The sequence below is a fragment of the Pseudophryne corroboree genome, unplaced genomic scaffold, assembly GCF_028390025.1.
Source record: "Pseudophryne corroboree isolate aPseCor3 unplaced genomic scaffold, aPseCor3.hap2 scaffold_868, whole genome shotgun sequence".
Lineage (NCBI taxonomy): Eukaryota > Metazoa > Chordata > Amphibia > Anura > Myobatrachidae > Pseudophryne > Pseudophryne corroboree.
Window position 1 is genome coordinate 56,964 of NW_026970447.1, and position 144,179 is coordinate 201,142.

At 46.9% G+C, this 144,179-nt stretch overlaps 2 protein-coding genes and 1 long non-coding RNA gene across 5 annotated transcripts; 1 reads left to right on the forward strand and 2 right to left on the reverse strand.

Annotated features, from left to right (window-relative positions):
* Window positions 1-32,744: 32,744 nt before the first annotated feature.
* Window positions 32,745-79,900, reverse strand: LOC135043501 (zinc finger protein 260-like). 2 transcript variants are annotated; one of them, XM_063955123.1, is made up of 4 exons: window positions 79,804-79,900; window positions 79,154-79,645; window positions 36,997-38,550; window positions 32,745-34,278 (listed from the first exon to the last, which is right to left on the reverse strand). In XM_063955123.1, the coding sequence occupies exons 2-4, from the start codon at window positions 79,485-79,487 to the stop codon at window positions 34,010-34,012; spliced, it is 2,157 nt and encodes a 718-aa protein (XP_063811193.1). In that variant the 5' UTR covers window positions 79,488-79,645; window positions 79,804-79,900; the 3' UTR covers window positions 32,745-34,009. The 2 variants fall into 2 exon arrangements, with proteins under 2 accessions (XP_063811193.1, XP_063811192.1); XM_063955122.1 differs by having other exon boundaries at window positions 34,211-38,547.
* A 124-nt stretch (window positions 79,901-80,024) lies between these two features.
* Window positions 80,025-85,114, reverse strand: LOC135043503 (uncharacterized). The gene is made up of 3 exons (XR_010236352.1): window positions 85,032-85,114; window positions 83,907-83,938; window positions 80,025-80,103 (listed from the first exon to the last, which is right to left on the reverse strand). It is a non-coding gene; the product is annotated as an uncharacterized LOC135043503 (long non-coding RNA).
* Window positions 85,115-85,319: 205 nt separating this feature from the next.
* On the forward strand, window positions 85,320-117,212 carry LOC135043502 (zinc finger protein OZF-like). Of its 2 annotated transcripts, none has more exons than XM_063955125.1 (6): window positions 85,320-85,400; window positions 106,942-107,122; window positions 112,179-112,258; window positions 112,377-112,474; window positions 112,620-112,920; window positions 114,848-117,212. In XM_063955125.1, exons 3-6 carry the CDS (start codon window positions 112,225-112,227, stop codon window positions 116,101-116,103), a joined length of 1,689 nt encoding a protein of 562 aa, XP_063811195.1. In that variant the 5' UTR covers window positions 85,320-85,400; window positions 106,942-107,122; window positions 112,179-112,224; the 3' UTR covers window positions 116,104-117,212. The 2 variants fall into 2 exon arrangements, with proteins under 2 accessions (XP_063811195.1, XP_063811196.1); XM_063955126.1 differs by having other exon boundaries at window positions 114,851-117,212.
* Window positions 117,213-144,179: the final 26,967 nt, after the last annotated feature.

A 144,179-nucleotide genomic window follows, 5' to 3' on the forward strand; every position in this document is an offset into this window, starting at 1 on the left:
GAGAAACTTACGCACAAAGGGGTACGATCGCATGCGCCTCGATATCCAGCTCCCGATTATCAGCAATGAAAACCGTTGTTGAGAGAGTGAAGTTGGATATGGTCGGCCTGCCTATTTATGCCCCACACACAATGCAATCTAATGGTCCCTACAATCTCATAGTTCATTGGACGCAGGAACTCGGCTTCGTACTGTAACCAAAGGTCATAGGTTGATTCATACAGGTGGGCTGTGACGATTTCAAACAGCTCAGGTGGGTGGGACACTGGGTTTCCCGCCGCATACCTGAGTAAGATTAAATAATAGTAATGGACATAAACTTCTTATGTCCATAACTATTCGCACGAGCGATTAATACGCTCCAAACCAACACCGGAATATTGCTATTTAAATACTCTTCCGATGGGTACCAAACACTGCTGTATGACTCCTGTTAGACCCTTCGTACAATACAAAGAGGGATTCCTCCGCTCAGGAACATGCTATGTTAACCAAACTTTCAGAATCTATCAAAGGGACCAGGATCTATAAACTACATTAATTGGGAAAGTATGGAACTATTGAGTCGCACGCTACGACTACATACTCTTTACCGTAAATACGCATAGCGGGGTGCGAGCGGGTGCACGCAACAGCGGGTATGCGCTATCACGGGAAAGCGCACGCATGCGCAGCGCGGACCAGTGTGAGGTGCAAATATGGCAGTGTGCATAGAGATATTTTTCTGACTTTGACATATTTAATGGAACAATACATATATATATATATATATATATATATATATATATATATATATATATATATATATATATATATATATATACACAGTTAACCAGTTGTGTAAAGGCTATGTATAACTCATTGTGTAGGGGACAGGTCAGTGCTGTGTAAACCATAAAGCCAGAATATATAATACATATGACATATCACTCTTAATACAAGTATCAATATCTGGTCTGTATTTTATTGAATATAAATACACAGGATTCTGGTATGCATGAATGTGTGTTAAGTACACAATGAAGAATCTGCGTATCTTTAGCTATTGTATCGTATCTGGATTCTTGTTTGTTAGAGCAACACGGGACCAAGACGCAATTGTTCGTGTTAGCAATTGTGGCAAACATCGGTATTTACACATTCACTCAGTCCAAGGTCTATCTTCCATGGAAACAATGGCTGTTAGGACAGAGCAATCTGATACTGTATGTTACACACTATAGGAATATGTATTTCTGGCTGTAATACATTTGAGTGTATGTAAGAAATATTTGCTATTTTGGTACAGTATATTTATTAACAAATGCATCTTCTACCATAATGCGCACAGTAACTTGTCGTTACGGTCATTCGCACCCCCTACCGTATTAGCCATTAGCATGCGTATTTGATGCAGGCATCGTAGACGCATCCATTGGTAAATTCCATAGTGTATTCTAAATATCAAAATATGCAATTTAACTTTGACAACTTGTAGGTGAATTAGGGTTGTTGTATTTAAAAAATAGACTTACCTGACCCTGGCCTGGAAATGTCCATGTATGAAGGTATGGGAGATACCTGCTTCAGTTCCTTCTACTTATATTTGGGAGGTCCGGTTGTTTTGGGGGAATTAGCAGCAAATAGTAAATGATACATTGTCTCCATAATGTCTCGCTGACCCTCTGATTCTTACACAAATATGTTACACAAAATGACATTTGCATTAACTACCATTAATTAAACAAGAAAAACACACAATTTTAAAAACCCAAAACTTTATATATAAAAAATAGAAGAAAATCACCAATTCTGGTCTGGACTCATTGACTCTATCATGAGAACAAGAGTCTTTTTAGCAAGGACTATACCAACAGTAACCAGTAGAGGAATCAGGCGTATCCCACAAAATATCAGCGCTGCCACCATACATTGGGGAGAGAAGATAAAGTGCAGATTTCTGAACAGTGCTTTTAGAAGGAACACAAGAAGTGTATAGATCACAATCCGGGACAATGAGGTCAAGAAACCAACGCTGTGGTACTAATGACCCCAATACAGGTCACTTGGAGCAAGAGACTAGGGTAAGGGCAACAACAATTTTTCAAACAGCTAAAAAAAACAGTTTGAACTTGTTTTTATTATACATTTAAAAAAATGAGGATCGTCCAGTACAGAGGACTGTGTACTCCGCATGTCTAAGTACATACCACTGGATGACGCGCTGGAATGGGAGGAGGGGGTGGGCTGTATGGGTCCAGCGGAAAACAGCTCATCTGTTGAGGGTTTCCCAGCACATAATACATGGGTTGGTGATGTGGGTGGGGGCACACTTGGGAGACAGCGCCTGGCAGGTGGTGTTATCTCACACGCCTCATTAAGAGATTCTTTTATTTACACGTGAGGTAGCATCAAGAACCAGACGCTTTTAGATCTTTTGATCTCATTCATCAGTCGCATCTCCGCAGCGATGTAATTGCCAAAAGTTTGTTCCAAGGGGGTAATTCTAAGTTGATCGCAGCATCAAGTTTGTTAGCAATTGGGCAAAACCATGTGCACTGCAGGGAGGACAGATATAACCTGTGCAGAGAGAGTTAGATTTGGTTGGGTTATTTTGTTTCTGTGCAGGGTAAATACTGGCTGCTTTATTTTTACACTGCAATTTAGATTTCAGTTTGAATACACCCCACCCAAATCTAACTCTCTCTGCACATGTTATATCTGTCCCCCCTACAGTGCACATGGTTTTGACCAACTGCTAACAAATTTGATGCTGCGATCAATTCAGAATTACCCCCCAAGTCCGGGAGCCTATTAAGAACCTCCTCAGCGAGAGAAAAAAACTGTTGTGAGCTGGGCGGGGCAGAAGTGGGTTTCTGGATGACCACCGCTATTTCAGGGGTCGTGGCTGTGGGGTTGGTCATCCACTTCAGTTGCCTCGCTCATGGAAGGCTCCACTTCCAGCTCCTGTGTAATATTGTGGCCGGAGAGACCAACCAGCCACACGTGTAATGGCGGCTGCGGCACTAAAGGTGTTAACCCTCATGCCCTGCACCATGTTGCGGACAATAGGCGCTTGGCGTCACTGTTAAATGTACTTACGGCGCTGGGCGCAGACTGTTTAAAAATATGTTTAATGATGTATCTTAACATGTCATATGTAGTGCTCTGTGCACCATTGCAGGAATGCATGTTTAAATGTATATTTATTTAAGATGTGGTCACCTGTATATTTAAAGGAAAAATGCACTTACTATAGATGTCTGAATAATCATCTCCCCTTTTGATGTGTAAGTTCCTTAGAGAAAGATGCTCTCCTTATCCCATATGTAAAGTAGTTCTGGGCTTGGAACCTGTTTCATGTAACTGATTTAATTGATATACAAATCCTGAATGGTAGATGCAGGAATGAAGAACAATTGTTTGGTAAATCAAATACAAACCGTATTTGAAGCTATGTGTTAAATGTATCAATGGTGAAGTGTAAACTCCCAGGTGGTAGGAATTGGAGTTTAAATTATACAAAACTTTGTCTGTGTGTGGCAGGAAAAAGGAAATAGCTTTTTTGCACTTACTGGCAACCTTGTAAAATGTAATTTTATTTATATTTTCTGTGATAACCTGATTGGTTGGATAAGACAGGGAGGCCTGTGGTACTGTGTGTAGAACTGAGATAAAAAGAGGATGCCGGTGAGCCTCAAAGTGTATTGTATTGTATTGTACCATCTTATTCTGCTGGAACATCTTGTTGTATGCTGTTGCCCCTAGCAATAGGGATGAGTCTTTTTAAAGGCTATTATTTAGCAAATAAACATCATCTGCCTCAAGAAGATTGCTTCATCTTGTGACCTACAGGGTTATGCCAAACATAGCCCCGTCCTCCGGCTGTCCAGGGAAGCACCTAACGTCTCCAAGTTCCGCCTTCCGCCAGCTACCGGTAGCGGCCTAGTCAGGTGACTAGTGGGGATTCGTCAACACCACACAGGTGTGGTAAGGCAGTGTGTCGGCACATACAGAGCAGAACCGTGGTTCCAAACGCCACGGCAGGTTAGGAGTTTGGTGGTGGCAGCATAAACCCACCCACAGCGCAGTGGGTGGAGTTAGTAACAGGCGGTTACTGACGGTAAGCGGGAATCCCCTATGTGGACAGGCCTCGTGTGACCTGACCTTCCATTCTGTGCGCAGGAGACGGGACGCGAAGGCGGTGAGTGCTTTTGTACAGAACGGTCCTGTCACAGAAATTGGTGGCATAGTGGTGGGATAATCCCAGGCGGCTTTTCATCACCCGATTGGAGAAGCCGAGTTACTCAGGAGAGGAGTAACTGCAGCGCAGGAGAACGCACAAGATGGCGGAATTCAGCGGAATGTCCAAGGATGATCTGGAGATCGTGTGTCAGGAGAAGGGTGTGGATATCCCTTTCAACGCGTCCAGAAGCGTCATGAAGGCGGCGCTCATGAGCTTGGAGGAGTCCCATCGGGCAGAGGTGGAGAGCACTGACGGCGTCAGCTTTGCAGAGGACGGCCCACTAGTGGACCTTCATACGGAACTGGTGAGACCCACAAGCCCCGACCCTTCTAGCAGCAGCCATGTTTCCCAGCAATCCCTAGCAGGGCCAGGATCCCAACGTCCCAGGGGGGGCGGCCCGGATACCCTAGCAGATCGGCTAGCGGAATTGGGGGAAAGAGCAACAGAGCAAGAGCGCTTGATCATCATCAAGTTGTGGCGTTATAAGCGGGCACCACAGGCCGTGGTACCCCGGGAGCCGTTGTCAGCTGTTGTACACAGATCAGGACGTGTCCAGTTTGCCAAGTTTGCAGACAGTGATGGGGACATTGATGGACATTTGCAAGTTTTTGAAAGGACTTGTAAACTACACGATCTACCCAAGTCAGAGTGGGTAAGACACCTTGTGCCCACTCTGCATGGAGAGGCCTTGGAGGCCTATCGAGGAGTGGCCACGGAGGACTGTGGGGACTACGACAAAGTCTCACAGGCTCTCCTCCAGCAATTCTTCATCACTCCGGAGTCTTACAGGAAGAAGTTCAGAGACTTGCCCAAGAATCCTAGCAGCACCCATGAGCAGTTCGCCACCCAGCTGCGGCAGTATGTGGTGAAGTGGGCGAAGGATTCGGAAGCCACTACATGGGACGCCCTGATTGACCTGATCTGCAGGGAGCAGTTCTACCGCAGGTGCGTCCCAGAAGTGAAGGAGTGGGTGCTAGACCGAGAGCCACCCAGCTTAAAGATGGCTGCCCAGTTAGCCGACAAGTATGTGGCAATTCGGCCACACGGGCAGAAGCGCCCAGCCAGCAGCCAGCTCCAAAATACTGTACCACCAAGGGGATCCCCCTCTTCAGCTCATCACTCCCAAAGACAAGCATCTTGCAACCCGGGTGCTCTTGGCCAGCCACCGCACCGCAGCGTCTCTGCAAGTGATCAGAGATCATCGGTGCCACGACTGGAGAAGAAGTGCTACGGCTGTGGGAAAATCAGACATCTGAGGATGCACTGTCCTGCATCCCAAGCACCCCAGACTCGTGCCCCAAATACGAGTGCTGTAGCCCGGCTTGCTTGTTTGACGAGTGGAGATGAGCCTACAGAGACTGTTCCCCCTCCAGTCAGTCCGATGGAGTGTGGCGAGAGATAGGTGCACTCTGCGGAGAGAGTCACCTGCATGGCCAAACAGCCCCTACACAACATGTGGAGGCACCTGCAGCCGGTCCACGTGGGACCCCTGCAGGGGGAAGGCCTAAGAGACTCTGGGGCCTCAATCACTGTGGTGAGCCCCCACCTTATAGATACTGCTGCAGTATTGCAGGGTCGCACTGCCAAGGTCACCCTGGCAGATGGAATGGAGAAAGAGGTTCCCATGGCAAGAGTCTACCTGGACTGGGGAGCTGGACCAGAGTTGCGAGAAGTTGCCGTCATGGATGGTCTCCCAACTGATGTGGTCCTAGGAAATGATCTGGGTGGTGGGATCGTCGCTACGTTTGTTGGCGCCATTCCCCAGAGTCAAGTTCCACAACCACCGTTGACATAAGCTACTCCAGCACAGCCCAGCCCAGAGGAAAAGACTACAGCTGCTAGACAACTGCCAGCACAGCCAACCACAGCATCAACCAGCCCAGAAGGAAAGATTACAGCGGCTAGATCGGTACATCGACCCCGCCTGCCTTTTGCCTCTGGTATGCCTACGTTCCCTATCAACGCAGAGGATGTCGGTTCCAGCTTGTTTGATCCTGTGGGGGTGCCCAATGATGCTCCTGACCCCAGTGGTTTGCCAACTCCGGCGGTGAGTATGAGAAACCACACTGACTTTTCCATGACTGACCCCTACCAGACTGACCCTAGTAGTCCCCACCTAGATCCCCCTGTAGAGTGTCCCAATTTAGGAGAGATTGAGGGCCACAGGCAGAAGTTTAGGGAGGCTCAACTCTCTGACCCATCCCCGAAAGGCATGAGGCGCCACTCTGGCAGCGGCCTTGGCAGGGTTGGGGCAGGAAGTTTGACCTGGCGGGAAGGGTTCAGGTACAGGGTAGCCAGGAAAGTGGGAGGGTATAGACCAGATAGGGAATGTGTCCAACTGGTCCCCTCAGGGAACGTTCCTGTGCAACAGGTGTCGGTTGCCAGCGAAACCCCTTTGGACAGTAACCCGGAGACAGACCGTACCCTGAAGTGCCTGACACAGAGCATACCCTGGTCTGGAATGTTGGATGACGCCCAGACCAACTGTAAGGCTGGTGCCATGTGTTGGCAGCTGGGGCACTCCAGCGGTTGTGTTGTTTCTGGGCCTCTGCCCATAGGAGAACCCTTGCAGCAAGTTGATGTGGACATAGCAGGTACCCTGCCTGTGCGCAGTAGATCGGGGAAGACACGCAGCCTCCCTGTAGTGGATGCCACACAGGATCCAGAGGCTGGTGGTCTGGCCGCCATCACTGTGGCACAGGTAGCGGACGAGGAGGGAAGAGTAGGCCTAAGTGACAGGGTAGGTTTCCCGAGTCATAGGTCGACAGAAGAGGATTGGAGGGCAGGTCTGACAGTTCGGGCAGACAGTTGCCAGATAGGTATGACGGAGGTGCAGTGCCTGGGGCACCATGTGGGAGGAGACAAGGGTAGGCCCAAACCAGAGGGGGTGGAGGCAACCAGAGGCTGTCCCCGACCCACATCACCCAGACCAGTACTGACCTTAGAACCTGTAAGGCCCTACGGACACGTTGTCATTGACTTTAGTCCTGTAGTGAACCCCTTGACAGAGATGGCTAGGAAGGGCATTCCCAAGTCAGTGGACTTTGCACCCGTTTACGAGTTGGCATTCCAGTCATTGAAGGAGGCTCGGGTACCCGCTCCAGTGCTGATTGCGCACATTCTTGACCAGGACTGTGTTACGAACTACTGCGCCACTGCACGGACTGGGAGCTGTACCAAGCCAGAAAGAGCCATATGGGCAGGAGCACCCTGTGCCCTGTTTGAGCAGTATACTGCTATTGTGGGAGGTGGGGTATGCCACAATTGGGACACCGTGGGTGGCACTTGTGTGTAACTGGCCCCCCACCATGGTGACTTACCACCCACCTGTTAGGTGGATGCAACCTACCTTGGGGAAATTGGACAGACTTTTGTGGTGGAGCCTTGAACTTGGACTTCAGGTGGACTATTTGAACATTGTGCACCCACGAAGAGAGGGCCACTACACTATGGATGAACTGTCTAGGCCGGAGCCTACACTACCCAGGTAGCGTCCCCTTCAACTTAACAGACTGCGGGACCAGGAGTCAAATCGTTGGGACATGGCTCCCTGGTTTCCCGCTTGAATTGGGGGGGGAGGAGTGTGACCAGAGAGACTAACCAGCCACACGTGTAATGGCAGCCGCAGCACTGAAAGGGTTAACCCATAGTGCCCGGCGCCATTAGGAGGACAATGGGCTCTTCGCGCCACTCTTAAACTGTGCACTGGCGCTAGTTGCCATCTTTAAATGTAGTGTGGGTGCTAGGCACCGGGTATTTAAAGTATGTTTAATAAGGTGTCATATGTTCTATCGCTGCGCAGTGCGCAGTTGGAGAATGATGAACTGGTGGACAGGGCACTTATGAGGAAAGTACAAGGTATTTTGTTTCTAAAAGACCTTGGCAATTGTTGTTCAGCAACTTGTACATAGCCAGTCATATGTTAATTGTCCTAGCTAAAGCAGGGTGTCGATTAGCAGGCCTTTTGGTCGGCAAATGTTTTCTTTCAGGTACAAATGAAGGTTTGGAAAGAAGACTGTGCTGTCAGCATCTCCTGTGGTGTGATGACTCAAAACTGGTTTTGCATGGAGACACAAGGGGCTGCTAAATCAGATTGTGTTTTATGAATGCAAACTAGTGGGTTTCGTTTACCAACAGTTTGATGTAAGATTTCTTAGGCTGCATTATGTGTGATGCAGATTATGTTTAATTTACAGTATAAGAACGTTGTCTATCTGTGAGAGGATGAATGCAATTGAAATGCAAGTTACATTTACATTTGTGAAAGAGACAGGAACATGATAATCAGACTGTGTTTGGGAATGCCACTGGTTTGGTTATATATGGGAAGGAGCAGGAATGCGCTTTATCTAATTCTTAACTTTTGAAATGTAACTTGTATTTCTTTATATTTTCTGCGATAACCTGATTGGTTGGAGAAGACAGGGAGGGCTTACCCCCCTGTGGTACTGTGTGTAAAACTGACATAAAAAGGAGACCTGCGTGCCTCCAGAGTTGTATTGTATTGTACCATCTTTATTCTGCTGAAACATTTGATTGTATGCTGTTGCCCCTAGCAATAGGGAGGAGCCTTTTTAAAGGTTATCATTGAGCAAATAAACCTCATTGCCTCAAGAAGATTGCTTCATCTTGTGACCTACAGGGTTAGGCCAAACCTAGCCCCATCCTCCAGCTGTCCAGGGAAGCACCTAACGTCTCCAAGTTCCGCCAGCTACCGGTAGAGGCCTAGCAAGTGGCTAGTGGGGATTCCTCAACACCACACAGGTGTGGTAAGGCAGTGCATCGGCACATACAGAGCAGAACCGTGGTTCCAAACGCCACGGCCGGTTAGGAGTTTGGTGGTGGCAGCATAAACCCGCCCACAACGCAGTGGGTGGAGTCAGTAACAGGCGGTTACTGACGGTAAGCGGGAATCCCCTATGTGGTCAGGCCTCGTGTGACTTGACCTTTCGTTCTGTGCGCAGCCAACGGGACGTGAATGCGGCGAGTGCTTTCGTACGGGACCGTCCTGTCACACCTTGCTTGGGCCGTACCACTCTGTTTATTACCGGTGTGACCTCACCATGCGCCTTATGCTTCCTGCTCTGTATGACAGTTTGTGATTTCACCTCGTTGCTCTTATAGTTTGCAAGTTTTTGCTGTGATTGTGCTGATTGGTGTTTACTTTTGAAGTTATGTTCCAGGGCACTCATTTCTATTTTTGTCCACTGCATCTTCAGATATGTTCTTCTAAATGACTAATAGTGGCCTTCTGTTTATGATCATAATGTGACACTATATGCAGTAGTGGTAGTTATTTTGTGCCTCTGGCTCTATGCTCATATGCCGTCATATCTCTGCTCGCATGTATACGCACGTATATTTCATTTTAATTTTGTAATACATGTCCGTTGCAAAATGTATTATTCTTACGGTTATGCTGGTGCGTATCGCCGTTTTGCTCTAGGAGCTTCCTCGTGAATACCCTGAGAATGTTTCTTTTTGGTGGTTTTAGCATTGGAAGTCAAATTTATACCATGTGTATGGGGTACGGTAGTGCCCCCTTTGTTCTACAGTTATATGTTTTTGTTTCTCTATTCTTCTTCTCTGTTTTTCACCCTTTTACCCCTGCCTTTTCTCCTCCTGTTTCTTGTCGTGTCTACATGTTTTCTTTGTCTCCTTACACCCTATTCACAGATGTGACAGCTGGTTTTTCTTTGTATAACGGCCTGGCTACATATATTATCTGGTTGATTACTTATGGCTAGTTTGAAATTGGGCACTTGGAACGTTGGGGGTATTAATTCCCCAATTAAGAGGAAGAAAATACTTCTATATCTTAATAAATTAAATATTGATATAGCTTTCATTACAGAAACCCACCTTTTGCCTCCAGAGATTTTAAAGCTGAATATGTTGAGGTGGTCTGTATTGGCCTCGTCTACGTATACCTCTATGGCTAGGGGGGTCGTGGTGCTAGCCAAACATAATTTGGATATTCAGGTTCATTCCACTACCTCCGATCCTCAAGGTCAATATGTTATTGCTGAAGTCTCTATTAACTCTGCCAAATACGTACTGTGTAATGTCTATGCACCTAATATAGGAACAAAAGAATTTATTTTAAAAATGGTATCTAAATTGTACTGCCATTCAACTGCCTCCCTTATCATTGGAGGGGATTTTAACCTGGTGTCCTCAAATGTTTTGGACAGGAATACTCCCGGGAATAAACGTGCACCTAATCTGAAGGTTGGGATCCCATATGTTGCTTGTGAGTTGGGGGTGTTGGATGTGTGGAGGGTGTGTCATCCATTGGAATGTGACTATACCTGTTTATCAGCTGCTCATGGCACGCTCTCCCGCATTGAATACCTTCTGCTGGCTGGGCACACTTTTTCTAGGGTTTTAGATTCCAAAATAGAACTCATCCACCTGTCTGATCATGCTTTATGTTGGATGGCGCTCATGGTTGTTACAGACATGGGCCCTATTAGACAGTGGAGATTTCCTTCCCACTTGTCTTCCCTGAAATTTCGCAATATGTTGGAGTCCACGTGGCTTGATTGTAAGACGAATAATTCAGATTGCATTGAAACCCAGCCACTGTTGTTCTGGCCAGCAGCCAAACATGTTATTTCATATTGTAAACATAATGATAGTAGGATGGGAGAGATCTATCTGGAAGGTCAGAGGACTCTGACAGAGGCTTTTCAGGAATTTAAACACACACCCACTCGTGCTTCTAAGGCTGCTTATTATCACCAGAAAAGTCTATTTGATAATATACTGTCAAACATGGAGGCAAAATATACATATTATAGGGAGGTTATATTTCACAAACATGGTAACAAATCTAGTAAACTTCTTTCCAATTTATTACTAGGCCATAGGCCTCCTATTGCCATTAAAGTGCTTCGCACCTCAGATGGTACCTCTGTCCAGGTCCAATAATTGTATAACTGATACTTCCCAGTCCTTTTACTCCAAGTACCACTTGCCACAACTATCAGCGGCTCAGTCTGCCTCTTTGATGTCCCCTATTACCCCTGAGGAAACGAGAATGGTTATTTCTAAACTTAAGTCAAATAAACCCCCGGGCCCGGATGGCTTTTCCAATGAATTTTACAGAATTTTTGCCCCCATAATCAGCGAACCTTTAATGCTGTATTTAACTCTATTCTTCCTGGTCAAGCCCCACCTCAATATTTCAATTCAGCACTTATGAAGGTATTATCTAGACCAGGCCGTGATCCTACCCTGCCTACTTCATACCATCCTATTTCATTTTGAATTCAGACTACAGAATATTTACTAAAATTATATCTAATAGATTAAAATTGCTTTTACCCCACATCATACACCCTGATCAATCCGGCTTTATACTGTACATGGCCAACAATCTGTAGTTAATATCAGGAAAGTCCTTTCTATAATGCAGCATATTCAGGATTCTGGCTGCTCTGCTGATAAAGAGATTCTATCATCAGATGCCGAAAAGGCTTTTGACCTTATATCGTGGAATCACTTATTTAATACATTACACAGATTTGGAGCCCCGGAAGACTTTATTCAGTTAATAACCAATCTCTACTTAATCCCCACCACTCAAATTATAGGTAACGGCTATTTATCCCCCCCTTTTTTTATTCAGAGGGGTTCTCGTCAGGTATGTCTTCTGTCTCCACTGCTCTCTGCGGTCGCTTTGGAGCCCCTGGCGATTGCCTTACGTTCATCCTCTGGTTTTTCTGGAATACAGATTGGCGGGATGGAAGACAAAATTGCATTGTTCTCAGACGATATGCTATTATTCATATAGAAACCAGAGGACTCTATCACAACCATAATAAAGATAATTGAACAATTTGGTTCTTTTGCTGGCTTCCAGGTGAATTACTCCAAATCGGAACTCCTACCTATTGCAGGAAATATATCTCAATACACTAACCATCCTATTCTCTCACAATTCCCTCTAGTTTCTTCTTCTCTTAAATACTTAGGAGTCAGAATACCTAAAACACTCCACACTCTTCATAATGAGTGCGCTTGCGATACTGGCTATGTGAGATTTTGGCTAAGTGTCAATTTTGACTATGTCTTCTATAGAGATAGCCAAAATTGACTTGCCTGCACAGTCTATCTTTTCTTTCGATGCTGACCGCACGGGACCGCGCATCGGCATCGAATCGGGATCGCAAGGTGACTGTCACCTTGCGATCTGCACTAACTTTTCTTCCGATTCTGACTATATAGTCAGAATCGGGAGAAAAAATCTCACCGTATGTACCAGTGACGTGCGGTGGGAATCTGTCTCTGGTGCTAGCTAGTGCCTCCTAAGCCATTTAGCTCACTGCACGTCCCTGGTATGTACACACCCTAAGCTTTCATACCTCATGCAAATGCTGCCTTTCCGTCTCCTGAAGAGGGACATCCATCTCATTCATTCCTTGTTTTCTAAGTGTCTTTGTGCTGGTAAAAAGCCCAAGATATCTTATCCAACCTTACAACTGCCTCGATCCGAGGGTGTTCTTAACATCCCAGACTTAGCGGCTTTTGGCAGATCCGTCTCTTTTAGATACATCGTCGACTGGCTCTGGGGTCGTTCTACATTTGTAAATGTTGATCTGGAGAGGGAGATGATGGCTCCTTTCCCCCCTAGCGCATTGCTTCACACCCCAAAAAATATATTCCAACTAGTATTATGTCTAATATTTTGTTTAAAAATGTCCACAGCACCTGGTGGCTCCACCAATAAAAAATTGGGAAGGGACCCATGCTTCTCCTCTTTTACTACCTTCTGGGGCAACCCAGCTTTTCCGCCTGGTCCGGACAATGTTGGCTTCACAGTGTGGAGGGAAGCAGGATTGGCATCGATCAGAGATGGAAAGTTATTGACTTTTTTCACAATTGAAAGACAAATATGGTGTACATAATAAGCAATTCTGTATGTATGTCCAGGTTAGACACTTTGCCCAGACATTGCCGGAGGCTATGCCCACTGGGTAGTCACCGGATCCCTTGTGCTCTCTAATATCCTTAACCAGCACAAATCTATACCACCTAAAATGTTACTACTCTGATGTAAAAGTTAATAACAGAGATAAGATGTGGCACAATGGCCCTCATTCCGAGTTGATCGGTCGCAAGGCGAATTTAGCAGAGTTACACACGCTAAGCCTACGCCTACTGGGAGTGTATCTTAGCATCTTAAAATTGCGACCGAAGTATTCGCAATATTGCGATCACAAACTACTTAACAGTTTCTGAGTAACTTCAACCTTACTCTGCCTGTGCGATCAGTTCAGTGCTTGTCGTTCCTGGTTTGACGTCATAAACACACCCAGCGTTCGCCCAGACACTCCCCCGTTTCTCCGGCCACTCCTGCGTTTTTTCCGGAAACGGTAGCGTTTTCATCTACACGCCCCTAAAACGGCCTGTTTCCGCCCAGTAACACCCATTTCCTGTCAATCACACTACGTTCGCCGGAGCGAAGAAAAAGCCGTGAGTAAAAATCCTTTCTGCATAGCAAAATTACTTGGCGCAGTCGCAGTGCGAACATTGCGCATGCGTACTAAGCGGATTTTCATTGCGATGCGATGAAAAAGAACGAGCGAACGACTCGAAATGAGGGCCAATGTTCTTAGTCGCTGGAATCCAGACATCCCAGGTTTCCCAGAATTGGGTGATATATTGTTACATATCACAGAGATATAGAAATGTCTCCACTCTGCCTCTCTTCAGGAGGTTTATTTCAAAATGATACATAGGGCCAATGTTTCTCCTGCTCAGAGACGACATACGGTGCCCGATGATTCTGGAGGCTATTGTCCCCGGTGCCTCCTTCTTCCATAGCGTCTAGCAATGTGGTAGGGTGGCTGTGTTTTGGCACAAAATTATGGGATTTGTAAATCAGATGTTTTCATTGTCATTACAGAGACCCCCTCTGGCGAGTTTACTGCGTGATTTTACCCCGTGGTGCTTGGGCCCAACTGCAAAGAATTTGGCTCCAGCTCTGCATGTGATATTGGCTGTGGCAAAAAAGTTGATTTTGAAATACTGGATAAAACGTATCTCCCCTTCATTAACAGAGGCTAAATTATGATCCTTGGTATTATATACTTGGAGAGGAGAGCCACCCTTCCCGATATTGAAGAGGGAGTCCTTTCCTTTAATAAAAAGTGGGGATGCTGCATTTCAGCTTTGGATGAAGATAGACAGACGCATATATATATATATATATATATATATATATATATATATATATATATATATATATTTCTCTAACGTCCTAAGTGGATGCTGGGGACTCCGTAAGGACCATGGGGAATAGCGGCTCCGCAGGAGACTGGGCACATCTAAAGAAAGCTTTAGGACTATCTGGTGTGCACTGGCTCCTCCCCCCATGACCCTCCTCCAAGCCTCAGTTAGGATACTGTGCCCGGACGAGCGTACACAATAAGGAAGGATTTTGAATCCCGGGTAAGACTCATACCAGCCACACCAATCACACTGTACAACTTGTGATCTGAACCCAGTTAACAGCATGATAACAGAGGAGCCTCTAGAAAAGATGGCTCACTACAGCAATAACCCAAATTTTTTGGTAACAATAACTATGTACCAGTATTGCAGACAATCCGCACTTGGGATGGGCGCCCAGCATCCACTACGGACTACGAGAAATAGAATTATCGGTAAGTAAATTCTTATTTTCTCTAACGTCCTAAGTGGATGCTGGGGACTCCGTAAGGACCATGGGGAATAGCGGCTCCGCAGGAGACTGGGCACATCTAAAGAAAGCTTTAGGACTATCTGGTGTGCACTGGCTCCTCCCCCCATGACCCTCCTCCAAGCCTCAGTTAGATCTTTGTGCCCGAATGAGAAGGGTGCAATCTAGGTGGCTCTCCTGAGCTTCTTAGTGAAAGTTTTAGTTTAGGTTTGTTATTTTCAGTGAGACCTGCTGGCAACAGGCTCACTGCATCGAGGGACTAAGGGGAGAAGAAGCGAACTCACCTGCGTGCAGAGTGGATTGGGCTTCTTAGGCTACTGGACATTAGCTCCAGAGGGATCGATCACAGGCCCAGCCATGGATGGGTCCCAGAGCCGCGCCGCCGGCCCCCTTACAGAGCCAGAAGACAGAAGAGGTCCGGAAAATCGGCGGCAGAAGACGTCCTGTCTTCAACAAGGTAGCGCACAGCACTGCAGCTGTGCGCCATTGCTCTCAGCACACTTCACACTCCGGTCACTGAGGGTGCAGGGCGCTGGGGGGGGGGGCGCCCTGAGACGCAATAAAAAACACCTTGGATGGCAAAAAATGCATCACATATAGCTCCTGGGCTATATGGATGCATTTAACCCCTGCCAGAATACATAGAAAAACGGGAGATAAGGCCGCCGAAAAGGGGGCGGAGCCTATCTCCTCAGCACACTGGCTACATTTTCCCTCACAGCTCAGTTGGAGGGAAGCTCCCTGTCTCTCCCCTGCAGTCACTACACTACAGAAAGGGTTAAAAAAGAGAGGGGGGGGGGCACTAATTAAGCGCAGTATTAAAGATACAGCAGCTATAAGGGGAAAAACACTTATATAAGGTTATCCCTGTATATATATAGCGCTCTGGTGTGTGCTGGCAAACTCTCCCTCTGTCTCCCCAAAGGGCTAGTGGGGTCCTGTCCTCTATCAGAGCATTCCCTGTGTGTGTGCTGTATGTCGGTACGTTTGTGTCAACATGTTTGAGGAGGAAAATTAGGTGGAGGCGGAGCAATTGCCTATAATAGAGTTGTCACCCCCTAGGGAGTCGACACCTGAGTGGCTGAGCTTATGGAAGGAATTACGTGACAGTGTCAGCTCTATACGAAAGACAGTTGACGACATGAGACAGCCGGCTACTCAGCTTGTGCCTGTCCAGGGGTCTCAAAGGCCATCAGGGGCTCTAAAACGCCCGTTACCTCAGATGGCAGATACAGACGCCGACACGGATACTGACTCCAGTGTCGACGATGAAGAGACAAATGTGACCTCCAGTAGGGCCACACGTTACATGATTGAGGCAATGAAAAATGTTTTACACATTTCTGATAATACGAATACCACCAAAAAGGGGTATTATGTTCGGTGAGGAAAAACTACCTGTAGTTTTCATGAATCTGAGAAATTGAATGAGGTGTGTGATGAAGCGTGGTTTTCCCCCGATAACGACTGATAATTTCTAAAATGTTATTGGCATTATATCCTTTTCCGCCAGAGGTTGGGGTGCGTTGGGAAACACCCCCTAGGGGGGATAAAGCGCTCACACGCTTGTAAGGGCTCTACCCTCTTCTGAGATGGCCACCCTTAAGGATCCTGCAGATAGAAAGCAGGAGGGTATCCTAAAATGTATTACACACATACTGGTGTTATACTGCGACCAGCAATAGCCTCAGCCTGGATGTGCAGTGCTGGGTTGGCGTGGTCGGATTCCCTGACTGAAAATATTGATACCCTAGATAGGGACAGTATATTATTGCCTATAGAGCATTTAAAAGATGCATTTCTATATATGCGTGATGCACAGCGGAATATTTGCCGACTGGGATCAAGTCTAAGTACGTTGTCCATTTCTGCCAGTAGAGGGTTATGGACACGACAGTGGTCAGGTGATGCGTATTCCAAACGGCATTTGGAAGTATTGCCTTATGAAGGGGAGGAGTTATTTGGGGTCGGTTTTTCAGACCTGGTGGCCACGGCAACAGCTGGGAAATCCACGTTTGTACCCCAGGTCGCCTCTCAACATGAGAAGACGCCGTATTATCAGGCGCAGTCTTTTCGTGGACAAGGGGCAAAAGGTTCCTCAGTTCTGCCCCGTGACAGAGGGAGAGGAAAAAAGGCTGCAGAAATCAGCCAGTTCCCAGGAACAGAAACCCTCTCCCGCCTCTGCCAAGCCCTCAGTATGACGCTGGGGCTTTACAAGCAGAATTAGGCACGGTGGGGGGCCCGTCTCAATGAATTTCAGCGCGCAGTGGGCTCACTCGCAAGTAGACCCCTGGATCCTTTAGGTGATATCTCAGGGGTACAAATTAGAATTCGAGACGTCTCCCCCTCGCCGTTTCCTAAAGTCGGCTTTACCGATGTCTCCTTCTGACACGGAAACAGTTTTGGAAGCCATTCACAAGCTGTATTCCCAGCAGGTGATAATCAAGGTACCCCTCCTGCAACAGGGAACGGGGTATTATTCCACACTGTTGTGGTACCGAAGCCGGACGGCTCGGTGAGACCGATTCTAAATCTAAAATCTTGAACACTTACATACAGAGGTTCAAATTCAAGATTGAGTCACTCAGAGCAGTGATTGCGAACCTGGAAGAAGGGGACTACTTGATGTCTCGGGACATCAAGGATGCTTACCTTCATGTCAAAATTTCCCTTCTCGCCAAGGGTACCTCAGGTTTATGGTACAGAACTGTCACTATCAGTTCAGACGCTGCCGTATGGATGGTCCACGGCACCCCGGGTCTTTACCAAGGTAATGGCCGAAATGATGATTTTCCTTCGAAGGAAGGGAATTTTAGTTACCCCTTACTTGGACGATTCCCTGATAAGGGTAAGATCCAGGGAACAGTTGGAGGTCGGTGTAGCACTATCTCAGGTAGTGTTGCGGCAGCACGATTGGACTCTCAATATTCCAAAATCGCAGCTGGTTCCGACGACTTGTATTCTGTTCCTAGGGATGATCCTGTACACAGTCCAGAAAAAGGTGTTTCTCCCAGAGGAGAAAGCCAGGGAGTTATCCGAGCTAGTCAGGAACCACCTAAAACCGAGCCTAGTCTCAGTGCATCAATGCACAAGGGTTCTGGGTAAAATGGTGGCTTCCTACGAAGCAATCCCATTCGGCAGATTCCACGCAAGAACTTTCCAGTGGGACCTGCTGGACAAATGGTCCGGGTCGCATCTTCAGATGCATCAGCGGATAACCCTGTCACCAAGGACAAGGGTATCCCTCCTGTGGTGGTTGCAGAGTGCTCATCTTCTAGAGGGCCGCAGATTCGGCATTCAGGACTGGGTCCTGGTGACCACGGATGCCAGCCTGCAAGGCTGGGGAGCAGTCACACAGGGAAGGAATATCCAGGGCTTATGGTCAAGCCTGGAGACATCACTTCACATAAATATCCTGAAGCTAAGGGCCATTTACAATGCTCAAAGCTTAGCAAGACCTCTGCTTCAAGGTCAGCCGGTGTTGATCCAGTCGGACAACATCACGGCAGTCACCCACGTAAACAGACAGGGTGGCACAAGAAGCAGGAGGGCAATGGCAGAAGCTGCAAGGATTCTTCGCTGGGTGGAAAATCATGTGATAGCACTGTCAGCAGTATTCATTCCGGGAGTGGACAACTGGGAAGCAGACTTCCTCAGCACGACCTCCACCCGGGAGAGTGGGGACTTCACCCAGAAGTCTTCCAAATGATTATAAACCGTTGGGAAAAACTCGACAGGTATTGCGCCAGGTCAAGGGACCCTCAGGCAATAGCTGTAGACGCTCTGGTAACACCGTGGGTGTACCAGTCAGTGTATGTGTTCCCTCCTTTGCCTCTCATACCCAAGGTACTGAGATTGATAAGATGGAGAGGAGTAAGCACTATATTCGTGGCTCCGGATTGGCCAAGAAGGACTTGGTAACCGGAACTTCAAGAGATGCTCACGGAGGATCCGTGGCCTCTACCTCTAAGAAGGGACCTGCTCCAGCAAGGACCCTGTCTGTTCAAAGACTTACCGCAGCTGCATTTGACGGCATGGCGGTTGAACGCCGGATCCTGAAGGAAAAAAAGGCATTCCGGATGAAGTCATCCCTATCCTGATCAAAGCCAGGAAGGATGTAACCGCAAAACATTATCACCGCATTTGGCGAAAATATGTTGCGTGGAGCGATGCCAGTAAGGCCCGACAGAGGAAATTCAACTGGGTCGATTCCTACATTTCCTGCAAACAGGAGTGTCTATGGGCCTGAAATTGGGGTCCATTAAGGTTCAAATTTCGGCTCTGTCAATTTTCTTCCAAAAAGAACTAGCTTCAGTCCCTGAAGTTCAGACGTTTGTAAAAGGGGTACTGCATATACAGCCTCTTTTTGTGCCTCCAGTGGCACTTTGGGATCTCAATGTAGTTTTTGGGTTCCAAAAGTCACATTGGTTTGAACCACTTAAATCCGTGGAGTTAAAATATCTCACATGGAAAGTGGTCATGCTGTTGGCCCTGGCCTGGGCCAGGCGCGTGTCAGAATTGGCGGCTTTATCCTGTAAAAGCCCTTATCTGATTTTCCATTCGGACAGGGCGGAATTGAGGACTCGTCCTCAGTTTCTCCCTAAGGTGGTTTCAGCGTTCACCTGAACCAGCCTATTGTGGTGCCTGCGGCTACTAGGGACTTGGAGGACTCCAAGTTGCTAGACGTTGTCAGGGCCCTGAAAATATATGTTTCCAGGACGGCTGGAGTCAGGAAATCTGACTCGCTGTTTATCCTGTATGCACCCAACAAGCTGGGTGCTCCTGCTTCTAAGCAGACTATTGCTCGTTGGATTTGTAATACAATTCAGCTTGCACATTCTGTGGCAGGCCATGCCACAGCCAAAAATCTGTAAATGCCCACTCCACAAGGAAGGTGGGCTCATCTTGGGCGGCTGCCCGAGGGGGTCTCGGCTTTAAAACTTTGCCGAGCAGCTACTTGGTCAGGAGCAAATACGTTTGTAAAATTCTACAAAATTGATACCCTGGCTGAGGAAGACCTGGAGTTCTCTCATTTGGTGCTGCAGAGTCATCCGCACTCTCCCGCCCGTTTGGGAGCTTTGGTATAATCCCCATGGTCCTTACGGAGTCCCCAGCATCCACTTAGGACGTTAGAGAAAATAAGAATTTACTTACCGATAATTCTATTTCTCGTAGTCCGTAGTGGATGCTGGGCGCCCATCCCAAGTGCGGATTGTCTGCAATACTGGTACATAGTTATTGTTACCAAAAAATTTGGGTTATTGCTGTAGTGAGCCATCTTTTCTAGAGGCTCCTCTGTTATCATGCTGTTAACTGGGTTCAGATCACAAGTTGTACAGTGTGATTGGTGTGGCTGGTATGAGTCTTACCCGGGATTCAAAATCCTTCCTTATTGTGTACGCTCGTCCGGGCACAGTATCCTAACTGAGGCTTGGAGGAGGGTCATGGGGGGAGGAGCCAGTGCACACCAGATAGTCCTAAAGCTTTCTTTAGATGTGCCCAGTCTCCTGCGCTATTCCGCATGGTCCTTACGGAGTCCCCAGCATCCACTACGGACTACGAGAAATAGAATTATCGGTAAGTAAATTCTTATATATATATATATATATATATCTAAGCTATTTGAAACTACTGCTGGGTATTTGCAGAGATAACTAGAATCATCTCTCTAAATGTTTTGCTGCCTTTAAGGTTCCAGGTTATTTTCTACTATAGTCTATTGTATACTATGACTGCCATAGCATAAGTCAGGCATATCCCTCTCTTTATATCTCCCTGCTATACATGTCCGTGTACACAGTATGTATCCCGTTGTGTTTCTGATTCTCCCTTTCTTTTTCTTCTTTACTCTTTCCTTACTTTATTTGTCCTCTATCATTTATCATTTATTTATCATATCTATAATTTGATGCATATAAAGTATTGTATAATTAATCTTGTTGCCCTAAAAGGGCGCTTACTAGACCGATGTATTCCTTGTCTGGGAGTGGGCTGCGCAGTCCCACTGGATCCCACTAGACCAAACGGACCGTTTCACCGTAATGTAGGCTTGCTCACTGGTCACCAGTACTTTATATGCATCAAATGACCTCCTTCATGATACTTTACTCTGCCTATGTGCACTAATATATATAGCAATGGAACAACAATAATGCACTGATGTTTGTTATGCACTAAGGGTAAAAACTGTGATATACACATCTATGTGATTTAAACACATTATTAGTCTTTATCTTTAAAAACAGCAATTTATGTACTATATCAGGTTTTTTTCTTACAAAGAACAAATTAGTATGTTCAGAATATTTGCTATTCTCTATTGTACAAACTATTAACTAATCTGTTATCAAATTAGCAACAACAGGGCACCGATAATTGTTCAGCTATTAGGAAGGAAGCTATTAGGAATTGTTCAGAGATTAGGAAAACTTTACTTCCTGCAAAAATATCCTCATTGCAAAGTAGTTTAGGTATATTTTTCTCTCCCCTGTTTTTCTATCTCTCATGCATACCTATAATCCCAATATGTGGATATAAAATTGTTACGTACCTGCTTCTATCCCCGGATTAGCAATATATGTACATCTGTATAGGCCAATAATAATGAAAATACAGCCTTCAATTTTCATGCTTTCTCATCCACTAATCTGGACAGCAGAAGCATCTTGGTAGTCATACTCTCTCATTCAGCAGATTACGGCCATACTCCACAGGATACGCCTGATCTCGTCTGATCTTGGAAGCTAATCTGTGGTAGGCCTGGCCAGTAACTGTGTGGGGGACCAGCAGTGAACACCAGGTGCAGTAAACAACCCAGCTGAACAGCAGAAGTAAGACACCCCCTTTAATTTTTCCATTCTTTTCTTGACCCTATCCCTTTTGTATCTCAAAACTTTAGCAGGTACCATCATATACGTTACATACAAAACAATCTTCTTGTCCTCATTAACGATTTTCTCTAATTTTTCAAACATTTTGGTTAGCATATCCTTATACCAAATTAGCATTTATTCGCACTTTCAGACTTCTGTCTGTAGCAAAAAGTCGAATGATACAATATTCATCAAGTAAAAGCCTTCCCGGGTACACAGCTGCCTAAACATAGAGCAGAAGGTGTATAAGAACCCTCATAGGCAACATCCTAAATCGATACATCACATATATCCTCTTTTATATCGCAAGTACCCACAAACACGGAGGAAACTAAAACCAAGGTATTTCCTCTCTGGGACCAAAACTTATTTATTAATTACTAATAATTTTCACCAAGGCGTTTATTATCACTACATCTATTTTGATAAATTGTCAAGATAAGCATAATTCATATGCACTATTATTTGTAAACAAATCTTCATAAACTGTGTCACTTTATTTTTAATATAATTATTAAAAGTTATGTTTTAAATGTCTAAATGAAGAGTGCCCCAACATAGAGTCTTTCTCCTCTCCTGTTTTAGTGCAGCTGGTTAATGAGCTGGAGGAAATCACAGGATCTATACAGCAACTGCAGCAAATAAAGAGTCAAAAGTTATCATAATGCTGATTCCATGGACCTGTGTGAGGCTGGCCGGGATGCTGATCCTGCCGCTGTGCAAATCATTGGTACGTCTACAGCTGGAATTTTGTGTTCAATTTTGGGCACCATATTATAAAAAAAAGATTTAGGAGAACTAGAAAGTGTTCAAAGGCGGGCTACTAAACTGATTAAAAGGTTAGAGACACTGGAGTATGAGGAAAGGCATGCTAAGTTACATATGTATACACTAGAAAAGCGGAGACTAAGAGGGGACATTATTAATATCTTCAAATATGTAAAGGGTCAGCACAAGGAGCTAGCAGCGGATTTATTAAAAGGACCCTGTATAGGACACGTGGGCTCTCGCTGAGGCTAGAGGAGAGGAAATTCCGCACACAATGTAGGGAAGGGTTCTTCACGGTAAGGACAATAAAAGTTTGGAACTCCCTCCCGGAGAAGATAGTAATGGCAGACTCTGTAAATGCATTTAAAAACTGATTAGACAAATTTCTAAGTGGAAAGGGAATCCAAGGTTATAGCATTTATCACAGTGACATTAAACTGAGAGTGGTAATAATCATTGTTGTCAATTGGTACTAAGACATTACATCAGCAGGTACATTATAATATGATCAGCTGATCACAGAATACAGGTTGAACCCGATGGGCATTTTGCCTCTTTTCATCCTCACTAATTATGTAACTATGTAACTAATACCTTATATAGGAGTTTAACCGTATTCAGATGCATAGCAAAAGAAACAACAGTAATAATTATTAGACTCGTATGCATCCGGCACTTATCCTACTATTCGTACTCAAAAGGTAGATAGAGACTTAGTGCTGTATTACCCGTGCTCAGTAGAGTGTGATACAAGGAGACTCACCCCTCTGTAACGATTTCTAGGGTTCTCAGTGTGTGCGTACTTGAAATTATGTCAGCTGAAGCCAGGTGAAAATTAAGTAAGGTTTATTGTGAAAAAAGTGGTAGTAAAAATATATATAAACTGGATCCTTGATTACATGGAACCAAACACGATATTTCCAGATAATAGTTATGGCAGGTAAAATAAACAAGGAGGAAGGTTATGCTTGAATATTGGTATATTTCAGGTAAAACATAGATGAGAAATCAACATGAAGATATCCGGGTTAAATCAAGCAGGGGAAAAATAACATACCAAAAACGGAGTAATCAGGCAGGAATGGAAATAAACTGCAAATAATAGTCCAGGAATGCAGATGCTGAACCGGCAGGGTTAGAAGTCCTGAAGCTAGGCACATGAACCAGCAAACTGCAGGGAAGTCTCCAAGATGTAGATAAGGCAGAAACTGGACAGGATTACTGGAGAGAGCCCAGTCTCACTCCAGACGGAACCACAATGATCTGCACCTAGATGCTGGTGAGCTGGAGTTAAATAGCAGTACCAGGTGTTGGCTCCAGCTGCTCACGATCAGGTAATTAACCTGCAAAGACAGTGTGCAACTGCCATTCGGACCTGAGACAGCAAGTGAGACCCCTAGAGGCAGGAATGAGATAATGCAAGGCAAAACAAACAGACATTCCTAACATTATCCCCCCCTTAAACAGGCGGATTCCAGACGCCTCAAAGTTCACCTTCTCTTCTTTTTTCCTCTTTTCTTTATGGGTTGCCTAAACCTATTTGAAGGTGTCACCAAGACACTATTAGGCAATACAGGTCCATCAATAACGAGTCTAGGATCATCCAGAAGCTCGCTCTCAGAGTCGGAGCCACAACCCAGCGGTAGAACTGACCTCTTATTTTCCTGGATGGAATCAAGAGCGGATGATAAATTTGTAGATGCTAAACTTTCCGAGCAATCTGCGTGAACACCTAGAGATACCTGCCCACATCTGAAAAACTGAGGGTGCTCCCCAGACTGCAAAGGCAGGTTCTCAGACGGGCACACCTTAACAGACTCATCTAGGAGAGTGAGGACAGTTGGTGGACAGAATCTTTCGGTCACAGCCTTGAGGAAAGCGGACAAATCTTGTAAAACTGGATCTTCCTTATCTATAAGACCATTTACCCACTTCAAGGCCCTCCCTCTGAACCTCATACATAAGTTAGCAATGATATCAATAGGGGACAAGTCATCAAAACTCAGGTAATATCTGAAGAGAGCTAGACAGTGAGAGATATTTCCATAAAAGTAAGGCAGTTCCTCAACGACTTGGGTTTCCAAATTAGATTTTACATCAGGGAGGATAGACAACTGTGGCCTCTCAGACAAGACGGACTCTTCTTGCACCTTAGACAGAGAAGTCTCAGATGGCCTCGGCTGGGCAGATACCTCGGGCAAATCTTGGATCTCGGGCATGGCAGGCACCTCTATCTGGGGCAGGGCAGGCAGAACCCCCTCCTGGGGCTGGGCAGGCAGAACCCCCTCCTGGGGCTGGGCAGGCAGAACCCCCTCCTGGGGCTGGGCAGGCAGAGCCCCCTCCTGGGGCTGGGCAGGCAGAGCCCCCTCCTGGGGCTGGACAGGCAGAGCCCCCTCCTGGGGCTGGACAGGCAGAGCCCCCTCCTGGGGCTGGACAGGCCTTGGCCGGACCTCTGGCAAAGCGGGCACCTCTCGGACCTCTGGCAAAGCGGGCACCTCCCGGACCTCTGGCAAAGCGGGCACCTCCCGGACCTCTGGCAAAGCAGGCAACTCCCGGACCTCTGGCAAAGCGGGCACCTCCCGGACCTCTGGCAAAGCGGGCACCTCTCGGACCTCTGGCAAAGCGGGCACCTCTCGGACCTCTGGCAAAGCGGGCACCTCTCGGACCTCTGGCAAATCAGGCTTGGATGACTGAGTGACCCGTGAGGCAAGGGCAGCAGGGACCTCATGCCGTGAGGCAAGGGCAGCAGGGACTTCATGCCGTGAGGCAAGGGCAGCAGGGCCCTCATGCCGTGAGGCAAGGGCAGCAGGGACCTCATGCCGTGAGGCAAGGGCAGCAGGGACCTCATGCCGTGAGGCAAGGGCAGCAGGGCCCTCATGCCGTGAGGCAAGGGCAGCAGGGCCCTCATGCCGTGAGGCAAGGGCAGCAGGGCCCTCATGCCGTGAGGCAAGGGCAGCAGGGCCCTCATGCCGTGAGGCAAGGGCAGCAGGGCCCTCATGCCGTGAGGCAAGGGCAGCAGGGCCCTCCTGCCGCGAGGCAAGGGCAGCAGGGCCCGACACCCCTCCTGGGGTCACAGGGCCGGACACCCCTCCTGGGGTCGCAGGGCCGGACACCCCTCCTGGGGTCGCAGGGCCGGACACCCCTCCTGGGGTCGCAGGGCCGGACACCCCTCCTGGGGTCGCTTGGCCGGACACCCCTCCTGGGGTCGCTTGGCCGGACACCCCTCCTGGGGTCGCTTGGCCGGACACCCCTCCTGGGGTCGCAGGGCCGGGCACCCCTCCTGGGGTCGCTTGGCCGGGCACCCCTCCTGGGGTCGCTTGGCCGGGCACCCCTCCTGGGGTCGCTTGGCCGGACACCCCTCCTTTCGAAATTTGAGCACCACAGTGGCATAACTGAACAGAATTTGGCACTATGGCAGAATGAGGAAAGCTCTTTTTATGTTTGCGAGCAGGACATAACTGAATAAAATGTCCCGACCTGCCGCAATAAAAACAGAGCTTCTTATCCCTTCTATGTCTCCTTTCTTCCTCAGAGAGGCTGGGTCGTGGAAAGCTCCAAAACTTGCCTTTGCTTATGCTAGGAAAACAGCAGCCAGAATTGAGAGCACCAGACTGATCTTTTCCCCTTTTTCCCTGCGTCTCCTTAAAGGGAGCAGGTAATCTTACTGAACCTTCAGGCAGAGCAGACAGTATCTCTAAAGACAGGATTTGAATACCCTCCAGTTTCTCTCTGAAATCCACCAGCAATGTAGAACTCAAAAACTTGAGAGGCAGGGAACCTTTCTGAAGTGAAGCCATTTTATGAGATTCAGCTGTACAACAAAACTCCTGCACACGTTTATTTGGGCAGATCATTCTGTAACGATTTCTAGGGTTCTCAGTGTGTGCGTACTTGAAATGATGTCAGCTGAAGCCAGGTGAAAATTAAGTAAGGTTTATTGTGAAAAAAGTGGTAGTAAAAATATATATAAACTGGATCCTTGATTACATGGAACCAAACACGATATTTCCAGATAATAGTTATGGCAGGTAAAATAAACAAGGAGGAAGGTTATGCTTGAATATTGGTATATTTCAGGTTAAACATAGATGAGAAATCAACATGAAGATATCCGGGTTAAATCAAGCAGGGGAAAAATAACATACCAAAAACGGAGTAATCAGGCAGGAATGGAAATAAACTGCAAATAATAGACCAGGAATGCAGATGCTGAACCGGCAGGGTTAGAAGTCCTGAAGCTAGGCACATGAACCAGCAAACTGCAGGGAAGTCTCCAAGATGTAGATAAGGCAGAAACTGGACAGGATTACTGGAGAGAGCCCAGTCTCACTCCAGACGGAACCACAATGATCTGCACCTAGATGCTGGTGAGCTGGAGTTAAATAGCAGTACCAGGTGTTGGCTCCAGCTGCTCACGATCAGGTAATTAACCTGCAAAGACAGTGTGCAACTGCCATTCGGACCTGAGACAGCAAGTGAGACCCCTAGAGGCAGGAATGAGATAATGCAAGGCAAAACAAACAGACATTCCTAACACCCGCTTCCAGGACTGATCAATATGTTAGCGAATGCTGAGTGGATCCAGACACTAATAGTGTACACACTCGCCCCGTGACCTACAGTGAACACAGACGTCCAAGTGAACACTGATGCACCAGTCACACAGCTGCCTATGCTGCGACTGGGTCTTTTTAGATACACAGCGTCTCAGACGGACGAGGGAAAACGGTTTATGGCGGGAGACTCGGAGGAAACTAGTCATGAACCAGGGGAGCATCTGACTCCCCACTGCTGACATCAATCCCAGGGATCATGGCCTCATACTACTTCTGGAGCCTATGATCCCTAAGGCCTAGCACTGGTGCACCCTAGGTGGCAGCCGCGTCAGTAACTGATAGTCTCCTCCAAAACAGTGCGGCTGTGTCCGTGTTCCCCTCTAAGCAGAACCGATGCCTTACCTTCTCCCCAGGGCCGGTTCTGGGGCTTCGGGCGCCCCGGGCGGCATTGGGGGGCGTGGCTTCATACAGGGGGCGTGGTCAGTTACGCCCCCTGTACTGCTGTAGGATGTGCGGTGCGCGATGACGTCATTGCGCACCACACAGCAAAGGTCCTTTCCACGAAGTTAAACTAGACGCTAAGCGTCTAGTTCCCTTCGTGGAGAGGACCTTTGCTGTGCGGTGCGCGATGACGTCAACGCGCACTGCACTTCATTACAGTGAAGGTCCTCTCCAGGAAGGGAAATTAGACGCGTAGCGTCTAGTTTCCCTTCACTGCGGGCAGCCCACGAAGGGAAACTAGACGCGTAGCGTCTAGTTTCCCTTCACAACGGAACGGACAACGGGACAGCGGGCCACGGCAGCGGTGGGGCACCACAGCAGCAGCTGATCTTGCCATGGTGCTGCGCCCTCCGGAAGGCGGCGCCCCGGGCAAAAGTCCTGCTTGCCCATGGCAATATCCGCTACTGCTTCTTCCCATGCTCCGGCCACAGCCTGGTAACTTCTGCTGGACTTGCTAGTATATCCGACACAGACGCCCGCCTAAAAGGCACTGTACACGTGGGTAAGCATTGTCACGACTCGGCGGGGATTTGTTGGAGCGACTCTTTCTAAGGTGCGTGTAAGATGCTTTTTAGAAACATCACTCAAGAAAAAGACTATAAAAATAAAATAAGAATGCTTATGGATGCTAAAAACCAGCAGCCCTCTTGACCATGGTCTGGCTCCTGTCACACCAAACAAAAAACGATTTGCCTGAGCCAGGAGGTGGGGATACATGTATGGGCCCACTGCATGCTGGGAGGCCAAAAGCTTTGACCGTTTGGTGCAAATCTGCTGTCGCGTCATCATATCCCAATATTATCTTGTGGATAACCTGTGGACCCTGCAGGAGAAAAAACTGTTGCAGCAGCTGAGAGAGTTACATGAAATGAGGAGCTGGTGCAGCTGGTTAATGAGCTGGAGGAAATCACAAGAACTATACAGCAGCTGCAGCAAATAAAGAGTCAAAAGTTATCATAATGCTGATTCCATGGACCTGTCTGAGGCTGGCCGGGATGCTGATGCAAAAGGAGATCCAAGCTGGTGGTGAAGGAAACCTGCAGAGTTCCAGCTTAGGTGTGGAAAGCTGTGGAGAGGTGGCTCTCTAGGAGAAGGTAGATCTGATGGCGGGTAACAAAGTGCCAGATGTGGTAGCTCCCAGGTACACATTGTGGATCTGGTGATGGCTGTGGTCTCTCAGGGTCTGGTCTAGGATTGGCCATCAACCATTGATGATCAGGAATCATTGATGGTCTATACCTGATGATACCTAGTTTTACCATCAAAGGAAGAGAGCCAGGTAGTTACCCGCCATCGATAGTAGCTGTGAAGATACTAGGTTCCAAATCACTCAGGCACAGTGGTAGATGAAAAACTAACAGTGGTTTATTAAACAGAATGTATTATAAACAGCTCAGCACACCTCTGTAATCCAATTCCACATGACAATTCCCACCACAAACTCCTGACAGAACATCACTTCTTAGTCATGGAGCATAGAATCTCTTTCAGCTCTCTGGTTAGCTCTACTTATACCCCCAGAAGCTTCATATTACATGGAGTCTGTGTGACTTCTTTGTCTAAGGATCTTACAGCATTGGAATACAATACATATTCTAATCAAGGTGATTACATCAGCCAGAGAGCAACCATGTCTGGTCAGCTCACTGTTGGACAATAGGGAGTAAACAAAAAGGGACAATGGTACCTTATATGACTCAACCTTTGAGTGTCCACTGTGGTGGTAGTAAACAATAGAAAACTAGATCTAACATGAATACATTATCTAAAGGGTAACAGATAACATAACACAATTGCATATATTAACAATATTAAGGTTGATTTAAACACAATATTGGGTGAGCAGTAATGGACATGTTATGGAGAATGAGGAAACAGATGAATGTATAGGGATATGGGGATAAAAAGTACATATCTGACATGAGAAATGAGGCATAGTTATATTGTCACAGACCTCTCATTTCCTCACAGTAGCCATGGGCCAGATGTTATTTCCCATCATTTACAGACTTCTGCGGCTGCACCGAGATGCTAGGCTGTCAGCCAGTAGCCCTGCACCGCTCCGGCTCTTACATATACCGTGCTGTTCCTGCTGGGAATGGGATGCCCCATCCACCTCACTGACGATCATAATTCTTATCATATAGAACTAAAGAATACTTTGATATAGTGGGCAATATAAACTGCCAGACAACATTTGTGGTTTATGTAATCTCCTGCATTTGCGGTTGCCAATATGTCGGTAGAACAATACGCTCTCTAGGTTTTTAGAACATAGAAGATTCAGTCTTAAAAAGTCAACTAAACAAAGTGTACCTAGACATGTTTACTCACTCCATGGAGGTGATTGTGGGGTTCTGTCCATACAGGGAGTTAAACATATAAAACAGACATTCCCAGGTGGGGATAGATATAACCTCCTCTGTAAGAGGGAAGCATACTGGATTTGTATGATAGATACTTTGTTCCCTCTAGGTCTCAACGAAAACATTTACACTGAATATGACGATGCACATGGCTAACTCAGATGGTCTCTGTCACAACGACGGATGATTCAGAAAAGATTTTTCTATTTAATTATTATTATCTGTATATCTTAGGAACATCTATTTGAATATTTTCTCTCCTACTCTTTTGAATACAGTGGTTTGGTCCGATATGCTTTGGGTGGGTTTTTACTTGTTTCTTGGAGCTTTCTAAATAAATTAATGGTTATATTCCTTAGAGATTCCTTTTTATATTGAATATATGTTTTTAGAAAGTGGTGGGAATAACTTGAAACACGAAACCCCTTCAAAGGAATAGAGAGAATAAATATTCAAACTATATATAAAAAATAATCTCTAGAAAGCAAGACATATTTAATGTCAAACTAATAAAGTGACATATTAGGTATCTGTATGTCCATTAGAAATTCTATCTGTATATACATATATATGAGGATTAGTCTGTTCTTTGTTTTCCCACCACTATCTACTATAAGTACTAATTTTATTGTTTAAGGTTGATATTATCTGTATAGTTCTTTTTTCTTTTTAACAAAAGAGCACCTGTATTAATTACATCATGTGGATCAACTCTATACAAATTAAGCAACACCGAGCATTCACTCAGGTGTGCATATCACCACTCAAAAGCCAACTGGATACAAACGGTTTAAATACCCATTTACTTCTTCATTGGGCATTCATATCTCCTGAGAAAACCGCTGTTTGCCTGTGGTGGAGAAACGCGTTGAGGGTTGTAGCTACTGTCGGTCCATTGAAGGAGATTCATCCACTTAGTTTAACCCTGCTATAAACAATTTCATTGATCCTCACCGCTGTCACACGGGACGGAATGCTACCGCCCGCCCCTGTGGTGAGACACCGTCTGCAGACTGATCATCAGAGCTCGCGGCATCTCCCTCTGGTCCATCTGTTAGGGATACCTGCAGCCGCTTGTAGCTCACACTGCACTTTGCTATTGATGGGAACCAGCGGAGATTACCAACATTGGATGAGAACACTGACCTATAAGTGAGGATACTGAACTACTCAAATTATCCACTTTAATACCGTGGGATCCCTCTGGTATATACATAAATTGGAGGACTCCTTCACTCTATTATGTTAATTAATGGACCGCAGTACTGCACATATCAGCTGATTCAGCTGCATTTAAGTACAATCGATCTAATGTGAGTGATTACAGCTGAATATGTATACAGTTTATATACAATCAGAAATATTGTGGCTACATTTTATCTGGTTATTATTGGCATAACTGTTTTTATTGTGTTGAACTCTAATAAATATTAGAAATATTTTATTTATATACCATCAGCGCTCTTTTATGTCTCTATTGAAACTTAAACAATCTATATCGTCTAAGGCATCCAGTTGCCGCATAGGAGCTGCTATCTAATAATCAATATCTTTGGTGCTCATTTAATACATGTAACATTGCATTAGCGCCTGATTTAGCTAGGTAATTATATCTTGCATTTTGTCACCTCACTGACGTGACAGGCTCAGCTGTCAGTCATGCAGCCCCACTGCGACCACTCTCTCCGTACTCATACATACATGCCTTTCTGGGAGTGTCTCGTCCTGGTTGTCAGTGAGACAGTGTCTCTGGCACAGCTGTGTAATCATGATGTGAGTGTGTGTGCTGAGTAGTGAGTACTGCTAGCAGCAAGTCTCACAGCTTAACTGCAGTGAAGCAGTGTGGTGGGGGTGGGGAGAAGGGGGTTGCTACACCAATGAGTCAAGGAATGGAGTAGTTGGATGGGACTCACACAGCAGGTGGTGAAAAGCTTAAAAAGGAGGAGTGGGTGGACGGGGAAGGAACTAGTAGGTTTAGAAGGGATTAGTGAGGGTATGGACTCTCAAGGGAAATTGGAGTGGGATCCCACAGGTTCCAAACTGGGTAAAGAGCAGCTTTTAGGAAGGAAATTGGTGAGCGAGTCCTTGTGGTTGACCCTTCTCTGCCTCATGCGGGGTGGATCCTTGGACTCTCCAGTTCCTCAGGAGGCTGTGGATTCTTTTTGCCCACTACCTGGTGGTTCTGTGGCTATCTCAGGCCACAAACCTCCCAGATGCCTGGCCTCCAGATAAACATGAAATGGTCATGGAGGTGGTCCTGGGCTCTGTGAAGGAGGAGGTGGAAAAGCAATGAAAAGTTGTGTCCCTTCTGAAGGGGCAATGGTGGACATTGTGAATGGTGAAGGGAAGGTTTTTGTGGGTGAAGAGTGAGTTATGCCATATATACCATAAGCATGGGTCCTCAGCCTATATGATGTGCCACCATTAATGTGGCTACTTTCTTGTCCGGGCAAGCTTGATTTATGGGCTTTGTCATTTTTTTAAGCAGGATAAAGGCTGATTTTTTTTTATTTCTGCAGTAGACTAGAATAAGCCCAGACAGTCCCACTTCCATTATACCACCGGAATGTGACAGTCAGTGACCACCGTGCCATCACTTACCTGTATGCTTACACGTAACAGAATGATGGAAAACTTACACGGTTTCTTTACATCTTCTGGGGTCCACACCGAGATTAGACATTATGGTGTAATTACTCAGACGGGAATATAAAACAGAATAAAAAAATAAAAGCCATAATGCAATAATTAGATGCAATCAAAAGCTTTTATTATGAAATCATACAGGGGAGTATCCGCACCATATAGATGTAACATACAACAAACCACCGCAGATGGAACCCGGGTGACTCTAATGCACATGGTAATGTACAGGGTATATATGGACAGGATCTTGTATCAGAAAACACTCAGCAATCCTTATCAAGATGAGTGTCTGCAACAAGTTAGGCAAACTAGAAGTGAAAACACGTTCCAATGGCCGCCATACTGTCGTGTAGTAATACAGATTGTGGAAACTGGTATTAGACATTCACATTTACACAAAGCACAAGATACTAAATAAACAGCAGAAAAAAGACCTAAGCATTTGGGATGTATTATTTAGGAAGTAAATAGAGGTACATTAATGAAAAGCGTGAGTAACAGTCACCAGTCTGCTTGTGAAGGTCTCTAGAGTGGAGGCCTCTTGGACTGTGCAAGGCAGTGAGTTCCATGGTCAGGGCTGCAAAACTAAACGTTCAACCCATAAATGAATGACAGGAGATTCTTGGTACTGCTGGTAACAGTCCTTCATCTGTAGAAGCCAGCAAGCAGGGCAGTAAGGAGGCAGAAGCTGCTTCTAGTACCTTGGACCATGTAATGTTGGGCTGGGAAGGTCAGTTAGCCAATTATGAAATAGATTTGTCATCTTACAGGCAGCCGGTGAAGGGAGTAGAGAATGGGTGTTAGGAGGCAGGAACGGGCAGGTTAGGTAACAGCTTGGCTGCTGCATTCTGTACTAGCTGCAAGCTTTGTAATTCTTTTGCTGGGTGACCCAGGTAGATGGCATTGCAGTAGTCTATGAACTTCTGAGGGAATCAAGTGCTTGATTCTGGCTATGGTCCACAGATGGAAGAATGAGGATTTGTATGTGGCAGATACCTGATGTCTGTGTCAGCCACATACCAGGACAACACAAAGATTCAGCACATGTTCAGTATTTTGCAATTCTGAACACCAAAGCATAAATCCAGATGGTTGGTAAAGCTGTAGTCTTGTCCTTTGTTGGGGAGCTTCTATTATGTTTCACAAAGACTGAGTCACAGCCAACTGGCATCATCCACCCCTGGCGCTCAGCTAGACAACCATTTATTAGTATTCGGTTCTCAGTATATGGAGCAAAAAGCAGGTCATCTGCATAGCAGTGGTAGACCAGGCCATGACGTCTGATTATATCACCCAGTGGTAGCATGTATATTTTATAAAGCATAGGAGATAGGATTCACCCGAGGAACATTGGACGACAGTGATAATTATACTCCAGAAGATGTAAATGGTTCCGTACTTGGGTAATGTCTAATGTGTTCAACAAGAGCGGATTTATTTCTCTCACAGCGTGAAAATGGCTTCTCATCTGTGTGACTCCTCTGATGTGTAACAAGATGTGATTTATATGCAAAACATTTCCCACACTCAGAACAGGAAAATGGCTTCTCACCTGTGTAACTTCTCTGATGTGTAACAAGATGTGATTTCTGTGCAAAACATTTCCCACACTCAGAACAGGAATACGGCTTCTCGCCTGTGTGACTTCTCTCATGCCGATCAAGAGCTTATTTCCCGACCAACATCCTGCTGATATATCCTGCTCCCTACTACGTTCTCGTTGGAAATTGCTCCACAGGGGTGTTCCAGTGTGCTGCATCTTTTGGTGTCTGTGCTGTCTCTAGCTGCAGAAAAACCTTGGCATTGCGGAGCTGCGTAGTGCGGCCTACATCCTGGGTGTCGCGGCCGGCCTCACTGCCTGACATTGTGCTGTGCGCAAGTTCACTTCCAGCTACGGCTCTCCTCTCCTGACCACTCCGGCTGGTGGGCTGCTGATTCGGGGACTGCTGGCACTGACTGGCTGTGGTGGGAGACTACTACATCACCGGGATTGACCGCATGTTTACTGTGGCCAAACTTACCTGCTGCGGATCCGCCACTTTTACTACCCGACTATTTACCCAAGCTGAATGCGGGGCGGCTTCTTCTGAGTGGTGCTTTTAACTCCGTGTCTGTGCCGCTGCTGTCGCCTTATATTGCGAGCGGAATCCTTGCATTTTGGCCGACCCTGTGAGCAGCTTATTAAGAGTGCTTTCCCGCCACGGAGATGCCATCTTTTGACCGGGCCCCTAGGAACTTCATTACTTCTCTCCTATGCTTCCCTAGTGAGTGCACACCTTTTTTTCACTATAGCTCTCTGCTGAACACTGAGGTCTCCTTCATCATGAACACACAGAACTGCCATTTCTTCTGCGTTTCATACCTCTGATATTGACTGTTTGAGACTGGACCTTTCTAATATTTCTATCTGCTATTCAGTGCTTCTTTACATATTACTGGCTTCGGTGAGGCACCCCCTGCAGCCATGTTTAACCCTGCTAGTACCTCTGAACATCTAACCTCCTCTATCCTGAAGGCTGCTATGGAATCTGAGAAAAGGATTCTTGCTATGTTTGGAGAAGAGACTGTTGCGGTGCCCGTTTTTCCTGAACAGTCTGCCTGCCTACCTGTGTTGATGCCCTCGGAGCCCTTGGGTGAGCCTGTGGGTTCCGCTACACAACAAGTTATACATTGGGGGAGTTGCGGATTAATCCCATGCGTATTCGCCGTTATTCCTGGTTGGCGATGGTGCATGGGATGTCAGCGGCAGCCTCCATCTCGTCATTAGGACTGTGTGGACCCACACCATCTCATTCAGGGCCTCAAAATGTGACTTTTTGGACACTGGAGAACTGTACTGTATCACATTGCAGTCCGTTGAGGTGCTAGGGAGGGGGATGGATTTCCATTCTGTAATTTTTGTGGACCTGAGGCCTTTACTCTTCTCTACTTGGATAATGCTGTACAAGATGGCTGATGACTCCATTTGTTTGCTGGTTACTGTTTGTGAATTGTTGGGCTATATGGTTCCGGAATGGGCCCGTCCCCCAGACTGATTTTGTTTCTTTTCAAGTCTGTGTACTGATTCACTGTTGCCAGGACCCTCGCTGTTTTATTTTCTCACTGATTCTCTGTAAAATATTGTCCATTCTCATGTTTTTTGTATGTCTTATTATTGGCATAACTTTACTACATAGTTCCACACTATGTTTAATTTGAAAAATTTTCATTTAAGAGCTTATGTATCTAGATACGCATTGGAATATCTATTGGGTATAGCAAACACTATCCTTCATATTTTATGTTCACATATGTAAGTTTATACGTGGAAGTTCTACTAGATTTAGATCCTTTGATATTATCTTTTCAGTTGCCCCAGTCATATATCTATTTTATTTATCCTCATTTTGGGTATGGGGTGGTGGGGGGGGGGGGGGGGTTAGGGCTTAGACAAGTTAAGTAGCTTAGGTGGGCGGGTTATGGGGATCCAGGTATACTTAGGTTGGGGTTAGGTTATACAGGGTGGGGGGTTCTGAGGTGGTTTGTTTTGGGGGGGTTGTTTTGATTTAGTTAGAGACTGTAGGGTTTTGTTTTATTCTGCTTAGATTTATGGCAGATGTCTCCGGAATTATATATATTTTTTTCAATATTCCTTCACTCTATGCCTATTCTATTCATGGTCTGCAATATAGTTATCTCTGTATCTCTATATTCCTCAGCTATAGGTTACTCTCACTTTATCCTAGATATGTGAGCTCACATGGCGCCTGTGTGCTCCTATTGCTTAATGTTATACTGATGAGTGCTTTATATATCCTGTTTTTGTTGGGCATGTATTGTCATTTTATTTGGTATACATTGTCTGACAGTACTCCTGTCTGCATATTGCATGCTCTACTGTATCTGCCATGATTGTGATGCACAAAACGCGTTGGAGGCACAGAGCTACAGTTTACCATCTGACCGGCCCGAATTCCCTGACGCCGAGCCGCAGTGTGACGTCATTGAGCCGCGACTTAACAACTAACCGCAATCTCCCACCGCTGGACGCAGTGGCACGGGAGAAGAGGACTTACCATACTACATCTTGGAGCCCTGCATGGTACCGGTTAGTAGTTAGGGAAAGTTAGAACTTCCACATTTTGTGAAATCGTGACGGACTGAGCTCAAATTCTCCAAAAGGAGCTGTAAACACGTTTTGTATTAACAATTTTTTCTTACAGGTGCCACTTTCTTATAATTCTCATAATTTTAATAATTGTTTGTTGTATTATTTTTTTTGGGGGGGGGGGTTAAAAAACTTACAATAAAGAATACACAATTTAAAAAAAAAGAGCTTATTTCCCACACCCAGAACAGGAATATGGCTTCTCACCTGTGTGAATTCTCTGATGTGTAACAAGAGCTGATTTCTGTGCAAAACATTTCCCACACTCAGAACAGGAATACGGCTTCTCACCTGTGTGAATTCTCTGATGTGTAACAAGAGCGGATTTCTGTGCGAAACATTTCCCACACTCAGAACAGGAAAATGGCATCTCACCTGTGTGAGCATGCTGATGAATAACAAATTGTGATTTGTGTGCAAAACATTTCCCACACTCAGAACAGGAATACGGCTTCTCACCTGTGTGACTTCTCTGATGACTAATAAGATCTGGTTTCGATGAAAAACATTTCCCACACTCAGAACAGGAATACGGCTTCTCACCTGTGTGACTTCTCTGATGTATAACAAAATGTGATTTGTGTGCAAAACATTTCCCACACTCAGAACAGGAATATGGCTTCTCACCTGTGTGACTTCTCTGATGTATAACAAGATGTGATTTCCTTGCAAAACATTTCCTACACTCAGAACAGGAATATGGCTTCTCACCTGTGTGACTTCTCTGATGTATAACAAGATCTGGTTTCGATGAAAAACATTTCCCACACTCAGAACAGGAATATGGCTTCTCACCTGTGTGACTTCTCTGATGTATAACAAAATGTGATTTGTGTGCAAAACATTTCCCACACTCAGAACAGGAATACAGCTTCTCACCTGTGTGACTTCTCTGATGTATAACAAGAGCTGATTTCCGTGCAAAACATTTCCCACACTCAGAACAGGAATATGGCTTCTCACCTGTGTGACTTCTCTGATGACTAACAAGATGGTATTTCGATAAAAAACATTTCCCACACTCAGAACAGGAATATGGCTTCTCACCTGTGTGACTTCTCTGATGTGTAACAAAATGTAATTTCTGTGCAAAACATTTCCCACACTCAGAACAGGAATATGGCATGTCACCTGTGTGACTTCTCTGATGTGTAACAAGAACTGATTTACATGCAAAACATTTACCACACTCAGAACAGGAAAATGGCCTCTCACCTGTGTGAGCATGCTGATGAATAACAAAATGTGATCTCTGTGCAAAACATTTCCCACACTCAGAACAGGAATACGGCTTCTCACCTGTGTGACTTCTCTGATGTGTAGCAAGAAATGATTTTGTTGCAAAACATTTCCCACACTCAGAACAGGAATACGGCTTCTCACCTGTGTGACTTCTCTCATGTCTAACAAGATATGATTTATATGTAAAACATTTCCCACACTCAGAACATGGAAATGGCCTCTCACCTGCCTTAGCTGGCTGATGAGTAATAAGGTTTGTGTTCTGTGTAAAACATATGGCATCTATAGAACAGGGAAACACTGTATCTACTGTCAGAGCTTTAACAGATGCACCAATATCAGAGTGATCAGGAGAACATTTCCCAGGATCAGAGGAATCAGCTGATAGAGCTGGATGAATAATTGGGGTAATGGGGTTAGCTTCTGGAGAATCCGGTCTACTGTCATTATCTGTTATTTCAGAATCCAGGGATAGCATTAGATGTCCTTCTGAGATATTCCTGCTTGTGTGTCCATCTGCTGTAAAATAAAATACATTAATATATATAATGAGTAGACAAGACCCAGGGTGTTACAGCATACAATAAATAATTCTATAACTGACATTTTTATCTGTAATCATTGCTTTTATGTTTATTAAAAAACAAAAAAAGCTAGGATGCTTAGACTGGACCTTGATCAACACTGAACGCTCATGTGAGATTACTAGAGGGGACGTGGACGCTCATGTGGGATTACTAGAGGTGACGTGGACGCTCATGTGGGATTACAAGAGGTGACGTGGACGCTCACGTGGGATTACTAGAGGTGACGTGGACACTCACGTGGGATTACTAGAGGTGTCACGGGCGATCACGTGGGATTACTAGAGGTGACACGGGCGATCACGTGGGATTACTAGAGTTGACACGGGCGATCACTAGAGGTGACACGGATGTTCATGTTGGATCACTAGAGGTGACACGGATGTTCATGTCGGATCACTAGAGGTGACACGGACGCTCATGTGGGATTACTAGAGGTGACACGGACGCTCATGTGGGATTACTAGAGGTGACACGGACGCTCATGTGGGATCACTAGAGGTGACATGGATGCTCATGTGGGATTACTAGAGGTGACACGGACGCTCATGTCGGATCACTAGAGGTGACACGGACGCTCATGTGGGATTACTAGAGGTGACATGGACGCTCATGTGGGATTACTAGAGGTGACATGGACGCTCATGTGGGATTACTGGAGGTGACACGGACGCTCATGTGGGATTACTAGAGGTGACATGGACGCTCATGTGGGATTACTAGAGGTGACATGGGCTTTGCAATAATAAAACACCAAAGAAGAGAAAGTGCTGTCCTGTTTGCACACTAATAAATAATATATAACCTTTATTAAGTACAGTAAAGTATGTAAGATAAATCAGTGATATATTAAACACAAAGGTAAATGTATAAAGGTGAATAATGTAATAAACAAACAAGTGTATTTGTTGTTAAACATCGGCATGTATATTATATTGGGTGATAACTGATTCAGTGCTAATAATCCTGTTCAGTAAGAATATATTTATATATTACACCCATACGAGGATGGGATAAATTACACATTGAATAATATTGTGGCAGCGTTTCCTCCAGCGGTAATCTCAATGTAACATCATACTGTATGTATAAACACTTTATGGGGGGGATTCAGTTCATCGAAAAACTCCCTGTCCAATTAGCAGCAAAAAGTTATTGGTGATAATTCTCCATAGGTTTTTTATTTTGCTCACAAATGTCTGCGCACTGAGCAGTTGTGCGGTGTTAGGAGGAACTCATTTATAAAGGCTTTTTAGATGTTTCCTACTGTATTGTCTTACTGACCTATAGTTTCCTACTGTATTGTCTTACAGACCTATAGTTTACTACTGTATTGTCTTACTGACCAATAGTTTACTACTGTATTGTCTTACTGACCTATAGTTTCCTACTGTATTGTCTTACTGACCTATAGTTTCTTACTGTATTGTCTTACTGACCTATAGTTTCCTACTGTATTGTCTTACTAACCTAAAGTTTCTTCTGTATTGTCTTACTGACCTATAGTTTCCTACTGTATTGTCTTACTGACCTATAGTTTCCTACTGTATTGTCTTATTGACCTATAGTTTCCTACTGTATTGTCTTACTGACCTATAGTTTCTTATTGTATTGTCTTACTGACCTATAGTTTCTTACTGTATTGTCTTACTGACCAATAGTTTACTACTGTATTGTCTTACTGACCTATAGTTTCCTACTGTATTGTCTTACTGACCTATAGTTTCTTACTGTATTGTCTTACTGACCTATAGTTTCCTACTGTATTGTCTTACTGACCTATAGTTTCTTACTGTATTGTCTTACTGACCTATAGTTTCTTACTGTATTGTCTTACTGACCTATAGTTTCCTACTGTATTGTCTTACTGACCTATAGTTTCTTACTGTATTGTCTTACTGACCTATAGTTTCTTACTGTATTGTCTTACTGACCTATAGTTTCCTACTGTATTGTCTTACTGACCTATAGTTTCTTACTGTATTGTCTTACTGACCTATAGTTTCCTACTGTATTGTCTTACTGGCCTATAGTTTACTGTATTGTCTAACTGATCTATAGTTTCTTACTGTATTGTCTTACTGACCTATAGTTTCTTACTGTATTGTCTTACTGACCTATAGTTTCCTACTGTATTGTCTTACTGACCTATAGTTTCTTACTGTATTGTCTTACTGACCTATAGTTTCCTACTGTATTGTCTTACTGGCCTATAGTTTACTGTATTGTCTAACTGATCTATAGTTTCTTACTGTATTGTCTTACTGACCTATAGTTTCTTACTGTATTGTCTTACTGACCTATAGTTTCCTACTGTATTGTCTTACTGGCCTATAATTTACTGTATTGTCTAACTGATCTATAGTTTCTTACTGTATTGTCTACTGAGCAGTTGTGCGGTGTTAGGAGGAACTCATTTATAAAGGCTTTTTAGATGTTTCCTACTGTATTGTCTTACTGACCTATAGTTTCCTACTGTATTGTCTTACTGACCTATAGTTTCTTACTGTATTGTCTTACTGACCTATAGTTTCCTACTGTATTGTCTTACTGACCTATAGTTTCTTACTGTATTGTCTTACTGACCTATAGTTTTCTACTGTATTGTCTTACTGACCTATAGTTTCTTACTGTATTGTCTTACTGACCTATAGTTTCCTACTGTATTGTCTTACTGACCTATAGTTTCTTACTGTATTGTCTTACTGACCTATAGTTTCTTACTGTATTGTCTTACTGACCTATAGTTTCCTACTGTATTGTCTTACTGGCCTATAGTTTCTAACTGTATTGTCTTACTGACCTATAGTTTACTGTATTGTCTAACTGATCTATAGTTTCTTATTGTATTGTCTTACTGACCTGTAGTTTCTTACTGACCTATGGTGTCTTACTATATTGTTTTACTGAAATACAGTTTCTTACTGTATTGTCAAACTGACCTACTGTTTCCTACTGTATTGTCTTACTGACCTATAGTTTCCTATTGTATTGTATTACTGACCTATAGTTTCCCACTGTATTGTCTTACTGACCTACAGTTTCCCACTGTATTGCCTTACTGGCCTACAGTTTTCTATTGTATTGTCTTACTGACCTATAGTTTTCCACTATATTGTCTTACTGACCTACAGTTTCCCACTGTATTGCCTTAATGACCTACACTTTTCTAATGTATTGTCTTACTGACCTATAGTTTCCTACTGTATTGCCTTACTGACCTATACTTTCCTTCTGTATTACATAGTAACATAGTATCTAAGGTATAAAAAATAGAATTTTAATTACCTACCGGTAAATCCTTTTCTCGTAGTCCGTAGAGGATGCTGGTCCATATTAGTACCATGGGGGTATAGACGGGTCCACTAGAAGCCATGAGCACTTTAAGAGTTTAATAGTGTGGGCTGGCTCCTCCCTCTATGCCCCTCCTACCAGACTCTAGAAACTGTGCCCGAGGAGACGACATACTTCGAGAGAAGGAAATACACAGATAGTGGCAAGATTCATACCAGCTCACACAACAGGCAAATCCGGCCAACATGCCGAAAAACTCAGCAACAGCTGAAACAGTAAATAACGCAGAACTTACCTAGGAACCAGGCAGTACTGAACTATAAAACCAAAGCAGGAAAACAAAGCGCTGGGCGAGCGGCCAGCATCCTCTACAGACTATGAGAAAAGGATTTACCAGTAGGTAATTAAAAATAAGAATTTACTTACCGATAATTCTATTTCTCGGAGTCCGTAGTGGATGCTGGGGTTCCTGAAAGGACCATGGGGAATAGCGGCTCCGCAGGAGACAGGGCACAAAAGCAAAGCTTTTACAGGTCAGGTGGTGTGTACTGGCTCCTCCCCCTATGACCCTCCTCCAGACTCCAGTTAGGTACTGTGCCCGGACGAGCGTACACAATAAGGGAGGATTTTGAATCCCGGGTAAGACTCATACCAGCCACACCAATCACACCGTACAACTTGTGATCTAAACCCAGTTAACAGTATGATAACAGAGGAGCCTCTGAAAGATGGCTTCCTAAACAATAACCCGAATTAGTTAACAATAACTATGTACAAGTATTGCAGATAATCCGCACTTGGGATGGGCGCCCAGCATCCACTACGGACTCCGAGAAATAGAATTATCGGTAAGTAAATTCTTATTTTCTCTATCGTCCTAAGTGGATGCTGGGGTTCCTGAAAGGACCATGGGGATTATATCAAAGCTCCCAAACGGGCGGGAGAGTGCGGATGACTCTGCAGCACCGAATGAGAGAACTCCAGGTCCTCCTTTGCCAGGGTATCAAATTTGTAAAATTTTACAAACGTGTTCTTCCCTGACCACGTAGCTGCTCGGCAGAGTTGTTATGCCGAGACCCCTCGGGCAGCCGCCCAAGATGAGCCCACCTTCCTTGTGGAATGGGCCTTAACAGATTTAGGCTGTGGCAGGCCTGCCACAGAATGTACAAGTTGAATTTTGTTACAAATCCAACGAGCAATCGACTGCTTAGAAGCAGGTGCACCCAACTTGTTGGGTGCATACAGTATAAACAGCGAGTCAGATTTTCTGACTCCAGCCGTCCTTTAAATGTATATTTTTAAGGCTCTGACAACGTCCAACAACTTGGAGTCCTTCAAGTCGTCTGTAGCCGCAGGCACTACAATAGGCTGGTTCAGGTGAAACGCTGATACCACCTTAGGGAGAAAATGCGGACGCGTCCGCAGCTCTGCCCTATGTCGAATGGAAAATTAAATAAGGGCTTTTATAAGATAAAGCCGCCAGTTCAGATACTCTCCCGGCCGAAGCCAGGGCCAGTAACATAGTCACTTTCCATGTGAGATATTTCAAATCCACATTCTTTAGTGGTTCAATTGGATTTGAGGAAATCTAAAAACTACATTTAGATCCCACGGTGCCACCTTAGGCACCACAGGAGGCTGTATATGCAGTACTCCTTTGATAAAAGTCTGGACCTCAGGGACTGAGGCCAATTCTTTTTGGAAGAATATTGATAGGGCCGAAATTTGAACCTTAATAGATCCCAATTTGAGACCCATAGACAATCCTGATTGCAGGAAATGTAGGAAACGACCCTCATCGGAGCACTCCGCTCCTCGCACCACGCAACATATTTTCGCCAAATACGGTGATAATGCTTCGCGGTGACTTCCTTCCTTGCCTTTATCAAGGTAGGAATGACTTCTTCTGGAATGCCTTTTCCTTTTAGGATCTGGCATTCAACCGCCATGCCGTCAAACGCAGCCGCGGTAAGTCTTGAAAAAGACAAGGACCCTGCTGAAGCAGGTCCCTTCTCAGAGGTAGAGGCCACGGATCGTCCGTGACCATCTCTTGAAGTTCCGGGTACCAAGTCCTTCTTGGCCAATCCGGAGCCACTAGTCTTACTCCTCTTTGCCGTATAATCCTCAATACCTTTGGTATGAGAGGCAGAGGAGGAAACACATATACCGACTGGTACACCCAAGGTGTTACCAGCGCGTCCACAGCTATTGCCTGCGGATCTCTTGACCTGGCGCAATACCTGTCCAGTGTTTTGTTGAGGCGAGACGCCATCATGTCCACCATTGGTTTTACCCAACGGTTTAATAGCATGTGGAAAACTTCTGGATGAAGTCCCCACTCTCCCGGGTGAAGGTCGTGTCTGCTGAGGAAGTCTGCTTCCCAGTTGTCCACGCCCGGGATGAATACTGCTGACAGTGCTATCACGTGATTCTCCGCCCAGCGAAGGATCCTGGCAGCTTCTGCCATTGCCCTCCTGCTTCTTGTGCCGCCCTGTCTGTTTACATGGGCGACTGTCGTGATGTTGTCCGACTGGATCAACACCGGTCTTCCTTGAAGCAGAGGTTCCGCCTGGCTTAGAGCATTGTAGATTGCTCTTAGTTCCAGAGTGTTTATGTGAAGAGACTTTTCCAGGCTCGACCACACTCCCTGGAAATTTCTTCCCTGTGTGACTGCTCCCCAGCCTCTCAGGCTGGCATCCGTGGTCACCAGGATCCAATCCTGTATGCCGAATCTGCGGCCCTCCAATAGATGAGCCTCCTGCAACCACCACAGAAGGGATACCCTTGTCCTCTGCGACAGGGTTATCCGCAGGTGCATCTGAAGATGCGACCCTGACCATTTGTCCCACAGATCCCTTTGCATGGAATCTGCCGAATGGGATTGCTTCGTAAGAAGCTACCATTTTTTCCCAGGACTCTTGTGCATTGATGTACAGACACCTTTCCTGGTTTTAGGAGGTTCCTGACCAGGTCAGATAACTCCTTGGCTTTTTCCTCGGGAAGAAAAACCTTTTTCTGAACTGTGTCCAGAATCATCCCCAGGAACAGCAGACGAGTTGTCGGCATTAATTGGGATTTTGGAATATTCAGAATCCATCCGTGCTGCTTTAGCACCTCTTGAGATAGTGCTAAACCCATCTCTAGCTGTTCTCTGGACCTTGCCCTTATTAGGAGATCGTCCAAGTATGGGATAATTAATACGCCTTTTCTTCGAAGAAGAATCATTATCTCGGCCATTACCTTTGTAAAGACCCGAGGTGCCGTGGACAAACCAAACGGCAGCGTCTGAAACTGATAGTGACAGTTTTGTACAACGAACCTGAGGTACCCCTGGTGTGAGGGGTAAATTGGAACGTGGAGATACGCATCCTTGATGTCCAAGGATACCATAAAGTCCCCTTCTTCCAGGTTCGCTATCACTGCTCTGAGTGACTCCATCTTGAACTTGAACTTCTTTATGTACAGGTTCAAGGACTTCAGATTTAGAATAGGCCTTACCGAACCATCCGGCTTCGGTACCACAAATAGAGTGGAATAATACCCCTTCCCTTGTTGTAGAAGAGGTACCTTGACTATCACCTGCTGAGAATACAGCTTGTGAATGGCTTCCAAAACCGTCTCCCTTTCGGAGGGGGACGTTGGTAAAGCAGACTTCAGGAAACGGCGAGGTGGCTCTGTCTCTAATTCCAACCTGTACCCCTGAGATATTATCTGCAGGATCCAGGGATTTACCTGCGAGTGAGCCCACTGCGCGCTGTAATTCTTGAGACGACCGCCTACCGCCCCCGAGTCCGCTTGCGAAGCCCCAGCGTCATGCTGAGGCTTTTGTAGAAGCCGGGGAGGGCTTCTGTTCCTGGGAAGGAGCTGCCTGTTGCTGTCTCTTCCCTCGACCTCTGCCTCGTGGCAGATATGAATAGCCCTTTGCTCTCTTATTTTTAAAGGAACGAAAGGGCTGCGGTTGAAAAGTCGGTGCCTTTTTCTGTTGGGGAGTGACTTGAGGTAGAAAGGTGGATTTCCCGGCCGTAGCCGTGGCCACCAAATCCGATAGACCGACCCCAAATAACTCCTCTACGCATCGCCTGTCCACTGTCGTGTCCATAAAGCTCTTCTGGCCGAAATGGACATAGCACTTACCCGTGATGCCAGTGTGCAGAATATCTCTCTGTGCATCACGCATATAAAGAAATGCATCCTTTATTTGTTCTAACGACAGTAAAATATTGTCCCTGTCCAGGGTATCAATATTTTCGATCAGGGACTCTGACCAAACTACCCCAGCACTGCACATCCAGGCAGTCGCAATAGCTGGTCGTAGTATAACACCTGCATGTGTGTATATACCTTTTTGGATATTTTCCATCCTCCTATCTGATGGATCTTTAAGTGCGGCCGTCTCAGGAGAGGGTAACGCCACTTGTTTTGATAAGCGTGTTAGCGCTTTGTCCACCCTAGGAGGTGTTTCCCAGCGCTCCCTAACCTCTGGCGGGAAAGGGTATAAAGCCAATAACTTCTTTGAAATTAGCAGTTTTTTATCGGGGGCACCCCACGCTTCATCACACACGTCATTTAATTCTTCTGATTCGGGAAAAACTACTGGTAGTTTTTTCACACCCCACATAATACCCTGTTTAGTGGTACCTGTAGTATCAGCTAAATGTAACATCTCCTTTATTGCCAAAATCATATAACGTGTGGCCCTACTGGAAAATACGGTTGATTCGTCACCTTCACCACCTGAATCAGTGCCTGTGTCTGGGTCTGTGTCGACCGACTGAGGCAAAGGGCGTTTTACAGCCCCTGACGGTGTTTGAGGCGCCTGGACAGGCACTAATTGAGTTTCCGGCCGCCTCATGTCGGCAAACGACTGCTTAAGCGAGTTGACGCTATCCCGTAATTCCACAAATAAAGGCATCCATTCTGGTGTCGACCCCCTAGGAGGTGACATCCTCATATTTGGCAATTTCTCCGCCTCCACACCAATAACGTCCTCATACATGTCGACACACACGTACCGACACACAGCAGACACACAGGGAATGCTCTATACGAAGACAGGACCCACTAGCCCTTTGGGGAGACAGAGGGAGAGTCTGCCAGCACACACCAAAAAGCGCTATATATGACAGGGATAGCCTTATGATTAAGTGCTCCCTTATAGCTGCTTTTATATTAATATATTGCCATTTATTATGCCCCCCCTCTCTGTTATACCCTGTTTCTGTAGTGCAGTGCAGGGGAGAGACCTGGGAGCCTTCCTGACCAGCGGAGCTGTGACAGAAAATGGCGCCGTGTGCTGAGGAGATAGGCCCGCCCCTTTTTCGGCGGGCTCGTCTCCCGCTATTTAGTACATTTAGGCAGGGGTAAATATCTCCATATAGCCTCTGGGGCTATATGTGAGGTATTTTTAGCCTTTTTAAAGGTTTTCATTTGCCTCCCAGGGCGCCCCCCCCCCCCAGCGCCCTGCACCCTCAGTGACTGCCGTGTGAAGTGTGCTGAGAGGAAAATGGCGCACAGCTGCAGTGCTGTGCGCTACCTTTAGAAGACTGCAGGAGTCTTCAGCCGCCGATTCTGGACCTCTTCTTGCTTCAGCATCTGAGAGGGGGCCGGCGGCGTGGCTCCGGTGACCATCCAGGCTGTACCTGTGATCGTCCCTCTGGAGCTTCATGTCCAGTAGCCAAGAAGCCAATCCATCCTGCACGCAGGTGAGTTCACTTCTTCTCCCCTCTGTCCCTCGTTGCAGTGATCCTGTTGCCAGCAGGAATCACTGTAAAATAAAAAACCTAAGCTAAACTCTCTAAGCAGCTCTTTATGAGAGCCACCTAGAATTGCACCCTTCTCGGCCGGGCACAAAAATCTAACTGGAGTCTGGAGGAGGGTCATAGGGGGAGGAGCCAGTACACACCACCTGACCTGTAAAAGCTTTGCTTTTGTGCCCTGTCTCCTGCGGAGCCGCTATTCCCCATGGTCCTTTCAGGAACCCCAGCATCCACTTAGGACGATAGAGAAATCCTATTTTCTCTTACGTCCTAGATGATGCTGGGGTCCATATTAGTACCATGGGGATATACCAAAGCTCCCAGTATGGGAGGGAGAGTGCGAAGGTTCCTGCAAAACTGCTTGACCAAACTTGAGGTCATCAGAGGCCAAGGTATCGATCTTGTAAAACTTAGCAAACATGTTCGACACAGACCAAGTAGCTGCTCAGCAAAGCTGTACAGACGAGACACCCCGGGCAGCCACCCAGGAAGAGCCCACCTTACGAGTAGAGTTGACTTTTACAGATTTTGGACACGGCAATCCTGCCATAGAATATGCATGCAGGATGGTGAACCTGATGCAGCGTGAAATCGACTGCTTAGAAGCAGGACACCCAATTTTCTTGTGATCATAGAGGACAGAGTCAGTTTTCCTATGATGAGCCGTCCTCTTCACATAAATCTTCAAAGCCCTTACAACATCCAAGGCCTTTGAAGCAATTGAGGTGTCAGTAGCCACTGGCACCACAATAGGTTGGTTGATATGAAAAGCTGATACAACCTTAGGCAGGAACTGCGGACAAGTCCTGAGTTCCGCCCTATCTTCATGGAAGATCAGATAGGGGCTTTTACAGGAAAAAGCTCCCAATTCTGACACGCGTCGAGCAGATAGCTAAGGCCAACAAAGTGACCGCCTTCCACGTGAGAAACTTGATTTTAGCCTCCTGTAGAGGCTCAAACCAATCCGACTGCAGGAACTAATACCACACCAAGATCCCAGGGTGCCATTGGCGCCACAAAGGGAAGCTGGATGTGCAGAACCTCTTCAAAAAGGTCTAAACCTCAGGGAGGACAGCCAATTGCTTTTGTAAGAAAATGGATAAAGCCGAGATCTGAACCTTGATAGTTCCCAATCTCAGGCCCATATCCACACCTGCTTGCAGGAAAAGGAGCAAGCGTCCAAGTTGAAACTCCACAGCAGGAAATTTCTTGGATTCACCCCAAGACACATATTATTTCCAAATTCGATGGTAATATTTAGATGTTACCCCATTCCTAGCCTGTATCAGGGTAGGAATCACCTCGCTTGGGATACCCTTTCGAGCTAAGATCTGGTGCTCAACCGCCATGCCATCAAACGTAGCCTTGGTAAGTCTTGATAGGCGAACAGCCCCTGCAGCAGCAGATCCTCCCGAAGACGTAAGGGCTGTGGATCTTGCAGAAGATCCAGCAGATCCGCGTACCAAGCCCTCCTTGGCCTGTCTGGAGCAATGAGGATTGCCAGAACCTTTGTTCTTCTTACAAGTTGAAGAACTCTTGGAATCAGAGGAAGTGGAGGGAACACATACACTGACGTGAACACCCACAGTGTTACCAGTGAGTCCACCGCCACTGTCTGTGGGTCTCTCGACCTGGAAAAGTACCTCCGCAGCTTCTTGTTGAGACGGGAGGCCATCATGTCTATGTGAGGAACCCCCCACCAACCGGTTACCTCCTCAAACACCTCTGGGTGAAGACCCCACTCTCCTGGATGGAGATAGTGTCTGCTGAAGAAGTCTGCTTCCCATCTTTCTAATCCCGGAATGAAGATTGCTGACATCGCCACTGCGTGCCTTTCTGCCCAGAGGAGGATTCTTGACACCTCTGACATTGCAGCCCTGCTCTTCGTTCCGCCTTGTTGGTTTATGTAGGCCACTGTGGTCACGTTGTCCGACTGCACCAGAACAGCTCAATCCTGTAGGTGTGCTGCTTGAAGAAGGCCGTTGTACATGGCCCTTAGCTCAAGGATGTTTATTGGGAGAAGGGATTCTTGATACGACCACCTTCCTTGGAAGGTTTCTCCCTGAGCGACTGCTCCCCAACCTCTTAGACTTGCATCCGTGGTTAGAAGGATCCAGTCCTGAACCCTGAACCTTCGGCCTTCTAGAAGGTGTGGTAGTTGTAGCCACCAGAGGAGTGAAACCCTGGCTTTGGTGACAGATGTATCCTCTGATGCATATGTAGGTGAGATCCCAACCACTGGTCCAAGAGATCCAGCTAAAGGAGCGAGCAATGAATCCTCCATACTGCAGAGCCTCGTAGGAGGCAACCATCTTCCCCAGAAGGTGGATGCACTGATGAACCGATACCCATGAAGGCTTCAAGACATCCCGGACCATTGTTTGAATCACTAGTGCTTTCTCTACCGGTAGAAACACCCTCTGCACCTCCATGTTGAGGATCATTCCCAGGAAAGGCAGCCTCCTTGTCAGCTCCAGATGAGACTTTGGAAGGTTCAGGATCCAACCGTGCTCCTTAAGCAGATGTGTCATGAGAGCATTGGATCTTAATAACTTCTCCCTGGATGTTGCCTTGATCAGGAGATCATCCAGATACGGAATTGTGTTCACACCCTGCTTGCAGAGGAGAACCATTATCTCTGCCATCACCTTGGTGAAGACCCTCGGTTGAAACGGATAGTGATCGTCTAAAAAGTGCAAACTTGAGATAAGCCTTATGCGTCGACCAAATGGGAATGTGGAGGTACGCATCCTTGATGTCCAGGGACACCAAGAATTCCCCCTCCATCAGTCCTGAGATGACAGCTCTCAGAGACTCCATCTTGAACTTAAACTCCCTGAGATAAGGGTTCAAATACTTTAAGTTCAGAATTGGCCGTACAGAACCATCCGGCTTCGGTACCATGAGAAGGTTCGAATAGTAACCCTTGTTCCACTGATGAGGCAGAACTGGAACAATGACCTCGGACACTACCAATTTTCAGATATCTTCCAGAAGAATTGCTCTATCTGCCTGCAAAGCCGGTAAGCCTGATTTTAAGAAACGGTGAGGTGGGAGAGTTTGAAACTCCAGACTGTACCCCCAGGACACCATATCCTATATCCAAGGGTCCAGGCCAGACGACACCCAGACGTGGCTGAAATGCCGGAGTCTTGGTCCCATCTGACTTTCCTCCAGGCTGTGTGGTCCACCGTCATGCGGAGGACTTGTGGGTACCAGAAGCAGGCTTCTGGTCTTGGGAACCTGCGGGAGCAGGCTTTTTTCCTTTAGCACGACCACCTCTAAAGAAGATGTGAGGTTTGTTCTTTGTAGGCCTCGCAGAATACTGAATGTTACGTAAGAATAAATCAACATCACCTTTATCCATCGTAGTCAAGTCCTCCTGCAGAGTGATTGACCATCTGGCTATAGCCCTGAAGCCGTATATATGGATTTGAGCGTAGCATCCACCTTGCGATCAGCCGGGTCCTTCAACGCGGTAGATCCCGGGACTGGTAAAACCACTTATTTTGACAGCCTTGAAACAGAGGCGTCCACTATAGGTGGAGACTCCCATTTCTTTCTATCATCCTCTGGGAATGGAAAAACAACCAAGACCCTTCTTAGGGATCTGTAATTTTTTCACTGGATTTTCCCAGGCCTTTTCAAATATAGCATTTAATTCCTCAGATGCTGGAAAGGTGAGAGGGGCCTTCTTACTGTCCGTGAAAAAGGCCTCCTCAACCTGCTCAGGAGGAGTGTCCGAAATACGCAACACATCCCGTACGGCCTCAATCATCAACTGCACCCCCTTTGCAAGTGACGCTGTCCACCTCAACACATTTCCATCACTGTCTGCAGTGTCAGAATCGGTGTCCGTGTCATCCTGCGTAATCTTGGCAAGCGCACGTTTGTGATAATGTACTGCAGGGGACCCTGAGGGAGCAGTATCAGACCATACAACCATAGAGGATTGCAGTACCTGAGTGACATGCTCAGATCTTGTAACCCTCTCAGAAATCTGAGAAATAGTCCCCCTAAGAGAGGTTAACCACTCCGGTTCTCTAGCTGGGATCTGCGCTACAACAGTGCAATCCTGATTACATGGGATGGGATCTTCCTGAGAAGATGAATCCTCTGCAGCATATGAGACAGAGTCTGTAGACATGTTTGCTGTTACACACTACTCATCACACATACACACAGGGGACTGGGCAGTCCCCCCCCCCCCCCCCCCCAAGAATGGCAGAGACAGATAGAGATTGGAGCCAACTCACACACCGCTATTACAGGTATAGGGAGACCCTAAACCAGCGCTGACTGTGTCCATTAATAGGTGACAGTTTTACACAGCCTCCCCTCCTTCTACACCCCCTGCTACCATACAGATAGCTGGAGTTGCACTGGAGGGACTGATCTTCCACTTGTATCCGACTGTAGGCAGGAAAATGGCGCTGAAACGCTGCCCGGTCCGCTCAGAGAAGCTCCGCCCCCTTAATGGCGCCGTCTTCCCGCTCTTGATAGATTATACTGGCCTGAGGTTTTGTGTGCTGGCTGAGATCCGCAGACCCCGACATGCTGGAATTGTCAGTGTAGGGTCAGGCGCTGGCTCAGGGCGCCCCTCACAGCGCCACACCTAGGTACCGCTGAGCCGTCCGGGAGCGGTTAATACTGCGCTCCTACCCTGTAGCCGCCATCTTCACACAGACCCCCCGCTTGTTAGGGGGGCAGTGACTCACTCGCCACCCTTCACATCTGCAAGAGGGTGGCGGCATGCTGCTGGGGTGAGCGTTCCCCTGTGGCGGGGAGCGATCTATCCCCTCTGGAGCTCGGTGTCCAGTCAGCGGAGACAGTGGCTCACACCCCGCAGGGCGGACACTGCTCCCCCCCTCAGTCCCTCGATGCAGGGAGACTGTCGCCAGCAGCCTCCCTGTAAAATAAAAACTCTAAGAAAAACTTTTACTAAGAAAGCTCTGTAGAGCTCCCCTAGGTGTGACCGGCTCCTCCGGGCACATTTTCTAAACTGAGTCTGGTAGGAGGGGCATAGAGGGAGGAGCCAGCCCACACTATTAAACTCTTAAAGTGCCAGTGGCTCCTGCTGGACCCGTCTATACCCCATGGTAGTAATATGGACCCCAGCATCCTCTAGGACGTAAGAGAAAAGACAATTTGTCCATAGAGTTCAACCTATTTGTGGTTTCCTGTGCAGTATTATTTTTGGACTAAATTTTGTCTGATGCTGATATCAGCCATTGTGTTTATTCCTTTTTTTTATAATAACTATAGTGAGTGACTACGCACCATAATCCTGAATTTCATTATCCATTAGGAATTTATCCAACCCATTCTTAAAGGTGTTGACTGAGTCCGCCATTATAACTCTCAGGCAGGGAATTCCAAACACGTATTGTCCTTACCGCGAAAAAATAAGATTTTACTCACCAGTAAATCTATTTCTCGTAGTCCATAGTGGATGCTGGGAACTCCGTAAGGACCATGGGGAATAGCGGCTCCGCAGGAGACTGGGCACAAAATTAAAGCTTTAGGACTACCTGGTGTGCACTGGCTCCTCCCCCTATGACCCTCCTCCAAGCCTCAGTTAGGATACTGTGCCCGGACGAGCATACACAATAAGGAAGGATTTTTGAATCCCAGGTAAGACTCATACCAGCCACACCAATCACACCGTATAACTTGTGATCTGAACCCAGTTAACAGTATGATAACAGAGGAGCCTCTCGAAAAGATGGCTCACTACAACAATAACCCGATTATTTTACAAAAACTATGTACAAGTATTGCAGACAATCCGCACTTGGGATGGGCGCCCAGCATCCACTACGGACTACGAGAAATAGATTTACCGGTGAGTAAAATCTTATTTTCTCTGACGTCCTAGTGGATGCTGGGAACTCCGTAAGGACCATGGGGATTATACCAAAGCTCTCAAACGGGCGGGAGAGTGCGGATGACTCTGCAGCACCGAATGAGAGAACTCCAGGTCCTCCTCAGCCAGGGTATCAAATTTGTAGAATTTTGCAAACGTGTTTGCTCCTGACCAAGTAGCTGCTCGGCAAAGTTGTAAAGCCGAGACCCCTCGGGCAGCCGCCCAAGATGAGCCCACCTTCCTTGTGGAGTGGGCATTTACAGATTTTTGGCTGTGGCAGGCCTGCCACAGAATGTGCAAGCTGAATTGTACTACAAATCCAACGAGCAATAGTCTGCTTAGAAGCAGGAGCACCCAGCTTGTTGGGTGCATACAGGATAAACAGCGAGTCAGATTTTCTGACTCCAGCCGTCCTGGAAAAATATATTTTCAGGGCCCTGACAACGTCTAGCAACTTGGAGTCCTCCAAGTCCCTAGTAGCCGCAGGCACCACAATAGGTTGGTTCAGGTGAAACGCTGAAAACCACCTTAGGGAGAAACTGAGGACGAGTCCTCAATTCCGCCCTGTCCGAATGGAAAATCAGATAAGGGCTTTTACAAGATAAAGCCGCCAATTCTGACACGCGCCTGGCCGAGGCCAGGGCCAATAGCATGACCACTTTCCATGTGAAATATTTTAACTCCACAGATTTAAGTGGTTCAAACCAATGTGACTTTAGGAACCCCAAAACTACATTGAGATCCCAAGGTGCCACTGGAGGCACAAAAGGAGGCTGTATATGCAGTACCCCTTTTACAAACGTCTGAACTTCAGGGACTGAAGCTAGTTCTTTCTGGAAGAAAATTGACAGGGCCGAAATTTGAACCTCAATGGACCCCAATTTCAGGCCCATAGACACTCCTGTTTGCAGGAAATGTAGGAATCGACCCAGTTGAAATTCCTCCGTCGGGGCCTTACTGGCCTCGCACCACGCAACATATTTTCGCCAAATGCGGTGATAATGTTTTGCGGTTACATCCTTCCTGGCTTTGATCAGGGTAGGGATGACTTCATCCGGAATGCCTTTTTCCTTCAGGATCCGGCGTTCAACCGCCATGCCGTCAAACGCAGCCACGGTGAGTCTTGGAACAGACAAGGTCCTTGCTGGAGCAGGTCCCTTCTTAGAGGTAGAGGCCACGGATCCTCCGTGAGCATCTCTTGAAGTTCCGGGTACCAAGTCCTTCTTGGCCAATCCGGAGCCACGAATTTAGTGCTTACTCCTCTCCGTCTTATAATTCTCAGTACCTTGGGTATGAGAGGCAGAGGAGGGAACACATACACTGACTGGTACACCCACGGTGTTACCAGAGCGTCTACAGCTATTGCCTGAGGGTCCCTTGACCTGGCGCAATACCTGTCGAGTTTTTTGTTGAGGTGGGACGCCATCATGTCCACCTTTGGTTTTTCCCAACGGTTTATAATCATGTGGAAGACTTCTGGGTGAAGTCCCCACTCTCCCGGGTGGAGGTCGTGCCTGCTGAGGAAGTCTGCTTCCTAGTTGTCCACTCCCGGAATGAATAATGCTGACAGTGCTATCACATGATTTTCCGCCCAGCGAAAAATCCTTGCAGCTTTTGCCATTGCCCTCCTGCTTCTTGTGCCGCCCTGTCTGTTTACGTGGGCGACTGCCGTGATGTTGTCCGACTGGATCAACACCGGCTGACCTTGAAGCAGAGGTCTTGCTAAGCTTAGAGCATTGTAAATGGCCCTTAGCTCCAGGATATTTATGTGAAGTGATGTCTCCAGGCTTGACCATAAGCCCTGGAAATTCCTTCCCTGTGTGACTGCTCCCCAGCCTCGCAGGCTGGCATCCGTGGTCACCAGGACCCAGTCCTGAATGCCGAATCTGCGGCCCTCTAGAAGATGAGCACTCTGCAACCACCACAGGAGAGACACCCTTGTCCTTGGTGACAGGGTTATCCGCTGATGCATCTGAAGATGCGACCCGGACCATTTGTCCAGCAGGTCCCACTGGAAAGTTCTTGCGTGGAATCTGCCGAATGGGATTGCTTCGTAGGAAGCCACCATTTTTCCCAGAACCCTTGTGCATTGATGCACTGAGACTTGGCTCGGTTTTAGGAGGTTCCTGACTAGCTCGGATAACTCCCTGGCTTTCTCCTCCGGGAGAAACACCTTTTTCTGGACTGTGTCCAGGATCATCCCTAGGAACAGAAGACGAGTCGTCTGAATTAGCTGCGATTTTGGAATATTGAGAATCCAACCGTGCTGCCGCAACACTACCTGAGATAGTGCTACACCGACCTCCAACTGTTCCCTGGATCTTACTCTTATCAGGAGATCGTCCAAGTAAGGGATAACTAAAACTCCCTTCCTTCGAAGGAGTATCATCATTTCGGCCATTACCTTGGTAAAGACCCGGGGTGCCGCGGACCATCCAAACGGCGGCGTCTGAAACTGATAGTGACAGTTCTGTACCACAAACCTGAGGTACCCTTGGTGAGAAGGGTAAATTGGGACATGAAGGTAAGCATCCTTGATGTCCAAAGACACCATGTAGTCCCCTTCTTCCAGGTTCGCAATCACTGCTCTGAGGGACTCCATCTTGAATTTGAACCTCTGTATGTAAGTGTTCAAAGATTTTAGATTTAAAATCGGTCTCACCGAGCCGTCCGGCTTCGGTACCACAACAGTGTGGAATAATACCCCCTTCCCTGTTGCAGGAGGGGTACCTTGATTATCACCTGCTGGGAATACAGCTTGTGAATGGCTTCCAATACTGCCTCCCTGTCGGAGGGAGACGTCGGTAAAGCCGACTTTAGGAAACGGCGAGGGGGAGATGTCTCGAATTCCAATTTGTACCCCTGAGATACCACCTGAAGGATCCAGGGGTCTACTTGCGAGTGAGCCCACTGCGCGCTGAAATTCTTGAGACGGGCCCCCACCGTGCCTGAGTCCGCTTGTAAAGCCCCAGCGTCATGCTGAGGGCTTGGCAGAGGCGGGAGAGGGCTTCTGTTCCTGGGAACTGGCTGATTTCTGCAGCCTTTTTCCTCTTCCTCTGTCACGGGGCAGAAATGAGGAACCTTTTGCCCGCTTGCCCTTATGGGAACGAAAGGACTGCGCCTGATAATACGGCGTCTTCTTATGTTGAGAGGCGACCTGGGGTAAAAACGTGGATTTCCCAGCTGTTGCCGTGGCCACCAGGTCTGAAAGACCGACCCCAAATAACTCCTCCCCTTTATAAGGCAATACTTCCATATGCCGTTTGGAATCCGCATCACCTGACCACTGTCGTGTCCATAACCCTCTTCTGGCAGAAATGGACAGCGCACTTACTCTTGATGCCAGTCGGCAAATATCCCGCTGTGCATCACGCATATATAGAAATGCATCTTTTAAATGCTCTATAGGCAATAATATACTGTCCCTATCTAGGGTATCAATATTTTCAGTCAGGGAATCCGACCACGCCAACCCACATCCAGGCTGAGGCGATTGCTGGTCGCAGTATAACACCAGTATGTGTGTAAATACATTTTAGGATACCCTCCTGCTTTCTATCAGCAGGATCCTTAAGGGCGGCCATCTCAGGAGAGGGCCTTTGTTTTGACAAGCGTGTGAGCGCTTTATCCACCCTAGGGGGTGTTTCCCAACGCACCCTAACCTCTGGCGGGAAAGGATACAATGCCAATAACTTTTTAGAAATTATCAGTTTTTATCGGGGGAAACCCACGCTTCATCACACACCTCATTTAATTTCTCAGATTCAGGAAAACTACAGGTAGTTTTTCCTCACCGAACATAATACCCCTTTTGGTGGTACTCGTATTATCAGAAATGTGTAAAACATTTTTCATTGCCTCAATCATGTAACGTGTGGCCCTACTGGAAGTCACATTTGTCTCCTCACCGTCGACACTGGAGTCAGTATCCGTGTCGGCGTCTGTATCTGCCATCTGAGGTAACGGGCGCTTTAGAGCCCCTGACGGCCTATGAGACGTCTGGACAGGCACAAGCTGAGTAGCCGGCTGTCTCATGTCAACCACTGTCTTTTGTAAAGAGCTGACACTGTCACGTAATTCCTTCCAACAGTTCATCCACTCAGGTGTCGACCCCCTAGGGGGTGACATCACTATTACAGGCAATTTGCTCCGCCTCCACATCATTTTCCTCCTCATACATGTCGACACAAACGTACCGACACACAGCACACACAGGGAATGCTCTGATAGAGGACAGGACCCCACTAGCCCTTTGGGGAGACAGAGGGAGAGTTTGCCAGCACACACCAGAGCGCTATATATATATATAGGGATAACCTTATATAATAAGAATTTACTTACCGATAATTCTATTTCTCGGAGTCCGTAGTGGATGCTGGGGTTCCTGAAAGGACCATGGGGAATAGCGGCTCCGCAGGAGACAGGGCACAAAAAAGTAAAGCTTTACTAGGTCAGGTGGTGTGCACTGGCTCCTCCCCCTATGACCCTCCTCCAGACTCCAGTTAGGTACTGTGCCCGGACGAGCATACACAATAAGGGAGGCATTTTGAATCCCGGGTAAGACTCATACCAGCCACACCAATCACACCGTACAACTTGTGATCTAAACCCAGTTAACAGTATGATAACAGAAAGAGCCTCTTAAAGATGGCTCCTTAACAATATAACCCGAATTTGTTAACAATAACTATGTACAGTATTGCAGATAATCCGCACTTGGGATGGGCGCCCAGCATCCACTACGGACTCCGAGAAATAGAATTATCGGTAAGTAAATTCTTATTTTCTCTATCGTCCTAAGTGGATGCTGGGGTTCCTGAAAGGACCATGGGGATTATACCAAAGCTCCCAAACGGGCGGGAGAGTGCGGATGACTCTGCAGCACCGAATGAGAGAACTCCAGGTCCTCTTTTGCCAGGGTATCAAATTTGTAAAATTTTACAAACGTGTTTTCCCCCGACCACGTAGCTGCTCGGCAGAGTTGTAATGCCGAGACCCCTCGGGCAGCCGCCCAAGATGAGCCCACCTTCCTTGTGGAATGGGCCTTAACAGATTTAGGCTGTGGCAGGCCTGCCACAGAATGAGCAAGTTGAATTGTGTTACAAATCCAACGAGCAATAGTCTGCTTAGAAGCAGGGGCACCCAACTTGTTGGGTGCATATAGTATCAACAGCGAGTCAGATTTTCTGACTTCAGCCGTCCTTGAAATGTATATTTTTAAGGCTCTGACAACGTCCAACAACTTGGAGTCCTCCAAGTCGCCAGTGGCCGCAGGCACCACAATAGGTTGGTTCAGGTGAAACGCTGATACCACCTTAGGGAGAAAATGCGGACGAGTCCGCAGTTCTGCCCTATCCGAATGGAAGATTAGATAAGGGCTTTTATAAGATAAAGCCGCCAATTCAGATACTCTCCTGGCGGAAGCCAGGGCCAGTAACATAGTCACTTTCCATGTGAGATATTTCAAATCCACCTTTTCCAATGGTTCAAACCAATGGGATTTGAGGAAATCTAAAACTACATTTAGATCCCACGGTGCCACCGGAGGCACCACAGGAGGCTGTATATGCAGTACTCCTTTGACAAAAGTCTGGACCTCAGGGACTGAGGCCAATTCTTTTTGGAAGAATATTGACAGGGCCGAAATTTGAACCTTAATAGATCCCAATTTGAGACCCATAGACAATCCTGATTGCAGGAAATGTAGGAAACGACCCAGTTGAAATTCCTCCGTCGGAACACTCCGATCCTCGCACCACGCGACATATTTTCGCCAAATGCGGTGATAATGTTTCACGGTGACTTCCTTCCTTGCCTTAATCAAGGTAGGAATGACTTCTTCTGGAATGCCTTTCCCTTTTAGGATCTGGCGTTCAACCGCCATGCCGTCAAACGCAGCCGCGGTAAGTCTTGAAAGAGACAGGGACCCTGTTGGAGCAGGTCCCTTCTCAGAGGTAGAGGCCACGGTTCGTCCGTGAGCATTTCTTGAAGTTCCGGGTACCAAGTCCTTCTCGGCCAATCCGGAACCACTAGTATTGTTCTTACTCCTCTTTGCCGTATAATCTTCAATACCTTTGGTATGAGCGGCAGAGGAGGAAACACATATACTGACTGGTACACCCAAGGAGTTACCAGCGCGTCCACAGCTATTGCCTGTGGATCTCTTGACCTGGCGCAATATTTGTCCAGTTTCTTGTTGAGGCGAGACGCCATCATGTCTACAATTGGTCTTTCCCAACGGTCTATTAACATGTGGAAGACCTCTGGATGTAGACCCCACTCTCCCGGATGAAGATCGTGTCTGCTGAGGAAGTCTGCTTCCCAGTTGTCCACGCCCGGGATGAACACTGCTGACAGTGCTATCACGTGATTCTCCGCCCAGCGAAGAATCTTGGCAGCTTCTGCCATTGCACTCCTGCTTCTTGTGCCGCCTTGTCTGTTTACATGGGCGACCGCCGTGATGTTGTCCGACTGAATCAACACCGGCTTTCCTTGCAGGAGAGGTTCCGCCTGGCTTAGAGCATTGTAGATTGCTCTTAGTTCCAGAATGTTTATGTGAAGAGACTTTTCCAGGCTCGTCCATACTCCCTGGAAGTTTCTTCCTTGTGTGACTGCTCCCCAGCCTCTCAGGCTGGCGTCCGTGGTCACCAAGATCCAATCCTGAATGCCGAATCTGCGGCCTTCTAATAGGTGAGCCTTCTGCAACCACCACAGAAGAGACACCCTTGTCTTTGGTGACAGGGTTATTCGCAGGTGCATCTGAAGATGTGACCCTGACCATTTGTCCAACAGATCCCTTTGGAAAATTCTTGCATGGAATCTGCCGAATGGAATTGCTTCGTAAGAAGCCACCATTTTCCCCAGGACTCTTGTGCATTGATGCACTGACACCTTTCCTGGTTTTAGGAGGTTCCTGACCAGGTCGGATAACTCCTTTGCTTTTTCCTCGGGAAGGAAAACCTTTTTCTGAACCGTGTCCAGAATCATTCCTAGGAACAGCAGACGAGTTGTCGGGATTAATTGGGATTTTGGAATATTCAGAATCCACCCGTGTTGTTTTAGCACCTCTTGAGATAGTGCTAATCCTGTCTCCAGCTGTTCTCTGGACCTTGCCCTTATTAGGAGATCGTCCAAGTATGGGATAACTAATACGCCTTTTCTTCGAAGAAGAATCATCATCTCGGCCATTACCTTGGTAAAAACCCGAGGCGCCGTGGACAATCCGAACGGCAGCGTCTGAAACTGATAGTGACAGTTTTGAACAACGAACCTGAGGTACCCCTGGTGTGCGGGGTAAATCGGAACGTGGAGATACGCATCCTTGATGTCCAAGGATACCATAAAGTCCCCTTCTTCCAGGTTCGCTATCACTGCTCTGAGTGACTCCATCTTGAACTTGAACTTTTTTATGTAGAGGTTCAAGGACTTCAGATTTAGAATAGGTCTTACCGAGCCATCCGGCTTCGGTACCACAAATAGAGTGGAATAATACCCCTTCCCTTGTTGTAAGAGGGGTACCTTGACTATCACCTGCTGAGAGTACAGCTTGTGAATGGCCTCCAAAACCGTCTCCCTTTCGGAGGAGACGGTTGGTAAAGCAGACTTCAGGAAACGATGAGGAGGATCCGTCTCTAATTCCAACCTGTACCCCTGAGATATTATCTGCAGGATCCAGGGGTCTACCTGCGAGTGAGCCCACTGCGCGCTGTAATTTTTGAGACGGCCGCCCACTGTCCCCGAGTCCGCTAGAGAGGCCCCAGCGTCATGCTGAGGTTTTTGCAGGAGCCGGGGAGGGCTTCTGTTCCTGGGAAGGAGCTGCCTGTTGGTGTCTCTTCCCTCTGCCTCTGCCTCGTGGCAGGTACGACAAGCCCTTTGCTCTCTTATTTTTGTAGGAGCGAAAGGGCTGCGGTTGAAAGGTCGGTGCCTTTTTCTGTTGGGGAGTGACTTGAGGTAAAAATGTGGATTTCCCGGCAGTAGCCGTGGCCACCAAGTCTGATAGACCGACTCCAAATAACTCCTCCCCTTTATACGGCAAAACTTCCATATGACGTTTTGAATCCGCATCGCCTGTCCACTGTCGTGTCCATAATGCTCTTCTGGCTGAAATGGACATAGCACTTACTCGTGATGCCAGTGTGCAGATATCTCTCTGTGCATCACGCATATAGATAAATGCATCCTTTATTTGTTCTAACGACAGCAAAACATTGTCCCTATCTAGGGTATCAATATTTTCAATCAGGGATTCTGACCAAACTACTCCAGCACTGCACATCCAGGCAGTTGCTATAGCTGGTCGTAGTATAACACCTGCATGTGTGTATATACTCTTTTGGATACCTTCCATCCTCCTATCTGATGGATCCTTAAGTGCGGCCGTCTCAGGAGAGGGTAACGCCACTTGTTTAGATAATCGTGTTAGCGCCTTGTCCACCTTAGGGGGTGTTTCCCAGCGCGCCCTAACCTCTGGCGGGAAAGGGTATAATGCCAATAACTTCTTTGAAATTATCAACTTTTTATCAGGGGCAACCCACGCTTCATCACACACGTCATTTAACTCTTCTGATTCAGGAAAAACTGTTGGTAGTTTTTTCACACCATACATAATACCCTGTTTTACGGTATCTGTAGTATCAGCTAAATTTAACGTCTCCTTCATTGCCAAAATCATATAACGTGTGGCCCTACTGGAAAATACGTTTGAATTTCCACCGTCGTCACTGGAATCAGTGCCTGTGTCTGGATCTGTGTCGACCGACTGAGGCAAAGGGCGTTTTACAGCCCCTGACGGTGTTTGAGGCGCCTGGACAGGCATTAATTGATTGTCCGGCCGCCTCATGTCCTCAACCGACTGTTTAAGTGAAGTGAGACTATCACGTAAATCCACAAATAAAGGCATCCATTCTGGTGTCGACCCCCTGGGGGGTGACATCTGCATATTTGGCAATTGCTCCGCCTCCACACCAATATCGTCCTCATACATGTCGACACACACGTACCGACACACACAGCAACCACACAGGGAATGCTCTAATGAAGACAGGACCCACTAGCCCTTTTGGGGAGACAGAGGGAGAGTCTGCCAGCACACACCAAAAAGCGCTATATATGACAGGGATAGCCTTATTATAAGTGCTCCCTTATAGCTGCTTTATATATATATATATAATATAGCCATTAATCTTGCCCCCCCTCTCTGTTTTACCCTGTTTCTGTAGTGCAGTGCAGGGGAGAGACCTGGGAGCCGTCCTGACCAGCGGAGCTGTGACAGAAAATGGCGCCGTGTGCTGAGGAGATAGGCCCCGCCCCTTTTTCGGCGGGCTCTTCTCCCGCTATTATTTGAGTTAGGCAGGGGTTAAATATCTCCATATAGCCTCTGTGGGCTATATGTGAGGTATTTTTAGCCTTTAGTAAGGTTTTTATTTGCCTCTCAGAGCGCCCCCCCCCCAGCGCTCTGCACCCTCAGTGACTGCCGTGTGAAGTGTGCTGAGAGGAAAATGGCGCACAGCTGCAGTGCTGTGCGCTACCTTATGAAGACTGAGGAGTCTTCAGCCGCCGATTTTGGACCTCTTCTATCTTCAGCGTCTGCAAGGGGGCCGGCGGCGCGGCTCCGGTGACCATCCAGGCTGTACCTGTGATCGTCCCTCTGGAGCTAGTGTCCAGTAGCCAAGCAGCAAATCCACTCTGCACGCAGGTGAGTTTACTACTTCTCCCCTAAGTCCCTCGTTGCAGTGATCCTGTTGCCAGCAGGACTCACTGTAAAATAAAAAACCTAAACTAAACTTTCTCTAAGCAGCTCTTTAGGAGAGCCACCTAGATTGCACCCTTCTCGTTCGGGCACAAAATCTAACTGGAGTCTGGAGGAGGGTCATAGGGGGAGGAGCCAGTGCACACCACCTGACCTAGTAAAGCTTTACTTTTTTGTGCCCTGTCTCCTGCGGAGCCGCTATTCCCCATGGTCCTTTCAGGAACCCCAGCATCCACTTAGGACGATAGAGAAAAGTGTTTTTCCCCTTATAGCTGCTGTATTGTTAATACTGCGCCTAATTAGTGCCCCCCTCTCTTTTTTAACCCTTTCTGTAGTGTAGTGACTGCAGGGGAGAGCCAGGGAGCTTCCCTCCAACGGAGCTGTGAGAGAAAATGGCGCCAGTGTGCTGAGGAGATAGGCTCCGCCCCTTTTTCACAGACTTTTCTCCTGCATTTTTATGGATTCTGGCAGGGGTTAAATGCATCCATATAGCCCTGGGGCCTATATGTGATGTATTTTCGCCAGCCAAGGTGTTTTTATTGCTGCTCAGGGTGCCCCCCCCCAGCGCCCTGCACCCATCAGTGACCGGAGTGTGAGGTGTGTATGAGGAGCAATGGCGCACAGCTGCACTGCTGTGCGCTACCTTGGTGAAGACTGATGTCTTCTGCCGCCGATTTTCCGGACCTATTCTTGCTTCTGGCTCTGTAAGGGGGCCGGCGGCGCGGCTCTGGGACCGGACTCCATGGCTGGGCCTGTGTTCGATCCCTCTGGAGCTAATGGTGTCCAGTAGCCTAAGAAGCCCAATCCACTCTGCACGCAGGTAAGTTTACTTCTCTCCCCTTAGTCCCTCGATGCAGTGAGCCTGTTGCCAGCAGGTCTCACTGAAAATAAAAAACCTAAAATACACTTTTATTCTAAGCAGCTCAGGAGAACTTTGCGTCAGCGGTTGAGGTTACTCGTGGTCAAGTAAGAAGGGGCCTTATCCAAATGTGAATCAAAATGGATTTTTCTTCTGGATGCATTATCACCTAAGGGCCTCAACGAAAAATTCACTTGGAACATATTTCTATCATGAGGGATATGTCACTGGGTCTCCTCATAAGTTTTACTACACAACAGTATTCCATGTTGTCCCTTTTTCTCCAATATTTATTGTTGCTGATCATGTACATATTTTTTGTCCCCCCTTCCTTCTTTTCCTCCCCCCCCCCACCCTCCCCCCCTCCCTTCCTTTTTTGTTTCCCTTCCTCCCTTCTCTCCCCCCCCCCCCCCCCTCCCCCTTTCCCCCTCCCACCCACCCCCATTCCCTCTTTTTTCCGTTCTCTTGTACCTCTTGAAGACAGACGTCAGCCAGGGCTTAGTGCCTAAGTCAATATCAAAATTTAAATATTAAAATTTAAATAATAATTATTTTTCCTTACATGGGACATACAGTTAAAATATGCTCATATGCCTATAGAACATGTGCCTTTATTGGTAACTGCATGTTTTTTGCTGTACAGCTTTTTGAATATTGCCTTTTTAAACATCTTTTTAAACTTATCTTTCAGTCACTATATTGCTTTCATTTTCACTAGTTCTGTTCACAGCATCACTGCATGTATTTCACATGCCTTCTCACTTTGTTTACATTTCTCTGACAGGCTTTCCCGGCGCCTGTCTAATCACGGACACGTTGCTAGGCAACACACACGTCATCACAGAGCCGCTCACGTGACTCACCCGGAAGTCCTGATCACAGAGTGCTTCTCGTTCGGGCACAAAAATCTAACTGAGGCTTGGAGGAGGGTCATAGGGGGAGGAGCCAGTGCACACCAGGTAGTCCTAAAGCTTTACTTTTGTGCCCAGTCTCCTGCGGAGCCGCTATTCCCCATGGTCCTTACGGAGTTCCCAGCATCCACTAGGACGTCAGAGAAAAACATTTCGCCGCTTTGTGCGGAATCTTCTCTCCTCTAACCTAAGAAAGTGTCCACGTGTCCTCTGTGCTGATCTTACCAAAAACAGGTCCCAGACAAGCTCTGTGTATTGTCCCCTTATATATTTGTAGATGTTGATCATGTCCCCTCTTAGGGCCTAATTCTGAGTTGATCGCAGCAGAAAGCTTGTTAGCAATTGGGCAAAACAATGTGCACTGCAGGGGGTGGGGGGGCAGATATAACATGTGCAGAGAGAGTTAGATTTGGATGGGGTGTATTAAAACTGAAATCTAAATTGCAGTGTAAAAATAAAGCAGCCAGTATTTACCCTGCACAGACACAATATAACCCACCCAAATCTAACTCTCTCTGCACATGTTACATCTGCCCCACCTGCAGTGCACATGGTTTTGCCCAATTGCTAACAAACTTTCTGCTGCGATCAACTCAGAATTACCCCCTTAGTCTCCTCTTTCCCAGTGTAAACATGTCTAGTCTTGCAAGCATTTCCTCGTATTCCAGAGTCTCCATGCCCTTAATTAGTTTGGTCACCCACCTCTCAACCTTTTCTAACTCCAGGATATCCTTTTTGTAGTCGCATGTGTGGTGCTGTGTCTAATTTTTTTCACAGGTACCCCGGATCGACGGAGACTGTGGCAGTCGGCGGGTCAACATAGGTAAGTATGTGTGTGTTGGCAGTTGTGTAATAAAGTTTTACTAACAAGGTGTGTGTCTCCTGTTTTTATTTGGGTATTTTTTTCCAGTAGAACTACAGGTACCAGCGGGCCTGTTTTTCTCCCGCATGCTGGTACTTGTGGTTCTCCAAGTACCAGCTGGCGGGGACTTGTAGTACTACTGGAAAAAACAATATTCTTTCACAATTCTCAAGGCTATCAGCCTCCCATCCGCAGCCCTTGGATGGGGGGGACAGCCTCGGGCTTCACCCCTGGCCCTTGGGTGGCTGGGGGGGGTGGACCCCTTGATTGAAGGGGTCCCCACTCCCCCAGGGTACCCCGGCCAGTGGTGACTAGTTGGATATTTAATGCCATGGCCGCAGGGCACTGTATAAAAGTGACCCCCGGCTGTGGCATTATCTGTCCAGCTAGTGGAGCCCGATGCTGGTGTAAAAAATACGGGGGACCCCTACTCTTTTTGTCCCCCGTATTTTTTGCACCAGGCGCAGAGCCCAGTGCTGGTTTTAAAAATACGGGGGATCCCCTGTCCAATTTTTCCCCGGATTTTTAGAACCAGGACCAGCTCGAAGAGCCCGAGGCTGGTTATGCTTTGGAGGGGGGACCCCATGCCATTTTTTTCCGGGATTTTACCATTCCATCTAAAAAAATATATATATATTATTTTACAAAATATATAAATAATACTTGTGCCTCCAAAACAGACAAACCAATTACCTAATCCCTTCTAATATAAATAGATATGCTATCACCAAAAAAAAAAAAAACACCAAAAAAAACATGTTTTACATTTTTTTTATTAGTTTCACCCACCAAAGTGTGGCGGATTGAAATTGACGAATTTACTGTCTAAAAGCACTGTTGGCGAATTTCCAAACTTCAATTGATTACACTTTTGTCGAATTGCAGCATTTGTACCATTGCAGAAAAGTCGAATTTGACAAAAGTCGAATTTCAAAAAATCAAATTTTGAAACTCTGTTTTTTTGACGGAAAGTTCTGAATTGCATTGACGATTTTTTTTGGGGGTGAAAAAGTCCAGTTTTTCGCCAATTTCGGGAATTCGACCGTAATTGCATATACCCCTATGTCTCCTACTCCTGCTGCTCTTTCAATTTGTTTCAGTAACAATTTCTCATCAGACACATTAATACCAGGCGTTTCAACAGTATTTACAGTCCACTCTTGAATATCTTCCCATATATGAGGTTTTAATAACGGCTTTACATAAAGACATACCCCTCCACCCGTTTATTTAGTCTGTCTCTCCTGAGCAGCGTATAACCCTCTAGGATTGACTGTCTAATAATGAGATTCATCCCAAGTTTCAGTAATGCCTATAGTATCATACTGTTTGCTTGCTGCAAGGATTTCTACTTCACCCTTTTTTCCAGTAATGCTTCTAGCGTTTACATACATACAATTAAGATCAGTATTTCCCCCTGTGCTAGGGGCATCATTCTCTTTATGCAGCAACGGTGACCCATAATCGTTATTACTTAGTATTTTGGTAAAAACTTTAATACCCAAGTTAATGCCCTTGCCGGCTGCTCTTTCCCTACCCCCTACTCCTTCCCCCTTTCATTCACTACCGCCATCCCCACTATTCTCACTGCATGGTCTTACTGACCTATAGTTTCCTTCTGTATTGTCTTACTGACCTATAGTTTCTTACTGTATTGTCTTACTGACCTATAGTTTCCTTCTGTATTGTCTTACTGACCTATAGTTTCTTACTGTATTGTCTTACTGACGTATAGTGGCTTATTGTAGTCTAACTGACCTATAGTTTCCAATAGGGAGAGCCCACGGCTGTCTGGCAGTGTTCTAGATGGTAAAGTATTACACATATGAATATATTTCTTCTAAATAAAATATTTTTCACCCTGATTGATATAATACTGATAGTAAGACAATTCAGTCAATAGTAATCTTTCTTTTAATTAAGTAGGATCAATTTATATGAATTTTTAGTGAATATTTCTTAAAGGTTATATTTTATTTGCAATTAAGTTAACAAGAGTGCTCCCAAAAAAACGTCCGTACTTACAGTCTCCGGACCCAAAGGCATCAAACTTGTCAAATTTCACGAACGTGTGGGCTGAGGACCACGTCGCCGCTCTGCAAAGTTGAGTAGTGGAATTGAATGGGAGCAGCATTTGGAAGGCATGCTGTTCCTTGTAGTGCCAATGGGAGATCCTGGGGGTGGCTCCCGGGTAAGTTAGCTCTCTGTCTGGAAGTGTTTTAGTAATAGCCTTTATCATGAGGCCTACTATGACAAATTACATGGCCCTATGTGGGCACTGCTATTATGTAGGTTAGGACTGCTGTATCAGAGAAGGCGTGACGTGGCTCAGCAGCTAAACATGTGTTTGCAAACATTTGTGACTAATTCTCTAAATTTTATTACCAGATAGGTTCAGGTATGGTTACAGGGTAATTTTCAGTGTGCGGAAGGGAATTTACGGGAGGGGATTTGCACCCCCTCCTCTTTGTCTGTTGAGTAGTGGAAACACATCTGGCAGCCGCCCACGAGGCACCCACTGATCTGGTGGTATGAGCACCCGTCTGAACCGTAACCTGTTTGCCACAGGAAATATAAGCTTACCGAATGGCAAGTCGAATCCATCTAGACAAAGGCTGCTTAGATGCTGGCACCCCTTCTTTGGCCCATCATAAAGAACAAACAATGGTCCGACTTTCTGAAGGACGACGTAACTTGTACATATACCCTTAAAGCTCGGACAACATCCAAGGACACTTCCCCATCTGCGAGACCCTGAAAAGATGGGACCACAATTGGCTGGTTTACGTGAAACCAACCTTAGGAAGGAAACCTGCTCTTGTACGGAGTTCTGCCCTATCCTCATGAAACATTCAAAGGACTCTTACACGATAAGGCTCCCAACTCAGAAACCCGCCTGGCCGAGACCAAGGCAATCAATAACGTGACCTTCCAAAAGAGATATTTCAGGTCTGTTCTTGCTAACGGCTCAAAAGTTGGAGATCTCAAAAATTCCAACACCAAATTTAAGTCCCATGGCGCAGTGGTAGGACGAAAAGGGGGTTGTATCCTCAGAACCCCCTGTAAAAAAGTTTGAAGCTCTGGCAAGAATGCTAACCGCTTGTTGAAATAGTATAGAGAGAAACGAAATTTTAACCTCCAGAGGGCCCAGCCTCAGTCCTACATCTAGACCGGCCTGAAGGAAAAGTAGAAGTCTGGATAAGTGGAAGATCGTTGAATTCCACCCACATTCTTGACATAAGTCTATGTACCTCTTCCAAATCCTGTAGTAGTGCATGGCTGTGACCGGCTTCCTAGCGGCAAACATTGTAGGAATGGCCGTTCTTGGTATCCTTCTGTTTCTTAAGATCCGGGTTTCAATAGCCACGCCATTAAATGCAGCCTGTGCAGGTGTGGGTGTTTGAACAGTCCCTGAGATAGCAGGTCCTACCTCTGAGGTAACCGCCAAGGATCTTCCACTAGTAACCCTCGCAGGTCTGAGTACCAACTCCTGCGGGGCCAATCTAGTGTGATTAGAAATGCCCACACTCGTTCTCGTTTCAACCGTTTCAGAACCCTGGGTATGAGTGGGAAAGGTGGAAAAATGTAAATCCTCCTGTAACACCAAGGAAGTGTTAATGCGTCCACTCCTTCTGCTGCTGGATCTTTTATCCTGGGATATTGACCACATCTCCTCACCACCATTTCGAAAATCCGTGGATGTAGGCACCACTCTCCCGGATGCATGTCCTGGCGGCTGAGATAATCTGCTTCCCAGTTTTCCACACCTGGAATGAACACTGCCGAGAGAATGATGTTTCGCCTTTCTGCCCACAAAAAGATCTTTGTGGCTTCCTTTAACGCCATCCTCCTTGATGGTTTATGTAAGCAGTCATCGTGACATTGTTCGACTGTATCTTTAAGTGTTGACCCATGACTAGGTCTGCGGCTCAGAGAAGCACATTGTAAACTGCTCTCAGTTCGAGAATGTTTATGGGTAGGCTGCTCTCCTGTAACGTCCATCCTTTTTGTCCATGGATACCATGACCCCTCCATGTTCTAAACCCACAATAACTGACTGGAATTATTCCATCTTGAATCTGCAAACCGTTAGGAATTTGTTCCACTAGGACGGCACCCCAACCTCTGAGACTGGCGTCCGTTGTCAGGATCCTCCAATCCCAAATGCCGAATCTCTTGCCTGCTGCAAGATTCTTGTGCAACGACCACCAAATCAAGTAGGTTCGTATGCGTGGTGGAAGCTGGATTCTTCAATGTAGAAGCCAGTGCGAACCTGCTCCCTGAGCAATGAGTTTCATCTGGAATGGTCAGGAATGAAGTCCTCCATACCAGAGAGCTGCGAATGACGCCACCCTCTTCTTGAGAAGTAGCACAGAGGTGTAGGTGGATCCTGGATCTAGTTCTCTGGTAGGAATACTCTTAATTGTATCGTGTCCAAGATGAGATCGAGGAAATGAATCCGTTGAGTTGGCATGAGGTTGGATTTCTGGAAGTTCACAATCCACCCATGTTGAATGAGAAATTGATGAGATGTCGAAGCATCCTTTATCAGCTGTTTCTGAGATGGGCCTTGATCAGTAGATTGTCTAGATAAGGTATGATCGTGACCCCTGTCTCAATCTTGTCACCACTATTGCTATGATCTTTATAAAGATTCTTGGGGCTGATGAGGGGTTCAAATCGGGATATGAAGGTATTTTGCACTACCAAAAGTTTTGAATAAAATCCCGTTCCTCATTGAGGATCTGGGACTGGAGACTTAACCCTTTGTATGCAGGAGTCTTTGAAGTTGCCTCCTGTAACGCTCCTGCTCGCAATGGGCAGCTAGGCCCTCATGCTGCAAATAAATGGACTGTGTGGACGCTCTTTTCTGGTGTCGACTATGAACGACCTCTACCTCTGGTTCCACGAGTCTGTTGCTCCAAAACCTATTCTGGCTCGGTACGACAGCGATCGAATGAATTTAAACACTGGTCCCGAGCAACCTTCTATAACGTGTGATGTTGTGCTCGAGTAAGAAGTAGGTAGAAAGGTAGATGTTACTGCAGTTGCCTGCGAAATCCACTTGTCTAACTCATCAAACATCATCTAACCCCCAAATGGAATAGCCTCTACTCTCTATAAAAGAAGGGTAGCGGCGGAGGAGCTGTGCTGCTAGCTACCAGGGCTTAAGTTATAAGGCAGCAGCGTATGAGAAGCCGCTGCTGCTCGTTCCCCCGTCATCTTTTCCAGCCCTCCGCGCCCTCGTACTAGCACCGACGGTGGGAGGAAGTGTGCGGGGGATATAGCCCGGGTCCCGGCGAGTGCAGGAAAAGCTGCGGCTGCAGCCATGTGTTATGCACACCAGTGCCTGCAGGAATGTACAGGTGTCAGAACTGTTATGCACTCCAGTGCCTGCAGGAATGTACTGGTGTCTGAACAGATAGGTATGCAAAACAAATGAACTCATAGACAGACTGGGAAATATGACATTACGTACACAGAAGGTGATAGGGTAACAAAATACACACAAAGTGAACAGAGAAGCCCAGAGGCTAAGGAACTGGGTGTCTCCCTAGTATTAGTAATGCTCAGATGGGAAAAGCAAGATGTTGTGTTTTAATACGTAGAGAACCCGAAATGATGTTGCTAAGGGCAACAGCAAAACCCTAAAGGGTTACCAACGGGTGTGGCGGTAAACTCCTTGGTCAGAGATGGAATGATAGACACAAGGAGAGTCTCCACAATCCTAATTCTCACTTGCAGTGCACAGGTTCAGCTTACTGCCACTAAGCTGACACCTGACACCTTGCACAGTGAGACAGGATTTATGCAGGCAAGTCTTAGAATACAGCCGCAAACTTGCTAAGTTCACAGAGTAGTAAAAGAACCCCAGCAAGCTAAACGACTGACTCCAGTCTTACTGCTAGGTCTGGGTTGGCAGAGTGTAGTACCAAATCCCCAGGCCTATTTGCAGTAAGCAACAACAAATACAAAGCTACACAGTACTGGCTAACTTTCAGAAACTGACTAACCAACAAAGATTTAGCAGCATCTGCTTAACCTGGGAAGAGGCCTTATAAAGCAGGTGCTGTCCACGCCCCACTCTGACCTCACAGACTGTGAGCACAAAAACCAGCACCGGATCCCCTGCCGTGCACAGAGCCTATAACCACTGCACAGCAAAAGACCCGAACCGGAGTATCAGCTGCGCTCAGGTTACTCCACTAGCACTTGTCTCCCGGTTGCCATGACGACGTGGCAGCACAGGGCAGGAGACCCTAACAGTACCCCCCCTCTGACGAGGGGTCAAAGAACCCCTACCACCGGGTTTATCGGGGAACTGCGAGAAGAAAGAGCGTATCAGTCTGGGGGCATGAAGATCACAACTGCGCACCCACGACCGCTCCTCCGGGCCATACCCCTTCCAGTGCACCAAAAATGACAGCCGACCCCGAACCACCTTGGAGTCAAGAATCCTTTCAACAACAAACTCCCTCTGGCCACGTATCAGAAGAGGGGAAGGTCTTCCACTGGAAGAAGGATTACTAATCGCCCGTTTTAAAAGGGAACAATGAAATGTTTTATTGATACCCAAAGAACGGGGCAGATCTAACTGAAATGCCACCGGATTGATAACCCTGGTGATCTTATAAGGGCCGATGAACCGGGGTCCTAACTTATGAGATGGCTGTCTCAACTTCAAATTCTTGGTAGACAACCAGACGAAGTCTCCTAATTTGAAGCTGCAGGGTCTTTTCCGCTTATTAAAAACCCTTTTGGTCACTAATGACACAGACACAAGGGCTTTCTTCACTTTCCGCCAAATACCTCTAAGGACCGAAACCACAGAGGAACCACCAGGCGTGGAGTCCAGGGGGTCAAAAGAATTGGCCTTAGGATGATGCCCATACACACAAAGGAAGGGAGAGATCCCTGTAGCAGAGTGAGCCGCGTTGTTATAGGCAAACTCCGCCATGGACAGATGAGCAAACCAGTCAGTCTGACACTTGGAGACATAACACCTGAGGAACTGCTCCAAGGACTGGTTCACCCTTTCAGTCTGCCCATTAGACTGCGGATGGTAGCCTGACGACAAGCTGACAGAAATCTGGAGATCGGAACAAAATGCCCTCCAGAATTTGGCCACAAACTGGGATCCGCGGTCAGAGACCACATCAAGTGGCAACCCGTGGAGACGCACAACATGCAGCATAAATAATTCATACAGGCATCTGGCCGATGGCAGCCCAACCAGTGGAACAAAGTGCGCCATCTTCGAAAACCTGTCAACGACAACCCAGATGGCTGTCATCCCCGAAGATTTGGGCAAGTCCACCACAAAATCCATTGAAATGTGGGTCCATGGCTTAGATGGGATAGAGAGTGGATGTAATGGGCCAACAGGAACCCCTCTAGGAGTCTTATTTTGGGCACAGATGTCACATGCCCGAACCCACTGATCCACATCCTTAGCCACCGAGGGCCACCACACCGCCCTAGATAGCATCTCCCGAGTTCTGGCAATACCCGGGTGACCTGCCGACTTCTTGGCATGGAATTCCAGGAACACTCACTGTCTTAACCTAGGAGGCACAAACAAAAGACCTACCGGAAGGTCTGGAGGAGCCTGCTCCTGTGCTCTAAGGACTAATGATAAGAGGTCCTGGGTAATGCCCACTTTAATACATGATGGGGACACAATGGGCAACGGTGGTCTCCTGGATTGGAGCAAAACTCTGCGAGAGCGCATCAGCCTTGATGTTTTTTGACCCAGGGCGATATGCTATTAAAAAATTAAAGCGAGCAAAAAACAAAGCCCATCGTGCCTGCCTGGCATTGAGACGCTTCGCTGACTCTAAATATGCCAGATTCTTATGGTCGGTGAGAATTGAGACCACAAACTTAGCCCCCTCAAGCCAGTGTCTCCACTCCTCGAGTGCATCCTTAATAGCCAGCAATTCCCGGTTACCCACGTCATAATTCATCTCGGCAGGCGGAAATTTACGGGAAAAGTAAGCACAGGGATGAAGGCGATTATCAGACACTCCCATCTGAGAAAGCACTGCCCCAATACCCATCTCAGAGGCATCCACCTCCACCACAAAAGGACGCTCTGGATCTGGGTGTCGCAGCACCTTGGCCGATACAAATGCCCTTTTGAGACGGGCAAAAGCCGCTTTAGCCTCACAAGACCAGTGAGCAACATCCGCCCCTTTCTTAGTGAGTGCCACCAAGGGCGCCACTATAGACGAAAATCCAGCGATAAATCGTCTATAAAAATTCACAAAGCCCAGGAAACGCTGAAGCGCCTTCAAACTAGTGGGCTGCACCCAATCCAGGACTGCCTGTACCTTGGAACCCTCCATTTGGAAACCTTCTGGGGAGATAATATATCCTAGAAATGCGATTTGCTGAACTTCAAATTCGCACTTCTCCAGCTTCGCCCCAAGCCGGTGATCTCTGAGTTTCTGGAGGACTAAGCGTACATGCTTCCGATGTTCCTCCAGGGAATGGGAGAAGATTAGGATGTCATCTAAGTATACAACTAAGAATCTATCCAAATATTCCCTGAGCACATCATTCATGAAATCCTGGAAGACTGCTGGGGCATTACAGAGCCCAAAAGGCATCACCAAATATTCATAATGCCCTGAGTGGGTATTAAAGGCAGTCTTCCATTCATCCCCCTCTCTTATTCGGATTAGATTGTACGCACCGCGTAGGTCAATCTTGGAAAAAATGGTGGCAGTACGAAGCTGGTCAAACAAGACCGAAATGAGAGGCAATGGGTATGAGTTTTTAATCGTGATATGGTTCAATTCCCTGAAGTCGATGCAGGGTCGCAACGAACCGTCCTTTTTACCCACAAAGAAGAACCCCGACCCAACTGGAGACTGTGAAGGTCTGATAAATCCCTTAGCCAAGTTCTCCTGAATGTACTCTGCCATAGCCTGAGTCTCAGGACGTGACAGGGAGTACAACCTGCTCTTGGGAAGCTTAGCATTTGGCAACAAATCAATGGCACAGTCATAGGGGCGATGGGGAGGTAGTACGTCTGCAACTTTTTTGGAGAACACGTCCGCAAAATCTGCATAACACCCTGGCAATCCTGGCAAACTTAGCTGCGAGAGCCTGACTGGAAGGCTCAAGCAACTCCTGAAACAATCAGTACCCCAACTAAGAATCTCCCCAGAGACCCAGTCAAATTGAGGATTGTGGGCCCTTAACCAGGGTAACCCCAACACCAATGGGGCAAAAGTACAGACAGTCACATAAAAAGACAATTTTTCAGAGTGTGTGGCTCCAATAAACAAAGAAATCTGGCTAGTGCAAGAGGTAATTTTACCTTGGGATAATGGTTCCCCGTTTAACCCACAAATCTCAATTTCCGATGCCAAGGGTACTAAGGGAACAGAGTGTTTCAGGGCGAATTGGCGATCCATAAAAACCACGTCGGCCCCACTGTCCACAAAGGCCTCAGTCTTGACAGTTTGACCGAGGATCTTCAAGGTCAGCGGAATGATAAAATTCTTCTTGGGAAATTCTGACTTCTGGCATGACAGGATATTTCCAATCACCCTCAGGCCCTGAAGTTTTCCGGCTTTTCTAGGCATGATACTACCACATGACCTTTATTCCCACAGTACAAACACAACCCCTGCTGTCTCCTCCGCGTCTTCTCACGCGAGGAGAGGCGGGTAGCCCCAATCTGCATAGGCTCCTCGGAAAATTCCTCAGAGTCTGAGGTTCCCTTGGAAAAGAAGGAAACCTCAGTCTCCCTTTCAAGCCTACGCTCTCTCAGCCGTCTATCCACCCGGATGGATAACTGCATGAGCTGATCCAAGCTATCAGGCAAGGGATATTGTACCAGTTGGTCCTTTATCTGGTTAGAAAGACCTCTTCGGTACTGGTGTCTCAGGGCTGGGTCATTCCACTGGGTATCATGGGCCAACCTCCGAAACTCCGTACAGTAAACTTCAACTAGCCTTCGCCCTTGCTTAAGGATCGAAATCTGAGCCTCGGCTGAGGCCGTCTTGTCAGGGTCATCATACAACATGCCCAGTGCCGTAAAAAAAGCATCAACACTTTTAAGCGACGGACAGTCAGGCTGCAACCCATATGCCCAGACCTGTGGGTCTCCTTGTAGCAAGGAAATCACTATGCCCACCCGCTGAATCTCCGACCCAGAAGACTGAGGCCTAAGCCGGAAGTATAGCTTGAAGCTCTCCTTGAAACAAAAGAACTGCGAGCGATCTCCAGAAAAACGATCCGGGAGATTTACTTTCGGCTCCTTAACCCCTGAAGGTGCTGCTGCTGCGGGAGCTCCGCCAGCGGCCTGGGAGATGTGCATTTTAATGGACAAATCATTAAATTGTCGAGTCAGGACCTGCACCTGATCGACCACCTGTTGCAACGTATTTTGAGGGGTATGCTCCATATTCCCACAAAATTTCAACAGGAGTACTAGGCTGCTGAATATGTTATGCACACCAGTGCCTGCAGGAATGTACAGGTGTCAGAACTGTTATGCACTCCAGTGCCTGCAGGAATGTACTGGTGTCTGAACAGATAGGTATGCAAAACAAATGAACTCACAGACAGACTGGGAAATATGACATTACGTACACAGAAGGTGATAGGGTAACAAAATACACACAAAGTGAACAGAGAAGCCCAGAGGCTAAGGAACTGGGTGTCTCCCTAGTATTAGTAATGCTCAGATGGGAAAAGCAAGATGTTGTGTTTTAATACGTAGAGAACCCGAAATGCTGTTGCTAAGGGCAACAGCAAAACCCTAAAGGGTTACCAACGGGTGTGGCAGTAAACTCCTTGGTCAGAGATGGAATGATAGACACAAGGAGAGTCTCCACAATCCTAATCCTCACTTGCAGTGCACAGGTTCAGCTTACTGCCACTAAGCTGACACCTGACACCTTGCACAGTGAGACAGGATTTATGCAGGCAAGTCTTAGAATACAGCCGCAAACTTGCTAAGTTCACAGAGTAGTAAAAAACCCCAGCAAGCTAAACGACTGACTCCAGTCTTACTGCTAGGTCTGGGTTGGCAGAGTGTAGTACCAAATCCCCAGGCCTATTTGCAGTAAGCAACAACAAATACAAAGCTACACAGTACTGGCTAACTTTCAGAAACTGACTAACCAACAAAGATTCAGCAGCATCTGCTTAACCTGAGAAGAGGCCTTATAAAGCAGGTGCTGTCCACGCCCCACTCAGACCTCACAGACTGTGAGCACAAAAACCAGCACCGGATCCCCTGCCGTGCACAGAGCCTGTAACAACTGCACAGCAAAAGACCCGAACCGGAGTATCAGCTGCGCTCAGGTTACTCCGCTAGCACTTGTCTCCCGGTTGCCATGACGACGTGGCAGCACAGGACAGGAGACCCTAACACCATGAGAGATATGTCGTTTCAGCGGGCGGCGGGAGGGGATGCTCTTTTCAAGCACCCCGCTGTGTGTTTAAGAGGCGGCGGTATACGCTGCCGCTGACATCCACGCTGCGTCTCCCTCAGCCCTCTGTCTGTAGAGGAAGGAGGGGCGGGCGGGGGAGCTGACATGAAGCGGGAGTGTATAGCCGGCCAGTGAGTGTTTTAGACCGTTTGTTCTGTTACAGCGGCAGCGGAAGGAGGGGGCAGCGGGGAAGCTGCGCTGCTGAGTCCCAGGGCTTAGAGCCAGAAGGTAGCAGCATTGTGTGCGGTCCACGGGAGGAAGTCTGTCAAACTGCCTCCTGGATCCATGAAGAAGCTATGGTTACCGTAAGTGTAACTGTAACTAGGGCCCCTTTACAACCAGTACTCACTGCTGACTCTGCGCTCCGGATTTACTGAGGAGAGATGCAGACCCCCTTTAGTAGGGATCATTGTCTCTCTATTCTTAAGACTTTCATCCCCCTTTACATTAGGGTAACTCAGTCTCAGTACTGAAATGGAGGAGGAGCTCCCTTCTTGTGCTTGTACCTCCTTGGCACAATTTTTCAAACTGAGGGATGTGAAGGGGGAGGAGCCGGCTGTGCAGACAATACTAATTTTTAGATTGTGACACACCTCCGGTTGCAAGCTTCACACCCCTACTGTATAAGACTCCAGTGTCCCCTAGTGGATGAAAGAGAAAGGAGGTTTACTTCTTTCTTTCCCAACCGCTCTTCTATGCAGAAGGGAAATATCTGCTGTTTATTGAGAGATGCTCCCTGTAAGGAATATAGAAATTTGCCACTTGTAGCTGAACTTGCAAAATACCCCCACCCAATTTACATCAGTTAAACTAAAAGTCTCTCATGATTATGACTTCTCTCTTTAAAGCCATTTTAGTGATGTCCAACAATAGATTCCTGTCCAAATCCTGCCCCTGGCCAGGTGGTCTAGAGATCACCCCAATGCGAATAATGTCCTTCTCCCCGGTTTCTGTGGTGACCCAAAGGGCCTCAGATTTGTCTTCAATGTTTTGTATTAATTGAAGTAGCATTTATGCTTTTTCCCCACATACATGGTTACCCTTCCTCCTATACTGACCATTCTATCCTTCCTAAATAAATTGTATCCTGCTATAGCTATGTCCCAGTCATGATTCTCATTGCACCATGACTCTGTAATTGCCACAATATCCAGGTAATCCCTGGTCATTATCACAATTAGCTCTGGAATTTTGTCTCCTAAGCTCCTAGCATTTGCACACATAGCTTTAAGAATTATGTCTGTGCATCTGTTAGTAGTAGCCATGTCCAGACAGTACAAAATAAATGACAAGTTTAAAGTTGAAATTACCTGTTTGGTGATGTTGCTCTGTATTTGGTATTTGTTTTTTTAACTAATCAGGAATCACACTCTGTCCTTTACACCACGCTAAATGTAAAGATATAGTAAACCTGACCACAAATGGCCAAATAGGTCTACTATATACAAGGAGTTATTTAATACCTGCATCATCTAACAAAATGATGGTTATTTAATAAAAGGTTGCTAAACTGAGAAATTTAGATCCCATACAAATTAGACGCTCCACAAAAAACACACTACTACTTATATATGATCCCTAAAAATAAACTTCTGCTTGTTACTTTTAATAACAGTATAGTGATGTGTGTAATAACTCTCTTCATCTGATGTTTGTCATGGATAGCCTTGTGCTATAAACACCCAACTGAGAACAGGGCTGATGGCAGAGGAGGGTGTAGGATAAGAGATTGCTGTAGTGACTGAGCAATGAGAATATGTGACTTCTGTAATAAGTGTTTATTACTCACCTGTGCTGATATCTGTAGGGATCTCCTCCTCCTTACACTGCTGATCACCCCTCACATACATCTCTTCTTCTCCATCTATATCTTCTGCCTTTATATCAGTCACATACGTCTCTTCTTCTCCCTCCATATCTTCTGCCTTCATATCAGTCACATACGTCTCTTCTTCTTCCTCTATATCTTCTGCCTTTATATCAGTCACATACTTCTCTTCTTCCCTCTGTATATCTTCTGCCTTCATATCAGTCACATACTTCTCTTCTTCTCCCTCTATATCTTCTGCCTTTATATCAGTCACATACGTCTCTTCTTCTCCCTCTATATCTTCTGCCTTCATATCAGTCACACACAGCTCTTCTTCTCCCTCTATATCTTCTACCTTTATAACAGTCACATACGTCTCTTCTTCTCCATCTATATCTTCTGCCTTTATATCAGTCACATACGTCTCTTCTTCTCCATCTATATCTTCTGCCTTTATACGAGAAAGACGTTCTACCTAAATAACCCAAAAAATACAATGGCATTTGCATACTGTTTGATTAAATTGAGGTGAAACAGTATAATATCAGTGTACTATAAGACACACAGCTTCTCTAAACATCATATAGTGACAGTCACTTTGGTGTATTGGATGATACCCTAAATCCCACCTACCTGATCCTCCTGTGGGGTCCTGTGATTCTCCTCTGTACAATCCTGGGAATACAGAGGACGGGGACATCTCTCTGGGGTATCTCTGTTACTGGGTCCATCTGTAGGAGACACACAGTGACTGAGTACAGTGTATGTATGTGATTATCAGATGATGTGTGTATATAGGGGGCCCCCATACCTGCTCTCCCCTGTACAATACATGACAGTCTCCTCTTACCCAGTGATGTGAGGGGCCGGTGATTCTCCATCATCACGTCCTTGTACAGACCCCTGTGTTCCTCTATATACTCCCCCTCCTGCATGGAGACATAGACAGTGACATCCTGATACCTTATAGACACCAGACACACACAGTGATACAGTCATCACCCAGACACATCCCCTGGTGTTACTGTATAATGTCCCATTCCCAGCAGTCACCTCTCCAGTCATCACCCAGACACATCCCCCGGTGTTACTGTATAATGCCCCATTCCCAGCAGTCACCTCTTCAGTCGTCACCCAGACACATCCCCTGGTGTTACTGTATAATGTCCCATTCCCAGCAGTCACCTCTCCAGTCATCACCCAGACACGTCCCCCGGTGTTACTGTATAATGCTCCATTCCCAGCAGTCACCTCTCCAGTCATCACCCAGACACATCCCCTGGTGTTACTGTATAATGTCCCATTCCCAGCAGTCACCTCTCCAGTCATCACCCAGACACGTCCCCTGGTGTTACTGTATAATGTCCCATTCCCAGCAGTCACCTCTCCAGTCATCACCCGGACACATCCCCTGGTGTTACTGTATAATGTCCCATTCCCAGCAGTCATCACCCGGACACATCCCCTGGTGTTACTGTATAATGTCCCTTTTCCAGCAGTCACCTCTCCAGTCATCACCCAGACACATCCCCTGGTGTTACTGTATAATGCTCCATTCCCAGCAGTCACCTCTCCAGTCATCACCCAGACACATCCCCTGGTGTTACTGTATAATGTCCCATTCCCAGCAGTCACCTCTCCAGTCATCACCCAGACACGTCCCCTGGTGTTACTGTATAATGCCCCATTCCCAGCAGTCACCTCTCCAGTCATCACCCAGACACATCCCCTGGTGTTACTGTATAATGTCCCATTCCCAGCAGTCACCTCTCCAGTCATCACCCAGAGACATCCCCCGGTGTTACTGTATAATGCCCCATTCCCGGCAGTCACCTCTCCAGTCATCACCCAGACACATCCCCTGGTGTTACTGTATAATGTACCATTCCCAGCAGTCACCACTCCACTCATCACCCAGACACATCCCCTGGTGTTACTGTATAATGTACCATTCCCAGCAATCACCTCTCCAGTCATCACCCAGACACATCCCCTGGTGTTACTGTATAATGTCCCATTCCCAGCAGTCACCTCTCCAGTCATCACCCAGACACATCCCCTGGTGTTACTGTATAATGTCCCATTCCCGGCAGTCACCTCTCCAGTCCTCACCCAGACACATCAAACGGTGTTATTGTATAATGTCCCATTCCCAGCAGTCACCTCTCCAGTCCTCACCCAGACACATCAAACGGTGTTATTGTATAATGTCCCATTCCCAGCAGTCACCTCTCCAGTCCTCACCCAGACACATCCCCAGTGCTACTGTACTCCCAAGTCTCCTCAGACCCCAGTCATGTCCCTGTATTATTACTATAGATATAAGTGACGTTATTGTGACGCTCCCAGATCCCCTCTCCTCCCCAGTCATGTCCCTGTATTATTACTATAGATATAAGTGATATCACTGTGACACTCCCGGTCCCCTCACCTCCCCAGTCATGTCCCTGTATTATTACTGTAGTACTCTAGTGAACTGAAGGCCTTGGGACACTATGAGGGGGCAAATCAATTAATGAATGTGTAGATCTATAAGGTAATAGATATGCTGCCAACTGATGTATACCATATATGTGATAATAACTTGGATCTTTCTAGTGATCCAATAATGTATAGTGTTTATGCATGTTATTATTCTGTGCCTGCTGAAGGTGAGGGGACTCTGGTTAGCGCGCAGTGCGCGGGGGAGATCGTGGAGAAGCTTCCAGAGGTCCCGTGTGCTGAGAGAGGTCACTGGGCGCGTGTAGCGGCGGTTTTGTTGGTGGGCTGACTAAGGGGAGAGAAAAAGGCTGGCGGCTGAGACAAGGGAGATTACAGGAAGGCGGTTCCCTGAGAGTGAGAGAGCCCCTGTGGGGGAAAGGAATTGGATGTCTCCCGCTGCGGGTGAGAAGCGCTGTGTTAATTTCCCCTGGTGGACGCCGAGCAGGGACGTCCCGGTGCCTGGCTGTCAGGGAGAGTGCTGGGAGGCGGAGCGCTGGCGGGGCAGGCTGGTACATGGGAGGAGACCGTAGTGCAGGCAGCAGCTACCAGGAGTCCAGCAGTAGCAGACAGTTCCCCCCCCTCCCCCCGAGGCAGAGCTGTGCCCCTCATCCCATCCAACCCGCAGGAAGACAGGAAGAGCCCGGTTGTTGGTGGAGGCGGAGTCGGGGGGAGGTCCAGACCGGGCACACTATCATTGTAAGTCCCCATATAAATACTGCTAATCTGCATACTCCCCTATCATCCTTTAACTATTAAAGTACCAGCCCCCAGCACAGTAGCACAGGGACCAGCAGCATCGGTGGATCTGAGGAGTATAAATAGCACCTCTAGAGACTCCATATCCATTAGATAATGACCAGCCGGGTACCAGTCATAAAGAGTGCGGTGGTGTATAATGATGAAAGCAGCTCGGAGAGGGCGCAGGGTCACCTAAACTTGGAAATTATACACTAGGAAGACTAAGCACCCCTCACCTATCAGAGACAGGTGCCAATAACCAGGACTTCTGTATGTTCTGGAGCCACCCCCACGGATCTACAGTGGGGCTATGCTTATACTGGGACAGGTAACACAGATCATCACCCCGCTATATGTAACGAGTAGACCACGGGTGTCAGGGATTCCAGGGTGGAGAGCTCCACGTACTACCTTCCTGTTTCAGGTTGTCTAGGAGCGCTACAATTAGATCTTCCATGGAAACCATGCTATTCATTGCCGTGAAGTAGGGATTGCTCAACAATCGTGAGGACAATTGCTCCAAGTGGAGACCCATATAACCCAGAGTACTTCTTATACACAGACACGAAAGGGCCGCAACCGTGCACGATTATAGTAAGAGAACCCGGGTGGTTTTTCAAACGCAGCCCCACAACTTTCTTATGGAGTCGTATGTTCTGTATTGCATGTATTACCTTATGTATAGGTGGGGTATATTATTATGTATAGGTGGGGTATATTATTGTGTATAGGTGGGGTATATTATTATGTATAGGTGGGGTATATTATTATGTATAGGAGGGGTATATTATTATGTATAGGAGGGGTATATTATTATGTATAGGAGGGGTATATTATTATGTATAGGTGGGGTATATTATTATGTATAGGTGGGGTATATTATTATGTGTAGGTGGGGTATATTATTATGTGTAGGTGGGGTATATTATTATGTATAGGTGGGATATATTATTATGTACAGGTGGGGTATATTATTATGTACAGGTGGGGTATATTATTATGTACAGGTGGAGTATATTATTATGTACAGGTGGGGTATATTATTATGTATAGGTGGGGTATATTATTATGTATAGGTGGGGTATATAATTATGTATAGGTGGATATATTATTATGTATAGGTGGGGTATATTATTATGTATAGGTGGGGTATATTATTATGTATAGGTGGGGTATATTATGTATAGGTGGGGTATATTATTATGTATAGGTGGGGTATATTATTATGTATAGGTGGGGTATATTATTATGTATCGGTGGGGTATATTATTATGTATAGGTGGGGTATATTATTATGTATAGGTGGGGTATATTATTATGTATAGGAGGGGTATATTATTATGTATAGGTGGGGTATATTATTATGTATAGGTGGAGTATATTATGTACAGGTGGGGTATATTATTTTGTATAGGCGGGATATATTAGTAGAACGGTTCATGGTTTGAGTATTATATGATATAACTGTATAAGGTGGCCTATAACTTCTTACATATAAAACTAGTATACTTACCGGTGGAACTGTCTCCGTATCTGTGGAAGAGCCTGAAATCACAAAGGAAAGGTACGATAGGTAAATGTGCATAGTCCTATATGCTTACATCACATACTAATGTCATAGGCGACCACTACAGGGGTAGGGTATTTCTTAAGCGATAAGAGTATTGGGCTCTAGATAGCTTGGGTGGAGACACATTGCACATATACACTGTACCCCCAGGTAAAAGAGGGGTTACCTTACTATAGATATGTGATGTCACTGTGACACTCCCAGTTCCCCTCACCTCCCCAGTCATGTCCCTGTATTATTACTATAGATATGTGATGTCACTGTATAATAATAACAACAACAACAACAACAGGACACCTTAGGCTGCTCCCCCTGTATAATAATAATAATAACAACAGGACACCACAGGCTGCTCCCTCTGTATAATAATAACAGGACACCACAGGCCGCTCCCTCTGTATAATAATAACAGGACACCACAGGCCGCTCCCTCTGTATAATAATAACAGGGCACCACATGCTGCTCCCCCTGTATAATAATAATAATAATAATAACAACAACAACAGGACACCTTAGGACGCTCCCCCTGTATAATAATAATAACAACAGGACACCACAGGCTGCTCCCCCTGTATAGTAATAATAACAGGACACCACAGGCTGCTCCCCCTGTATAATAATAATAACAACAGGACACCACAGGCTGCTCCCCTGTATAGTAATAATAACAGGACACCACAGGCTGCTCCCCCTGTATAGTAATAACAACAGGACACCACAGGCTGCTCCCCCTGTATAGTAATAACAACAGGACACCACAGGCTGCTCCCCCTGTATAATAATAAAAACAGGACACCACAGGCTGCTCCACTGTATAGTAATAATAACAGGACACCACAGGCTGCTCCCCCTGTATAGTAATAATAACAGGACACCACAGGCTGCTCCCCCTGTATAATAATAATATTAGGACACCACAGGCTGCTCCCCTGTATAATAATAATATTAAGACACCACAGGCTGCTCTCCTGTATAATAATAACAGGACACCACAGGCTGCTCCCCCAGTATAATAATAATAACAGGACACCACAGGCTGCTCCCCCTGTATAGTAAGACGTCATTACCTGATCTCCACGGACACTGGGAGTCTGCAACAGTCGATGAAAACTCACTTCCTGTATGTGGACCGCACAATACGGAAGTAAGCTGGAACGCACAGTCCGGAAGTAGGGCATGATTGGCACAGGCTGCTTATTGGTTACTGGCCCCTCCCCTCCTTCAACCCGCCCACAGCCCCGCTCTCTGCTAATGAATATTACCATACATGTCCTCAGTGCAGGAGGCCGGCGGCCATTTTCTTGTAGACCAGTCCGGCAGCAGCAATAGGTTCCCTGGCCGTGTAGTGACGTCAGGAGCCGCGGCCATTTTCCCCTTGTCTGAGCTCCGCTTTCCTTCTATCATTCCCACAAGGCAGCAGGAGCAGAGAGCAGCAGGTAATGATATTATTATTATTATTATTCTATAGGCTGAGCAGCTCTGGTGTCAGGTTCTGTACTACAGGGGGAGCAGCCTCTGGTGCCTTGTTATAGTGCAGCTGGAGCAGCCTCTGGTGCTGCATTATCCCTGTACAGGTGGCTGACACTCTAGTGACCTATTGCTGTAATACAGGTGGCGCAGACCCCGCCGTTACCGTAATACAGGTGGCGCAGACCCTGCCGTTACCGTAATACAGGTTGCGCAGTCCCCTCCATTACCGTAATACAGGTGGCGCAGACCCCGCCGTTACCGTAATACAGCTGGCGCAGACCCTGCCGTTACCGTAATACAGGTGGCGCAGACCCCGCCGTTACCGTCATACAGGTGGCGCACACCCCGCCGTTACCATAATACAGGTGGCGCACACCCCGCCATTACCGTAATACAGGTGGCGCAGACCCCGCCGTTACCATAATACAGGTGGCGCACACCCCGCCGTTACCATAATACAGGTGGCGCACACCCCGCCATTACCGTAATACAGGTGGCGCACACCCCGCCATTACCTTAATACAGGTGGAGCAGACCCCGCCGTTACCGTAATACATGTGGTGCAGACCCCACCGTTACCGTAATACAGGTGGAGCAGCCCCCGCCGTTACCATGATACAGGTGGCGCAGACCTCGCCATTACCGTAATACAGGTGGAACAGACCCCGCCGTTACCGTAATACAGGTGGCGCACACCCCGCCGTTACCATAATACAGGTGGCGCACACCCCGCCATTACCGTAATACAGGTGGAGCAGACCCCGCCGTTACCGTAATACATGTGGTGCAGACCCCACCGTTACCGTAATACAGGTGGAGCAGACCCCGCCGTTACCATGATACAGGTGGCGCAGACCCCACCGTTACCGTAATACAGGTGGAGCAGACCCCGCCGTTACCATGATACAGGTGGCGCAGACCCTGCCGTTACTGTAATACAGGTGGCGCAGACCTCGCCGTTACCGTAATACAAGCGGCGCAGACCCCGCTGTTACCGTAATTCTATACACAGGACATTACAGCTGTTGTGTCCTGTGGCATTGTACTATACAGGGGGAGCGGCCTGTGTTGTCCTACTCTACAGGGGGAGGGGCCAGTGGTGTCTTGTTACTATTATTATATAGGGTGAGCTGCATGTATTGTCTTTCTATACAGAAAGAGTGGCCTGTGCTGTCATAATATACAGTGGTAGCATCCTGTGTTGTCATAATATACAGTGGTAGCTTCCTGTGTTGTCTTAGTATACAGGTAGAGCAGCCTGTGTTGTCATAATATACAGTGGTAGCAGCCTGTGTTGTCATAATATACAGGGGGAGTGGCCTGTGTTGTCATAATATACAGGGGTAGCATCCTGTGTTGTCATAATATACAGGGGAGCGGCCTGTGCTGTCATAATGGCCCTCATTCCGAGTTGTTCGCTCGGAGTTTTTCATCGCATCGCAGTGAAAATTCTCTAAGTGCGCATGCGCAATGTTCGCACTGCGACTGCGCCAAGTAACTTTACTATGAAGTTAGTACTTTTACTCACGGTGTTTTCATCGCTCCGGCGAACGTAGTGTGATTGACAGGAAATGGGTGTTACTGGGCGGAAACACGGCGTTTTAAGGGCGTGTGACTCAAAACGCTACCGTTTCCGGAAAAAACGCAGGCGTGTCTGGAGAAACGGTGGGAGTGCTTGGGCGAACGCTGGGTGTGTTTATGACGTCAGCCGGGACCGAAAAGCACTGAACTGATCGCACAGGCAGAGTAAGTCTGAAGCTACTCTAAAACTGCTAACTCGTTTGTGATCGCAATATTGCGCATACATCGGTCGCACATTTAAGAAGTTTAGATTCACTCCCAGTAGGCGGCGGCTTAGCGTGTGTAACTCTGCTATAATCGCCTTGCGAGCGAACAACTCGGAATGAGGGCCAATATACAGAGGGATCAGCCTGTGCTGTCATAGAATACAAGGGGAGCGGCCTGTGTTGTCATAATATACAGGGGTAGCATCCTGTGCTGTCATAATACACAGCGGGAGTGGCCTGTGTTGTCATAACATACAGGGGGAGTGGCCTGTGTTGTCATAACATACAGGGGGAGTGGCCTGTGTTGTCCTAATTTACAGGGAGAGCGGCCTGTGTTATCATAATATACAGGGGTAGCATCCTGTACTGTCATAGTATACAGGGAGAGCGGCCTGTGCTGTCATAATATACAGGGATAGCATCCTGTGCTGTCATAGTATACAGGGGGAGCGGCCTGTGCTGTCATAATATACAGGGGTAGCATCCTGTGCTGTAATAATATAAAGGAGGAGCATCCTGTACTGTCATAGTATACAGGGGGAGCGGCCTGTGCTGTCATAATATAAAGGAGGAGCATCCTGTACTGTCATAGTATACAGGGGGAGTGGCCTGTGTTGTCATAATATACAGTGGTAGCATCCTGTGCTGTCATAATATAAAGGAGGAGCATCCTGTACTGTCATAGTATACAGGGAGAGCGGCCTGTGTTGTCATAATATACAGGGGGAGCATCCTGTGTTGTCATAGTATACAGGGGGAGTGGCCTGTGTTGTCATAATATACAGGGGGAGCATCCTGTGTTGTCATAATATACAGGGGGAGCATCCTGTGTTGTCATCGTATTGAGGGAGAGTGGCCTGTGTTGTCATAATATACAGGGGTAGCAGATTATACTGTCATAGTATACAGGGTAGCATCCTGTGCTGTTATAGTATACAGGGGGTAGCATCCTGTGCTGTCATAGTATACAGGGGGAGCAGCCTGTGTTGTCATAATATACAGGGAGAGCGGCCTGTGTTGTCATAATATACAGGGGGAGCATCCTGTGTTGTCATAGTATACAGGGGGAGTGGCCTGTGTTGTCATAATATACAGGGGGAGCATCCTGTGTTGTCATAATATACAGGGGGTAGCATCCTGTGTTGTCATAATATACAGGGGGAGCATCCTGTGTTGTCATAATATACAGGGGGTAGCATCCTGTGTTGTCATAATATACAGGGGGAGCATCCTGTGTTGTCATAATATACAGGGGGTAGCATCCTGTGTTGTCATAATATACAGGGGTAGCATCCTGTGTTGTCATAATATACAGGGGGAGCATCCTGTGTTGTCATAATATACAGGGGGTAGCATCCTGTGTTGTCATAATATAAAGGAGGAGCATCCTGTACTGTCATAGTATACAGGGGGAGTGGCCTGTGTTGTCATAGTATACAGGGGGAGTGGCCTGTGTTGTCATAATATACAGGGGGAGCGGCCTGTGTTGTCATAATATACAGGGGGAGCATCCTGTGTTGTCATAATATACAGGGGGAGCATCCTGTGCTGTCATAATATACAGGGGGAGCATCCTGTATTGTCATAATATACAGGGGGAGCATCCTGTGTTGTCATAATATACAGGGCTAGCATCCTGTGCTGTCATAGTATACAGGGGGAGTGGCCTGTGTTTTCATAATATACAGGGCTAGCATCCTGTGCTGTCATAATATACAGGGGGAGCATCCTGTGTTGTCATAATATACAGGGCTAGCATCCTGTGCTGTCATAGTATACAGGGGGAGCGGCCTGTGTTGTCATAATATACAGGGGGAGCATCCTGTGTTGTCATAATATACAGGGGGTAGCATCCTGTGTTGTCATAATATAAAGGAGGAGCATCCTGTACTGTCATAGTATACAGGGGGAGTGGCCTGTGTTGTCATAGTATACAGGGGGAGTGGCCTGTGTTGTCATAATATACAGGGGGAGCATCCTGTGTTGTCATAATATACAGGGGGTAGCATCCTGTGTTGTCATAATATACAGGGGTAGCATCCTGTGCTGTCATAGTATACAGGAGGAGTGGCCTGTGTTGTCATAATATACAGGGGGAGCATCCTGTGCTGTTATAGTATACAGGCGGTAGCATCCTGTGCTGTCATAATATACAGGGGGAGCAGCCTGTGTTGTCATAATATACAGGGGTAGCATCCTGTGTTGTCATAATATACAGGGAGAGCAGCCTGTGTTGTCATAATATACAGGGGTAGCATCCTGTGTTGTCATAATATACAGGGGGAGCATCCTGTGTTGTCATAATATACAGGGAGAGCGGCCTGTGTTGTCATAATATACAGGGGTAGCATCCTGTGCTGTCATAATATACAGGAGGAGCGGCCTGTGTTGTCATAATATACAGGGGGAGCATCCTGTGTTGTCATAATATACAGGGGGAGCATCCTGTGCTGTCATAATATACAGGGGGAGCAGCCTGTGTTGTCATAATATACAGGGGTAGCATCCTGTGTTGTCATAATATACAGGGAGAGCAGCCTGTGTTGTCATAATATACAGGGGTAGCATCCTGTGTTGTCATAATATACAGGGAGAGCAGCCTGTGTTGTCATAATATACAGGGAGAGCAGCCTGTGCTGTCATAATATACAGGGGGAGCAGCCTGTGTTGTCATAATATACAGGGGTAGCATCCTGTGTTGTCATAATATACAGGGAGAGCAGCCTGTGTTGTCATAATATACAGGGAGAGCAGCCTGTGTTGTCATAATATACAGGGGGAGCATCCTGTGTTGTCATAATATACAGGGGGAGCATCCTGTGCTGTCATAATATACAGGGGGAGCAGCCTGTGTTGTCATAATATACAGGGGTAGCATCCTGTGTTGTCATAGTATACAGGGGTAGCATCCTGTGCTGTCATAATATACAGGGGGAGCATCCTGTGTTGTCATAATATACAGGGGGAGCATCCTGTGTTGTCATAATATACAGGGGGAGCATCCTGTGCTGTCATAATATACAGGGGGAGCAGCCTGTGTTGTCATAATATACAGGGGTAGCATCCTGTGTTGTCATAGTATACAGGGGTAGCATCCTGTGCTGTCATAATATACAGGGGGAGCATCCTGTGTTGTCATAATATACAGGGAGAGCAGCCTGTGTTGTCATAATATACAGGGGAAGCATCCTGTGCTGTCATAATATACAGGGGGAGCATCCTGTGTTGTCATAATATACAGGGGGAGCATCCTGTGTTGTCATAATATACAGGGGGAGCGGCCTGTGCTGTCATAATATACAGGGGTAGCATCCTGTGTTGTCATAGTATACAGGGGGAGCATCCTGTGCTGTCATAATATACAGGGGGAGCATCCTGTGTTGTCATAATATACAGGGGGAGCATCCTGTGTTGTCATAATATACAGGGGGAGCATCCTGTGTTGTCATAATATACAGGGGTAGCATCCTGTGTTGTCATAATATACAGGGAGAGCAGCCTGTGTTGTCATAATATACAGGGGGAGCATCCTGTGTTGTCATAATATACAGGGGGAACGGCCGGTGCTGTGATAATATACAGGGGGAGCATCCTGTGTTGTCATAATATACAGGGGGAGCATCCTGTGCTGTCATAATATACAGGGGGAGCATCCTGTGTTGTCATAATATACAGGGGGAGCATCCTGTGTTGTCATAATATACAGGGGGTAGCATCCTGTGTTGTCATAATATACAGGGGTAGCATCCTGTGTTGTCATAATATACAGGGGGAGCATCCTGTGTTGTCATAATATACAGGGGGAGCTGCCTGTGTTGTCATAATATACAGGGGTAGCATCCTGTGCTGTCATAATATACAGGGGGAGCATCCTGTGCTGTCATAGTATACAGGGGGAGCAGCCTGTGTTGTCATAGTATACAGGGGGAGTGGCCTGTGTTGTCATAGTATACAGGGGGAGTGGCCTGTGTTGTCATAATATACAGGGGGAGCGGCCTGTGTTGTCATAATATACAGGGGGAGCATCCTGTGTTGTCATAATATACAGGGGGAGCATCCTGTGCTGTCATAATATACAGGGGGAGCGGCCTGTGCTGTCATAATATACAGGGGGAGCATCCTGTGTTGTCATAATATACAGGGGGAGCATCCTGTGTTGTCATAATATACAGGGGTAGCATCCTGTGTTGTCATAATATACAGGGGGAGCATCCTGTGCTGTCATAATATACAGGGGGAGCAGCCTGTGTTGTCATAATATACAGGGGTAGCATCCTGTGTTGTCATAATATACAGGGAGAGCAGCCTGTGTTGTCATAATATACAGAGGGAGTGTCCTGTGTTGTCATAATATACAGGGGTAGCATCCTGTGTTGTCATAATATACAGGGGGAGCTGCCTGTGTTGTCATAATATACAGGGAGAGTGGCCTGTGCTGTCATAGTATACAGGAGGAGCGGCCTGTGCTGTCATAATATACAGGGGGAGCATCCTGTGTTGTCATAATATACAGGGAGAGCAGCCTGTGTTGTCATAATATACAGGGGGAGCATCCTGTGTTGTCATAATATACAGGGGGAGCATCCTGTGCTGTCATAATATACAGGGGGAGCAGCCTGTGTTGTCATAATATACAGGGGTAGCATCCTGTGTTGTCATAATATACAGGGAGAGCAGCCTGTGTTGTCATAATATACAGGGGGAGCATCCTGTGTTGTCATAGTATACAGGGGAAGCATCCTGTGCTGTCATAATATACAGGGGGAGCATCCTGTGTTGTCATAATATACAGGGGGAGCATCCTGTGTTGTCATAATATACAGGGGGAACGGCCGGTGCTGTGATAATATACAGGGGGAGCGGCCTGTGCTGTCATAATATACAGGGGGAGCATCCTGTGCTGTCATAATATACAGGGGGAGCATCCTGTGTTGTCATAATATACAGGGGGAGCATCCTGTGTTGTCATAGTATACAGGGGGAGCGGCCTGTGCTGTGATAATATACAGGGGGAGCATCCTGTGTTGTCATAATATACAGGGGGAGCGGCCTGTGTTGTCATAATATACAGGGGGAGCATCCTGTGTTGTCATAATATACAGGGGTAGCATCCTGTGCTGTCATAATATACAGGGGTAGCATCCTGTGCTGTCATAGTGTACAGGGGGAGCGGCATGTGTTGTCATAATATACAGGGGGAGCATCCTGTGTTGTCATAATATACAGGGGGAGCGGCCTGTGTTGTCATTGTATGCAGGGGGAGCGGCCTGTATTGTCATAATATACAGGGGTAGCATCCTGTGTTGTCATAGTATACAGGGGGAGCATCCTGTGTTGTCATAATATACAGGGGGAGCATCCTGTGTTGTCATAATATACAGGGGGAGCATCCTGTGCTGTCATAATATACAGGGGTAGCGGCCTGTGTTGTCATAATATACAGGGAGAGTGGCCTGTGCTGTCATAGTATACAGGAGGAGCGGCCTGTATTGTCATAATATACAGGGGTAGCATCCTGTGTTGTCATAGTATACAGGGGGAGCATCCTGTGCTGTCATAATATACAGGGGTAGCATCCTGTGTTGTCATAATATACAGGGGGAGCATCCTGTGTTGTCATAATATACAGGGGGGGCATCCTGTGCTGTCATAGTATACAGGGGGAGTGGCCTGTGTTGTCATAATATACAGGGGTAGCAGCCTGTGTTGTCATAATATACAGGGGGAGCATCCTGTGTTGTCATAATATACAGGGGTAGCATCCTGTGCTGTCATAGTATACAGGGGGAGTGGCCTGTGTTGTCATAATATACAGGGGTAGCGGCCTGTGTTGTCATAATATACAGGAGGAGCATCCTGTGTTGTCATAATATACAGGGGGAGCAGCCTGTGTTGTCATAATATACAGGGGGAGCATCCTGTGTTGTCATAATATACAGGGGGAGCGGCCTGTGTTGTCATAATATACAGGAGGAGCATCCTGTGTTGTCATAATATACAGGGGGAGCGGCCTGTGTTGTCATAATATACAGGAGGAGCATCCTGTGTTGTCATAATATACAGGGGGAGCAGCCTGTGTTGTCATAATATACAGGGGGAGCATCCTGTGTTGTCATAATATACAGGGGGAGCGGCCTGTGTTGTCATAATATACAGGGGTAGCATCCTGTGTTGTCATAATATACAGGGGGAGCATCCTGTGTTGTCATAGTATACAGGGGGAGTGGCCTGTGTTGTCATAATATACAGGGGGAGCGGCCTGTGTTGTTATAATATACAGGGATAGCATCCTGTGTTGTCATAATATACAGAGGGAGCGGCCTGTGTTGTCATAATATACAGGGGGAGCGGCCTGTGTTGTCATAATATACAGGGGTAGCATCCTGTGTTGTCATAATATACAGGGGGAGCGGCCTGTGTTGTCATAATATACAGGGGTAGCATCCTGTGTTGTCATAATATACAGGGGGAGCATCCTGTGTTGTCATAGTATACAGGGGGAGTGGCCTGTGTTGTCATAATATACAGGGGGAGCATCCTGTGCTGTCATAGTATACAGGGGGAGCGGCCTGTGTTGTCATAATATACAGGGGTAGCATCCTGTGTTGTCATAATATACAGGGGGAGCATCCTGTGTTGTCATAGTATACAGGGGGAGTGGCCTGTGTTGTCATAATATACAGGGGGAGCGGCCTGTGTTGTCATAGTATACAGGGGGAGCGGCCTGTGTTGTCATAATATACAGGGGGAGCATCCTGTGTTGTCATAGTATACAGGGGGAGTGGCCTGTGTTGTCATAATATACAGGGGGAGCATCCTGTGCTGTCATAGTATACAGGGGGAGCGGCCTGTGTTGTCATAATATACAGGAGGAGCATCCTGTGTTGTCATAATATACAGGGGGAGCAGCCTGTGTTGTCATAATATACAGGGGGAGCATCCTGTGTTGTCATAATATACAGGGGGAGCGGCCTGTGTTGTCATAATATACAGGAGGAGCATCCTGTGTTGTCATAATATACAGGGGGAGCGGCCTGTGTTGTCATAATATACAGGAGGAGCATCCTGTGTTGTCATAATATACAGGGGGAGCGGCCTGTGTTGTCATAATATACAGGGGTAGCATCCTGTGTTGTCATAATATACAGGGGGAGCATCCTGTGTTGTCATAGTATACAGGGGGAGTGGCCTGTGTTGTCATAATATACAGGGGGAGCGGCCTGTGTTGTTATAATATACAGGGATAGCATCCTGTGTTGTCATAATATACAGAGGGAGCGGCCTGTGTTGTCATAATATACAGGGGGAGCGGCCTGTGTTGTCATAATATACAGGGGTAGCATCCTGTGTTGTCATAATATACAGGGGGAGCGGCCTGTGTTGTCATAATATACAGGGGTAGCATCCTGTGTTGTCATAATATACAGGGGGAGCATCCTGTGTTGTCATAGTATACAGGGGGAGTGGCCTGTGTTGTCATAATATACAGGGGGAGCATCCTGTGCTGTCATAGTATACAGGGGGAGCGGCCTGTGTTGTCATAATATACAGGGGTAGCATCCTGTGTTGTCATAATATACAGGGGGAGCATCCTGTGTTGTCATAGTATACAGGGGGAGTGGCCTGTGTTGTCATAATATACAGGGGGAGCGGCCTGTGTTGTCATAGTATACAGGGGGAGCGGCCTGTGTTGTCATAATATACAGGGGGAGCATCCTGTGTTGTCATAGTATACAGGGGGAGTGGCCTGTGTTGTCATAATATACAGGGGGAGCATCCTGTGCTGTCATAGTATACAGGGGGAGCGGCCTGTGTTGTCATAATATACAGGGGGAGCATCCTGTGTTGTCATAGTATACAGGGGGAGTGGCCTGTGTTGTCATAATATACAGGGGGAGCATCCTGTGCTGTCATTGTTAGTTAGGACTTCGTGGGGCTATGGGGTGGGAGTAGGAACCAACTCTAGAAGTTAATGGCTCTCTACTCCGCTGACAGGACACTGAGCTCCTGAGGGTGCTGATCACAAGCCCACAAGGCGACAGCTGTCTCCCGAAGCACGGCCGCCACCCCCTAACAGAGCCAGAAGAAAGAAGAGTGGTGATTATAGCGCCGGCGGCCCGGTTAGCGGGTCACCAGCGGGTATGGCGGCACAAGCGTGGGAGCGCAGCTCTTACAGGCTGTGCTCCAGGAAGGCTCAGCAACACACAGTGTAGGGACTTTGAGGAGCGTCCTGAGCCAGCACCGGATAAACCCTACACTGGTCACGCAGCTAACAGGGGCTAATCCTCCTGTTATCACTAAAATCCTCAGGCCAGTATAAACAATTAGTGCGGGAAGACGCGCCATTACACAGGGGGCGGGGCTTTTCAGAGCACTCACCAGCGCCATTTTCTCCCTGCAGATCACAGGAAGAGACGCTGACAGGGAGCGCTGCCCTCCACATAACTCCAGCATACCTCTGCGGTACCGGGGGAGTGAGGGGGGGGGGGGGAGTGTATAATAACTGCCTACAGGGGCGCTGTGTGGCTGGCTCCTTATTCTCTGTGACTCTCTGAAGGTACTCTGGGGGAAACTGTGTCTGACGTGTGTGTGTGTGTGTGTGTGTGTAAGTGTGTGTGTGTGTGTGTGTGTGTATATCCACATTACCATGTCTAAGGACTCTGTGTCCTGTGCTGCAGAGTGTGTATCTTCTCCTGAGGAGTCTATTCCATGTACTCAGGACTGCAATGTGCTGTCTCACCTTTCTGACTCCAAACCCCCATGGGTGGATTCTTTAAGGGGAATGATATCCCAGATTTCAACAAGGATGTCACATACTGAGAAAGAGACGCAGGTTTTGAGACAATCTGTAGTGGGTTTGAAGTATTCAGCTCTCACTACATACCCACAAAAACGTACACTTGCCCAGATAATGCAAGCTGACACTGATACCGACTCTGATACAGGGGACGGTGATGGGGATATGCAGGGGGGGATGCATCCATTGCTAAAGGGGTGCAGCTAATGATTGAAGCCATTACGGACATTTTACATATTACTGAGAAGGTTCCTGAGCAGGTAGAGGAATCTTATTTTACAGAAAGTAAGAAATCCTCGCTTACCTTCCTGGCTTCTAAGGAGTTAACTTCTTTGTTTGAAAAATCCTGGGAAAAAAACAGAGAAAAAAATCCAGATCCCCAAAAGGGTTCTCATTGCTTTCCCTTCCCCTGAAGAGGATAGGAAGAAGTGGGAAAACCCACCTATAGTAGACGCTTCTGTATCTAGGCTGTCTAAAAAGGTGGTTTTACCTGTCCCTGGTTCAACCACTTTAAAAGAGCAGGCTGATCGCAAGATTGAGACTACGCTCAAATCAATATACACTGCTACAGGCGTGGCTTTAAGGCCCACTATTACTTGTGCGTGGATTTCTAAAGCCACAGTAAAGTGGTCAGGCACCATACTAGAGGACTTAGACACTATGGATAGGAGTGATATTGACTTGTTTTTGCGTCACATACAGGATTCTGCAGGTTTCATGGTGGAGGCCATGAAGGACCTTGGCATGCTGAACACAAGGGCTACTTCCATGGCAGTCTCGGCACGCATAGGACTCTGGCTATGCCAATGGTCTGCAGATGCAGAATCCAATAAAAGTGTGGAGAACCTACCCTTCACAGGTCAGGCTCTGTTTGGGGACACATTGGATGCGTGGATCTCCACGGCAACTGCAAGTAAGTTAACCTTTCTTCCCTCAGCAGCACCACCGGCTAGGAAATCTTATCCTACGTCTTCACTGCAGTCCTTATGGACCGCAAAAGTTAAAAAGTCCAAACCCCTTTCCACTGTCTTTAGAGGAGGTGGGGGAAAATCCAAAAACCTGCAACAACAGGTTCTAAGGAACAGAAACCAGTTTCTGCTTCCTCAAAGTCTTCAGCATGATGGTGGACCTCCCAGCCTGGAGATAGTACAGGTGGGAGCAAGACTAAAGGATTTCAGTCACATCTAGACATCATCATGCCTAGACCCATGGGTAAAGGATATTCTTGCCCGGGGGTACAGACTGGAGATTCAAGTGTTCCCACCTCACAGATTCTTCAAATCAGGCTTACCAGCTTCGCTGATAGAAAGTGCTATCTTACAGGAAGCCATTCAAGAATTGGTACAAACAATTGTCATTGGTCCAGTTCCACCTTACCCGAAAACCAAGGGTTATTATGCAAACCTGTTTGTGGTACCAAAACCGGACGGTTCAGTAAGGCCCATATTGAACCTGAAGTCATTGAACCCCTACTTGAGGGAATTCAAATTCAAGATGGAGTCTCTGAGAGCGGTGATCTCAGGTCTGGAGGAGGGGGAATTCCTGGCATCCCATGATATCAAGGATGCATACCTTCACATTCCGATCTGGCCACCTCACCAGGCTTATCTAAGATTTATGCTGCTGGACTGTCACTATCAGTTCCAGGCATTGCCATTTGCCTCTCCACAGAACCGAGGGTGTTCACCAAGGTCATGGCAGAGATGATGCTACTCCTCCGCAAGCAGGGAGTGAACATAATTCCATATCTGGACGATCTGCTGATAAAAGCATCTTCCAGGAAGAGGATGTTACGGAGTATTGCTCTCTCAACTCGACTACTCCAGGATCATGGGTGGATCCTGAACCTTCCAAAGTCACATTTGGAGCCGACAAGGAGACTGCCCTTCCTGGGGATGATACTTGACACGGAAGTGCAGAGGGTGTTTCTACTGGTGGAAAAAGCGCTGGTGATCCAATCAATGGTATGGGATGTCCTGAAGCCAGACCGGGTATCGGTTCATCAGTGCATTCGCCTTCTGGGGAAGATGGTAGCCTCCTACTAGGCTTTACAGTACGGAAGATTCCATGCGCAGTCCTTCCAGCTGGATCTCCTGGACACATGGTTGGGATCACATCTTCACATGCACCAGCTGATACGCCTGTCGCTAAAAGCCAGAATTTCACTCCTCTGGTGGCTGCAAACTTCTCACCTACTCGAGGGCTGCAGGTTCGGAATTCAGAATTGGATCCTTCTAACCACGGATGCAAGTCTCAGAGGTTGGGGAGCAGTCACCCAAGGGGAAAACTTACAAGGAAAGTGGTCAAGTCTGTAATCCATCCTTCTGATAAACATTCTGGAACTAAGGGCCATATACAACGGCCTTCTACATGTGGCACATCTACTGCAAGATCAGGCCATTCAGGTTCAGTCTGACAATGTAACGGCAGTGTCCTACATAAACCGACAGGGTGGAACGAAGAGCAGAGCAGCAATGTCAGAGGTAACAAGAATCCTCCTCTGGGCAGAAAAGTGGCACTGTCAGCAATCTTCATTCCAGGAGTAGACAACTGGGAAGCGTACTTCCTCAGCAGACACAATCTCCATCCAGGAGAATGGGGCCTCCACCCGGAGGTGTTCACAGAGGTGACAAGCCGATGGGGTGTACCTCAGATAGACATGATGACCTCTCGCCTCAACAAGAAGCTTCGGAGGTCGAGAGGCCCACAAGCAGTGGCGGTGGACGCACTGGTAACTCCGTGGTCATTCCAGTCAGTGTAGGTGTTCCCTCCACTTTCACTCATCCCAAGGATTCTCAAACTAATAAAAAAGAACAAGAGTTCTGGCGATCCTCATTGCTCCGGACTGGCCAAGAAGGGCTTGGTACGCGGATCTACTGGAATTACTACTGGATGATCCAAGGCCTCTTCCTCTTCGAAAGGACCTTCTGCAACAGGGGCCGTTCACCTTTCAAGACTTACCGGGGCTACGTTTGACGGCATGGAGGTTGAACAACAGATCTTAGCTCGGAAAGGCATTCCGAACAAGGTCATTCCTACCCTGATACAGACTAGGAAGGGAGTAACATCTAAACATTACCATCGGATTTGGAAAAAGTATGTGTCTTGGTGTGAATCCAAGAAGTTTCCTACGGTGGAGTTTCAACTGGGACGGTTTCTCCTCTTTCTGCAAGCAGGTGTGGATGTGGGCCTACGCTTGGGCTCCATAAAGGTCCAGATTTTAGCCTTGTCCGTTTTCTTCCAGAAACAATTGACTGCTCTCGCTGAGGTTCAGACTTTCTTGAAAGGGGTTCTGCACATCCAACCACCCTTTGTGCCTCCTACGGCATCTTGGAATCTTAATGTGGTGCTGCAGTACCTGCAATCGGATTGGTTTGAGCCTTTACAGGAGATGGACATTAAGTTTCTTACTTGGAAGGCGGTCACACTGTTGGCCTTGGCTTCTGCTAGACGTGTGTCAGAATTTGGTGCATTGTCATGCAAGAGTCCCTACTTGATTTTTACAGCTTTTCATATCAACCAACCTATTGTGATGCCAGTGGGAGGGCTTTGAAAATATATGTGAAGAGAACTTCTCGTCACAGGAAGTCGGACGCTCTGCTTGTCCTTTGTGATCCCATCAAGGTTATTATTATTATTATTATTATACAGGGAGAGCAGCCTGTGGTAACCTATTAATATTACTATACAGGGGTAGCAGCCTGTGGTGTCCTGTTGTTGTTGTTGTTGTTGTTGTTATTATTATTATTATTATTATTATTATACAGAGGGAGTAGCCTGGGGTGTCCTGTTATTACTATTATTATTATTATTATTATTATACAGGGGGAGCAGCCGGTGGTAACCTGTTATTACTATTATTATTTCTCTGACGTCCTAGTGGATGCTGGGACTCCGTAAGGACCAGGGGGATAGCGGCTCCGCAGGAGACAGGGCACAAGAATAAAAGCTTTAGGATCAGGTGGTGTGCACTGGCTCCTCCCCCTATGACCCTCCTCCAAGCCTCAGTTAGATTTTTGTGCCCGGCCGAGAAGGGTGCAGGCTAGGTGGCTCTCCTAAAGAGCTGCTTAGAATAAAAGTTTAAATTTAGGTTTTCTTATTTTCAGTGAGTCCTGCTGGCAACAGGCTCACTGCATCGTGGGACTAAGGGGAGAAGAAGCGAACTCACCTGCGTGCAGAGTGGATTGGGCTTCTTAGGCTACTGGACATTAGCTCCAGAGGGACGATCACAGGTACAGCCTGGATGGGTCACCGGAGCCGCGCCGCCGTCCCCCTTACAGAGCCAGAAGAGACGAAGAGGTCCGGTGAAATCGGCGGCAGAAGACGATCCTGTCTTCAGACTAAGGTAGCGCACAGCACCGCAGCTGTGCGCCATTGCTCTCAGCACACTTCACACTCCGGTCACTGAGGGTGCAGGGCGCTTGGGGGGGAGCGCCCTGAGACGCAATATAAGAGATATTACCTTAGGTGGCAAAAGAATACATCACATATAGCTCCTGGGCTATATGGATGTATTTTAACCCCTGCCATTTTTACACAAAAAAGCGGGAGATAAGGACGTTGTGAAGGGGCGGAGCCTATCTCCTCAGCACACAAGCGCCATTTTCCCTCACAGCTCCGCTGGAAGGACGGGCTCCCTGACTCTCCCCTGCAGTCCTGCTTCAGAATCAAGGTAAAAAAGAGAAGGGGGGGCATTTTTGGCAGCAAATAACAATAATCAGCAGCTATAAGGGAATAACACTTATATAAGGTTATCCCTGTATATATATATATAGCGCTGGGTGTGTGCTGGCAGACTCTCCCTCTGTCTCTCCAAAGGGCTCGTGGGGTCCTGTCCTCTATCAGAGCATTCCCGGTGTGTGTGCTGTGTGTCGGTACGTGGGTGTCGACATGTATGAGGAGGAAAATGATGTGGAGGCGGAGCAATTGCCTGCGTTAGTGATGTCACCCCCTAGGGAGTCGACACCTGACTGGATGATCGTATTTAAACAGTTAAGTGATAATGTCAGCACTTTACAAAAAACTGAGACAGCCGGCAAATCAATTAGTGCCTGTCCAGGCGTCTCAGACACCGTCAGGGGCCCTAAAACGCCCGTTACCTCAGTGGGTCGACACAGACCCAGACACAGATACTGAGTCTAGTGTCGACGGTGATGAGTCAAACGTAATGTCCAGTAGGGCCACACGTTACATGATCACGGCAATGAAAGAGGCATTGAACATTTCTGACACTACAAGTACCACTAAGAAGGGTATTATGTGGGGTGTGAAAAAACTACCAATAGTTTTTCCTGAGTCAGATGAAATTAATGAGGTGTGTGATAAAGCGTGGGTTTCCCCTGACAAAAAACTGCTAATTTCTAATAAATTATTGGCACTATATCCTTTCCCGCCTGAGGTTAGGACGCGTTGGGAAACACCCCCTAGGGTAGATAAGGCGATCACACGTTTATCTAAACAAGTAGCGTTACCGTCTCCTGATACGGCCACCCTCAAAGAACCAGCTGATAGAAGGCTGGAAAATATCCTAAAAAGTATATACACACATACTGGTGTTATACTGCGACCAGCAATCGCTTCAGCCTGGATGTGCAGTGCTGGAGTAGCGTGGTCGGATTCCCTGACTGAAAATATTGATACCCTGGATAGGGACAATATATTGTTAACTATAGAGCATTTGAAGGATGCATTACTATATATGCGTGATGCACAGAGGGATATTTGCACCCTGGCATCAAGAGTAAGTGCTATGTCCATTTCTGCCAGAAGAGCGTTATGGACGCGACAGTGGTCAGGGGATGCGGATTCCAAACGACATATGGAAGTATTGCCGTATAGAGGGGAGGAGTTATTTGGGGCTGGTCTATCGGACCTGGTGGCCGCGGCAACGGCTGGAAAGTCCACCTTTTTACCCCAGGTCACTTCACATCAGCAGAAAAAGACACCGTCTTTCCAAACCCAGTCCTTTCGTTCCCATAAATACAAGCGAGCAAAAGGCCACTCTTTTCTGCCCCGCGGCAGAGGAAGGGGAAAAAGACTGCACCATGCAGCCGCTTCCCAGGAGCAGAAGCCCTCCCCTGCTTCTGCCAAGTCTTCAGCATGACGCTGGGGCTTTACAAGCAGACTCAGACATGGTGGGGGCCCGTCTCAAGAATTTCAACGCGCAGTGGGCTCACTCGCAAGTGGACCCCTGGATTCTACAGGTAGTGTCGCAGGGGTACAAACTGGAATTCGAGGCGTCTCCCCCTCGCCGGTTCCTGAAGTCTGCTCTACCAAAGTCTCCCTCAGACAGGGAGGCAGTTTTGGAAGCCATTCACAAGCTGTATTCCCAGCAGGTGATAATCAAGGTACCCCTCTTACAACAGGGAAAGGGGTATTATTCCACGCTGTTTGTGGTACCGAAGCCGGACGGCTCGGTGAGACCAATTTTTAATCTGAAATCCTTGAACACTTACATAAAAAGGTTCAAATTCAAGATGGAGTCACTCAGAGCGGTGATAGCGAACCTGGAAGAAGGGGACTATATGGTGTCTCTGGACATCAAGGATGCTTATCTCCACGTCCCAATCTACCCTTCTCACCAAGGGTATCTCAGGTTTGTAGTACAAAACTGTCATTATCAGTTTCAGACGCTGCCGTTTGGGTTGTCCACGGCACCTCGGTGCTTTACCAAGGTAATGGCCGAAATGATGATTCTTCTTCGAAGAAAAGGCATCTTAATTATCCCTTACTTGGACGATCTCCTGATAAGGGCAAGGTCCAGGGAACAGTTAGAAGTCGCAGTAGCACTATCTCAGGTAGTGTTACGTCAGCACGGGTGGATCCTAAATATTCCAAAATCGCAGCTGATTCCAACGACGCGTCTTCTGTTCCTAGGAATGATTCTGGACACAGTCCAGAAGAAGGTGTTTCTCCCGGAGGAGAAGGCCAGTGAGTTATCCGAGCTAGTCAGGAACCTCCTAAAACCTGCCCAGGTGTCAGTGCATCAGTGCACGAGGGTCCTGGGAAAAATGGTGGCTTCTTACGAAGCGATTCCATTCGGAAGATTCCATGCAAGAACATTTCAGTGGGATCTACTGGACAAATGGTCCGGATCGCATCTTCAGATGCATCAGCGGATAACCCTGTCACCAAGGACAAGGGTGTCTCTTCTGTGGTGGCTGCAGAGTGCTCATCTACTAGAGGGCCGCAGATTTGGCATTCAGGATTGGATCCTGGTGACCACGGATGCAAGCCTGAGAGGCTGGGGAGCAGTCACACAGGGAAGAAATTTCCAGGGCTTGTGGTCAAGCATGGAAACATCTCTTCATATAAACATTCTGGAACTAAGGGCCATTTACAATGCCCTAAGTCAAGCGAAACCCCTGCTTCAGGGTCAGGCGGTGTTGATCCAATCGGACAACATCACGTCAGTCGCCCACGTAAATGATGGCGTCCCGTCTAAACAAAAAAACTAGACAGGTATTGCGCCAGGTCAAGGGACCCTCAGGCAATAGCGGTGGACGCTCTGGTAACACCGTGGGTGTACCAGTCAGTGTATGTGTTCCCTCCTCTGCCTCTCATACCAAAAGTACTGAGAATCATAAGAAGGAGAGGAGTAAGAACTATACTCGTGGCTCCGGATTGGCCAAGGAGGACTCGGTACCCGGAACTTCAAGAGATGATCACGGAGGACCCGTGGCCTCTACCTCTAAGAAGGGACTTGCTCCAGCAAGGTCCCTGTCTGTTCCAAGACTTACCGCGGCTGCGTTTGACGGCATGGCGGTTGAACGCCGGATCCTGAAGGAAAAAGGCATTCCAGATGAAGTCATCCCTACCCTGGTCAAGGCCAGGAAGGATGTAACCGCAAAACATTATCACCGCATTTGGCGAAAATATGTTGCGTGGTGTGAGGCCAGGAAGGCCCCTACAGAGGAATTTCAACTGGGTCGTTTCCTCCATTTCCTGCAAACAGGACTGTCTATGGGCCTAAAATTAGGGTCCATTAAGGTTCAAATTTCGGCCCTGTCGATTTTCTTCCAAAAAGAACTGGCTTCAGTACCTGAAGTTCAGACATTTGTAAAAGGGGTACTGCATATACAGCCTCCTTTTGTGCCTCCAGTGGCACCTTGGGATCTCAATGTTGTGTTGAGGTTCCTAAAGTCACATTGGTTCGAACCACTCACCACTGTGGACTTAAAATATCTCACATGGAAGGTGACGATGCTGTTAGCCCTGTCTTCAGCTAGGCGTGTGTCAGAATTGGCGGCTTTATCGTATAAAAGCCCTTACTTAATATTTCATTCTGACAGGGCAGAATTGAGGACTCGTCCTCAATTTCTACCTAAGGTGTTTTCTGCTTTTCACATGAACCTACCTATTGTGGTACCTGCGGCTACTAGGGACTTGGAGGACTCCAAGTTGCTTGACGTGGTCAGGGCCCTGAAAATATATGTTTCCAGGACGGCTGGAGTCAGGAAATCTGACTCGTTGTTTATCCTGTATGCACCCAACAAACTGGGTGCTCCTGCTTCTAAGCAGACGATTGCTCGTTGGATTTGTAGTACAATTCAACTTGCTCATTCTGTGGCAGGCCTGCACAGCCAAAATCGGTAAAAGCCCATTCCACAAGGAAAGTGGGTTCATCTTGGGCGGCTGCCCGAGGGGTCTCGGCTTTTCAACTTTGCCGAGCAGCTACTTGGTCAGGGGCAAACACGTTTGCTAAATTCTATAAATTTGATACCCTGGCTGATGAGGACCTGGAGTTCTCTCATTCGGTGCTGCAGAGTCATCCGCACTCTCCCGCCCGTTTGGGAGCTTTGGTATAATCCCCATGGTCCTTACGGAGTCCCAGCATCCACTAGGACGTCAGAGAAAATAAGATTTTACTTACCGATAAATCTATTTCTCGTAGTCTGTAGTGGATGCTGGGCGCCCATCCCTAGTGCGGATTGTCTGCAATACTTGTATATAGTTATTGTTACAAAAATTCGGGTTATTATTGTTGTGAGCCATCTTTTCAGAGGCTCCTTCGTTTTATCATGCTGTTAACTGGGTTCAGATCACAAGTTGTACGGTGTGATTGGTGTGGCTGGTATGAGTCTTACCCGGGATTCAATATCCTTCCTTATTATGTACGCTCGTCCGGGCACAGTATCCTAACTGAGGCTTGGAGGAGGGTCATAGGGGGAGGAGCCAGTGCACACCACCTGATCCTAAAGCTTTTATTCTTGTGCCCTGTCTCCTGCGGAACCGCTATCCCCCTGGTCCTTACGGAGTCCCAGCATCCACTACGGACTACGAGAAATAGATTTATCGGTAAGTAAAATCTTATTTATTATTATTATACAGGGGGAGCAGCCTGTGATGTCCTGTTATTATTATTATACAGGGGGAGCAGCCTGTGGTGTATGTTATTATTATTATTATTATTATTATTTATTATTATACAGGGGGAGCAGCCTGTGGTAACCTGTTAATATTACTATACAGGGGGATCAGCCTATGGGGTCCTGTTGTTGTTGTTATTATTATTATTGTTATTATACAGAGGGAGGAGCCTATGGGGTCCTGTTGTTATTATTATACAGGGGAAGCAGGCTGTGGTGTCCTGTTGTTGTTGTTGTTGTTGTTGTTATTATTATTATTATACAGGGGGGAAGCAGCCTGTGATGTCCTGTTGTTGTTGTTGTTGTTGTTGTTGTTGTTATACAGAAGGGAGCAGCACGTTGTGTCCTATTATTATTATTTTTTTGCTGAGGGAGCAGCCTGTGGTGTAATTTTATTATTACTATAAAGGGAGAGCAGAATGGGTTGTCCTGTTGTTATTAGTGTTATACAGAGGGAGCAGGTTTTTGTGTATGGTTATTATTGTACAGGGACAGCGGCTTGTGGTGTCCTGGTATTATTATTATACATTGGGAGTGTTGGTGATGTCCTACAATACAGGAGGAATGGTCTGAGGTGTCCTGATTTAAAGACATCTGTTATTATTTTTATACTGTGTCGTTATTGTTAATATTATAACTATTATTATTAATTTTATTATATGTAGTTGTGGGAATTGAAAATATTGCTCAAATTCCAGGTTATATTAAAGCAGAGACCATAATATCCCTGGCATGAGTAACAGATGATAATTGCAGCAGTGTGAATCAAATGTATATCAGACTCCTGGGAGCATCACTGCGACATCACTTATATCTATTGTAATAAAGGGACATGACTGGGGAGGTGAGGGGATCTGGGAGCATCACAGTGACAACACTTATATCTATAGTAATAATACAGGGACATGACTGGGGAGGTGAGGGTATCTGGGAGCAACACAGTGACATCACTTATATATATATAGTAATAATACAGGCACATGACTGGAGAGGTGAGGGGATCTGGGAATGTCACAATGACTTTACTTATATCTATAGTAATAATACAGAGACGTGACTGGGGAGGTGAGGGGATCTGGGAATGTCACTGTGACGTCACTTACATCTATAGTAATAATACAGGGACATGACTGAAGAGGTGAGGGGATCTGGGAGCGTCACAGTGACATCACTTATATCTGTAGTAATAATACAGGTACATGACTGGGGAGGTGAGGGGGTCTGAGAGTGTCACAGTAACATCACATATCTGTAGTAATAATACAGGGACATGACTGGTAAGGTGAGTGGATCTGGAAGCATCACAGTTACATCACTTAAATCTATAGTTATAATACATGGGCATGACTGGGGAGGTGAAGGGATCTGGGAACAACACTGTGACATCACTTGTATCTATAGTAATAATACAGGGACATGACTGGGGAGGTTAGGAGATCTGGGAATGTCACAGTGACATTACTTATATGTCTAGTAATAATACGGGGACATAATTGAGGAGATGAGGGGATCTGGGAGTATTTACAGTGATAGTGATGTCTCCCCCATTTCGCAGGATTACACAGTAGTTTGGAAGACATCCGGTGAGCATGAGACACCCAGCAGCCATCTTTGTGTGTCAGGCGGACTAAGCATTACCCAGAGCCCCATCACGGTGCCTCCACCTCACTCACTGAAACAGTGACCAGAAGTTCCTGAAACTCACCAACAAGATCATTCAGCTGCTGACTGGAGAGGTGACTGCTGGAAATAGGGCATTATACAATAACACCAGGGGACGTGCCTGAGTGATGACTGGAGAGGTGACTGCTGGGAATGGGACATTATACAGTAACACCAGGGGATGTGTCTTGGTGATAACTGGAGAAGGGACTGCTGGGAATGGGACATTATACAGTAAAACCAGAGGACATATCCGGTTGATGACTGGAGAGGTGACTGCTGGGAATGGGGCATTATACAGTAACACCAGTGGACGTGTCTCGGTGATGACTGAAGATGTGACCGCCGGGAATGAGACATTATACAGTAACACCAGTGAATGTGTCTGGGTGATGACTTGAGAGGTGACTGCTGGGAATGGGGCATTATACAGTAACACTCGGGAACGTGTCTGGGTGATGACTGGAAGTGTGATTGCTGGGACTGGGGCATTATACAGTAACACTAGCGGACTTGTCTGGGTGATGACTGGGGAGGTGACTGCTGGGAATGGGGCATTATACAGTAACACCAGGGGATGTGTCTGGGTGATGACTGGAAAAAAGACTGCTGGGAATGGGGCATTATACAGTAACACCGGGGGATGTGTATGGGTGATGACTGGAGAGGTGACCGCTGGGAATGGGGCAATATACAGTAACACCAGGGGATGTGTCTGGATGATGACTGGAGAGGTGACTGCTGGGAATGAGGCATTATACAGTAACACCGGGGGATGTGTCTGGGTGATGATTGGAGAGGTGACTGCTGGGAATGGGGCATAATACAGTAATACTGGTAGACGTGTCTGGATGATGACTGCGGAGGTGACTGCCAGGAATGGGGCATTATACAGTAACACAGAGGGACGTGTCTGGATGATGACTGGAGAGGTGACTGCTGGGAATGAGGCATTATACAGTAACACCGGTGGACGTGTCTGGATGATGAACGCGGAGATGACTGCCGGGAATGAGGCATTATACCGTAACACCAGGGGATGTGTCTGGGTGATGACTGAGGAGGTGACTGCTGGGAATGGGGCATTATACAGTAACACCAGGGGATGTGTCTGGATGATGACTGGAGAGGTGACTGCTGGGAATGGGACATTATACAGTAACACCAGGGGATGTGTCTGAGTGATGGCTGGAGAGGTGACTGCTGGGAAAGGGAAATTATACAGTAACATGCAGATGTGTCTGGGTGATGACTGGGGAGGTGACTGCTGGGAATGGGGCATTATACAGTAACACTGGGGGATGTGTCTGGGTGATGACTGGAGAGGTGACCGCTGGGAATGGGGCAATATACAGTAACACCAGGGGATGTGTCTGGATGATGACTGGAGAGGTGACTGCTGGGAATGAGGCATTATACAGTAACACCGGGGGACGTGTCTGGGTTCTGACTGGGGAGGTGACTGCCGGGAATGAGGCATTGTACAGTAATACCGGGGGACGTGTCTGGGTGGTGACTGGAGAGGTGACTGCTGGGAAAGGGAAATTATACAGTAACATGCAGATGTGTCTGGGTGATGACTGGGGAGGTGACTGCTGGGAATGGGGCATTATACAGTAACACCGGGAGATGTGTCTGGGTGATGACTGGAGAGGTGACTGCTGGGAATGGGACATTATACAGTAACACCAGCGGATGTCTGGGTGATGACTGGAGAGGTGACCGCTGGGAATGGGGCAATATACAGTAACCCCAGGGGATGTGTCTGGGTGATGACTGGGGAGGTGACTGCTGGGAATGGGGCATTATACAATAACACCAGGGGATGTGTCTGGGTGATGACTGGAAAAAAGACTGCTGGGAATGGGGCATTATACAGTAACACCGGGGGATGTGTATGGGTCATGACTGGAGAGGTGACCGCTGGGAATGGGGCAATATACAGTAACACCAGGGGATGTGTCTGGATGATGACTGGAGAGGTGACTGCTGGGAATGAGGCATTATACAGTAACACCGGGGGATGTGTCTGGGTGATGATTGGAGAGGTGACTGCTGGGAATGGGGCATAATACAGTAATACTGGTAGACGTGTCTGGATGATGACTGCGGAGGTGACTGCCAGGAATGGGGCATTATACAGTAACACCGAGGGACGTGTCTGGATGATGACTGGAGAGGTGACTGCTGGGAATGAGGCATAATACAGTAACACCGGTGGACGTGTCTGGATGATGAACGCGGAGGTGACTGCCGGGAATGAGGCATTATACCGTAACACCAGGGGATGTGTCTGGGTGATGACTGAGGAGGTGACTGCTGGGAATGGGGCATTATACAGTAACACCAGGGGATGTGTCTGGATGATGACTGGAGAGGTGACTGCTGGGAATGGGACATTATACAGTAACACCAGGGGATGTGTCTGGGTGATGACTGGAGAGGTGACTGCTGGGAATGGGACATTATACAGTAACACCGGGGGACGTGTCTGGGTTCTGACTGGGGAGGTGACTGCCGGGAATGAGGCATTGTACAGTAATACTGGGGGACGTGTCTGGGTGGTGACTGGAGAGGTGACTGCTGGGAAAGGGAAATTATACAGTAACATGCAGATGTGTCTGGGTGATGACTGGGGAGGTGACTGCTGGTAATGGGGCATTATACAGTAACACCGGGAGATGTGTCTGGGTGATGACTGGAGAGGTGACTGCAGGGAATGGGACATTATACAGTAACACCAGCGGATGTCTGGGTGATGACCGGAGAGGTGACCGCTGGGAATGGGGCAATATACAGTAACACCAGGGGATGTGTCTGGGTGATGACTGGGGAGGTGACTGCCAGGAATGGGGCATTATACAGTAACACCGAGGGACGTGTCTGGATGATGACTGGAGAGGTGACTGCTGGGAATGAGGCATTATACAGTAACACCGGTGGACGTGTCTGGATGATGAACGCGGAGATGACTGCCGGGAATGAGGCATTATACCGTAACACCAGGGGATGTGTCTGGGTGATGACTGAGGAGGTGACTGCTGGGAATGGGGCATTATACAGTAACACCAGGGGATGTGTCTGGATGATGACTGGAGAGGTGACTGCTGGGAATGGGACATTATACAGTAACACCAGGGGATGTGTCTGAGTGATGGCTGGAGAGGTGACTGCTGGGAAAGGGAAATTATACAGTAACATGCAGATGTGTCTGGGTGATGACTGGGGAGGTGACTGCTGGGAATGGGGCATTATACAGTAACACTGGGGGATGTGTCTGGGTGATGACTGGAGAGGTGACCGCTGGGAATGGGGCAATATACAGTAACACCAGGGGATGTGTCTGGATGATGACTGGAGAGGTGACTGCTGGGAATGAGGCATTATACAGTAACACCGGGGGACGTGTCTGGGTTCTGACTGGGGAGGTGACTGCCGGGAATGAGGCATTGTACAGTAATACCGGGGGACGTGTCTGGGTGGTGACTGGAGAGGTGACTGCTGGGAAAGGGAAATTATACAGTAACATGCAGATGTGTCTGGGTGATGACTGGGGAGGTGACTGCTGGGAATGGGGCATTATACAGTAACACCGGGAGATGTGTCTGGGTGATGACTGGAGAGGTGACTGCTGGGAATGGGACATTATACAGTAACACCAGCGGATGTCTGGGTGATGACTGGAGAGGTGACCGCTGGGAATGGGGCAATATACAGTAACACCAGGGGATGTGTCTGGGTGATGACTGGGGAGGTGACTGCTGGGAATGGGGCATTATACAGTAACACCAGGGGATGTGTCTGGGTGATGACTGGAAAAAAGACTGCTGGGAATGGGGCATTATACAGTAACACCGGGGGATGTGTATGGGTGATGACTGGAGAGGTGACCGCTGGGAATGGGGCAATATACAGTAACACCAGGGGATGTGTCTGGATGATGACTGGAGAGGTGACTGCTGGGAATGAGGCATTATACAGTAACACCGGGTGATGTGTCTGGGTGATGATTGGAGAGGTGACTGCTGGGAATGGGGCATAATACAGTAATACTGGTAGACGTGTCTGGATGATGACTGCGGAGGTGACTGCCAGGAATGGGGCATTATACAGTAACACCGAGGGACGTGTCTGGATGATGACTGGAGAGGTGACTGCTGGGAATGAGGCATAATACAGTAACACCGGTGGACGTGTCTGGATGATGAACGCGGAGGTGACTGCCGGGAATGAGTCATTATACCGTAACACCAGGGGATGTGTCTGGGTGATGACTGAGGAGGTGACTGCTGGGAATGGGACATTATACAGTAACACCAGGGGATGTGTCTGGGTGATGACTGGAGAGGTGACTGCTGGGAATGGGACATTATACAGTAACACCGGGGGACGTGTCTGGGTACTGACTGGGGAGGTGACTGCCGGGAATGAGGCATTGTACAGTAATACTGGGGGACGTGTCTGGGTGGTGACTGGAGAGGTGACTGCTGGGAAAGGGAAATTATACAGTAACATGCAGATGTGTCTGGGTGATGACTGGGGAGGTGACTGCTGGGAATGGGGCATTATACAGTAACACCGGGAGATGTGTCTGGGTGATGACTGGAGAGGTGACTGCAGGGAATGGGACATTATACAGTAACACCAGCGGATGTCTGGGTGATGACCGGAGAGGTGACCGCTGGGAATGGGGCAATATACAGTAACACCAGGGGATGTGTCTGGGTGATGACTGGGGAGGTGACTGCTGGGAATGGGGCATTATACAGTAACACCAGGGGATGTGTCTGGGTGATGACTGGGGAGGTGACTGCTGGGAATGGGGCATTATACAGTAACTCCGGGGGATGTGTCTGGGTGATGACTGGAGAGCTGACTGCTGGGAATGGGGCATTATACAGTAACACCGGGGAATGTGTCTGTGTGATGACTGGAGAGGTGACTGCTGGGAATGGGACATTATACAATAACACCAGGGAACTTGTGTGGGTGATGACTGGAGAGGTGACTGCTGGGAATGGGGCATTATACAGTAACACCAGGGGATGTGTCTGGGTGATGACTGTATCACTGTGTGTGTGTCAGGTTCCTATAAGGTGTCATGATGTCACTGTCTATGTCTCCATGCAGGAGGGGGGAGTATATAGAGGAACACAGGGGTCTGTACAAGGATGTGATGATGGAGAATCACCGGCCCCTCACATCACTGGGTAAGAGAAGACTGTCATGTATTGTACAGGGGAGAGCAGGTATGGGGACCCATATATACACACATTACCTGATAATCACATATATACACTGTACTCAGTCACTGCGTGTCTCCTACAGATGGGCCCAGTAACAGAGATACCCCAGAGAGATGTCCCCGTCCTCTGTATTCCCAGGATTGTACAGAGGAGAATCACAGGACCCCACAGGAGGATCAGGTAGGTGGGATTTAGGGTCTCACCCAAAGTTACTGTCACTATATGATCTGTAGAGGAGCTGTGTGTGTCTTGATATTATACTGTTTCACCTCAGTTTAATCTGACTGTGTGCAAATGTCATTATAGTGTTTGTTTGTCTTTTTAGGTAGAACATCTGTCTGATATTAAAACAGAAGATATAGAGGGAGAAGAGACGTATGTGACTGATATAAAGGCAGAAGATATAAAGGGAGAAGAAGAGACGTATGTGACTGATATGAAGGCAGAAGATATAGAGGGAGAAGAAGAGACGTATGTGAATGATATAAAGGCAGAAGATATAGAGGGAGAAGAAGAGACGTATGTGACTGATATAAAGGCAGAAGATACAGAGGGAGAAGAAGAGACGTATGTGAGGGGTGATCAACAGTGTAAGGAGGAGGAAATCCCTACAGATATCAGCACAGGTGAGTAATAAACACTTATTACAGATAAGAGTCACATATTCTTGCTGAGTGACTACAGCAATCTCTAATTCTACACCCTCCTCTGTCAGTACAAACTAAGGAGGAATATGTATTTTCCCAGTGTGGAGTCAGGAGCCATCAGCCCCTATTATACTCCTGCTCTCTTCCTTACATCATGTCCCTCTGTGTTACCAGCCCAGAGATCTGACCAGTCTGCTCCCCACACTCTCTGGTGTATCTCATACAGCCGGAGCCATCAGCCCTATTATACTCCTGCTCTCCCCCCTTACATCATGTCACTGTGTGTTACCAGCCCAGAGATCTGACCAGTCTCCTCCCCACACTCTCTGGTGTATCTCATACAGCAGGAGCCATCAGCCCCTATTATACTCCTGCTCTCCTCCTCACATCATGTCACTGTATTTTACCAGCCTAGAGATCTGACCAGTCTCCTCACACTCTTTGAGTGCATATTATACTTCAGTCCAAGCTTCCTAGTATTTTTAATTAAGCATAAAAGGAATGGCAGAACTATAGTACTGGTTAATTTCAGTTACAGAATTATATAATGTACAATGTAACATCTGATAATGTTGATATCATCTTAAACCATAAAGCTATACTTCTAGATACACTTTTACCGTGGAGCCGCTATGTCCGTTATACTGAATACACGCGATACGCACTTTGTACGCTATTTGCTATTTGCTGATTGTACAGAGTTCGCACAGCGCGCGCACACACAATTGATAACCTTTAAACCTTATTAGTAATGCAATGTAATGTTACACTCTAAACCATGTGCCGCGAAGCACTGTAATGATGTTTATACTTTAAACCTTAAGTAGCGCTGGCGGTATAAAGTACCCGCAGTGCATACACCTTATCAATACACTCTATAACCTTATACAGTAAAATCCGCTTTAAACCCTAGCAGGAAAGTGAGGACACAACACCGATATGTAGTGAAACCACAGGGTTCTAAGGCCATAGTGGATTATTTCAAAAGGTAAAACAGTATAAATTATACACTACAGGCTAACAAGATAAATCTACAACAGAATAATGGCTACAGAGAATGTACATACGTGAGAATGTTCGCAAGCGCAACCCGGCCGGTCCTCCACTTGTCAGGTAGAAAGCGTTCAGAGTCTTCTGACCGGCCAGGCAACAATGTGCTTTTTATACACAACTTACATACACAATTCAATGGTCACTGTAATCTCATTGTCCATTGGACACAGAGATGTGTCTTTACATCACAGGAGAGGTCATAGGTTGATTTGAAAATGTGGGCGATGTCTTTCCCCAACTGCTCTTGTGGGTGGTATCCTCTGGATTCCCGCCGCATACATAATATACATTAAATACAGTTAATATCTATATTCTACTTTTGCACATAACTATACGCTGGTACATACGATCTTTCTCTAACCAACATCGGAATGTTACCCTTAAAATACCCTACAGCTGGATACTAGACATCACCTTCCAACCTTTATCTGACCCTTCCTATCATGCAAAGGCGAATCCCTTAGTCCTGGAACTGTTTAAACTGTTGATACTCACTGATGTGGTGCAGGGGAACTATGGGTACAAAATGCACTATTTGGGTTAAATATGTAATGTTCTAATAACCCTCTACGCGCTCACAAACTCCACCGTAATTACCCATACCACGCGCATGATCGCAGGAGCGATCCTACGCAAATTGCGGATATGTGAACGCACGGCGGACTGAGTGCACGCGCAGCGGGCATGTGCATGGGGTTAGTACATGGTATATGCATTACAATATTTTTCGACTTTGACACATCCTGGGTGTTTTCTACTCATTTATAGTTTTTTGCCATTTTTGAACATAACCTATACAATATTTATTTTGTTTCATGAAAATTCATATGTGCATAATGTATTTTATTTCCAGCAGATGGACACACAAGCAGGAATATCTCAGAAGGACATCTTATGTTATCCCCGGATTGTGACATAAAAGATAATGACAGTAGACAGGATTCTCCAGGAGATAACCCCATTATCCCAATTATACATCCAGCTCTATCAGCTGATCCCCCTGATCCTGGGAAATGTTCTCCTGATCACTCTGATATTGGTGCATCTGTTACAGCTCTGACAGTAGATACAGTGTTTCCCTGTTCTATAGATGCCAAATGTTTTACACAGAAAACAAAGCTTATTACCCATCATCCAGCTAAGGCAGGTGAGAGGCCATTTCCATGTTCTGAGTGTGGGAAATGTTTTACATACAAATCAGCTCTTGTTACACATCAGAGAAGGCACACAGGTGAGAAACCATTTCTATGTTCTGAGTGTGGAAAATGTTTTTTAAGTAAAGCACATCTAGTTTCACATCAGGAAACTCACACAGGTGAGAAGCCATTTCCATGTTCTGAGTGTGGAAATTTTTTTACACATAAATCAGCTCTTGTTATACATCAAAGAACTCACACAGGTGAGAGGCCATTTCCATGTTCTGAGTGTGGGAAATGTTTTGCACAGAAATCAAATCTTTTTACACATCAGAGAACTCACACAGGTGAGAAACTAATTCCATGTTCTGAGTGTGGGAAATGTTTTACCCGAAAATCAGAACTTGTTACACATCATCGAAGTCACACAGGTGAGAAACCATTTCCATGTTCTGAGTGTGGAAAATGTTTCACAGGGAAATCAGCTCTTGTTAGACATCAAAGAACTCACACAGGTGAGAGTCCATTTCTATGTTCTGAGTGTCAGAAATGTTTTGCACAGAAATCAGATCTTGTTGCACATCAAAGAAGTCACACAGGTGAGAGTCCATTTCTATGTTCTGAGTGTCAGAAATGTTTTGCACAGAAATCAGATCTTGTTGCACATCAAAGAAGTCACACAGGTGAGAGGCCATTTCCATGCTCTGAGTGTGGGAAATGTTTTATACAGAAATCAAATCTTTTTACACATCAGAGAACTCATACAGGTGAGAAACCATTTCCATGCTCTGAGTGTGGGAAATGTTTTACCCGAAAATCAAAACTTGTTATACATCATCGAAGTCACACAGGTGAGAAACCATTTCCATGTTCTGAGTGTGGAGAATGTTTCACAGGGAAATCAGCTCTTGTTAGACATCAAAGAACTCACACATGTGAGAAACCATTTCCATGTTCTGAGTGTGAGAAGTAAGTCAGCTTTGTTTCACACAATAGACATCACACAGGTGAGGAACCTTTTTAATCTCATCATCACAATTGCCATGCATTGTTTCTCAAGTTCCTGTCCTATCTCCTTTGCTTTTTGCAATATGCATGCTGCTACTGGGTGAAACAATCATATCATCCCTGGTCTACCACTGCTATGCAAGTAACCTGTCTTTCAATAACATCCTAGTGGATACTGGGGTGGTATTCGTACCATGGGGTATATATCGAGTCCATTAGTGTGTGCTGGCTCCTCCCCTCTATGCCCCTTCAAGCAGACTCAGTTTAGAAAAATGTGCCCAAGGAGCCGGGTGCATTCTCTGGAGCTCCAGAGAGTTTTCATCAAAATTTATGTTCGTTTATTATTTTCAGGCAGCGCTGGTTGGCACCAGTCTGCCTACATTGTGACACTTAGGGTGGGAACCGAACCAACTTAATAAAGAGTTAATGGTTCATATCCCCGCTGACAGGACACTCGGGTGTGAGCCCACGCCAGTAGCATGCCGCCACCCCTAACATGCCGAAGTAGATGCATTGAGTAATACGCAGGGGTCCCAGTAAGCAGGTCCCTGGTGCAAATGGTGTCAAAAGGGTGCGGCAGTCACAGGCCTCGAGCTGCGGTGCCTGCTGTGGACCCCACACTGGCACACTGAACATAGGGTTACTCTCTTTATATACACATGTATTACAAGGTGGTTTTACTATTTATGTCAGTATAATCTGCTAGGGTCCGCATGCCATGTAAGGGGCGGGGCTTCCCAGAGAGCGGGTCCAGAGACTGGAAAGGTGCCATTTCCTGCTGCTGGTTACAGACTGCACGCTCAATCTGCTCCTCCACAGAGGCCTCTGCACCACGTTTTGTACTGGTACCAGGGGGTCTGATAGAAAGGGGGGGGAGCGCATATATAGCGGTTACACTGCTGGACACATAACATGTGTAAAATATACCCAGCGGAGCCCTGCCCTGAGCTGAGGTATTGTGTGCTGGTCCCAGTCCTCTCTGTGTTCCTCCAATCAGGGTTGTCTGGGTTACTGTGCTGTTCTCTATTGTGTGTCACTGCACTGTGATATAAATATCTGTGTTTTCTGCTGAAAGCTTGTCCGAGAAAAAATCTTTGTGTCCTTCTTGCAACACCAAGTTTACACCCTCTTCCCAGGGGTCCCTGCTCTGTACCCAGTGTTCTTTACCTTCACAGGGTAGTGCTTTGCAGGAACCTGCATGGTTGGACTCATTCAAAACAATGATTACAGATATAAAGTCACCTGCTGCAAAGCAGGAGAGACAAACCCTGAAACAGTCTGTAGAAGAGTACATTATTAAGACTTCTGATCACAGACAGCCAGCTCAGCCCCCTCTGGTGGTCTCATAAACGTACACTCCCACAGGTGCTCCAGTCTGACACTGAACTACCAGAGGATGTGGAGCTGGAGGGGGAAGATGACAACACACTGTCCCCGGAATAGGCAGGTGTGAATTACGGTAATTGAATCATCTTGGTACATTTGGTATATAGGGTATGTTCCCAGAGAAGTGTGTGTGGATGGCAGTGGCAACAGGGTGATCTGTGCTGGGATGCCGGAGTCTTTGACGGTCACTAGATGACCGAGGACGACTAACGTATAAGTTTGACTTTCAATCATATATTTCTAAGTGCTGCATTGATGTTGAAAATCTCTTGGATTGGAGAGAAACATTTGCTTTTTTGGCTTGAATATTTATTGATATATAAGCATTTTTCCTTCACCATTGCCATTTGATATGGATTTTTTTTTAAAAAGTGTCTTTTTTTGGAAACAAACTTTCATATATTAATTAAGAAGTTTGAGTGCCCTTTAACTACAAAGTTTAAATATCCTGGACCTGTGAAGGAACTGATAAAGCTAAATATTTATCTTACTTAAAACCCTTTAAGAGGTCTAAGAACACTGTACGCTATTGACGTATGGAGTACCGTAAGGGTACGCACGTTGCGTAACAATCACTTAGCCGTAGTCGAGACGCTTAAGCGTCACGTTCGCTCACGGCCAAGAGATCACAGGCAGGCACGCTATTGGCTGCCGACTAACGTAATGGTTCGCTATTAGCGTAGCGGACGCTCGGGACCACGAGGAGATCACCAGCGGCGCAGACGCTCACAATGTTAAACCTTTATAACTATACCATAAAACAGTGTATTATGCAGTAAACCTTGGTGTAGTGATAGAGTGTAAATGTAACACAGTGTAACCTTATTAACTTAAAAGCTGTTCGAGCGTCTCCGACGCTCTGAGAATACTTAAAAATATAAGAAATACACAGATACCGACCTTAAGTTCTAACACCTTTATATGAACGTTATATTTGCAAAAGTATAATACAATACAAGTCATACACTACCAATATAACATAGACTAACTAACCAGATAACTACACAGGAAATACAATACAATACAATTACGTTTAGGGGAAAATGAGAGAAAAGAGGAGAAGAGAGAGAGAGAGATATGGCTCACAATAACAATAAAGACAATATGATTGCGGAGAAAACTTACGCACAAAGGGAACGATCGCATGCGCCTTTCTGAATATCCAGCTCCCGATTATCAGTGATGAGAACCGTTGAAGAGAGGGAGCTGGATACGATCGGCTTGTCTATTTATGCCCCACACACAGTACAATACAATGGTCCCTACAATCTCATTGTTCATTGGACACAGGAATTCGTCTTCGCATTATAACAAAAGGTCATAGGTTGATTCATACAGGTGGGCTGTGACTATTTCCAACTGCTCAGGTGGGTGGGAAACTAGGTTTCCCGCCGCATGGATAAGTGAGTGCAAATAATAGTAAATGGACATAAACTTCTTATGTCCATAACTATACGCACAAGCGATTAATCCGCTTCAAACCAACACCGGAATATTGCTAATTAAATACTCTTCCGATGGATACTAAACACCACTGTATAACCCTTGTCTGACCCTTCGTATCAAACAAAGAGGGATCTCTTTGTCCATGAACATGCTACATTAACTAAACTTTCAGAATTTATTAAAGGGACCATAATCTACAAAATACATTATATAGTTAAAATATGTAACGATTTAGTCGCCCGCTAGACGCATACAAACTCTACCGTAAATCCGCATATCGTGCGCTTGCGGGTGCACGCGACTGCGAGTATGCGCACGCACGGGAGAGCTCTTGCACGCGCAGCGGGAGCTCGCATGGGGTGCAAATATGGCAGTGTGCATAGTGATATTTTTCTGACTTTGACAGTCCACCCTTTGGCAGTCAACAATAACTGCAACTTCCTAAAACATTTCAAAAAGAGAAAAATATATGTCAGGTGTAAATACATTTCCATGGTTGGGTAAGGGAGGAGAGAAGAAGGTGTGAAAAGGGTATGACCTAGTGAGATAGCAGAAGCATGTGTGTATGAATCCATGTTTGGGGGGTATCATTGTGCCGTACGTGTTTTAAATCAAGCTTCAAGGTATTGCGAAGTATACATTTGAATTCCTTCTTATCCCGTATTAAGGGTCTGTGGATGAGCTGTCAAACTCAACCTAGCTCTTTCGGCTTTTGGTTGCAATAAAATGGGGGAGCACATTTTAATTGATGATACATGAATGGGGGAATATGTGATTGCTGATATCTGTGCTGGTATTCCCTATCGACTATGTGTGCCATTACCTGAAGGTTGTAGAGATGAAGATAAGACACAATTATGGTAAATGCAGTGGTATTCTATGTCAGGTTAATGAACATTTGTCGGTTGAAGTCTTGTTCGGTGTCTGTTGAATGCAGTCTTCTTTGGGCTTTTGCCAAAAGGTGTGAGCAAAAAGCTTTGTCAATGTCCATAGACTTACAAAAGTGTTGGGCTAGCGTAATTTAAAAATTTCTAGGGAAACTGGGGGTCTATGGCATAGTTCATCAAATATCTGTGTATAAGGTCGTCAAAACTTCTTCTTTAATCCATCAGTTGTCTGTATACAGGCTCGTCAAATTCCTCGTCCAAGTGGGTCTTTTTACCTTGGAGAAAACGGAAAAACAGGTGAAAGAAACGGACTGTATAATCGCATTTTCATCACATCATTGTCTCTACCGTTGGGTCATAAATCAAATCCATTGGAATTACAGTTTCCTCACTCCTTAGACTCATTACCCTGGTACTATGTTTGCACTTCATTAAAGCCTGACCGCATCTAAATATCAAGCCAATCGATATGACAACACCTAAGATACATAGAAGAAACTTCCCAACATCCATTATGACTCCTTGAGCCCATTCTCCTAAACCAGAGAACCAATTTCGCGGGTTCAACCATGACACCCAACCAGTCAACTCATTACCCACAGCAGCAAGGGTGAGATTGTGTCTCCTGCGAAATTCCCACTTCAATTGGAGAATGACGTCCATCTTTTGGTCTATGACCTCGACCGGGTCCTCTGTACTATTCGTAATATATGTGCAGCATTTCACGCCGTACTGCGTTGCCAGTGTGACACAATATCCACCTGTCACTGCTGTGAGATAATTAAGAACCATTCTATGCTGGACCAGTTCTGTTTTATAAGCTTGAAGCTCTCTTCCAGTATACCTAATGTTATGATTCCCGTACTCCAGACCAGAGGAGATCTTATGGCAGAGGTCTGAGTACTGGAAAGATATGCTGGTTACGGGAGCAGGAAAGCCTAGTAACCCCTGGCGCCCTAACTCCGTTGTCTCGCCCGTGTTATCAGAAATCCCCTGCGAGACTATGGTTGCTTGAGCCCATGGCAGCCGCGTTTGAAGGGCGGATTATGTCTGCCCAACTTCGATGCCCCCTCAGGTCTTAATGGGAGACAAAGGGAAATCCGAGACAGGGTGATAACAAGGGGCCCTCTGACTAAGCAACCAGGCCAGGGGCTACAAGCTAACTAACTTAAACCAAAAGTATGTGCGGACAAACCGCCAGGGAAAAGGACAACCAAAGATCCACTGATCCGTTACTCCTATCCAGCACCGCTGGATACCAGAGTGGATTTGTGGGAGCGGAATCCTCCGCAAAAGCTCCGGAACACAAAGAAACGAAATAATAAACAGTAAGCGGTCAAGCCGCAACACACGGCTACGCCGCGACTCACGAACACCACAGGATGTTAAAGGTGCTCGGTCGGACTCCAGGAATAGATGACAACTTCCGAGTACTGGACCACTGAGGACAGGAACAACCGGATTGAGCAGGACTGGAAACTCTCTGTAACTGACACAGCAAACAGGAAGCTATCACCGGCGTCTGTGAGAAGTCCTGAGAGTGCTTAAATTTGGGAGCCCTCCAATCAAGATCCAGACAGGGTAATCACATAATCATGCCGTGCAGCTGCATGCTGCACGGCCAGGATACAATTGAACTGATTAATTAAGACCCAGCAACGGGGAACGCGGTCCGACCGTGGCGTCCCCATTGCTAGGGTCTGAGCGGCACCGTGCGCCCGGCGTCTAGCGTTGCTAGGGAGCCGGCGGCTGTCTGCCTGCGGCGTCCCTAGTTGCTAGGCGCCGGGCCGCTCTGACGGGCGGACCCTCGGCGCCTAACAGTACCCCCCCCCCTTGAGGAGGGGTCAAGGAACCCCTAAGGCCAGGTTTCTGAGGAAATTCTCGAAAAAATGCCCTTTTGAGCCTCGGGGCATGGAGATCCTCATCCAGGACCCAAGACCTTTCTTCTGGACCATAACCTCTCCAATGTACCAAAAAATAAAGCCGACCCTGGGACAACTTGGAATCGAGAACCTTCTCCACCAAGAACTCCTGCTGACCCTGTACATCTATTGGTGATTTCCCCTGAGAGATCTTGCGAGGAAATCTACTGGACGAAACATATGGTTTCAACAAGGAGCAATGGAAGGTATTTCCGATCCGTAAAGTTTTTGGTAAACGTAACCGGAAAGCAACTGGATTGACTTTTTTGATAATATGAAATGGTCCAATAAATTTAGGACCCAATCTGGCTGAGGTTTGTCGAAGTTTAATGTTGCGAGTCGACAACCATACCCTATCTCCTACTTTAAAAGTGCACGGCCGCCGGAGCCTGTCAGAAAAAATTTTCTCCCGAAATGCCGCTTTTCTGAGAGCCAGGTGCACTTTTCTCCAAATGAGTTTGAGATGAGAGGTCAAGGTAAGCGAGGAGACAGAGGAATGTTGAAAAAAGGAATTAGCTCTGGGGTGAAAACCAAAAACTGTAAAAAATGGAGACACATTGGTGGAGGAATGACAGGCATTGTTGTAAGCAAACTCCGCCAACGGAAGAAACTCAGACCAGTCATTTTGGAGTTTGGCCGAGTACAAACGCAAATATTGTTTTAATGATTGATTAACTCGCTCAGTCTGCCCGTTGGATTGGGGATGGTAGCCAGACGTTAAAGATAATTTCATCTTTAATGAGGCACAAAAAGACTTCCAAAATTGTGCAATGAATTGTGGACCCCGATCAGAAACAATATCAGTGGGTAACCCATGGAGTCTGAAAACATGGCGGAGGAACAAGACTGCCAATCCCTGGGCAGATGGCAATTGGGGAAGAGCAATGAAATGGGCCATTTTGCTAAAACGGTCCACTACCACCCATATGACTCGGCATCCGGCTGACAGAGGGAGGTCCACCACAAAATCCATGGAAATATGAGACCATGGCCTAAGAGGAACATTCAAGGGCATAAGTTGACCGATAGGCAAGGAACGGGGAACCTTATGCTGTGCACAGACCTGACAAGAAAAAACAAACTCCTTAATGTCTTTGGAAAGACCAGGCCACCATACTGAGCGGGAAACTAATTCAAAAGTTTTAGCGATCCCCGGATGCCCGGCAACTTTGCTATCATGAAACTCCGTCAAAACAGTTGCTCTCAAAAACTCGGGGACATAAAGACGACCAGCAGGAGTATTTCCAGGAGCTTGATGTTGAAGCTGCTTTAACTGGGTAAATAAATCTTGTGTGAGGCCTGCCCGAATGACTGAAGACGGAAGTATGGGAGTAACAGGACTGTTGTCTTGAACTGGAAGAAAACTGCGTGACAGGGCATCTGCCTTGGTATTCTTGGAACCTGGCCTGAAGGTGATAATGAACTTGAAACGAGTAAAAAATAAAGCCCAACGAGCTTGCCGGGCATTCAGCCGTTTAGCTGATTCAATGTATTGAAGATTTTTGTGATCAGTCAAAACTGAAATGGTATGAGTGGCTCCTTCAAACCAATGCCTCCACTCCTCGAAAGCCCATTTAATAGCCAATAATTCCCGGTTACCAACATCGTAGTTGGATTCAGCAGATGAGAATTTCCTGGACATAAAGGCACAAGGATGTAATTCTAGAGAATCCGGATCCTTCTGAGATAGGATAGCCCCTACTCCAACCTCCGAGGCATCAACCTCAACAATGAAAGGCAATTCTGGGTTGGGATGTCTGAGGACTGGGGCTGAGACAAAGGCTTGTTTCAAGGCCTGAAAAGATAACTCAGCTTCACGTGACCAGTTGGTAGGATCTGCTCCCTTCTTAGTCAGTGCCACAATGGGAGCAACTAGGTCGGAGAAAGAGAGTGAATAAATCTTCTATAGTAATTCGCAAACCCTAAAAAGCGCTGAATTGCTTTTAAGTTGGTGGGTTGCGCCCAACTAAGGATGGCTTGGAGCTTCTTTGGTTCCATACAGAATCCCCGAGGGGAAATGATGTACCCTAAAAAGGATACCTCCGTGACATGAAATTCACACTTCTCCAGCTTGGCATATAGGTGATTTTCACGTAATTTTTTTAGAACCTGACGCACCTGGGTAACATGTTGTTCTATAGAGTCAGAATATATAAAAATATCGTCTAAGTAGACTACAACGAATCTTCCAAGAAATTCACGGAGCACATCGTTAATGAGATCCTGGAAAACTGCCGGAGCATTAGACAGGCCGAATGGCATAACCAGATACTCATAGTGACCCGACTGAGTACTGAATGCCGTTTTCCACTCATCCCCTGACTTGATTCGGATGAGGTTATATGCTCCTCTCAGGTCAATCTTAGAAAAAATCACAGCCGAACGTAGCTGATCAAAGAGGACAGAAATCAGCGGCAAAGGGTAAGTATTTTTTACTGAGATCTTATTCAAGGCTCTAAAGTCAATGCAAGGTCTGAGTGATCCATCCTTCTTCTCCACGAAGAAGAAGCCTGCTCTTAAAGGGGATTTAGATGGCCTGATAAATCCTTTCCCTAGGCTTTCTTTAACATACTCATTCATGGCCACAGTTTCAGGTCCGGACAATGCATATAACCTTCCCTTAGGCAAAGTGGCACCAGGAATTAGCTCAATAGCACAATCATAAGGCCTATGGAGAGGCAGAATGTCCGCATTGCCCTTGGAAAATACATCAACAAAATCCTGGTATTCCACAGGAATGGGTGCGGGAATGACAGCAGCTATTCTGATGGGAAACGTAATACATTCCTTATTACAGATGGTACCCCATTGTGAGATCTCCCCCGACTGCCAATCAATGATGGGATTATGAAAGGCCAGCCAAGGGTGACCCAGAACCACTGGAACTGCTGGGCAATGGGTAAGGAAAAACTCAATTTTTTCAGAATGCAGAGCTCCTACCGAAAGTAGAACAGGAGGTGTACAGAGAGAAATAACCCCATTGGACAAGGGACTCCCATCTAAACCATGCATGGTGATACACCTACCCAAGGCTAACTGAGGAATACCTAAGGCCTTGGCCCATGTTAAATCCATAAAGTTCCCTGCAGCTCCACTGTCCACAAAAGCCGAGACCGAGGAACAGAGGCTGCCAAAGGAAACTTTAGCTGGGACCAACAGTGAATTATTTGAGGAGATAAGCTGCAGACCAAAGTGAACCCCCTCACAAATCACTTGGTCGAGGCGTTTCCCGACTTGTTCGGACAATTACGGGCAAAATGTCCCTTACCTCCACAGTATAAACAAAGACCAGAATTTTGCCTTCTGGTTCTTTCTTCAGGAGACAGTTTGGAGAGGCCTATCTGCATGGGCTCCTCTATGTCCACAGGAATGGAAAAAACACAAGGAGTAGACCCGACAGATGCTCCTTTTTCAGCCCTCCGCTCTCTGAGACGACGATCAATCTTAATAGAGAGCTCCATGAGTTTATCGAGAGTCTCAGGAGCGGGATACTGAAGGAGACTGTCTTTTATAGACTCAGATAAGCCGAGGCGAAACTGACTGCGCAGGGCTGGGTCATTCCATCCACAGTCGTTCGACCAACGGCGAAACTCCGTACAATAAATCTCTGCGGGATTCCTACCCTGTCTGAGAGCACGCAACTGACTCTCGGCGGATGCCTCTCTATCAGGGTCGTCATACAATAGCCCTAAAGACCCCAGAAAGGCGTCTACAGACAATAAAGCCGGATCGTCTGTTCTTAAACCAAAAGCCTAGGTCTGAGGATCCCCCTGAAGTAAAGAAATAATAATTCCAACCCGCTGAGATTCCGTACCTGAGGAGACTGGTCTTAAACGAAAATAAAGTTTACAAGACTCTTTAAAATTAAAAAACTGCTTTCTATCCCCAGAAAAACGGTCAGGCAAATGCATTTTTGGTTCAGGAATGACCCTCGGGGAAGTCCGTAACAGATCTTCCTGTGACCTCACCCGAAGGGACAGATCCTGAACCATCTGAGTAAGTTCTTGAATCTGGCTAACTAGAAGCTGGCCAGGATTTGGCCCAACACCGGTGGGATTCATGAGGCCGACAAATCTTCCAACTGAATAAGGGAAAAAATTAAATCCTGTTTAATTTTAAATTTTAGTCTGGCCGGTGATAATGTTATGATTCCCGTACTCCAGACCAGAGGAGATCTTATGGCAGAGGTCTGAGTACTGGAAAGATATGCTGGTTACGGGAGCAGGAAAGCCTAGTAACCCCTGGCGCCCTAACTCCGTTGTCTCGCCCGTGTTATCAGAAATCCCCTGCGAGACTATGGTTCCTTGAGCCCATGGCAGCCGCGTTTGAAGGGCGGATTATGTCTGCCCAACTTCGATGCCCCCTCAGGTCTTAATGGGAGACAAAGGGAAATCCGAGACAGGGTGATAACAAGGGGCCCTCTGACTAAGCAACCAGGCCAGGGGCTACAAGCTAACTAACTTAAACCAAAAGTATGTGCGGACCAACCGCCAGGGAAAAGGACAACCAAAGATCCACTGATCCGTTACTCCTATCCAGCACCGCTGGATACCAGAGTGGATTTGTGGGAGCGGAATCCTCCGCAAAAGCTCCGGAACACAAAGAAACGAAATAATAAACAGTAAGCGGTCAAGCCGCAACACACGGCTACGCCGCGACTCACGAACACCACAGGATGTTAAAGGTGCTCGGTCGGACTCCAGGAATAGATGACAACTTCCGAGTACTGGACCACTGAGGACAGGAACAACCGGATTGAGCAGGACTGGAAACTCTCTGTAACTGACACAGCAAACAGGAAGCTATCACCGGCGTCTGTGAGAAGTCCTGAGAGTGCTTAAATTTGGGAGCCCTCCAATCAAGATCCAGACAGGGTAATCACATAATCATGCCGTGCAGCTGCATGCTGCACGGCCAGGATACAATTGAACTGATTAATTAAGACTCAGCAACGGGGAACGCGGTCCGACCGTGGCGTCCCCGTTGCTAGGGTCTGAGCGGCTCCGTGGGCCCGGCGTCTAGCGTTGCTAGGGAGCCGGCGGCTGTCTGCCTGCGGCGTCCCTAGTTGCTAGGCGCCGGGCCGCACTGACGGGCGGACCCTCGGCGCCTAACACCTAAAAGTGTCATCATACATTTCTGTGATATTATCTAATAAATTTGCAAGCGCAGATATATATCTATAGTTCATCACTCCTCTAGCTGTGCGAGTGAAATCTAACGTAAGTAGAACCTGAATCCCGGTGGATTCATGGATCATGTCAGAGGCCGAATGCTCTGTCCTTTCTGTCAGTTGCCTTTTAACTACGTGCTCGTAATGAGTGTGAGTATAAGGAGCTTGGGCACCACGGTGTATATCTTTCATTTTGGCATGTGATACAGTCATTACCTCAGGCAGTACTTTTCCAATATAACACAATCCTTCAGAGTTTGGGGCTAGCCACTTATACGCCTTCCTCCCGCATATGAAATATGCATCATCGGGGAGAACATATGGGACGCAGTAGGACATAACCATATTACACATCTTCCATGTGAAATCTCCTAACCCTAATTCTCCCATCTGTCTAGTACACGTATCAGTTTGTACGATATGTGCACAGTATCCTGGTGATACCTCTCCAACTCTCGTAATCCTACTTCCTAGGGTATACCTATATCGGAAAGATTTTTCTCTACTGGCTATGTGGCGTATAAGTTCTGTATCTGTAGGCATTCTATCTGCTCTATATGAAAAGGTCATGGTTTGGTTACTCCATGACACTTCCCAATTTCCCGGCTTTCGGGGATTGGAAATGTTAAAACATATTAGGGATACATATTAGTGTGTATGAATCCATGTTTGGGGGGTCATGTATCATTGTGCCATACGTGTTTTAAATCAAGCTTCGAGGTATTGCGAAGTATACATTTGAATTCCTTCTTATCCCGTATTAAGGGTCTGTGGATGAGCTGTCAAACTCTACCGAGCTCTTTCGTCTTTTGGTTGCAATAAAATGGGGGAGCACATTTTAATTGATGATACATGAATGGGGGAATATGTGATTGCTGATATCTGTGCTGGTATTCCCTATCGACTATGTGTGCCATTACCTGAAGGTTGTAGAGATGAAGATAAGACACAATTATGGTAAATGCAGTGGTATTCTATGTCAGGTTAATGAACATTTGTCGGTTGAAGTCTTGTTCGGTGTCTGTTGAATGCAGTCTTCTTTGGGCTTTTGCCAAAAGGTGTGAGCAAAAAGCTTTGTCAATGTCCATAGACTTACAAAAGTGTTGGGCTAGCGTAATTTTAAAATTTCTAGGGAAACTGGGGGTCTATGGCATAGTTCATCAAATATCTGTGTATAAGGTCGTCAAAACTTCTTCTTTAATCCATCAGTTGTCTGTATACAGGCTCGTCAAATTCCTCGTCCAAGTGGGTCTTTTTACCTTGGAGAAAACGGAAAAACAGGTGAAAGAAACGGACTGTATAATCGCATTTTCAGCACATCATTGTCTCTACCGTTGGGTCATAAATCAAATCCATTGGAATTACAGTTTCCTCACTCCTTAGACTCATTACCCTGGTACTATGTTTGCACTTCATTAAAGCCTGACCGCATCTAAATATCAAGCCAATCGATATGACAACACCTAAGATACATAGAAGAAACTTCCCAACATCCATTATGACTCCTTGAGCCCATTCTCCTAAACCAGAGAACCAATTTCGCGGGTTCAACCATGACACCCAACCAGTCAACTCATTACCCACAGCAGCAAGGGTGAGATTGTGTCTCCTGCGAAATTCCCACTTCAATTGGAGAATGACGTCCAACTTTTGGTCTATGACCTCGACCGGGTCCTCTGTACTATTCGTAATATATGTGCAGCATTTCACGCCGTACTGCGTTGCCAGTGTGACACAATATCCACCTGTCACTGCTGTGAGATAATTAAGAACCATTCTATGCTGGACCAGTTCTGTTTTATAAGCTTGAAGCTCTCTTCCAGTATACCTAATGTTATGATTCCCGTACTCCAGACCAGAGGAGATCTTATGGCAGAGGTCTGAGTACTGGAAAGATATGCTGGTTACGGGAGCAGGAAAGCCTAGTAACCCCTGGCGCCCTAACTCCGTTGTCTCGCCCGTGTTATCAGAAATCCCCTGCGAGACTATGGTTGCTTGAGCCCATGGCAGCCGCGTTTGAAGGGCGGATTATGTCTGCCCAACTTCGATGCCCCCTCAGGTCTTAATGGGAGACAAAGGGAAATCCGAGACAGGGTGATAACAAGGGGCCCTCTGACTAAGCAACCAGGCCAGGGGCTACAAGCTAACTAACTTAAACCAAAAGTATGTGCGGACAAACCGCCAGGGAAAAGGACAACCAAAGATCCACTGATCCGTTACTCCTATCCAGCACCGCTGGATACCAGAGTGGATTTGTGGGAGCGGAATCCTCCGCAAAAGCTCCGGAACACAAAGAAACGAAATAATAAACAGTAAGCGGTCAAGCCGCAACACACGGCTACGCCGCGACTCACGAACACCACAGGATGTTAAAGGTGCTCGGTCGGACTCCAGGAATAGATGACAACTTCCGAGTACTGGACCACTGAGGACAGGAACAACCGGATTGAGCAGGACTGGAAACTCTCTGTAACTGACACAGCAAACAGGAAGCTATCACCGGCGTCTGTGAGAAGTCCTGAGAGTGCTTAAATTTGGGAGCCCTCCAATCAAGATCCAGACAGGGTAATCACATAATCATGCCGTGCAGCTGCATGCTGCACGGCCAGGATACAATTGAACTGATTAATTAAGACCCAGCAACGGGAAACGCGGTCCGACCGTGGCGTCCCCGTTGCTAGGGTCTGAGCGGCTCCGTGCGCCCGGCGTCTAGCGTTGCTAGGGAGCCGGCGGCTGTCTGCCTGCGGCGTCCCTAGTTGCTAGGCGCCGGGCCGCACTGACGGGCGGACCCTCGGCGCCTAACAGTACCCCCTCCTTGAGGAGGGGTCAAGGAACCCCTAAGGCCAGGTTTCTGAGGAAATTCTCGAAAAAATGCCCTTTTGAGCCTCGGGGCATGGAGATCCTCATCCAGGACCCAAGACCTTTCTTCTGGACCATAACCTCTCCAATGTACCAAAAAATAAAGCCGACCCCGGGACAACTTGGAATCGAGAACCTTCTCCACCAAGAACTCCTGCTGACCCTGTACATCTATTGGTGATTTCCCCTGAGAGATCTTGCGAGGAAATCTACTGGACGAAACATATGGTTTCAACAAGGAGCAATGGAAGGTATTTCCGATCCGTAAAGTTTTTGGTAAACGTAACCGGAAAGCAACTGGATTGACTTTTTTGATAATATGAAATGGTCCAATAAATTTAGGACCCAATCTGGCTGAGGTTTGTCGAAGTTTAATGTTGCGAGTCGACAACCATACCCTATCTCCTACTTTAAAAGTGCACGGCCGCCGGAGCCTGTCAGAAAATTTTTTCTCCCGAAATGCCGCTTTTCTGAGAGCCAGGTGCACTTTTCTCCAAATGAGTTTGAGATGAGAGGTCAAGGTCAGCGAGGAGACAGAGGAATGTTGAAAAAAGGAATTAGCTCTGGGGTGAAAACCAAAAACTGTAAAAAATGGAGACACATTGGTGGAGGAATGACAGGCATTGTTGTAAGCAAACTCCGCCAACGGAAGAAACTCAGACCAGTCATTTTGGAGTTTGGCCGAGTACAAACGCAAATATTGTTTTAATGATTGATTAACTTGCTCAGTCTGCCCGTTGGATTGGGTATGGTAGCCAGACGTTAAAGATAATTTCATCTTTAATGAGGCACAAAAAGACTTCCAAAATTGTGCAATGAATTGTGGACCCCGATCAGAAACAATATCAGTGGGTAACCCATGGAGTCTGAAAACATGGCGGAGGAACAAGACTGCCAATCCCTGGGCAGATGGCAATTGGGGAAGAGCAATGAAATGGGCCATTTTGCTAAAACGGTCCACTACCACCCATATGACTCGGCATCCGGCTGACAGAGGGAGGTCCACCACAAAATCCATGGAAATATGAGACCATGGCCTAAGAGGAACATTCAAGGGCATAAGTTGACCGATAGGCAAGGAACGGGGAACCTTATGCTGTGCACAGACCTGACAAGAAAAAACAAACTCCTTAATGTCTTTGGAAAGACCAGGCCACCATACTGAGCGGGAAACTAATTCAAAAGTTTTAGCGATCCCCGGATGCCCGGCAACTTTGCTATCATGAAACTCCGTCAAAACAGTTGCTCTCAAAAACTCGGGGACATAAAGACGACCAGCAGGAGTATTTCCAGGAGCTTGATGTTGAAGCTGCTTTAACTGGGTAAATAAATCTTGTGTGAGTCCTGCCCGAATGACTGAAGACGGAAGTATGGGAGTAACAGGACTGTTGTCTTGAACTGGAAGAAAACTGCGTGACAGGGCATCTGCCTTGGTATTCTTGGAACCTGGCCTGAAGGTGATAATGAACTTGAAACGAGTAAAAAATAAAGCCCAACGAGCTTGCCGGGCATTCAGCCGTTTAGCTGATTCAATGTATTGAAGATTTTTGTGATCAGTCAAAACTGAAATGGTATGAGTGGCTCCTTCAAGCCAATGCCTCCACTCCTCGAAAGCCCATTTAATAGCCAGTAATTCCCGGTTACCAACATCGTAGTTGGATTCAGCAGATGAGAATTTCCTGGACATAAAGGCACAAGGATGTAATTCTAGAGAATCCGGATCCTTCTGAGATAGGATAGCCCCTACTCCAACCTCCGAGGCATCAACCTCAACAATGAAAGGCAATTCTGGGTTGGGATGTCTGAGGACTGGGGCTGAGACAAAGGCTTGTTTCAAGGCCTGAAAAGATAACTCAGCTTCACGTGACCAGTTGGTAGGATCTGCTCCCTTCTTAGTCAGTGCCACAATGGGAGCAACTAGGTCGGAGAAAGAGTGAATAAATCTTCTATAGTAATTCGCAAACCCTAAAAAGCGCTGAATTGCTTTTAAGTTGGTGGGTTGCGCCCAACTAAGGATGGCTTGGAGCTTCTTTGGTTCCATACAGAATCCCCGAGGGGAAATGATGTACCCTAAAAAGGATACCTCCGTGACATGAAATTCACACTTCTCCAGCTTGGTATATAGGTGATTTTCACGTAATTTTTTTAGAACCTGACGCACCTGGGTAACATGTTGTTCTATAGAGTCAGAATATATCAAAATATCGTCTAAGTAGACTACAACGAATCTTCCAAGAAATTCACGGAGCACATCGTTAATGAGATCCTGGAAAACTGCCGGAGCATTAGACAGGCCGAATGGCATAACCAGATACTCATAGTGACCCGACTGAGTACTGAATGCCGTTTTCCACTCATCCCCTGACTTGATTCGGATGAGGTTATATGCTCCTCTCAGGTCAATCTTAGAAAAAATCACAGCCGAACGTAGCTGATCAAAGAGGACAGAAATCAGCGGCAAAGGGTAAGTATTTTTTACTGAGATCTTATTCAAGGCTCTAAAGTCAATGCAAGGTCTGAGTGATCCATCCTTCTTCTCCACGAAGAAGAAGCCTGCACTTAAAGGGGATTTAGATGGCCTGATAAATCCTTTCCCTAGGCTTTCTTTAACATACTCATTCATGGCCACAGTTTCAGGTCCGGACAATGCATATAACCTTCCCTTAGGCAAAGTGGCACCAGGAATTAGCTCAATAGCACAATCATAAGGCCTATGGGGAGGCAGAATGTCCGCATTGCCCTTGGAAAATACATCAACAAAATCCTGGTATTCCACAGGAATGGGTGCGGGAATGACAGCAGCTATTCTGATGGGAAACGTAATACATTCCTTATTACAGATGGTACCCCATTGTGAGATCTCCCCCGACTGCCAATCAATGATGGGATTATGAAAGGCCAGCCAAGGGTGACCCAGAACCACTGGAACTGCTGGGCAATGGGTAAGGAAAAACTCAATTTTTTCAGAATGCAGAGCTCCTACCGAAAGTAGAACAGGAGGTGTACAGAGAGAAATACCCCATTGGACAAGGGACTCCCATCTAAACCATGCATGGTGATACACCTACCCAAGGCTAACTGAGGAATACCTAAGGCCTTGGCCCATGTTAAATCCATAAAGTTCCCTGCAGCTCCACTGTCCACAAAAGCCGAGACCGAGGAACAGAGGCTGCCAAAGGAAACTTTAGCTGGGACCAACAGTGAATTATTTGAGGACATAAGCTGCAGACCAAAGTGAACCCCCTCACAAATCACTTGGTCGAGGCGTTTCCCGACTTGTTCGGACAATTACGGGCAAAATGTCCCTTACCTCCACAGTATAAACAAATACCAGAATTTTGCCTTCTGGTTCTTTCTTCAGGAGACAGTTTGGAGAGGCCTATCTGCATGGGCTCCTCTATGTCCACAGGAATGGAAAAAACACAAGGAGTAGACCCGACAGATGCTCCTTTTTCAGCCCTCCGCTCTCTGAGACGACGATCAATCTTAATAGAGAGCTCCATGAGTTTATCGAGAGTCTCAGGAGCGGGATACTGAAGGAGACTGTCTTTTATAGACTCGGATAAGCCGAGGCGAAACTGACTGCGCAGGGCTGGGTCATTCCATCCACAGTCGTTCGACCAACGGCGAAACTCCGTACAATAAATCTCTGCGGGATTCCTACCCTGTCTGAGAGCACGCAACTGACTCTCGGCGGATGCCTCTCTATCAGGGTCGTCATACAATAGCCCTAAAGACCCCAGAAAGGCGTCTACAGACAATAAAGCCGGATCGTCTGTTCTTAAACCAAAAGCCCAGGTCTGAGGATCCCCCTGAAGTAAAGAAATAATAATTCCAACCCGCTGAGATTCCGTACCTGAGGAGACTGGTCTTAAACGAAAATAAAGTTTACAAGACTCTTTAAAATTAAAAAACTGCTTTCTATCCCCAGAAAAACGGTCAGGCAAATGCATTTTTGGTTCAGGAATGACCCTCGGGGAAGTCCGTAACAGATCTTCCTGTGACCTCACCCGAAGGGACAGATCCTGAACCATCTGAGTAAGTTCTTGAATCTGGCTAACTAGAAGCTGGCCAGGATTTGGCCCAACACCGGTGGGATTCATGAGGCCGACAAATCTTCCAACTGAATAAGGGAAAAAATTAAATCCTGTTTAATTTTAAATTTTAGTCTGGCCGGTGATAATGTTATGATTCCCGTACTCCAGACCAGAGGAGATCTTATGGCAGAGGTCTGAGTACTGGAAAGATATGCTGGTTACGGGAGCAGGAAAGCCTAGTAACCCCTGGCGCCCTAACTCCGTTGTCTCGCCCGTGTTATCAGAAATCCCCTGCGAGACTATGGTTGCTTGAGCCCATGGCAGCCGCGTTTGAAGGGCGGATTATGTCTGCCCAACTTCGATGCCCCCTCAGGTCTTAATGGGAGACAAAGGGAAATCCGAGACAGGGTGATAACAAGGGGCCCTCTGACTAAGCAACCAGGCCAGGGGCTACAAGCTAACTAACTTAAACCAAAAGTATGTGCGGACAAACCGCCAGGGGAAAGGACAACCAAAGATCCACTGATCCGTTACTCCTATCCAGCACCGCTGGATACCAGAGTGGATTTGTGGGAGCGGAATCCTCCGCAAAAGCTCCGGAACACAAAGAAACTAAATAATAAACAGTAAGCGGTCAAGCCGCAACACACGGCTACGCCGCGACTCACGAACACCACAGGATGTTAAAGGTGCTCGGTCGGACTCCAGGAATAGATGACAACTTCCGAGTACTGGACCACTGAGGACAGGAACAACCGGATTGAGCAGGACTGGAAACTCTCTGTAACTGACACAGCAAACAGGAAGCTATCACCGGCGTCTGTGAGAAGTCCTGAGAGTGCTTAAATTTGGGAGCCCTCCAATCAAGATCCAGACAGGGTAATCACATAATCATGCCGTGCAGCTGCATGCTGCACGGCCAGGATACAATTGAACTGATTAATTAAGACCCAGCAACGGGGAACGCGGTCCGACCGTGGCATCCCCGTTGCTGGGGTCTGAGCGGATCCGTGCGCCCGGCGTCTAGCGTTGCTAGGGAGCCGGCGGCTGTCTGCCTGCGGCGTCCCTAGTTGCTAGGCGCCGGGCCGCACTGACGGGCGGACCCTCGGCGCCTAACAGTACCCCCTCCTTGAGGAGGGGTCAAGGAACCCCTAAGGCCAGGTTTCTGAGGAAATTCTCGAAAAAATGCCCTTTTGAGCCTCGGGGCATGGAGATCCTCATCCAGGACCCAAGACCTTTCTTCTGGACCATAACCTCTCCAATGTACCAAAAAATAAAGCCGACCCCGGGACAACTTGGAATCGAGAACCTTCTCCACCAAGAACTCCTGCTGACCCTGTACATCTATTGGTGATTTCCCCTGAGAGATCTTGCGAGGAAATCTACTGGACGAAACATATGGTTTCAACAAGGAGCAATGGAAGGTATTTCCGATCCGTAAAGTTTTTGGTAAACGTAACCGGAAAGCAACTGGATTGACTTTTTTGATAATATGAAATGGTCCAATAAATTTAGGACCCAATCTGGCTGAGGTTTGTCGAAGTTTAATGTTGCGAGTCGACAACCATACCCTATCTCCTACTTTAAAAGTGCACGGCCGCCGGAGCCTGTCAGAAAATTTTTTCTCCCGAAATGCCGCTTTTCTGAGAGCCAGGTGCACTTTTCTCCAAATGAGTTTGAGATGAGAGGTCAAGGTCAGCGAGGAGACAGAGGAATGTTGAAAAAAGGAATTAGCTCTGGGGTGAAAACCAAAAACTGTAAAAAATGGAGACACATTGGTGGAGGAATGACAGGCATTGTTGTAAGCAAACTCCGCCAACGGAAGAAACTCAGACCAGTCATTTTGGAGTTTGGCCGAGTACAAACGCAAATATTGTTTTAATGATTGATTAACTTGCTCAGTCTGCCCGTTGGATTGGGTATGGTAGCCAGACGTTAAAGATAATTTCATCTTTAATGAGGCACAAAAAGACTTCCAAAATTGTGCAATGAATTGTGGACCCCGATCAGAAACAATATCAGTGGGTAACCCATGGAGTCTGAAAACATGGCGGAGGAACAAGACTGCCAATCCCTGGGCAGATGGCAATTGGGGAAGAGCAATGAAATGGGCCATTTTGCTAAAACGGTCCACTACCACCCATATGACTCGGCATCCGGCTGACAGAGGGAGGTCCACCACAAAATCCATGGAAATATGAGACCATGGCCTAAGAGGAACATTCAAGGGCATAAGTTGACCGATAGGCAAGGAACGGGGAACCTTATGCTGTGCACAGACCTGACAAGAAAAAACAAACTCCTTAATGTCTTTGGAAAGACCAGGCCACCATACTGAGCGGGAAACTAATTCAAAAGTTTTAGCGATCCCCGGATGCCCGGCAACTTTGCTATCATGAAACTCCGTCAAAACAGTTGCTCTCAAAAACTCGGGGACATAAAGACGACCAGCAGGAGTATTTCCAGGAGCTTGATGTTGAAGCTGCTTTAACTGGGTAAATAAATCTTGTGTGAGTCCTGCCCGAATGACTGAAGACGGAAGTATGGGAGTAACAGGACTGTTGTCTTGAACTGGAAGAAAACTGCGTGACAGGGCATCTGCCTTGGTATTCTTGGAACCTGGCCTGAAGGTGATAATGAACTTGAAACGAGTAAAAAATAAAGCCCAACGAGCTTGCCGGGCATTCAGCCGTTTAGCTGATTCAATGTATTGAAGATTTTTGTGATCAGTCAAAACTGAAATGGTATGAGTGGCTCCTTCAAGCCAATGCCTCCACTCCTCGAAAGCCCATTTAATAGCCAGTAATTCCCGGTTACCAACATCGTAGTTGGATTCAGCAGATGAGAATTTCCTGGACATAAAGGCACAAGGATGTAATTCTAGAGAATCCGGATCCTTCTGAGATAGGATAGCCCCTACTCCAACCTCCGAGGCATCAACCTCAACAATGAAAGGCAATTCTGGGTTGGGATGTCTGAGGACTGGGGCTGAGACAAAGGCTTGTTTCAAGGCCTGAAAAGATAACTCAGCTTCACGTGACCAGTTGGTAGGATCTGCTCCCTTCTTAGTCAGTGCCACAATGGGAGCAACTAGGTCGGAGAAAGAGTGAATAAATCTTCTATAGTAATTCGCAAACCCTAAAAAGCGCTGAATTGCTTTTAAGTTGGTGGGTTGCGCCCAACTAAGGATGGCTTGGAGCTTCTTTGGTTCCATACAGAATCCCCGAGGGGAAATGATGTACCCTAAAAAGGATACCTCCGTGACATGAAATTCACACTTCTCCAGCTTGGCATATAGGTGATTTTCACGTAATTTTTTTAGAACCTGACGCACCTGGGTAACATGTTGTTCTATAGAGTCAGAATATATCAAAATATCGTCTAAGTAGACTACAACGAATCTTCCAAGAAATTCACGGAGCACATCGTTAATGAGATCCTGGAAAACTGCCGGAGCATTAGACAGGCCGAATGGCATAACCAGATACTCATAGTGACCCGACTGAGTACTGAATGCCGTTTTCCACTCATCCCCTGACTTGATTCGGATGAGGTTATATGCTCCTCTCAGGTCAATCTTAGAAAAAATCACAGCCGAACGTAGCTGATCAAAGAGGACAGAAATCAGCGGCAAAGGGTAAGTATTTTTTACTGAGATCTTATTCAAGGCTCTAAAGTCAATGCAAGGTCTGAGTGATCCATCCTTCTTCTCCACGAAGAAGAAGCCTGCACTTAAAGGGGATTTAGATGGCCTGATAAATCCTTTCCCTAGGCTTTCTTTAACATACTCATTCATGGCCACAGTTTCAGGTCCGGACAATGCATATAACCTTCCCTTAGGCAAAGTGGCACCAGGAATTAGCTCAATAGCACAATCATAAGGCCTATGGGGAGGCAGAATGTCCGCATTGCCCTTGGAAAATACATCAACAAAATCCTGGTATTCCACAGGAATGGGTGCGGGAATGACAGCAGCTATTCTGATGGGAAACGTAATACATTCCTTATTACAGATGGTACCCCATTGTGAGATCTCCCCCGACTGCCAATCAATGATGGGATTATGAAAGGCCAGCCAAGGGTGACCCAGAACCACTGGAACTGCTGGGCAATGGGTAAGGAAAAACTCAATTTTTTCAGAATGCAGAGCTCCTACCGAAAGTAGAACAGGAGGTGTACAGAGAGAAATACCCCATTGGACAAGGGACTCCCATCTAAACCATGCATGGTGATACACCTACCCAAGGCTAACTGAGGAATACCTAAGGCCTTGGCCCATGTTAAATCCATAAAGTTCCCTGCAGCTCCACTGTCCACAAAAGCCGAGACCGAGGAACAGAGGCTGCCAAAGGAAACTTTAGCTGGGACCAACAGTGAATTATTTGAGGACATAAGCTGCAGACCAAAGTGAACCCCCTCACAAATCACTTGGTCGAGGCGTTTCCCGACTTGTTCGGACAATTACGGGCAAAATGTCCCTTACCTCCACAGTATAAACAAATACCAGAATTTTGCCTTCTGGTTCTTTCTTCAGGAGACAGTTTGGAGAGGCCTATCTGCATGGGCTCCTCTATGTCCACAGGAATGGAAAAAACACAAGGAGTAGACCCGACAGATGCTCCTTTTTCAGCCCTCCGCTCTCTGAGACGACGATCAATCTTAATAGAGAGCTCCATGAGTTTATCGAGAGTCTCAGGAGCGGGATACTGAAGGAGACTGTCTTTTATAGACTCGGATAAGCCGAGGCGAAACTGACTGCGCAGGGCTGGGTCATTCCATCCACAGTCGTTCGACCAACGGCGAAACTCCGTACAATAAATCTCTGCGGGATTCCTACCCTGTCTGAGAGCACGCAACTGACTCTCGGCGGATGCCTCTCTATCAGGGTCGTCATACAATAGCCCTAAAGACCCCAGAAAGGCGTCTACAGACAATAAAGCCGGATCGTCTGTTCTTAAACCAAAAGCCCAGGTCTGAGGATCCCCCTGAAGTAAAGAAATAATAATTCCAACCCGCTGAGATTCCGTACCTGAGGAGACTGGTCTTAAACGAAAATAAAGTTTACAAGACTCTTTAAAATTAAAAAACTGCTTTCTATCCCCAGAAAAACGGTCAGGCAAATGCATTTTTGGTTCAGGAATGACCCTCGGGGAAGTCCGTAACAGATCTTCCTGTGACCTCACCCGAAGGGACAGATCCTGAACCATCTGAGTAAGTTCTTGAATCTGGCTAACTAGAAGCTGGCCAGGATTTGGCCCAACACCGGTGGGATTCATGAGGCCGACAAATCTTCCAACTGAATAAGGGAAAAAATTAAATCCTGTTTAATTTTAAATTTTAGTCTGGCCGGTGATAATGTTATGATTCCCGTACTCCAGACCAGAGGAGATCTTATGGCAGAGGTCTGAGTACTGGAAAGATATGCTGGTTACGGGAGCAGGAAAGCCTAGTAACCCCTGGCGCCCTAACTCCGTTGTCTCGCCCGTGTTATCAGAAATCCCCTGCGAGACTATGGTTGCTTGAGCCCATGGCAGCCGCGTTTGAAGGGCGGATTATGTCTGCCCAACTTCGATGCCCCCTCAGGTCTTAATGGGAGACAAAGGGAAATCCGAGACAGGGTGATAACAAGGGGCCCTCTGACTAAGCAACCAGGCCAGGGGCTACAAGCTAACTAACTTAAACCAAAAGTATGTGCGGACCAACCGCCAGGGAAAAGGACAACCAAAGATCCACTGATCCGTTACTCCTATCCAGCACCGCTGGATACCAGAGTGGATTTGTGGGAGCGGAATCCTCCGCAAAAGCTCCGGAACACAAAGAAACAAAATAATAAACAGTAAGCGGTCAAGCCGCAACACACGGCTACGCCGCGACTCACGAACACCACAGGATGTTAAAGGTGCTCGGTCGGACTCCAGGAATAGATGACAACTTCCGAGTACTGGACCACTGAGGACAGGAACAACCGGATTGAGCAGGACTGGAAACTCTCTGTAACTGACACAGCAAACAGGAAGCTATCACCGGCGTCTGTGAGAAGTCCTGAGAGTGCTTAAATTTGGGAGCCCTCCAATCAAGATCCAGACAGGGTAATCACATAATCATGCCGTGCAGCTGCATGCTGCACGGCCAGGATACAATTGAACTGATTAATTAAGACCCAGCAACGGGGAACGCGGTCCGACCGTGGCATCCCCGTTGCTGGGGTCTGAGCGGATCCGTGCGCCCGGCGTCTAGCGTTGCTAGGGAGCCGGCGGCTGTCTGCCTGCGGCGTCCCTAGTTGCTAGGCGCCGGGCCGCACTGACGGGCGGACCCTCGGCGCCTAACAGTACCCCCTCCTTGAGGAGGGGTCAAGGAACCCCTAAGGCCAGGTTTCTGAGGAAATTCTCGAAAAAATGCCCTTTTGAGCCTCGGGGCATGGAGATCCTCATCCAGGACCCAAGACCTTTCTTCTGGACCATAACCTCTCCAATGTACCAAAAAATAAAGCCGACCCCGGGACAACTTGGAATCGAGAACCTTCTCCACCAAGAACTCCTGCTGACCCTGTACATCTATTGGTGATTTCCCCTGAGAGATCTTGCGAGGAAATCTACTGGACGAAACATATGGTTTCAACAAGGAGCAATGGAAGGTATTTCCGATCCGTAAAGTTTTTGGTAAACGTAACCGGAAAGCAACTGGATTGACTTTTTTGATAATATGAAATGGTCCAATAAATTTAGGACCCAATCTGGCTGAGGTTTGTCGAAGTTTAATGTTGCGAGTCGACAACCATACCCTATCTCCTACTTTAAAAGTGCACGGCCGCCGGAGCCTGTCAGAAAATTTTTTCTCCCGAAATGCCGCTTTTCTGAGAGCCAGGTGCACTTTTCTCCAAATGAGTTTGAGATGAGAGGTCAAGGTCAGCGAGGAGACAGAGGAATGTTGAAAAAAGGAATTAGCTCTGGGGTGAAAACCAAAAACTGTAAAAAATGGAGACACATTGGTGGAGGAATGACAGGCATTGTTGTAAGCAAACTCCGCCAACGGAAGAAACTCAGACCAGTCATTTTGGAGTTTGGCCGAGTACAAACGCAAATATTGTTTTAATGATTGATTAACTTGCTCAGTCTGCCCGTTGGATTGGGTATGGTAGCCAGACGTTAAAGATAATTTCATCTTTAATGAGGCACAAAAAGACTTCCAAAATTGTGCAATGAATTGTGGACCCCGATCAGAAACAATATCAGTGGGTAACCCATGGAGTCTGAAAACATGGCGGAGGAACAAGACTGCCAATCCCTGGGCAGATGGCAATTGGGGAAGAGCAATGAAATGGGCCATTTTGCTAAAACGGTCCACTACCACCCATATGACTCGGCATCCGGCTGACAGAGGGAGGTCCACCACAAAATCCATGGAAATATGAGACCATGGCCTAAGAGGAACATTCAAGGGCATAAGTTGACCGATAGGCAAGGAACGGGGAACCTTATGCTGTGCACAGACCTGACAAGAAAAAACAAACTCCTTAATGTCTTTGGAAAGACCAGGCCACCATACTGAGCGGGAAACTAATTCAAAAGTTTTAGCGATCCCTGGATGCCCGGCAACTTTGCTATCATGAAACTCCGTCAAAACAGTTGCTCTCAAAAACTCGGGGACATAAAGACGACCAGCAGGAGTATTTCCAGGAGCTTGATGTTGAAGCTGCTTTAACTGGGTAAATAAATCTTGTGTGAGTCCTGCCCGAATGACTGAAGACGGAAGTATGGGAGTAACAGGACTGTTGTCTTGAACTGGAAGAAAACTGCGTGACAGGGCATCTGCCTTGGTATTCTTGGAACCTGGCCTGAAGGTGATAATGAACTTGAAACGAGTAAAAAATAAAGCCCAACGAGCTTGCCGGGCATTCAGCCGTTTAGCTGATTCAATGTATTGAAGATTTTTGTGATCAGTCAAAACTGAAATGGTATGAGTGGCTCCTTCAAGCCAATGCCTCCACTCCTCGAAAGCCCATTTAATAGCCAGTAATTCCCGGTTACCAACATCGTAGTTGGATTCAGCAGATGAGAATTTCCTGGACATAAAGGCACAAGGATGTAATTCTAGAGAATCCGGATCCTTCTGAGATAGGATAGCCCCTACTCCAACCTCCGAGGCATCAACCTCAACAATGAAAGGCAATTCTGGGTTGGGATGTCTGAGGACTGGGGCTGAGACAAAGGCTTGTTTCAAGGCCTGAAAAGATAACTCAGCTTCACGTGACCAGTTGGTAGGATCTGCTCCCTTCTTAGTCAGTGCCACAATGGGAGCAACTAGGTCGGAGAAAGAGTGAATAAATCTTCTATAGTAATTCGCAAACCCTAAAAAGCGCTGAATTGCTTTTAAGTTGGTGGGTTGCGCCCAACTAAGGATGGCTTGGAGCTTCTTTGGTTCCATACAGAATCCCCGAGGGGAAATGATGTACCCTAAAAAGGATACCTCCGTGACATGAAATTCACACTTCTCCAGCTTGGCATATAGGTGATTTTCACTTAATTCTTTTAGAACCTGACGCACCTGGGTAACATGTTGTTCTATAGAGTCAGAATATATCAAAATATCGTCTAAGTAGACTACAACGAATCTTCCAAGAAATTCACGGAGCACATCGTTAATGAGATCCTGGAAAACTGCCGGAGCATTAGACAGGCCGAATGGCATAACCAGATACTCATAGTGACCCGACTGAGTACTGAATGCCGTTTTCCACTCATCCCCTGACTTGATTCGGATGAGGTTATATGCTCCTCTCAGGTCAATCTTAGAAAAAATCACAGCCGAACGTAGCTGATCAAAGAGGACAGAAATCAGCGGCAAAGGGTAAGTATTTTTTACTGAGATCTTATTCAAGGCTCTAAAGTCAATGCAAGGTCTGAGTGATCCATCCTTCTTCTCCACGAAGAAGAAGCCTGCACTTAAAGGGGATTTAGATGGCCTGATAAATCCTTTCCCTAGGCTTTCTTTAACATACTCATTCATGGCCACAGTTTCAGGTCCGGACAATGCATATAACCTTCCCTTAGGCAAAGTGGCACCAGGAATTAGCTCAATAGCACAATCATAAGGCCTATGGGGAGGCAGAATGTCCGCATTGCCCTTGGAAAATACATCAACAAAATCCTGGTATTCCACAGGAATGGGTGCGGGAATGACAGCAGCTATTCTGATGGGAAACGTAATACATTCCTTATTACAGATGGTACCCCATTGTGAGATCTCCCCCGACTGCCAATCAATGATGGGATTATGAAAGGCCAGCCAAGGGTGACCCAGAACCACTGGAACTGCTGGGCAATGGGTAAGGAAAAACTCAATTTTTTCAGAATGCAGAGCTCCTACCGAAAGTAGAACAGGAGGTGTACAGAGAGAAATACCCCATTGGACAAGGGACTCCCATCTAAACCATGCATGGTGATACACCTACCCAAGGCTAACTGAGGAATACCTAAGGCCTTGGCCCATGTTAAATCCATAAAGTTCCCTGCAGCTCCACTGTCCACAAAAGCCGAGACCGAGGAACAGAGGCTGCCAAAGGAAACTTTAGCTGGGACCAACAGTGAATTATTTGAGGACATAAGCTGCAGACCAAAGTGAACCCCCTCACAAATCACTTGGTCGAGGCGTTTCCCGACTTGTTCGGACAATTACGGGCAAAATGTCCCTTACCTCCACAGTATAAACAAATACCAGAATTTTGCCTTCTGGTTCTTTCTTCAGGAGACAGTTTGGAGAGGCCTATCTGCATGGGCTCCTCTATGTCCACAGGAATGGAAAAAACACAAGGAGTAGACCCGACAGATGCTCCTTTTTCAGCCCTCCGCTCTCTGAGACGACGATCAATCTTAATAGAGAGCTCCATGAGTTTATCGAGAGTCTCAGGAGCGGGATACTGAAGGAGACTGTCTTTTATAGACTCGGATAAGCCGAGGCGAAACTGACTGCGCAGGGCTGGGTCATTCCATCCACAGTCGTTCGACCAACGGCGAAACTCCGTACAATAAATCTCTGCGGGATTCCTACCCTGTCTGAGAGCACGCAACTGACTCTCGGCGGATGCCTCTCTATCAGGGTCGTCATACAATAGCCCTAAAGACCCCAGAAAGGCGTCTACAGACAATAAAGCCGGATCGTCTGTTCTTAAACCAAAAGCCCAGGTCTGAGGATCCCCCTGAAGTAAAGAAATAATAATTCCAACCCGCTGAGATTCCGTACCTGAGGAGACTGGTCTTAAACGAAAATAAAGTTTACAAGACTCTTTAAAATTAAAAAACTGCTTTCTATCCCCAGAAAAACGGTCAGGCAAATGC

Excerpts from the sequence above, each read along its gene's own strand:
- LOC135043501 (XM_063955123.1), bottom strand. The coding sequence starts at position 79,487 with ATGAAGGCAGAAGATATAGAGGGAGAAGAAGAGACGTATGTGACTGAT. Across the intron at positions 38,551-79,153 it reads CCCTACAGATATCAGCACAG|CAGATGGACACACAAGCAGG; the intron begins GTGAGTAATAAA and ends TTTATTTTACAG. Across the intron at positions 34,279-36,996 it reads ACATCAGAGAATTCACACAG|GCGAGAAGCCGTATTCCTGT; the intron begins GTGAGAAGCCAT and ends GAAGTCACACAG.
- LOC135043502 (XM_063955125.1), top strand. The coding sequence starts at position 112,225 with ATGATGGAGAATCACCGGCCCCTCACATCACTGG. Across the intron at positions 112,259-112,376 it reads CCGGCCCCTCACATCACTGG|ATGGGCCCAGTAACAGAGAT; the intron begins GTAAGAGAAGAC and ends TGTCTCCTACAG. Across the intron at positions 112,921-114,847 it reads CCCTACAGATATCAGCACAG|CAGATGGACACACAAGCAGG; the intron begins GTGAGTAATAAA and ends TTTTATTTCCAG.